The sequence below is a fragment of the Pezoporus wallicus genome, unplaced genomic scaffold, assembly GCF_028554395.1.
Source record: "Pezoporus wallicus isolate ANWC-B61680 ecotype Strahan unplaced genomic scaffold, APGP_CSIRO_Pwel_v1 contig_6732, whole genome shotgun sequence".
Lineage (NCBI taxonomy): Eukaryota > Metazoa > Chordata > Aves > Psittaciformes > Psittacidae > Pezoporus > Pezoporus wallicus.
Genome location: NW_026638638.1, coordinates 1,154,267 through 1,298,445, shown reverse-complemented (window position 1 = coordinate 1,298,445; position 144,179 = coordinate 1,154,267). Strand labels below are relative to the sequence as shown.

The window sequence follows — 144,179 nt, the reverse complement described above, 5'->3', positions numbered from 1 at the left end:
CAGGGCAGGGGCCCTTCCTTCTCTATGTGATGAGATAATTCAGGCATTGTGCATTGTCTTCTCATTCAAATCACAGTCAGGAATACAGTAAAACCTCACAAGTTTAATAGATTAGATGATGTCAGTTTTGGCCTGCCTGAGGGAAATGCTGAGGTGCGAGGACAGCAGCCACTTTAACTTAAGAGACAGGAACTGAGCCTTTGCAGTAGCACACACCTAACTGTTGGACTCACTGCGGGCCAGTCCTTCATTAGTGGGAAGACTTAGTACTGCTTTGTGTGAGGCAGTCACAACAGGAATTTTTCAGCAGCACAGCAGTGTCTACACTGAACATGTGCCCACATTGTCACAGCAGAGGTGGCCTTGTTGTTGATAAACGGTGCTGCTCTCTGAGGAGAGTTTCCTCTTGGAGGGTAATGATTGCCAATGCAAATTAGAGCTGCCTGCAGCTGCATAGCACAAGCACAAACTTTTTGTCATGTCTTCCCCAGAAGTCAAGCCACATGAAATGTGATTTCCCATGAAGACATGTTGAAAGTCTGGGCTTCACAACAGCCCTGAAATAAGCACTAACAGCTCAGAAGATGAGGTGCCATCAGCTAAACCCTTCTTGTGCCTGCTCTGCAAGAGCTGGAGCTCTTGGTGGCACCGGGATTAAAGAACTGATCTGTACTTAATAGACGTAATACCTTGGTGTCTGTCCTCCCTTTCCTGCTAAACAAATGATGGTTGCTGTAGGCAGCCACTCTTGTAGAAAACTTCCAGCTATCAAGGGGGAAAAATCTTCAGCAATTATGCAAACAGCTATGGTAGGCATTTGCACAATTTGGAGTGTACAGACTATAGCTGTGGCCTTTATGACATTTGCTATTAAAGCAGGTTACTGGACAAAAGCCTTGAAGAAACTGTGGGCGCTTAATAAGGGTAACAAAGTGGATCCCAAGAACAGCACGTGCAGGTTAGCTAAAAATGTAGTTAATCCCTGGAAGTGCAAAGCAAATAGATTACCATGTTAACTGTGCATGTGGCTTCTGTCCATTTTAGTGCAAAGAGAAGGATGGGTGCCCAGCTGGGGCACCCAGAACACCATCCCAGGCCCCCCCTGGCCCTGTGCATGAGTGAAAAGTGCAGGACAAAGAACGCTTCTTGTGCAAATTGCAAAGAGTGATAGTAAAAGCAAGAGGTGGATGTGACCTCTTCAAGGTCAGCTGAAGGGCCTTATAGTATATTGGTGAATGAGGCTGGGGTCCTGCTTCAAAGAGGCTGCTAGGAGGGAGAGACTGTGATTCACTTCAGGAGAGCACTTGCTTCCCACCATGCTTACTCATGCAGCATCAGCAGTCACAGGGCATAGAGAAAGGGGAAATGAAGAGAACAGGGTGACTGCAAGAGGAGGGGGAGATCAAAGTGTCTTCCTTTCTCCCCTCAATTTGAACTTCTGTGTCCTATTTCTGTTGTGTTTCTCAGTTTGTTTTCCCCAGAGGTCCACCTGCAAGGCCTGACATGTGTGAGGAGAATTCCTTCCTCCCTGCGCCAAACGAGAAAGCCTGATGTGCTAGAGAGAGCAGGCCAGGCCTGCCATCCCCACCACCCCTGTACTCGTGCTACCTGGAGGTGCCATGGGTGCAACAGGGGCAGGTGGCTGCTCTTGCCCTTTCTGCTGACACCATCACACTAGTGACAAGTTTTACGAGTAACTTCATGAGCCAAGTCATTTAACCATTTCTGCCCTCCCAGCCGCATTTGCCTCACAGGATGGCAGCACTTGATATTTCAAAAGATAAAGAATATTTTGTTGTAAGCAAAGGAAAACTAAAGAAGATCAATGGCAATAGTGGGGGAGAAATGAGCTGAAAACCATAGATGAAGCAAAAGTCTGATTAATCAGATGAGTGAGGAGGCTTATAGTGTGCCATGAGAGCAGGTGAAGAGGCATTGAGTCACATTGGAAGCTTGTACCATAAAATGATCTACACCTATTTCCCAGAAGGTGATTAGTTTGCATAATTCAGAAGCTTTATGAAGGGTGTTCATCGGAACTAGATGAATAATTAATTGGTTTTGGTTCATTGGTAAATCTGGAAAGTCAGGAGGACTCATTTCAATCAGCCTGAAAGGAAAAACCTGATTTTTTTGCAAATTGAAAAGTAAAAAAAATAATAATTTGGAAGCTTCAAATGTTTCAGAATGCACTATTAATAAAGCAACAACAAATTGCTCTTATAGAGCATTCGTACTTAAAACCCTACAAGTTAGGAATGGATTGTAGTTTCATAGCTGTTGAACGAATGGAGGAATGAGAATGAAGGAGAACCAACTGTGGCACAACCCCTCTAGCCCAAAGACCTCGGTACAAAGATACCATGTATGTTTATTGAATCTTGACCTGTGGCAAGAACCCAACACAGGCTGATATATCAGGCAAGTAATATTGCAGCCACTTAGAAGGCTGTGGCAGCAGAACTGCAGGAAGTCCTTAGAACAGTGAGAACCATGCCTTCTGCTTAACACTTTTACAAGACAGAAGTTGGTTGCTGATGTTTGAAAATCATAAAAAGTGGGTTAATACAATGGCCATTTAAATGAGCAAACATAGCAAAAAGCCTTAGGAAGTGAAACTTTCTCAAGAAAGTTTTGTTTAACTGCTGTTCCTCTTGCTGCAAAGGGTTCCCTTCACATTTTTTCTCATTTCACCCATTACTGGTTCTAGGCAGAAGAAAAAAAAAGACAAAATTGCATTTTGCTGGTGTGTAAGACACCATTGTTTTCTTCGCAAAAGAGCTGATGATTTAGAAATGAAAAATGTTGGCGGGGGCTCGAAAAAAGCTTTAGGAAAAATTGTGCATGCATCTTCTCAAAAATCTCCCCTTTTCCTTCAACATTTCATCAAAATTATGACATTCAAAACATTTCCTCCCATTTTGCATGGGGCTTGATTTTCATTGGACCACATCCAACACTTTTGTTTTCTTTGTATGTACCAGATATAATCTCACTACTATCTAAAAGAAAAATTCCCCAAATGGTGTGCTACCCACAAGCCCATCCTCCTTTTTATCCTCTCTTACTGACTTTGCAGCCCTGTTCCATCATCTCTTTCACCCTAGAAACACATTTGCAAACTTCCTTGATTCTTCCCTTCATCCCTAGCACAGAGGTCAACCAAACTGCCCACTATGATATTTTCTGGTATCCGTTATCCTGTGGCCAAAACATTAAGAATTCGTTTGGATGCTGGATCTGAATTTTAAAATATAGGATTTCCTAGCTAGGTTTTCATGTCTTGATATGGGGAAGAGGCAGCTGGAGCTGTGAAGAAGCACATTGGATGGGTGCTCACTGCAATCAGAGCCTTTAAATGCAGTCATTAATCAGTGCTAAATTCAAATAACCAGGAGAGTAAGCTGGCCACACTGACACAAGTTAATATTCTTAGAGTAGTTATAGGTGTGATTGTCTAAGAAAGTGAGAAAGATGAAGCTTGTAGGGAGTGGTAAGATCTGTCAGTAAACAAGTATCCTAAGAAAGAGCTTCTGAACAGGAAGGTAGAGGCTTGTCAGCTATCACTTTGGATAATGAAAGACTTGGTCTCCCCTTGCACGTGTGGTCTCTCTGACATTTTAGAGTTTGCTTTCATACTTTGCCCTGGTTGGGACTACAGGAAAGGGGAATTGCTAAGTCTTAGAAATATGGTTTCAAGTACTTTGTAAACTAGAGAAGACAAAGGGAGTTTGAGTTATCAGTAATGCAAGGGTAAGGCTTTGTGCGATATCAGATTCTGTGGTGAAGAGTGGGTTGAACAACAGATCCTGCAGCTGATACACTTTTGGGAGATACAGGATCTGCTTTCAGTTTGCTGACTCACATGATGCAAGCCACACACACAGAACTTGGCTATAGCTTCCCACTTGCAGAGAGGTTTGGTTTACGGGATGACAATTTCTTCTGCAACTGTTATGTGTCAAAAGCAAGGAGATTCTTGCAAAGCCTGGGATTTATTCCACAATCCTGTCAGAAATTCCTTATCTTTGTTTTCCAGAGCCTATTGAGGATGATTTAACACATATTCTAGTATGAACTAACAATCCCTGCAGACATCACAGTAAATTTTCAGTAACATGTCGTGGACCATGGACTGAAGGCAAACAGATTGAGTATATCAATTCCGTGCATCAGGGCATCAACCATGTTGAACTTAGATGTAGTTCACAGGAATAAGATTCTCTGACAAGCTCTGAATAAATAATCTATATTTGTAGATTAAACTGCAAGGGAAGAGGCAAGGAGAAGTTTTACGATGCAGAAAAATGAGGCAAGGTTATAGCCAAAGGTTATCTGCCCAAACCATCCTTTCTCTTCTTGGTATTCTCATTTCTGTGTCTCCATCTCATCACAAGCCTTCTGAGATTTCCACACAGAAGCTGTTTCCCTAGGATGTCTGAGGTTTGTGGCTTCTGTTCACAAACTTAGTGTGGCCCTGGGAAGACATGCATATGTGTGCTGTAGTTCTGAGATCCAGGTCCCTGCATGGGCATATCAGAACAAGTATGGATGTGCTAGAATGTGACAAGATGCTAGATGCCTTAGCCCATGATCACTATTCACCTTAACTGCTGAAACATTCTCTGCACTGCCCGTGACAAACTTTGGCTCACTGCTATGTATTCAAAACTTTACTGTGAGTCTATCAAACCAAACTCCTTGTCATTCTCTTTGTGCCTGTCCACTGGCTTCCCCCTTCTGCTGTGTTGCTAAGTTTTCTTTCTCCATTTCATTTTGTTTAATTCCATTTCAATTTCCCAGCCCATCCCATCCTATCACCTCTCATTCACTCTTCATAAATGGCCTCCAGACTTTGACTGCTGAACAAAAGTGATCTTCATTATCCACTTGTCATCAGTTCAAAGAGATGCTTTAGAATGTATTCCATATGTCCTCTGGATGAACCTCCCTCTGTGAGATTAGGAAAATGCCTTTCCTTGTCAGGTCTCCTGTCTTTCAAATATTTGTATTCTCTGTATGTCCTCTGAGCTGGGACACTGTCTCATTTACATAAATGTCTTTGAATTCTCTGCTTTATAAATGTTAAAGGTTTAATTCTAGGTTTTCCAGGAGTCCTGCTTTGATCCTATAGTTTGAAATGCCATTAATGTATATTAATGTAATATATTGTATTATGTATATATATTTTTTTCTTTTTAATCAGGGACTTAACCCTGCGAAAACTGAAAGTAGGCACTTAAGCTATATACCACATGAATTACACTTCATCTTTTAAAATATTTCTTATGCATCTTATTTTGGAGAACACTCCTCACATGTCTTCAGCAAAGCTTTGTAATGATTTCTTCTCTTTTTAATCATTTGTAATGACTGCATTCTCGATAAATACAAACACTGCACTGTCAGAGCCAGAGACAATCAGAAGTACAGCTACCTTTTGCTGTTATTCCTTTTCACAATGCTTCAAGAAACAAAAGGAAGCAGAAATAAAACCTTTCTCCAGTATTTCTCCATGTCTCTGTAGCTGCAGCTCATCATAGGTTATATGTAACTGCTTCTTTTTAAACCTCGGGGGTTCATTTGACTCTTTTTTGCTTATTCATTAAAACAGACTGGCTTCCAGTGTTCTGTCTTTGATGAAGATGTCTGCTTTATTCTGTATTCACTATCAAGTGATTGGCCTATTAAAAGAGATTTGTGGTGCTCCTTAAAATCCTTAAACATCTGCCAATATACTTCAGGGTCTGTTCAAATTCCTCCTAAAATCTCACCCTTGCCATAACCCCTTACAGGGAACTGGAGAAGAGTAAGGAAGTTGGTGTGAAGATCTTTCGCCTATGTTGCTTCTCAGTCCTGTCTCTTTATTTCCTCTTATTTCTGCCTGTATCTCTTTCCAGACAGCCTCAGATCTTACATTTTGACAGCTGTACAGGCGCATGGGGAGGGGGCAATACATTTACACAGGCAGAGGTCCTGGTTGCTACTGGAACATGTATGGGCTATTACAAATAACATGTAGCAAAGCCAGGTAAGGAGTACAGTGCAGACCTTCAAGGCTAATTGAGAATGGTTAGTATAAATAGTTAGGAAGTAATTTTCCCTCTGTTAGGTAACTATAGATGCACTGATTTTCAGGAAAGCCTGTTGGATATAATTAACTTTACAGTAGCGGAAACAAAGCCTAGACTGTAAAAAAGAAATGCCAACAACTGTAGCACAAAGGAAAAGGACACTCATACATCCACCCACACCTCAGATCCTACTGGACAATCTGCTGGTCAGCAGAAGTGCACAAAACAACGAACCCTGTGTGCCCTGAGAAGTAGTGGAAGGCAAATTTCTCAGCTAGTGCTGTCCTTGCCTTTGCTGAGGCTGGGCTGAGGGCATAAGTTTAGGACTAGAGAGCAGCATCTGCCGGTCCAGCTTAGAAGCTGACAGAAAGGCCACATTTCTGAGAGACTTAAAAATCAGTGGTTTTGCGATGTGAACTGTGGTTCCTTCAGGAATCAAGACTGATGCATTCAATTTGGTCATATCTAGGGCTTTACTTAACACTAATCAGGTTTTAGTCCTTTAATGGTAATGAAACTATGTTTTTCCAGTCACTGTTATTTCCTTTTCTTTTTACCTACTTTTGTAGAAAAGATTTTTTCTTCAGCCACACCACTTAGAGGTCTGGATTTTTTTCTTTTTCAAATGACAATGCATTTCAAAACCCCAATGGGTTTGTGGCAAACTAACACGGTAAAAACGTGAACTGTTTAACATAATAAGACATGATCTCACATTCTGAGTTTAACAAGATACCCTGAAACCAGATACTTATGCAAATGAGAAGCTTCTCTTCTCCCCATTACATCTCAAGCAATTCACCAAGCAAGTTCCTGTCACAGAAGAAAAAAAAACATGGGCAGCATGAGACAGGCTTTAAAGTGTGAAACTAATCTTCTGAATAATAACGCTTTGCAATGGGAATCCTGACAGGGTGTCAGCAGGAAGGTTTGCCCTAACAAGCATTCAATGAAGAAAAGCAATTCGAATCACTAAAATGTAAGCAACTAACCCAAAATGGAAAGAAACTTATATGAGACACCTAGTTATTTAACTTACTAGCAATCTGACTAATCACAGTAGTGTAGTCCAGAGCTCAGAGTAAATTGTGTGTCCCTCTCTGACCCAAGGTCAAAGAGTCTGTGGGACCCAAACCACTCCAAAGCTAAGTCCTCAATTTAGGGCTCTGCAGTTTAGCTCTGCAAGGCCCTTAGTACCATCCTCTGATCCAAGACTTTGCTATGGTAGCGTATGTAGGGTACAAAGTTTTCCTGTACCCTGGGGATTAATATGACCCCTAGGAACAAAAAGTACTAGAATATAAGTGTGTGCATTAAAGGAAAGATTTATCTTACACTGAGCTTTCGGATACTGCAAATACAAAGCACAGGCTGCTGGAGACAGCTTGAGGAATATTCTTCCTGAAAGTCCTTCTGAATCTCAAAGTCAAAGGGAGGGCTCTTCTTTCATCTACTCCTTTGCCCTGGCCCTTGCCTATGTGTCAAGTTCTAATTACAGGGAAAGGGTTGATGAAAAGAAGCTCTCAGGATGAGGAGGGCAGGGCAGGAAGATGCCAGACCACACAGACAAGAAGGTGCAGTAACTAGGTAAGATAGGTCCTGTGGCTATCGCTTATAAAGCATGGCTGTGATATTCAGGGAAAGTGGAGTAAGCAAAAGCCCAGAGACTCTTCGTCAGCTAAAGAGTAGTTAGAAGAGAGGCACAGCAGTGAGAAAAGGTCTCCCCAGTGATTCTTCTGGAATTTATTTTAGGGGAAACGCATCCAGTTTCCATGTGACCTTGTTCCATGCCATAACTGAGCTGGGAAGGATGCAAGCAGTGAAGAAGAGATTGTTTTTGCAGCAAGATCTCTATTTTACTGCATCATCCATCTGCTATTTGTGTATGCTAACTAAGATCCAAAGTCTGATTAGCAAGGGTAGAGAGCAGCATAGCAAGGTATCCATCAAAAGGGGAAAAAACTCTGGGCTCCCCTCAGACTGTGAAGAGAGAGGCAACTTCAGGAGACTACCCAGGGAGACATATTGCGGCCTACTTAGAAGAGTAGCCATCAAAATGTGAGGCTTTTAAGGAAGAATGAGGGTAAAATGTGAAAAGTTGTCGATCTGTAAAGGAACCCTGAGAATAAAACAGCCACACAAGTATGACTGGAAACACAGTTTGCCAGAGCAGTCTCAACTGCCAAAGACAGGAGTGCCATAGCACTGCCTCTCACTCTAGCTGTATATGATACTGTGGATATGTGGGGCAGTGAGCACATTTTACACAGCAATCCTTTGCAAGTGTTTAAGGGTTAGTTGCACCATGAATTTGCAGTCTCAATCAATTATCAGGTGATGACACTATGCTTTATGAGGTTCAAAGGCATCATTTGTTTAACTGCATACAACACCCAAATCCAAAAGATACATAGAATAGGTAATTTGGTCACTACTCTCAATATGTCAGGAATTACCTGGTAATTTCATGCCATAAATCTCACTGATATTCAAATACATGATGTTGCAATAGCATTTATTTAATATTGCATTTAATATAAAAATTGATTTATGCTTGCCTAACCAGTAGTACAGTATGTGACTGACTCATTATTAGAGTGCAGTTTTTTCTTTTCTCATGGCTGTATTTTTATTTATCATCAGTTCTGTTTTGATCCAACTGACTATGTCATTACAAACAATTGTTTCTTCACCTAAGTAAGTAAGCAGTAAATTTATTTATATCATTAGGCATTTATGTGATTTCAAGATCAAATATTTATCCTGTATCTTAGGACTGGGCAGGCTACTGTTCAAGAATTAGCGCTGTTAGCTTTTCTAGGTCACAGTCCCAAAATAGGTCTTTGCAATCTACTAGATCTACATATATAAATGCTGAAGCACCATCTAAAATACTTCTCAAAGTATGAGATAAAAAAGGATGACCTTCAGTGTAAGTGAAGTGTAACTTCATTTTTATGGAATTCTTCAGGCAATGATTCATGGATACCACAGTCTACCGCATAAAAAGGCAAAATGCTTTTCAGGCCTTATATGACTTTTAAAAGGCCAACGGGTAAAAACTGTTTCACTGAGATTTGATATGACGCAAGTGCTCTAAGCAGAGATAGCAATAATCAAAGATCCTGCAGTGTTTTTCATCTGTGGATGTCAAGGTACTTGGACGGTAAAGTCTGTAGGTAGGAAACTTCTGTATAGATGTGGAAGTCATTAGCTATAAACCTAGATCATTTTTTCTTGGAAAGAGGAAAGCCTAAAGAAGATAGGTTATGATTCAAGTCACATTGATGGTATGAAAGGATGAAGTCATTGCAAGTGTAATCAGTATTTTGAAGGGGGCAGCAATTTTCAGACATCAAAGGCACGATCATTAAAGCAAGCAAAGAAATTGGGGGTGGATTGAAGTCTTCCATGGAAAAGCTAGCTCACACTGATTCACTGCCACATTAGGCAGAAGTATAGTTCTCTGTCTGTTGTCCCCATAGGAAATACCTAACGATTCCTAAACTATTAAGTGCTATGACTGTGCAAACTGGCAGCACTGAAGGACCTGAACTGCTCTACTGGATGATTATCTTTCCTCCCCCAGTTCTTAAAGCAGAATGGATGGCAGTTTCAGATTGAATATATATTTTTCCATCTGCTGAATACTTGTTTTTGTTCATGCTGTTTGAGGTTAACTGTGCACGTACTAATCAAACCCACTACTTCCTTTCTCGTAAAACCAAAACAAAGCTTCATGTTACTTTCAGGTACTGCATCTGGGATCAAAGCTATATATATACACACTGACTCGGTGTGGGTTAAATTATTTCAAAGATTCAGTATCCTGAAAGGTGTCGCCTTTATTCCAGCCCTGAGAGTTCCAGTTTGTCTTAAAGTCGGAAGGCATCAGCCACCTTCAGCCTCTGTCCCAGCACAGGAATGCTCTCAGTATTGGTCACCGTGGGCTTTCTCTGCACAGCCACTGCCATTGTCCAAGGTGGGTAGATGAAGAAGGACAGGTAGCTGGGGGTGTCTACATTTTCTTGGTTTCACATCTTTGCAGGAGATGGGCTGTGTACAACAGGGAGACGGAGATGACATGGGACTGCTTCATAGAGCGTATGAGTCTGCAAGGTATCTGGAAAACCAGTCACAGACTATAGAGCAGTAGCATCTGTAGAGAGGCTGGGCAGGATTCACAGTAGTGCAAAAAGGAAGAAAGACTTTGACAAATCAGGCTCTGTGAGTGGAGTTGTTGGCAGCTGATAATGTGGATATAGAGGTTTGAATGGATGGAGAAACTACTTCTCTTCATTCCAAACTCTTGCACTGCAAAGCTGAAGAAGCCCTGCCCCCAAATGGATTGATATAAAATGAAATTGAAAAAATAATACTGAGCCTTCACAGTTCATTAAAGCAAGTCAGTGCCTTCCATATACTCTCCTCTATACAGGAGAGAGTATAGAGCTGTAGAAAGCAGCTGGTGCAAATGTACATGGTACACTAGTTTCTCTTCAAGATCTGTAGTGATTTTTTGCAGTATATTTATCAGGCTTTGCTGTCTGTAGCTATACTGTGGCTTGGGGTATATAATGTTGCTGTACTGTGGCTGGTTAAAAATGGAGGAGCAAAAAAGGTCAGAAACAAAAATCTGTAAACAGGTTTTCTATCCATTTTTACCATTACCCTAATGGTTCTGTTCCATGTTCCATACAGGATGTCAACTGGGTTTTTTTTCTAAATGTGAACATGTTTATTTCTACCAAGCAGAAATCGTGGCTTAAGTGCATGATTTTGAATTTCAAATTACAACTTCACCGTTTTTAGTCTCTTGTTTTGCTTCCTTATGTATATTAAAAGGTTTGCACAGAGGGGATGAGCATGCATGGCTCTAGTCATTGCTCCAGTAAGTGGGCCAAATTACCTGCTGTTTAAGAAATACGTAATTGCTGAGATTTATAATACCATTTATAGCAATCAAAGCACTTCTTGAGCTTTTTGAAGTATATTAATGCAGTGCCAATGTGACTGTGGTCTTGGAGTCCTTCTTTTTGGAAACACCTCTAGGAATTACCCATGGATATAGGAGGTGGAAGGACTCCCTTCCTATTGTGCAGGTTTCAAGTAAATGACCACAAATCATTTCTTAACAGTTCACTTACCATCATGCTCTTTACTTCCTTACAGAAATGGAAGTGACTCAGCCAGCAATGGTGCTGGCCAACAGGCAAGGAGTTGCCAACTTGGTGTGTAAATACGAGCATATTGGGAATGCAAAGGAAATTCGAGTGACTCTGCTTAAACAGACAGGTGACCAGTTCACTGAAATTTGTGCTTCAACCTACACATCAGAGTTTAAAACCCTCAGTGTGGAAGAGGTCATTCAGTGCCATGTCAGCCCTAGCCGAAACAATGTGACCCTCACCCTCACTGGCCTGCAAGCTAATGATACTGGTCTTTACATCTGCAAGATGGAGAGGATGTACCCTCCACCCTATTTTATGAACAAGGGAAATGGAACGCATCTCTATGTCATTGGTAAGCCAACCAGCTTTACAGTACTGTGATACTACCAGGTTAAGGGAGTTGCTGTTATGTCTCAAAGGTCTTCAAAGTCTTGTTTGTAAGAAGTGAGGCTGAACACTGATCCAAACTCTGAGAATCATGATTAGCTCTTATTCCTTTCAGGCCTCCCTGCACACACCTAAAGCAGGCAGTCATAACCATGCGATGTATATAGCAATGTACGGATGCTTGACAACATAAACAATACCATACAGTGCACATGTATGCCTTGGCAGTTAGATATGTAAGTGCAGAAACAATGAAGAGTAAGGTCTATGTTCTCCTACAGATGAAGCATATTTTCATTGGAGGCTGAGCGAGCAGGGACCCAGAGCTCAGTCCTGGCAGTATCCTGGGATAGCACATGCTAGAGAAAAGCAGTGCGGAGGATGACTTATTGATTCTAGGGGCTTCCTCATGAGGCTCATGTGTGACATTGACTTGTGTGATATCATATGTTTTAGATCCAGAACCTTGTCCAGACACAGCCATATATCTATGGGTATTAGGAGCGACTGCCTCAGGACTTTTTCTTTACAGTATCATCATCTCAGCCATTCTCGTGGGCAAAGTGGTAAGTCCATCAACACAGGCCCGTCCTGCTAATAACACCCCTTTGTGTGATGGGGATAAGGAGAAAGAAAAGAGAACAGGGAAGAACACTGGGAACAAATGCCCTGGGATTCTCCTTTTTACTGACTCAATCAATGCTGTCACAATTATGCAAATTGAGAGAACTTGCTGGAGCTGCCATTTAGATTTGTTTATGGCTCATTTGTGCTCTCAGAGTACCAGAAAGCAGTCAGCTCAGGTCAGCAGGACTGACCCTTGGCAGGAGCACCCTCAAAGGGCTACATGAATGGCAGGAATTTGCTTTTTGCGAAATGGCCCCTGTAACTCCTGATTCTCCCTCAAATGGTCTCAATGGGTCTTCTACAAAGAGGGGTGAAAGGGAAAGGTGTCTAGAATACCTTCTGCTCAGGACAGGAATAACACTCATCAGTTCTCTCCAAAATGTGCTGGTCAATGACTATGCTGTAATCACTTGTTTATTTTACTGTCTTCCTGTATTTTATAGATAAAGAGAAGACGATGTCTCACTACTGGGGTCTATGTGAAAATGCCTTCTGAAAAGATAGAGAAAAAAGTGATTCCATTCCATATCACTGTTAACTGAAACAAGGAAAGAAACCATTTCCTAGATGGGACGGAGAGTCTGCTAATTCACCTAAGTTAAAGAAACAAAATTAGCTGTCTCATTACAAAGGTGTAGAGGAAGCAGAGAGAATATTCTTTGTAACTTCTACTCTTTGAAGGAGAATAAATAGTTTATGCATTAATATTTCAAGGTTGACCCTGCCGCATAAAAATGGCTACATTAGGCCATTGATTCTTTGAATTGTATTGTACCAATATGTAGTCTATATATATACATTATACATATATGTATAGCATTAAGAGTTATTGCTGTTGCAGCTGTCACTGTCAAATTTCACCATGTCTATCAATTAACTGAAATCCAAACACTATTACAACAGCCTTGTGTGTCATTTCAAGGCTAATCCTATAGGTCTGGGAGCAAAGGCAGAAGAGCACACTAATGTACAAAGGAATGCTAACTTGTTCCCTTGCATTGTTATTTATTGCTTCCATTTCTGGCATTAGTGCTCTGCACTGCCACCGTAGGCTTGCACTGGTGACACTGCTGCTCTAAAAGCCTGATCTCAGCTCCTTTCACTGGCATTGTGTCCCAGCAGTGCTGGGCTGGAGTTAACACTGACGATATCTGAGCCAGTGTTGACAGCTTGGTTGTGGAGAAAAGCTACCCAGCGGGAGCCCTCTTAGGCTGTTGCTGGGAGGATATTCCAGCTGTGCTGGGGCCTTGTGTTTTACAAATGCTAAATTAGCATCTATCCAGAAAGCAGAAGTATGTTGCTGTGTTTAACTGAGTCTATTTTCCATGAAAATACCAACAGTGTATAATCTTGTTTATTACTTATGTACAATTCAATAAAAACCTTGAAGCTTTGCCCAAATTCAAGTTCATTTCTTATTCACTGTTCTCAGAAGAAACAGGAAGTGGCTACATGTTAGAAAGCAGTGATGACAAGATGAACCTTTCCCCTCTGATCCTGTGTTTTGCCCTTCTGAGGGAGCCTGTGTGCTCATGCCAACACTTACTTTCTCAGCTCTCTTCTTCAGGATGCCACCATTAAAATCTGTCAAGTCTTCTATTTGTCTGCTTAGAGCTGCTGTGATGTGGTCAGAGACACTACCAACCACTCAATCACCTTTCCATTTCCAGCAAAGTTACTTGCAGAAAGTAGCTGTAATTACTTTGACAGCATCTCCTGTAGATGTTTGTACAAGAAATTAGTCCTAGTTTCGAATCCTGTTTTCTCTGCACCTCTTTGACACTCTCCCTCACTACATGCTAGCTGACACACAAAGATGCTGGAACTTATCATAGAATCATAGAAAGTTAAAACATAGAAACTTAAAAAAACATAAAGTTAAAAAGTTTAAACATAGAAACTTCAAACAATTGCAGCATTCTCAGCTACTACCCACTACTTTGACTCTTTGCTACCAAAATTTCACCTTGCAACCCAAATACATGGCAGCATCTGTCTCTGTTTCACACCTGTGATTCCATCTTTTTGGCTTCGTAACTGTGAACCCAAACCCCACAGCCCTCTGCTGCAGTGGCAGCAGCTCCCAGAACACCAGATCTCATTGCTCTTCCCCTTTTGCCCCTTCGTCTGCCGCCACTTCCAGCTGTACAAATAAACACTCACAATCCCAATTTGCCAGTGTTTCCCGGTGATAACTGCTCTTTCAATGTTGATGTACAATTGTAGTGCAGTAAGTATAAGTCTAAAGGCATTTTAGTATTCTGACATCAGTCTGGGATTTTTCCCCTAATTTTCCGCTAACCTGTTGTTTTGGGGATAAAAACTGGTCAAAGGTCACACATCTGATATCACTGTAAAAAGACTGAATTTCTGCCTATTCAAGTGCAGCCTGCTCAGAGAAATGTGTTCTATGACTGTTAAAAATAAATTTAACCCACACACCCACGGGTACAAGCTGTGAAGTCTTCCAATACATTTACCCTAGCAAAGAAAGAATAATTATTCAGGGCAGGTTTTTTTCCACCACAGCAATGACAGACATCCCCTGAATCATGTGTCTGACTCCTAATCAGGAATCAACTGTTTCTTCTTTTTCTTTTCCTTGACAATTCATATACAGTGGGACCAAGAACTTAGTTTTCTTAAGCAATCCAAAAGCGGCTCAAGTAAATTATTTTCTAAGCCTATCCCTCCTGGGTAAAGAGATGCTCCAGACCTGTATCAACAGCCTGATGACCTCTGGCCACAGCTGGTTATGAATCTGTGTCACTGTAGAACCTAAGCGCGTTTCAATTCACCTTCATTTCTGGCAGCTAAGCTGACCACGGTTAGCCCTTCTGCATCCATCTGGACTAATTCCTCTTAGTACACTAGCATTTCCCTACCTGCGTATGGAACACAGGAAAGCATGTACAGGCTACATTCACCTATAATGACCAGAGAAGAATTCTGCCCTAAATAAGCTGCAGGTTGCTAAATTACCTGAATAATGAAGGTCATGGGAGAGCAGCACAGTAACTATCATCTCACAAATGGCAATAGCAATATTTTGTGTTTGCTCCTGCACTTAAATAATTCCTAGCATGATGTTTATGAATTATCCTGCTGCAAATTACTTTGCCCAAATTCTCTGGCTGTTCTGAACTTCTTTTCATCCTCAGTAGCTATTTTTCCAACCTTCTCTTATTTCTGCAGTGCTTAACTTTTTTTCTGGCTTTCCTTACCACTGTAGCAGCCTTCCCTGAGCTAAATGATATATGAGTAAGCATGATCATTTTTGCTCTAAGCCAGATTCCCCGCTTGAATTTTCTGGCAGGGTAACAGGTGCACTCAAATCAGCAGATGTAGCAGCGAAGACCAAAGTGGGATTTCAGTTCAGATTTTATTGATGATGATACTCTCATAATATATATCTAGCACTACAGAGATGAGTAGAGCCTAAATGCCCACAGAGATGATCTATATACCTATCTCCACGTGGTCCAGATAGCAGCTAGCTCTGACGACTGCAGAGCCCAGACCTTAGGGAATTTTTATTCCCCTGATGCTCTGTGCTGCCCTTCAGCTCTCTGCTTTTCCCTGATACTTGGAGAGTGTCTTGCCACTATAAGCACTCAAAAAAAAAATTGTTATATGCAAGACAGACGTAGCTTTCTGTCAGATCACAGCAATACTAATATGAAAGGTGCAAACTCTTGGTTAGCGTACATCCCAGATAAGGCAATAAAGAGGAAATCCTGACTCATCTGAAAAATGTGAAAAGCAAAGGCAAAAGGATTTGGTGTCAGAATTCTGCTTATTAGAACAGGGAGTTTAAAAATGTAACTGAGAGTCTTACCTGGACAGCCAAATAATGAGACCAAACTGCTTGCTGAGGTTCTGGAAGAGTCTCTTTTGGTACATGCTTCACCCAGGCAGGAGATATGTCAGCCTGTTTGCGGAACAGAGATAGTAAGTTTCTGGCTGCACCTAAGTGGGCATTCACAGGTATACTTGATTGCATCAAAGACAATGGTATACGCATACACCACTATCCACCCCCAATATTCTATCTTCATTTTCATCCACTTTTTATCTGAACTATTTTTATCCTCCCGCCATTTGCCATTACCAGAGTCCTAGTTGATACAGAAAAACATATGACAAATGGGTACTCTCCCAGTAGGCAATGAGCAGTCCACCATTTTAGCATTAGAGATTTTCCAGTGAAATACAGATTCACCACTATTTGGAGGAATATGTGAATCTGAATTCACTACTCAGTCAGGCCTTGAGGTCTGCAGGGAAAATCCATCCTTCTTGTTTTCCACAGATCTTTACCAAATTAAAAAATAAATAATCAAGGACCCATGGCAGACTTTTGTTGACCTATTCCTATCCTTCCTAACTTCCTGATCTTTGCTCAAGATTCCCCTGGGCCTAATTTCTTGCTATTGAAAAGCCAACATTTGCATTGGCCACATAACTCCTAACTGATTTGATACGATTCCCATCTGAGTACTGCCTTCAAGATCTGCAGCTTCAAAGAGCATGTATATGTGTGAGGGCCAAAGGTGAGATTTGAAGGCAGAGTACATTGGAAGGTAAGATATGACTGGCTTCTTCCTTTTCCTAGACAAAGCTGTTGCTGGGGAGTGAGCCATGAAAAATAAACCAGGAAATGCATCAGTTTTCCCTGCGATGGGAAGAGTCTGAACCATAACTAAAGAGCTCTGCCTCTAGAAGAGGCATAAATAGGAATCAGATGATTCAGTGAAGAGTTCTATCATGAAATCCAAACCAAAGAAGGCTGGTGTATAGCAGATGGTTTTGTGCATTACGAAAACCAATTTATTTTTGACATTTCTAAACTGCATACTTGCTTGAACACATAAACGGTACTTCAAGTTAGCTTCTAACACAGAGAGGCTGTGGGGCTGCTACAGTCCCTGGGAGGGTAACCTAAATTTTGAATGCAGGCTTATGGCTTGGAGGGAGGTGTGGGAAAAGAATGAAATTCATCAAATCTTTGAGCTGCAGAGAATGGGGAAAGAATTACAAATAGGCAGCACCACGCTCTGCTGATCCTGCAGATTCCTGAGCATCACTTGGGCATAATTATTCCTGTACTTCTTCACATAGACATTCAGCACTTACATGACTTCGTTATCATTTTGTGTGAATGTTTTTTTGTGACTGATAAAAGAGCAGTCTTATTGAAGGGCACTTGTATATTTTATATCAAAGAGGAATGGTGAGGAACTGTGGTATGTTTGAGCAAATAACAGTTACTGATAAAAGATCTTAGTAACTATGAGAAAGAGGGTTGTAAAAATTGTCCCTGAAGTTCAGGTAAGGGACAAATTAATAATTTCTGCTGATGTGATGTGGGAGATGCTTCCATGAAGTAGGAGATTATGAACTACTCAAAATTGCACTATTCTTTTCTTTTTTAACTTTTAAAATTGACACTTCTATTTCCAAAGTCAGCTGTCTTAACCACAGTCGCAGTCTTGCCTCTTAAGGAACGTTTTTTAGTGGTTATGAAGTTACAGTTGAACAAGAAGTTCTCAGTTTCTTCACTGATGGTATTTCTCCTCCATTCTCTGCTGGCTGTTGTTTTGAAAGAGCAGTACTTCAAAACATTTAGCTTCATCTGCTTCATGTGCTCTTCTGGGGTGGGACATTTCTACACAACAATGTTTCTGTTCTGTTCAGACTTTCCCATGATATAAATGAGGTCCCAAACCTTTGAAGTTACTTTTGTTCACAGGAGCAGCAATAGGCAAGCTTCCTCCAGCAGAAGTGGTAAGGCAGAGGCATTTTTCAATATAAGTATACTGCAAGGCCAAAATATTAATTCTTTTATTAATTAATTAAAGAATCTGGATTAATTCTGTTATAGCACAGTATTTATAGGCATGTAATATTCTTGCAAACATGCTCTGTAGTACTTCTTTATTCACCAGGAGAATTGATAATAAGAAAGCAAATCTTACTTATTAGTTATAATACAGTCAGTTCAGTAATTAATGAAATATTGACTGTTCAAAATAAAAAAGAATGTATTGATGGCCATTAGTCATTAGAGTCATCTTTTGTATCCTTGAGAGTAACTGCACAGCAGAAGTTGCGCAGAGTTGCCCTGCCAGAGTGCAGGAAAAACATAGAATTATCCTGAGAAATCATATATCAGGCAATCTGACAGCTATGACTTTGACTTAAAAAATCCATTTTGAGATATATTTCCTTCATCATTGGACAGCTTCTGGATTAGTTGGTTTTTTTCCAACAAAAAGCAAGACCTTGTTTTTAAGGAAAATGGAATTTCTCACATAATTACATGATTTCAACAGATGTGACTTCAAGACAACCACCTCCGGTAACAGGATATGTGATAGAACACATACAACTGGGAAAGCTTGAAAAACTGGGTAACATCTTGTTGGACTATGCTGTGTCATGGGTGGGATTTATCAGAACTCATGCTCTGTGGTGCAGCAGCTTGTGTTGAAAGCTGAAACAAACAGCAGGATGCTTTGTTCTTCTCACCCAGGATCAGTGCCTGGGATGTGGGTTTGCTAAGGGAAATGAACCTTAGTGTTTTGGGCCAAGATCACCATTTACATGAGAAATATGAGATTGCTGTTTCTACATAAATACCAGTATCTACACTGAGCAAATACTCTTTCAAACTAGAAACTGAATAGGCAGACCCCAAAGACTCCTAGAGTTCAGTACACAGAGGCAATAATTGAATCTTGCTCTACAAGACCCTAGACTTGCTTTTACAGCTTCCGCTTGGGGATTTGTAGCTTCCTTGAACTACCAACAAATAGGGCCAGCAGTACTGCTACTTTTGTGCAAGTTAGAAAGTCTCCCTCCCTAGTGTGAGGGGATTGGTATGTACTAACTTCCACGGTACTTAGGGCTGAGCATTTGCATCATCACAAACTATAAGAAATATCTCAAATTCCTTCCTGCCTCTGAAAATTCTCATTGAAATCTGGTCTCTGTTGGCCTTCAGCTGCACTGCAGAGACCCCTCAAGTGTGTGGGGAAAGCTGAGATGTTTGAAGTTCTGTAGAAACTCTGGTAAGACTTCTTTTCTTGTATGTTTTCAGAGTTCGCTGTCTTACCTGCTAGACATAGTGTTGAGTTCCTGCTATTGAAATGGTTTTACTTCATTTGAACCTAAACAAATGCAGCAAATAGGTGACTAAAAATAGGCCTTCTCCTGCACTAAAAGCAGTGTTAGGCAGTACTATGGAAAAACAAACGCTGCTCTAAATAATTTGCATCATAGAGATTAAAAATGTAGAGGCAATGAGCTGGACAAAAATTGTAGAAATACCTGAGGGGGGAAACAAGAATGAAAAATAATCTGCATCTGAAACTGTCACAAAACGTGGTGTGCTAGTGGTACTTAATCAAGATCAGAAAGCAAAACAGTTCATTTCTCTGTAAGTTATCAAATCCTTCTGGTAAGTGACACTCTGGAAACATTTGATAGCTTCATAACTGGCTGACTTAATGTTTTACATGCAGGAAAGATGGCTAGAACTACAGTAATCAGCAGAATAAGCTGGTTTCATGGTTGAGCTTTGGTGAGGTGCTACATTGTGTGGGTAGCATTTATAAGAGCTCTCTCACTTTTAATTCTGTAGCAAAGATGACTGTTTGCTTCACAAATTAATAATATTTTCCTTTCTCTTATAATGCCAAACTAATTCATTATATCACATTTTATTTTATGACTATTTGTCTAGTCTTCTTTTTATAGCACTCTCATTAAGATGGAACATTTTAAGCTCTTTACTCTTTCTGTCTCTGCAATAACGTAATGCCATTATAATAATTTTACCAATAGGTTCCAAACTCTTGTTCCTCCCCCTCACATACGTAAGCTGCAGGCACAGGTCTGGCATCAAAATTCTTCTTATTAATGTCATCATTTATACTGCAATTTTCAGATTAACTTCCATTATTGTTTCTCATGTTTTTACTTTGTTTTTTATGATTAAGAAAGACCAGACATCCATACGCTTTTATTAAACACAGCAATTGCTTTGCTACCACTTATCACAAGGAAATCGTGGTTCCTTCATGGGAGTGAAGGAGACAGGCTGAGAAAGCTGGGGCTGTTCAGCCTGGAGAAGAGAAGGCTGCGTGGAGACCTAATAGCAGCCTTCCAGTATCTGAAGGGGGCCTATAGGGATGCTGGGGAGGGACTCTTCATTAGGGACTGTAGTGACAGGACAAGGGGTAACGGGTTAAAACTTAAACACGGGAAGTTCAGATTGGATATAAGGAGGAAGTTCTTTACTGTGAGGGTGGTGAGGCACTAGAATGGGTTGCCCAGGGAAGCTGTGAATGCTCCATCCCTGGTGGTGCTCCAGGCCAGGTTGGACAAAGCCTTGGGTGACATGGTTTAGTGTGAGGTGTCCCTGCCCATGGCAGGGGGGTTGGAACTAGATGATCTTAAGGTCCTTTCCGACCCTAACTATTCTGTGATTCTATGATGCTGTGAGGGGACAAAGCGACTTCACTCTCAGGTTTCAGAGGGCTCTGTCAGAAATACACCTTAAGCATTTGATTTATGGTTCCTGGATGCAGGGCAGCCATGATGCTAGAAGTGGACATGGGCTTCCTTTGTCCTCTTTTGCTTTTCAATGCTGGATGCTCCATAGGACCAGATAACCAGTGCTTTGTACAATAAATATGTGAAATAGGAAGGGATGCAGTCTAAGTCTTATTCAGTAAGTGGATGGCACCCAGAGGAAGGTAATGAAATGGTTGAATGAAAGTCAGGCTGCAAAAGGAAGACTCTGGAGGAATTGAGAGGAAGTCAAACTTGTTCTGATAATCATTATGTGATTCCAAGTTAAATTCATTATTATACTCTTACAGTATTACAAACTCTTGTAAAAACCTGTCACTTATTCAGAAATGCTTTGTCTTGACTGTTCTGAAATACAGCCTATAAATAATCTGGAAAAGGAAGTGTTGCCAGTTTCTGTCTAATTGCTAGAAAATATTTCCATGTTTTGCTGAATTGCTGTTTTCAGTTCTTCCAACATGAAACTGATGCTCTCATGATATGTGATCACTAGAGATACCATAGCATTTTTGCAATTGCAAAGTGTTTAAAGAGAATAACCCAACAAAACCTGAAGTCAAGACATTTTACAAGTCATGCAGAGTTCTCTTCAGCTCCTGCCCTAATTTGTTTGCACCACCAGTGGTGGGTGAGTTGGTCCTATTAGTCACCTTCACAGAACTAGAATTGGCCAGGAATTTGATACAGAGAACGCTCACTCTGTGTGTGTGTGTGTGTGCACATGTGCATCCATGCAAACAGCAATTAAACTATGTTTGACAAAACTTTCCTGAGGTCAAAGTTAGACTTTCTTTTCAGTGCCAGAAATGGGAACTAGGAAAGCCACTTTCTTGAAGGCTGTGGTACTCAGCTGGGAAGTGAGGCACAGATTACTACTGCCTGATCCCATATCAGAGACAGTGACATGCCTAGACCACTGACTATCCCAGTAGAGTGCTCACTCTCTCTGCACTTCCAGTGGAAAAGTTTCAAGGCTGGCAGGCCCTCCTTTTTTTAACTAAATATCTGTGAAAGATTACAGTTTTGCACTGGTACAGTTTGGGAAATTCTTATCTTGAAACTTTGCAAGTTCAATAGCAAACATTGTAATGATCTATTTTTTGCATTAAAGCTCTTTGAGACTGCTAAAGGGGGCATGCTATGAACATCACTGTTCTGTTACAGCACAGGTCACCAGCAGATTTAGGGGTGAGTACTGTAAATCTATATCATGCAATAGAACTAGAAATCCTTATTTTCAACAGGTGTGAGACACTTAAACGTTCTTTATTCACTAGACAGAAGAAACCGACTATAAAAAGTTTAAAACGATTAAGCATCATTCTTTCTTATGCAAGAAAGGTCTCTGATCTGAAAAACTCCTATGTATATCACCCATTTAGGTGCTGTAACCTACTAAGGAGTAGCCTTTTGAATCCATTTCCAGATGGAGTTTTATCTCTGCTGGTAATATTGCGCTTAGTTCTTCTCCTTTTCCAAGTCAGATAGGGCAGTATCCAACAGAGATATGCAGTCAGGCATCTTATTTGTACTTTTTGCAGGTATTTAAGCATGGGATACCATAGCACACCCTTTTGAAACTGGCAAAGTATGTAGTAGGCTCTGCCCTTGGCTCATAGTCCTGCTGCAAATAACTCACTCTGGGACAGAGATTTCTAACAGCAAGGCAGTCTGTACATACGTATTCATTGTCACCAAAGCAGTCTGCACTGGGCACATATTATACAGAGTCTTTTAACTAAAAATGGTTGTCTCTACACTTTTTAAATTCAGGTAATTCGGGCTTATTTAATGGGCCTTACATTTGCTCCTGTACATTCCTTTCCCCCATATTTATTTTTAAAGCTGTAAGTTTATGCCTTTGTGAGTATTCTGGGCCTTACAGACTACTGTATGGTCACATTTCTGTGTGAATCCACAGACAGCTGCTGTTGCAAAATGAAATCTCTAGCATATTTTTTTTTCATGGTGAGCTTCTGTTTCTTCATTCCAAAGGCACAAAATAAGATGGTCACTGTTAACTCACTGGCTGAGGGAATACCAGACGACACTCAGTTCTGTAGTAGGACAACACAGCAGCAGTAACTCTTTTTTTTTAATATGTGGTAATATTATTACTTACAAAAATCAAGGAGAGTACAATACAAATGGGTACTAATAAACTAGTACTTGCTTTACAGTGTCTGCAAGCATGACTCAAGACAGAAAAGAAGGTAGGAGTGATGCTAAAAGACACTGCAGCAGCTATACAGATGGTGATTATAATCTCTGAATTCCTAGGTGGTGAAGCGGAAAGCTTCTCCCCTTTGGTATTTCTGTTGGAAAGGGTGAGTCAGGATGAGATCTCAAATTTACCCACAGACATTACAGGAAATGTGAGAATGCCACAGTTCAGACTACCTTGAACAAAGGCATGGAGAATCATGGGAAGGTTGAGGTGGAAAGGCACTTCTGTAGATTGTCTAGTTGACCACCATTGCTCACAGCTGGGTCAGCTGCCATGCCAGTGTTTGACTACACTCAGTAAGAAAGTTTTCTTATATTTAAATGGAATTTCTTATATTGTATCTTCTCCTGTCACAGGCTGCCACTAAGAAAAGTCTGGCTCTGTCCTCCTCACAGTCCCTCATCAGTTATTTATATGTACTAATAAGATGCCTCCAGAGAGTTTCCTTTTTAAAGCCAAACAGCCCTAACCTCTGTGAACTCAGGAATGGCCCTTGCTTGACTTGGATGTAACCAGTTAACCTGTTGGGAGGCAAGACATTGCTCGCTTTTAACACAGTTGTGCAGGCTGCTCCCAGAGTTCTGTGACTTTTGTTTCAAGGCTGCTTGTTTCCTTTGCCTGTACTGAGCACATCTGACTTTTTCCATCATGGAGGCTGTGCTACAGAAGACTCTTACATGGGTGAACTGCTTGGTCTGCAATGGAAATAGCAGCTCAGTTAGAGAACATGCATTTATTGACCTAAACAATTACCCCAAAGTAGTACCTTTTTCCTATAAAGCAATAAGCCTACCCAAATTGCATTACAATCCTATGAGCTTCAAACAATATGCAGGATATTGTACTTCTTAGGGTTTGACGCTATTTATCAAACCAAATTACAATTTGCTATCATTGTCAGCAACAATGAGAACCTAAGAATATAACTGTGCCTATAGCAGGTCAGACAAATGATGCACTTCAAACATTGTTCGCTTTCCAACAGTGACCAAAAGCAGATGTCAGGAAAGAGAATAAAATCAAAGAAAGTATGCTATGAATCCTTCCTAGAATACTGTCCCAGCCCTCCCTCACCAGCAGCTCAGGAACTTCAAAGGCTGATGTCTTTGTATCTGAGGGATTCCTCTTCCATGGATTTATCCTGTCACTTTTTGAAACCCTGTGGACTTTGAGTCCAGGTAAACAAGGATGATCAGCTGTTCTGCATTACAAGTGAAATGCAAGAACTTAAAAAAACTCAAATAGCCTTGAAAACAGCAAGAAAACCTAGACAGACAAAAGGTGATATCGGAGGGAGTTTTCAAAGCTTGGAAACAGTGAAATGTTTGTTTCACAGTGGAAAACTAGTTATGTTTCCATATCAACTAGAATAATTTGTAGCTGTATTATATAAAGCTAATAACAAAATCACCACTTGCTCCTCTGTAAACCACTAACACTCATCACCTAGTTATGAAAACGTAACTAGAAGGAAAGATGCAAATGGCCAAATTAATTTTTTCCCCTTCAACTCCTTTTTTTTTCTTCAAGCAAAAGAGGCACCAAAGCAATCCATCACGCAAGCATTACAGAGCCCTCCCTGATGTCACTAAAACATGTACTGTAACCACAGCAACCCAATGAGAAGTTGCATGACTGGCTTACTTGGGGTTTTTGCTGCAGCTTTTTTCTTATCTAGCAGAGAAGGAAAGAAACCAACAGCCTGCAGAGCTAAATGCCTATATCAATATAATATGAATCAATGACTTGAAAAATAAAGAATCCTGTGTTGTTGATTGCATGTGCAGTAAGACCCCTAGCATAAGAAGTAATACATTTGTATGCTTCCCTCATACTGTGAACACCAACAAAACAAATAGTGCTTAAAAATCCATGGGTCTTGCCATGTGGGGCTGGTTGAAGCAATGGAAGCAGAGCAACAGGCAAAGCAGAGGTAAACCCATCTGGGCTGCTGCACTGTGGCAAGATATCGCTGCCCGGGTGCAGAACCTGGTGGTGAAGGTACGTCATGTAGATGCCCATGTACCCAAGAGTCGGGCCACTGAGGAACACCAGAACAACCAACAAGAGGATAAAGCGGCTAAGATTGAAGTGGCTCAGATGGACTTAGATTTGCAACATAAAGGTGAATTATTTTTGGCCCGGTGGTCCCGTGACACTTCAGGCCATCAGGGCAGAGATGTAACATATAGATGGGCCCGTGACCGAGGGGTGGACTTAACAATGGACACTATTGCCCAGGTTATTCATGAGTGTGAAACATGTGCTGCAATTAAACAAGCCAAGCGGTTAAAGCCTCTTTGGTATGGAGGACGATGGTTGAAGTATAAATATGGGGAGGCCTGGCAGACTGATTATATCACACTGCTACCAACCCGCCAAGGCAAGAATCATGTGCTTACCATGGTGGAAGCAACCACCGGGTGGCTGGAAACATACGCTGTGCCCCACGCCACTGCCCGGAACACTATCCTGGGCCTTGAGAAACAGATTTTGTGGCCACGTGGCACCCCAGAGAGAACTGAGTCAGACAATGGGACTCATTTCCAGAATAACCTTATAGATATTTGGGCCAAAGAGCATGGCATTGAGTGGGTATATCACATCCCCTACCACGCACCAGCCTCTGGGAAAATCGAATGGTACAATGGGCTGTTAAAAACTACACTGAGAGCAATGGTGGGGGAACATTCAAGCATTGGGATACACACCAAAGGCCACCTGGTTGGTCAACACCAGAGGATCTGCAACAGGGCTGGCCCAGCCTAGTCAGAACTTTTACATACTGTAGAGGGGGACAAAGTTCCTATGATGCACATGACGAATTTGCTGGGGAAGACGGCCTGGGTTATTCCTGCTTCAGGTAAAGGCAAACCCACTCGTGGGATTGCTTTTGCTCAGGGACCTGGATATACTTGGTGGGTAATGCGGGAAGATGGGGAAGTTCGATGTATACCTCAAGGGGATTTGATTTTAGGGGAAAACAGCCAATGAACTCAATCGTATGCTGTTGCCTGCTGTGTAATACTTTTATAGCCCATCAACTAGATGTCTCCAGGTCACCAGTGACTGGCCCTGACTTCCCCCCAACCATCGTTCCAACAGAGAATGAACTTTGATAGAACCAGACGAGTTCTGCAGTAAAGGAACGATCAGCATCAGCAGGCAACAATCCAACACTGCACACAGCCTTTCCTGCCCTGAAAGACTTTACAAGAGATGGAACCTAACATCATGGACCGAATGGACTCGGCAGCATTATAGGGATTGGTCCATGCACTAAGAAATGATCTCTTTCTCTGTGTGTGTGTATGTGTATGTATACATATATGTAAGAGCGATGGTATATTGAAAATGTGGGATCTAAGCATGACGTGAATGGTATGGAATAAGGGGTGGATACTGTCCTGGGTTTAGCAGCAGCAGCCATTTTTTTCTCCTTCTTAGTAGCTGGTGCAGCATTGTGTTTTGACTTTCAGCCTGGGAGTAGAGCTGATAACACTGATGTTTTTAGTTGTTGCTAAGTCTTGCTTACTCTGCCCAAGGACTTTGTGAGGCTCATGCTCTGCCAGGGAGGAGGCGACGCCAGGAGGAAGCAGAGACAGGACACCTGACCCGAACTAGCCAAAGAGGTATTCCATACCACAGCACGTCATGCCTGGAGAATTAACTGGGAGTTACCCGGAAGGACATGGGGCTCTCATGTGGGTCGGACTCGTTTCGGCAGATGGTATCATATTCTCTTCCCTTATTTCCCTTATCATCATTATTATTGGTGGTAGCAGCAGTGGTTTGTGTTACACCCTTAGTTACTGGACTGTTCTTATCTCAACCCGTGGGAGTTACATTTTTTTGATTCTCCTCCCCACCCCTCCGGACCGGGGAGGGGAGGGGGGGGAGGGAAGGAAAGAAGGAGGGAAAGAAGGGGGCGGAGTGAGTGAACGAGCTGCCTGACTGGTTTTAAACCACGACAGTCTCAACACAGAAAAAGGTCTTTAAAAAGATCTGGGAATAACCAACTGGAATATAATCACATCCAAAAGCACCTTTGAAGAGATACACAGCAGCACCTGAAAGGACACTTTCATCAAAGGGAGGATAGTTCAGCTAACAAAAACAAGCATCAGCTGTGACGCTGATCTCTATGGAATGTACCAAACACAGCTTCATTGCTAATGGCTTTCCCATGGCCACACCTTGCCTCTGTTGCTGATGCAGTATGCTAGATGGACAGGGATAAAGAATTGCAGCAATCAAACAGGGCAAGCAGCCAGAAGAGTTGATTTTGAATTAAAGAGAGGACATATGTGTGTGACTTTTCTGTGGTCACCTGAAACAACAGAATGAACCGCTTTCTATAAACATCTAAAGATCTGTGGAAAGAAAACTGAGTTCTATCAAACCATATTTTCCAGGGATATCTAATGAAACTTAGCTCCATTCCTGTCCTGGCAGCAAACCAAGGCATCTTCCAGACTGAAGTGGATTCCTGAGGAATTCCAAAGATTGGCTTGGGACAGTGATATGATTAGCCCCAGACACTAATGTAACATTAATGTTTAGCAGCAGTATCAATACAGTGAAAGCAGAGAAACACCAACTTTCACCTTTCCTGATAGCCATCCAAGCAATTCATGAGGGTGTAATTATAAGGGCTGGCTCCCCCAGGTGAGAACAGGTCAAGAATCTTGCCTCCCAGGTATGTATTCAACAGTGGGTGCTTAGTGAGGAATGGAACAATAGAAAAAGCAAATGGTAATGCTATTCTAAAAGATTGTCATAAACTACAAAAATCTGCAGGTTGAGGACTTCTTTGGGTTAACGTCTTTGTGACTCAGCTGACTAAGCTGAAGACACAGAAAATCCAGGATTCTGTATCTATCCAAACAATACGGATGACTCTATTTCCCCAGCTTCACTACACTGCAGCAGACTCCAGCAAGCTGCTTGACTTCTCTGGATATGGCTGTGCATTGCTGTGGCTTGGTCAGAATTGCATTAGGCTACAGACCCAAAAGTGAAGAGGCACTTTGGCTAGGACACCAAAAGCTCCCAGAGCAAACATTCACTTTTAATGACCAGCAACCACAGAGCTGAGATCAAAGAGACCAAACGCGAAATGCCTTTTCTTTTAAGTTTACCAAAAGTCAGTCATGGGCAAGTAGGGAGCTGCACATTCCTATATGATGCCTGTACATCTGCCTGGGCCAATTTACTAGTAGCTGGGAACAGTTTAGACTTGAGTAGAGCTTAGTGAGGGTTTATGCTGAGAACAAGGGTGTATCAGTTACAGCAGAGCTTGCTGAATGGGACTAGATACTTCCCACATTCAGGCTTGTTCTGTGATCCAATTAAAGTCTAGTTTGAATACATTCATCCTGAACTGTATAGTGTGCACCAAAGACACAGGACAGATAACCAAGATGGGAGCTGGGCACCTGCAGAGCCCAGCACTTTCACTACTAGTGCTGTGTCTTGGCCCTATTAACTTTCGTAACTTGCATGCACTGCAGTTTCTTCTGGTTGCTCTCTCAGAGTGAAGTCCCTGAAAAGCAAACTGATTTGACATGGTAATATGTAGCTGTGGAAGACCCTCAAAATGAGGAAGAATGTCATATCTTCAAGGTCCAGGCTCAGCAATTAAGAAGTTGTGCAACTTCTTCCCAAGCTAGGAACTTCACTGAAGAAACCTGGAGTCTTTACATTACAAAGGCCAATTCACCAGAATATCTATGGTGATCTGTAATGTGATCAATGTGGTTAAAGTAATGTTTTAGAATAGTCATTTCAATCACTTATGTCTTTGCAGAATACAGACATCTGATTTCTACTTTTTGCTCATTCTAATTTTTACTGCAAACTCCTTTTGCATGGTGACGGCACCCAAGCTGGCTGTGAGAGGAATGCCTAGATGTTTCCCTTACAGTGAGCTCCTGAAGAACACCAAAAGCTTTTAAGCTACGCTTCACTGGATTAAAAGTAGTCTGGGATGAATAGCAAACACATCTGAATAGCAACTCCCATCCTGTCTCCTGCATTCCTGCAGGCAGGTATTTGCTCCCAGGCTTAATATTGGTTAACTCAGTGGCTTTCTGAGTGGCAGCAAACTGATGAGTTCTGTCTGGCCTCTGGGGAGTTTCTTCAGCCTCTCTGGAGGTATGGCTGTCCTCCTTTGCTCTTCACTACAATATCTTCAAGTCTGCCTGCATCAACGATCCCTTAATCTGTCCCTCTGGCACAGCACATTCAGCTGCTTGTGCTGGGATGAAACAGCCTTTGGGTGCTACAGGGGTTTCCAGCCAAACCACGCTTCCTGAAGGATGACAGTCCAGCGGACAACCAAACGCACTGTTCACACCAATGGCTTACACAGGGTCTGAGTATTTCCTCCACACAGGCAGGGCAGCCCCCTGCCCAGAACTGCCCTGGGCACCACCATTTAAATGTTCTGCTTGTGCTACAGATGCTGGGTCTGCCAAGCAGGTTGGAGAAGATGATGCCTTTGATTGCTGGAATCTCTGTGTGGCTTCTGGGAACAGTTTCTGGCCAGGATCCAGAACTCAGAGTTGCTGTTATGGAGCTCAGCTTACTCTGAATTTCTTTTGTGTCCTGAACTTCACATCAACACTAGGATAAGGTATTAGTATGATCCTCTTCTTCATTCTCTTGGGAATATGATGAAATGTGTGGCCTCATATGAGAATTTTGTCCTCTTTTCCAACTTAACACATGCAGGTCAGTGCCACTTACTTCCTTTAACATGTTTCACATGATTGATGTTTCCAGACCATGTAAAGCCACACAAGCTGCGCTGATCATAAATGTATGTTTTATTTTTTCAATTAACTGCTCTGATTTCAGCAAGTTTGTCAGCATAACCAGATTTAGTAAGTTGTTACTGATCATGGAGTATGGAGAGACCTTCCAACCTGAAGCTTCTCTGCTCTGGATGTGGGTAATCAGAGTTTTACTAATGAGCCAGCCTGGGCTTTGGCTGGAAGCAGCAATCTGCACCCAGTCGCCTGAGGAGGGGCTGCTAACAAATAGAATGGAACACAGTGACATGAAGAAAAAATGACCTCTATTCAAACTCCTTTGACTCTTGGTCATTGCTGGCCTGCTGCAAGGATTGTTCTCACAGCTTGTTCTTTCTCGTCAAATTAGCGAGCACAGATGAACAACGTTCCAATGCCTAAACAGAATACCATTCTCAGCTCTGACGCGTTCAAAATCCCATGAGTCCTAAGAAACCTGCTCTGTCACTCCAAGCGCAGGCACTGCAGAAGGAAACAGTGTGCTGGTCTCCATTGTGCAGGTTTCACAATTTTCTCCTGATGAGAAGCCCAAACATTTTAAACATAAAGCCATGTGTATGTGGACGGAATCGCATGGGATTCTAGAACACCGCAGAGAGGAGCCAGACCTTCATAAGGGTCAGCAGCCAGGGAGTGCCCCTGCGCGACCCTGGGATGGCCGCGCTGCAACGCACGAGCTACGCTGGGCTGAGGTCAGGGTGACAAGACCACAGTCTGCCACCTAAAAGCAGTCCCAGCAGCGCAGCCGGGCTGGGGAGGAGCCACCGGGGTTTGCTGCAGCCGCCCTTCCCCTCTCCGCGGCGGAACTCGCAGCCCCGCGCGGCTCTACCGGCCCGGAGCCGCTGGGGCAGCTCCGGAGCTGGGCCGGGTGGCGGCTCACGGGCCGGCAGCGCCCCCATGCGGCCTCTCCGCGGCGGCGCGGGCGGCGCTGCCGAAGCAGCCCCAGCAGTGAGCCCCGCGGGGGCTGCTTGTGCCGGGGCACTACCCGACCACAACCGGAGGGCTGTGCCGTGCTTATCCCTCGGCTGGGCCCTACTCAACACCCTCCTGGGATGGGTGTTCACGTTGTTCCAGGGGCTCCGCTAGCAGAGGCACACACGGAGCAGGTGTGGCGGGTCACCGGTGGGACGCTAAGCACTTTCAGCCACGGGTTTCATTGCCCAGGAACCACTGCACCACCTGCTCCCTGCCCTACTGCTGATCCTAGGTGAGCTCAGGCTGGAAGGCAGCTCCCCGAGCATCTCCTGCTGTCCTGGGTTCAGCAGTAGCAGTCAGTTTTTCTCCTTCTTGGTAGCTGGTGCAGCGCTGTTTTGACTTTCAGCCTGGGAACAGTGCTGATAATACCGATGTTTTCAGTTGTTGCTCAGTAATGTTTACCCTGACCAAGGACTTCATGAGTCTCATGCTCTGCCAGGGAGGAGGGAAGGCCGGGAGGAAGCAGAGACAGGACACCTGACCCAAACTAGCCAAAGAGGTATTCCATACCACAGCACGTCATGCCTGGAGAGGTAACTGGGAGTTACCTGGAAGGACACGGGGTCTTCTGGGTCGGACTCATTTCTCGGCGGCTGGTATTGTATTCTCTTTCCTTGTTATTTTCTCTTATCATTGTTGTCGTTGGTGGTAGCGGTGGTGATTTGTGTTGTACATTGGTTGCTGGACTGTTCTCATCTCAACCCGTGGGAGTTGCACTCTTTCAATTCTCCTCCCCATCCTTCCGGGACCAGGGAAGGGGAGAGCCCCCGGGGGTGCCTCGATTGCTTCCAGCCCGGCACCACTCACTGGAAGTGAGTGAACAAGCTGTCTGGCTAGGGTTTAAACCACGACACCTGCCAAAGGGGAAACAAATCCTTCATCAGTCCCTTTCCACGGGAGCCGAAGGAGTGACAAAACACAGCAGTGTGCTCAGCTTTGGTTGTCTTTGTTCTGGTACCGGAAAGGGGACTGTGTCAGGACCAAGCCTTGAGGGTGACAGAGCAAGTAATCTCTGGTCTGCAGGGGGAGTACCGACTTCTGCAGCTTTGCCCTACATCTACAAAGCAGTCTGTTCCCAAGGCAGTAACCTGTGAGATTCTGAATGACAGGCACAAAACAGAGGACCCTTAGTTTCATATCTGAGGAAGCTGTGATTTCATTGTTTGTTCTCCTCTAAATCCTCCAAGGCCTGAGCTGTCTAAGCCTAGCTCCAGATAACCACTGATAGCACCAGCAAAGCCTGGCCTGAAAACGCTTGCGAGATGGGATTTTCAAAAGCAGTGTAAGTCAGCTGGGAACAACCAGTGGCATGTGTGTACTCAGGTTCTTCAGTGTTTCTGGAAGTTCAAGCCAGGCTTGTGCTGCTTCACTGGTCCTTGCAGTTTTCAGCACAACACTTGATTTATCTGAAAGAAGACATCACAGCTTTGAAGGCTGTTTCTGTTGGATAAAGTTCCCCTTTGTTATACTGACAACACAGTGGTAGCAAAAGTTTACCTTTAAAAAGTAATCATGACAATGCTGAGATAAAAATCACACCACAAACCCCAAGTACCACCACAGTATGTGGCTCTTTCAGTCCTAATTCCTTCAAGGCATCTGACCAGATAACCACATAACAGGAGTCCCCACCCCACTACAAGCTTTGAAACAGTTGGGGTGTGAAAATTCTACAGACGTGCTTAATTCATCACTGTCACACCCAAAAGACAAATTCCAATCTAAAAGCAGAATAATTGTCCTGGTCACCCAGCTCATCTGCATATATCTGTCATGTGCTGCTCTGCAAGTGGCAAAACAGTAACAATCTGGCTCCCCAGGTTTGCACTTCATTTGGGTTTTGAGTATTTACTAGCCATTCTGAAAGACCTTCCTTCTGAATCTAGGTACAAGCAGTGCTGGTGATGAAGCCCCACACAGCAGCATGTTTGCCATAGTGTAACTGCAATGGCTTCAGAAGGTATCCCCCTACCTCCAAGAGCACTGCCCATGAATCGAGTGTGATTACAACTCTGCCTCCTGCACGCTCAGACCTACGTTACTGAGAGATACTTGCTGCTCACAGTCCTCTTCCTGTTACATGTTTCAGGGCAGGAACATATGTGGTTGTTATCTTTGTTGCTCTTATTCAAGGTAGTAAAACTTCCATAGCCATCCTGTAGTTCTGTTGTCCACATCAGCAGCACATGCACATGACATTAAATGGTCCATTCCTATCTATGCTCTGTGTCCTGGAGAAGTGATTAGGTACCACTTTAGGTTACTACTGTAACAGGCACAGGCGCTGGATACACAGATGCGCAGCAGCTCCTGAGACCAGACAGCGGTGGTCTTCCGCCTATATGGCTTTCAGTCCAAAACATTAGTTGCAGGATATGAAGCATGAAACGGTTTGGGTTGGAAGGGACCTCTAAAGGTCACCTAGTCCAGACCCCCTGCAGTGACCAAGGACACCTTCAACCAGATCAGGTTGCTCAGAGCCCTGTCCAACATGACCTTGAATGTTTTCAGAGTTGGGGAGTCTACCGCCTCTCTGGACAACCTATTTACATCGACTGAATTTGCCACTTTGTGCCTCTTGACTGAAGTTACAGGTTAGTGCCCTTGCATGTGTTAAACCTGGGCTTAACTTCTTAATATACTTTTTTTTTTTTCCTTCTTTTGGAAAACTTGATGGCAATGAAATATTCTCAAGCATCATCCTGAAAGGTGATCCATGGAGCACGCAATCTTGTACCAAGAAGCAAAGCCACACACACTCACACCCTAAAGAGAACTCTTTCATTAGGTCTGCTTTGCAGAGAGGAGTTTGCCCAGGTGAGCTTAGCCCTGATAGCTTCTGCTGGCACCCTTGTAGAGAGAACTTAATGGTGTACCCCACATTGATAGAGAGAACCCTACAGCGTACCCTGGGGACTGTGGGAGAGATCAGACCAAAAGAGGCATCAGAACAAATGAGGGAGCACGTGAGCTGCATTTCAGGCTGAAACCTCTACATCTTGAATGACTGCAGCTTCTTTACACACCTGATAGGCAGTGATGCAGATGGGAAGTAGGATTCAAAGCCATCACAGAACCTTAAAAATAGCACAGTGAAAGGCACTGGAGGTGGTGTGGTTTAAGCCCATCTGGTAACTCAGCACCATGCAGCTGTTCACTCACCTCACTCCTCTGGGCAGGATGGGGATTAGAATCCAAAGAATATAAATCCCACAAGTTAATATACGAACAGTCTAATAACTAAAGTACAGTATACTACTACTACTGCTACTGCTACTACTACCACTAACATTATTATCATTATAAATATAATAACATGGGGAGAGAATATAAAACTAAAAAGGGAAAGGAAAAAACCAATAAACACAACTGACGCATAATACAATTTCTCACCACCCACTGACCGATACCCAGCCTGACCTGAACAGCTATCTGGGCCTTCCAGGTAACTCCCCCCAGTTTATATACTGGGCATGACGTGCTGTGGTATGGAATACTCCTCTGGCAAGTTTGTGTCACGTGTCCTGTCTCTGCTTTCTCCTGGCTTCCTGTGCCCCTCCTCACTGGCAGAGCATGAGACTGAAAAAGTCCTTGATCAGGGTAAGCATTACTTAGCAACTAAACCATTGGTGTGTTATCAGCATTGTTCTCACACTAAACCTGAAACACAGCACTGCACCAGCTGCTAAGAAGGAAGAAAATAACTTTTACAGCTGAGCCCAGGGCAAGAGGACAGGAAACAAAAACGCCCAAGTGTGGAAGCTTTCTGTTCCAGCCCTGAGGGAATGACCCAGAGTCATGAGAATATAGGCCAGATATTGAAGGAAAGAATGAGAAGCAGCAGGAGCCAACAGAATATAATTTGTGTGGATAGGCTGTAGAAGCCTCTGCAGAAAGAATCACAAAACATTCTACTGAGAGAATATTTTATATTGCTGTGGGCATCTGCTGATCATCCACAAGCAGAAGTGGAAAACTGTTGAGACAGAACAAGCTACTTCAATGTAAACACCACTTTTGTTTCATAACGAGCAATGCAGTAGCATTTTGCTAACATGGATATTATTTAGGGTGATACCAATCAGTAGAACGAGAGTTATACGATTAAACAGAGCAAAGCAAAATATACTTAGTTCATCACAGGGAAAATTGTTGTTGCAAATTAGCTTCCTTAGGGAAGCTTCCTTAGGGAAGCTGCAATGATTTCCAAACTGCTTGGAGTTAGAAGGGGGAAACATTGAAGGTCACGTGGTAGACAGCACTGATGTATGGACCAAGGGATGAGCAAGCCCTTTTCTCTTTGCAACTGGGTGTATCACTGGATGCATTTTTAAAGGCATAAAAATGCTCATAAGGATTTTCCAAGTTGTTAATAGTCAGTAATGGCAAGTCAGAAGCAAGATGATAGGAGAACTGTACTACTGTACGGGTAGTGTTGAGCGTAGGACATGACGAAAGAATGGGACTTGGGGGAAGGAGAAGCCCCATTCCAGAAAGGAGCTACTGCACATGCTGAAGAGTAGCCTCTGCTTGAAGAGAAGAGCAGACAAGGACTGAAGGTCAGTAAGAGGAGTAAAGAAGTTAACTCTGAGAGTCATATATGGAGGAGAGAGTGAAAATCAAGACAAAGAGAAATGAGTGATGATGGAAAAAGGAAACACGTGTTTGTGAACAAAAATAGTTGTAGTTATAGGAAGTGTGTTGTGGAAACAGATTGCTTGTCCCAGGTGGTTAACTGTAACTGTAACCAACCATAGTATTTACAGGAAACATTTCCAAATTGCAGTCACAATGTCTTTGTGAAGTAGTAAGCACTGACAGAGGAGGGAAGCAAAGACAGAAAGATTGAAAGGCAACAGAGGAGTCTCGGTGTGGGATTAGGTGAGCACAATTCCTTGTGCTCAGCTCTGAGCTTAAGCTTTGTGTCTTCCGCTTCTGAACAAACACTGTGAGTGCCCTAGGCTCTGCTGGATCATCGTCAAATATACTTGACCACTGAAAGAAATCACTGTTTAAATCAAGGTTCAGAGTTCTGCCAAATGTACCCCAAACTGCACCCTGTCCTGGACCCTTTTGAAACAAAGGGAGCAGTGTCTTCTAGCAGCCCAAGTGCCAGGAAGCAGAAAAGGAGAAGGTGTAATTCTAGACTTGAGGCTACAATTACAGTAGAAGAAGAGAACAAATACAAACTGCTTACTGGACAGTAAGACTTGTTCCAGTTGTTGTAGTGAGATCTATTCTGGTAGCTATTCTTACCCCAGGAGGGAAATAGATGTGTATTAATAATCTCTGCATTGGTATAACTGGTAAGCTCACTGAGAAGGGAGGGAAGGAATAAGTTGCTTCAAAAAAAAACCCTATATTGATTAAAAAACAAACACCCCCCCCCCCCATACCAAAATAACTTTTCTTGGCAAAGTATCTAAATTTTTAAGACAGACAACCCACTTTTTGAATGCTAACAATACTGATTTGGTTTAAAGCTTGTTTTCACAAAATACAGCTAAAACTTTGCTCAAAGGAATACATTCCCCCCACACCTTTATTGGCAGCCAGCAGTAGGCTTTGTAGACTCAGCCCTTGGTGTGTTGTCAGCGCACACATCTGTAAAGTGTGTATGGGTACTTTACACATGATTTTCTTCCTCCCTTAATTTTGTAGCAGCAGCAGCTCTTTTTACTGTAAGTCTTTCTGGCTGCTTGTCTTATGTTTACTTGTGGGGACAATAAAGATCCCCTCACAAGAGAGGGCTGCTCTGTTGTTTCAACACTTACCACAAGTTGTTATGGGGGACAGTAAGATGATCCTACCTAGAAACTCAGTAGATACCAACATGGGTCATAACTTCACAGGCAAAGCTCAGGAGTCAGCTGTATCTTTTTCAGCTTTCTTATTGCTTGGACTATATATTACTCTTAAGCTTCGGAATTAAAAGCATACTGCAGAAACTTTCTCTAGTTAGAGTTGCTTAACTTCGGCTTTGGAGACCTGAGCTGAAAATTTATATCAAATCCTGACTTGACTCAGGCTTAGCTCCAATTTTAATTTAACAAAGTCCAAAGATCTGAATAGCTTTGCAAGATTTTGAAAAGAGTAAAAATCTCTGCCAGTACATGATCTTTAGCAGTAGTAGTGACAGAAATTAAGTCACTTTGTGGGGAAGAGGAAAACAACACATAAAGATTTATTCACAAGAATGAATCTATAACGCAGTCCTGCAATTCACAGATTATTTGGTACCACTGCATGACCATTACATGAACTCACCCCGAGGAAATCTGTCAGGCACCACTATTTGTCTTTTGTGTCTTCCCTTTGTGCAATCAGAAATGCTAGCTGCATCTAATATATTAAACATGATTTAGAAGCTACTTTGCCAGCATATTATCTGCACTGAAATTAGGATGACAAGATGGCCTGGGTTCAGCTGTAGCAGTCATTTTTCTTCTCTGGACTTTAGCCTGAGAACAGCGCTGATAACACCGATGATTTCAGTTGTTGCTCGGTAATGTTTACCCAATCAAGGACTTTTAGTCTCATGCTCTGTCAGTGAGGAGGGGCACATGAAGCCGGTAGGAAGCAGAGACAGGACACCTGAACCAAACTAACCAAAGGGGTATTCCATACCACAGCACGTCATGCCCAGTATATAAACTGGGGGGAGTTACCTGGAAGTCCCAGATCGCTGCTCCAGTCAGGATGGGCATCGGTTGGTGGGTGGTGAGCAATTGTATTCTCTTCCCTTGTTATTTCCCTTATCATCATTATTATGGGTGATAGCAGTAGTGGTTTGTGTTATACCTTAGTTACTAAACTGTTCTTATCTCAGCCCATGGGATTTGCATTCTTTCGATTCTCCTCCCCATCCCTGCGGGAGCAGGGGAAAAGGAAGAGGGGAAGTGAGTGAGTGGCTGCGTGGTTCTGAGTTACCATCTGGGCTTAAACCATGACATAAGCATAAATAAATAGCCAGTTTTAAATGATCATAGAATGTGTTATCCCAAAGGGTCCTAGAGCTTTCCCAGAATACAGATGGATAGCAGGCCAGAATAGAGTATGCTGCACAAAAGCAGGCAGAGGAAAGGAGAGAAACTTTTCACCTCAGGCCTTTGGGCAACGGGTCAGATCTCCTCCTCTCACAGAGCCCCATGAAGTTTCTCATGCCCATGCAGAGCAAGCCTGACCACCAGGGTGGAAGCTTTATATCTACTGAGCCTTCGGGAAATCACAGGGCTTAGGGCATCTTTCTGCAATTTGGACTAGTTCTTTCAATGAATTCCAGGACCAGGACATGCAATAGACTCCTACCCTACTAAGTAATGGTTTTTACATAGAGCAACACCATCAGTTATGCAAGACCAGCTGAAAATGGTGCGGATGAACCAGATTGCCAGTTACAAATATGCATGTATTGTAAGTTAATTTAAGGGACAAGTTGGGCCATCTGCAGGAAGTGTTCTGTAGATGACTGTGTCCTCTATCATGACAGATTTAACCAGAAACAGTCTTTGTAAAAGTGAACATCAAACGTAATGTCAGAAAATCTTTCATCTTCTTGTCTGTGACAGCAAACCGTGAAGTAGGAAAAAGCAGCGAACTCCACAGGTGTGGGCGACAGCTAATGCTGACATAGCTGTAACGTAGTCAGGGGTTAAATTAAAAAGTCCTTCTGATTATCATATAATTTCCCCCATTGCCCACAAACCACTTCCTTTTCTACTCATGAATTCTTTCCCATCTTCACAGTAGACAGAAGGCTGGTGCCTCTCTGTCAGGCAAGCATGAAGTTCGTTGCTCTAACTTTCTGTGTCCTCTGCTTTCAGTTTGAAACCCTGTATGGTGAGTACTCTTTTGGATTATTCTCTTTGCAGTAGATGTCTCTATGGGATAGAACTCACCCAGTGATGGGAGACAGTAAATGAGCCATAATAGCAAGGGTTGGAGGAACAGAGGTAACTAAGGCAAACAGCTGCGAAAAGACTGCTCTCAACTTTAATGCCGCTAGAGTTGGTGTGAAGAGAATTCCTGCCAGCACAGGGCATTTGCTTTGAAACGGAACAGTACACTTTTTCAATGTTTATACCTTTTAGCTCATCTGCTCAGTGTTATCTTCTAGCTGTTTAGACTGTAATGCTCCCACCAGCTTCCCTTGCTGGGCATTATGTCTTATAGCAGCATGAGAGTAAATGGTTTAATAAGGGAAGCCAGGTTATTGATATTGAACCTGCTCTTGTCTGGGTAGGGAATTTTTTTACTATTAAAAATCTGTATAGCATGGGAGAGTGGAAGAGCTTGTTTTGATGCAGGCTTGAAACACAGATGACTTAAAAGGAAGTGTAGCATCCCTAATGCTGTGTTGAGAAGGCACATGGTGACAGCACTGATCTTAATCCAGCCACAAACATGGCTGTAGCATTTTACAAGAGTCAGTGTTTTATCACAGCTACACAAAGTAAAATATCAGAGCTCACATTTATCTGTAGCCTCTCTGAACCTCCCCTATTACCAGGCAGGCACGGCAATACAGATAATATCTGATTAAGAAGAGTCTCTTTTTTATTGTAAGTATACTTCCCAAGGGTTTAGTATGATGCATCACCTAAGTAAGACCTGAGATTTAGTGCACACTGTTACTAAGCACCATCTGAACATGTTCCCTTGAAGGTCATGCCAAAGGCTATCAAATATGGTTGCTTCTGAAATTCTAGTGATGTAGGATGGGTTTCAAGTCCCCCTGTAGAATTTAAGTACTCCTGAGGTTTCATACAGAATTTAAGCTTTCATTTGAATAAAAACCAGTTTCCAGATCTTCAGGCAATGCAGATACCCTTCTGAAGGTTAACTAATACAGCAATAGTATACTGAGTTTTCAGAGAGATTGAAATGATGGGTGAAATCACAGGGGAGGAGGATGGTGATCATTATCTCTGAAGGGACATGAGCTGCTCCTTTTCTCCTTGAAAAGTTATTCTTAAATCTGCTAACAAAAAACCCTATAAGTTCTGTTAAATATTTCTCAGCTAGTCAACTGAGCAGGTATACTCGACCAATATGCTTTTACATGTGTCTGAAGCTATCTAGCTAGGCCATTCCTAGTGGGAAGAAATAGGCTGCATTTTAAGGGTGCAATCAATTGTGCTATCTGGTACCAGCATTTCTCCCTTCTTTTTCCCTTTCTCCATATATGGTGGATAGGATTTGATCAGGGAGCTGAGGAGAGGAGATTGCAGGAGAAAGAGCCTGCCTGTAACAAGAATTGTATCTATCTCTCAACTGTTTTACATTACAGTGCTTCCAGTATAAAAAGTACTAATTATTATCATTCTTGCTCAAAAGAAAAGGACTGTAAAAGATCAGCTCCATGTATGACACATTAGTCATTTAGAGAACCAGCCAGCACTTCAGAGAGCTCTCAAGCACTATGATGAATTTCTGGGAGCAAAAGGAGAGCAATATCTGAGATTTTGTTGGTTTGATTGATTGGTTGGGTTGTTTGTTGTTTTGTGTTTTGTTTTTTGTTTTTTTTTGACTAAGTGATTATAAGCCCTACTTGTGACTTGTGGATAGGGTTTTTATCAATGTAAATAAGTCACAGAAGGTGATGTATGTGTGTATATGTGTATTATGAGTTTATATCCTAGTTGTGATAAAGAAAGTGCTGTAAGAACATGGAGACTCTCTGGTGCCTGCAGAGAAACACAGGCAATGGGGTTTGGGAGTACAGAGCTGTAGGATTCTATAGCACTTGAGGCCCTTGCTATGAAACATTGCACATGAGCTTTTGCATGCCAACATTTGCAAAGCATTATTACTGTTACCCACAGATGTCCTGTTCCCAATATAGGAGGAAATCATGGTCATTTCTCAGAAGGGTGTCTGAAATATTATCAACAATGGTTGCTGTGTCAGTGATATGTTTTATAAGAGTTTCTTTATTTCACAATATATGTTATACCATACAAATCATTCAGATTATAAATGGCTTCCTAGAGTAATTCTGTCCATTACTTGCTTTGCCCAGAAGCACGGCTTTCCTCTCTTATTCCTTGATTCTTAAAAGCTAAGAACATGTTAGTTTCAAGCATATGACTAATGACACTGAATTGACACTGTCATCTTTCAGAGGACCTTGAAAGGTCGAAGCTATAGCAACTTTAAAAACTGTGTGGTTTCATTACGCATTTGTTTTTAACAAAAGAAATGTGTTTGGTTTAAAGGCAAGGTCTGCACTCTTCTTGCTCACCTTCAGAGGCAAACACACCCAAGTGAAATTATCCTCTTCTTTTTCATCAGCTGATTAGTTTTCTGAGAGCTGGGGCAGGTGAAACAAACAGCAAGAAAACCAAGCAGGAATATTCTATTCCCCTACCCTACAGCCAAGGTTTAAAATTAATCAAAAGTGGGTTTTAAACTTCTGTTAGGACAAAAATGCGTAATGGATGTTTAAAATTGCACTGGCTCTGCCAAAGAGCAACCAGAAAGCTCAAAATCACAATCCCACTAAAACAAAAATAACCTGCCTCCCACTGGTCTTAGTGTACACTCACACTATCATAGAAATGCCCAAACCTCTGCCAAAGGGCTTTCACGCTGCAGTAAAGATGAAACCAAGACAGAAATGTACATGACTGTAAATACACACATACATAAAATGTGCACACACACTCTTTCATAGTTTGACATAGCAAGATGTTACTTTCATACACATGTTCATCTCTTGGATTCACATCTGAACAACAACATTTGTCTTGACACTCTGCTTCACATGAGGTGAGCCAGGAACAACTCTATGCAACTCCACAGTGTGACACTGCTATGAAATGAATAAAAGATTTTCTTATTCTTGTCTCAAAACCTTCATATGTGGTTGAATTAGCTCCTTTATGAAAAATACTAAAAAGGAACCTTGCTGCCAAATCTAAGCAGCTTTACTCCTGACCCAGTGGAGGTTCTTCTGCTCATTTTCAGCAATACTGTGATGTAGTCTTTTATCCACCTGTTTTTTTTTTGAGGTGACTATTAGGAAGGTTTAGTGAGCAAATCTCTTTATATTACTGGAAGTTTAAATTCCAGTTTCTTATCTCCCATCCCACTAAATGTACATTTATACTGACTGTAACTTAGCAGATGACATCCCAAATGTGTCTGGTAATTAACTACAGAGTGTTACAGGCCTGTATGACCATCCTAGGATTGAACCCTCACAAATGGGCACAGGAGAACAGCAATCAGGCACAGGGAAGGGGGAATAAGCCACCTTTTAGTATGCAGTGAGGGCATTCAGATTAGGAGCTGATACAGTACAGCTAGTGAATTGGAAATTCATAACAGATCTCACCCATTGTGGTCATCCATGTAGATGGTTTTGTGTTTTAATCTCAGGCATCGTTGATCTCATTGTAAAATGCGGTCCCTTTATACTATGCTAAGCACACTCACTTGTTTCAGAGGAATACTAATTGTGTCACATGTGCCAAAATGCTCATTCAGAGAAACACATTGCTGAGTCTTTCTTGAGAATAGACTGTTAAGGCTTCTTGGCCTGAGAGAATACAAAATGATCTTTCAGCTTGCCACAAGGTCGCACGAACTACATGCTTAATGACCTCTCTCTGCCCTTTTCCATTAAAAACAAGGATTAAAACCATGATCTCTGACAAACATTTTAAACCACCTGCTATGAAAGGGCAATTTCATTAGCTAACAGCAAAATATAGCTATTCTTAGGGACAGAGAAATTAAATTCAAAGCTGTTACTTCACAGAGAGCAAGGTAGCCCTGCACTCCTCTGGGGTGCTGGGTGAATATAGCACTGCTTGCCTCTGTAGCTGTCCTGACAGAGCCCCACCTGCCTCTCAGACAACCAGTGACAAATGTAGAGGTCTCAGCTACAGGTGGATGCTTCTCAAGAGTATCAGGTTGGCTTGCACATTCACCATGCTCCCTAGCTTCTGCTGTATCAATACAGTTTTTTTCTTCCCTAAATAATGTGTCTGCTGCTGAGCAGAATTTAAAAGGTATACGTTGCCAAACTACATGCCATTAAACTACAGAGCATTTTAAAAGACCTTTACTTCAAATGCTATTCTCATAGCAGCTGTTTTCTCTCACCATGCAACATGCAAGTCATCAAGAACTGTTTATTAGACCTTTGCTTTCAGCTTTTCACACTATATGCCATTATGAGGGCTCACACTTTCTGTGTCTGTGCATTCAGTGTATCTAGAGCTCTATCTCACTGTGGCGAAGACGAAGCTCTGTTTCACTGTGGTGAGATGTGTGTTTTATCTGTCTTATCTTCACACCAGTGGTATAAGATGCCAAATACCCCTTCTGTTATGACACACTTATATAGTTGTTGCTGAATTAGATAAGGGTGCTGACCATGCACAGTAAACCAGGAATATGATAACTAGGAGAGAGTAAATCAATCAAAAAGAGGTAACAGTTGCTACTGCTTTCCAACTGAGCATCACAAAGCATCTTCCAGAAGTCCATTAGCTTGTGTGTCACACTAAAAATATTTTAAACAAGTATCATTCATTGCAATGCCTTTGCCAGTGGTAGTAATTGGGGAGCAAGAATTCAAAGAAGGAAAAAGCATGGACACTAAAAGATTGGCTCTGTTCAGAAAGAGATGAGAGCATACAGAAGTACCCAAATGAGAATAATCTGTTCCTGTGCATATGCAGGCTGGATGTCAAAGATAACAGGTGCCTTGGAAAAAGGATTATTTCTACTGGGTAATCCTGTGTGACACTTGACACAGTTGGGGACTTTGTGTGGATCTAGACTACCGATATAGCAGTATCAACAAGAATAGGATGGTGCATCAAAGTGTTTAAATATTGGCCCTGTATTTCCTTAACATCATAAAATCCTGATGTAGGGTGTATTTCAACCTCAGCAGTTTCTGAAGAACTTACTCAGGTTACCAGAAAACAGAAAAAGCAGATAACAGGGTTTTTTCTACTTGTGTACTGAGCTGTACCTTGAATTTTAGGGCACCACAAAAATAAAATTTCCTAATAAAACCCTGTTGGGCTGTGTTATGCTGCCAGTACTGACATACAAACCATTTCAAAGCAGTACATGCCACCAATGCAGCCAGAAAATTCCACTTCCAGTACAGTGGGTTGTGAACCACTTGTCTTCTGTAACGGAGGCTGCTTATGCACAATAGACTGAATGCAGTTTGATAATCATGAAGGGGAAAAACTGCTGAAAAAGGAACAGAACTGTAAGCATTACCTGAATATTTTTTTGCTGTATGTACTGGAGCATCTTCAAGATATGCATTCTGGATGTGCCATAAGATGTTTTGGTACAGTGTTGAGCAGTGGGGGAAACAGAAAGAACATAGACCAACATGAGCACTTTAGTTTGGAAGCAAAGTATAATTCTGGCTCAGTGCAGATTCTGGATTCATAAGAAGTGAAAAAAAAATGCTTTTTTATTTGGGGGCAGATTTCCTTTGGGGGAAATTTTAGTTTCATCTTGGCTTCTATTTATGAATTAAGTCTATCACTTTCCTGAGGTGTTTTAAGAATTTGTAAATGCTATATGTATAATCAGTAACAATTCGTACCTATTGCATTGTCTTTCTACTGTGTTTTTCCTACTTCCTATTTTTCCCATTTATCACATCATAAGATTCTATAGTGTAGCACAGACAGGATGAGATAGGCTAATGAAACAAAGTGGAAAATAACTTCAGCATGTTAACATTGCATGGCTCAGCTTCTGTTCCTGCATCTCTCTTCTTGAATATTAAACAGAAAACTATTCTGTATTTTTCAGGATCAGACAGCTGCTCGTCAAGACCGTGCAAAAATATAGGTAAGATACATGCATAATTTGTTTAATGGTTTAAAATGCCTTTCTAGATCAGAAAATACTGACCTCAAATGAAAAAGTAGTAATTCTTTTACAGCACACTTTAACATATTTTTGTCTGAGGGAGTTTCTCATGCTATTGGTTGCTGATTTACAAAGTCAAACTGTGAGGTAGCAGGAGGTGGTTGGTCAGTTTGTTTTCTTTATCTTCTCCAATAAATTTGCCAAATGAGATTTGCACAATGTCTCAAAGGTTTTAGACAATTTTGGGGAAGGTCAAACTTGATTTTTTGATTGCATGTAGGTACATGCACACAGAGATATTTGTCTTCTACTCCTCCCATTTTGTTAGTAATAAAGGTGCTATGGCCATTTAAATAATTAGGTTTAAACTTCATGTTATGCCTGTGACCACTATCTACTCTAGAAAAGAAAGATATGTCTTGTGGTTAATGCACTTCTGTAGGAGTTTGGTGTTTACATCCCATTTCAAGTTTTCAGCTACATCATCAAACTTGTGGGATAGCCAGCCCAAAGTGTTGTGGTGAATGATGTTAAATCAAGTTGGCGGCTGACCACAAGTGGTGTTCCCCAGGGCTCAATATTGAAGCCAGTTTTGTTATGTTTATAAATAATCTGGAGGAGTGAGTGGATCGAGTGCAGCCTCAGGAAGTTTGAAAATGTCACAAAGTTGGGTGGGGTGTTGACGTGCTTGAGGCTCTACAGAGGGATCTGGACAGGCTGGATCAATGGGCCGAGCCCAACTGTATGAGGTTCAAAGAGGCTGAATGCCAGATCACAATAAGCTGTGAATTCAAAGAGGCTGAGTGCCACTTGAATCACAATAAGCCCATGCAACACTATATAGGCTTGGGGAAGAGTGGTTGAGTCACCATCCCTGGAGGTATTTAAAAGATGTGTAGATGTGGCTTTTAGGGATGTAGTTCAGTGGAGGATTTGGCAGTGCTAGATTAATGATTGGACTGGATGATCTTAAAGGTCTTTTAGGTCAACCCAAACGATTCTGTGGTTCTATGATCATTAGGGTGCAAAATATTAATCATAAATCAGAGATGATAATTTTTGTCCCACCTTGTTTTAGGATAATCCATCTGAGGCAAGGATTATATGTCCATATAGTGTTTTGTCCAAGGCGGCCTTTGAACATTCTCAAGTAACTCACTGATCCAATGCTAACAGTGACTCTCCAGCCTTACAGTGGACAATAGGCCAGGTCTTATTTATTTTCTCAGTAATGCCTGACATGACCAGAATAATGCACTGGTATCTCATTGTACAGACTGCTTTCCACAGCCAGACTATTCTGAGTACCTACATGCCTTAAGTTTCAATCACATGGCTCACTTGCTTTGTTTAAATGAGTTTCTTAACATTTTTAGGGATTCTTTTCATTGCTATGTGAGTGACTATACTTATAGTTTTCATGTCTTCAGATCAGCCTCATGTCTCTGACTCCCAAATGATGGTGGAATTTGAAAATGGAAACTTCAGGTTCATATTCCCCAACCCCAAAAATGTGAGTGAATTCAGCATGACCCTCTTCAAAGGGCATGAAAAGAAGGAGATCTGTGCACTCCATTTGAGTGAGGGGAATGTTATCCCCAAGAGTAATGTCACCTACTGTCAGACAATGCATTCAAAAAGCAGCACCACTTTCATCCTCAAAAATCTGGAAAGAAAACACATGGACATGTATACCTACTGCCTGGAGAAGTTCTTACCCCCTCCTTATATAGAGTGCCGGCTGAAGGAAACCTATTTGTACATCCAAGGTAAGTTTACTTCTCTTCTCCCCTCACTTCAGGCTACTGATAAGCAGACATTGGACATAGCTATGCTGCAGTGAAAAATGTGATTAGATTTTGCACAGATATTTCTAAGACAGTTTAAGATTACTTAGCAGGGGGCTGGTCACAGTGGAGCTGAGTTGGCAGATTGCTCAGTGGGACCTCTCCATAGTTATTCATCTTCTTGGGCAGGCTTTGTAGGCCATGCTGAGCTCTGCATGGTGCTGTGGAAGCTAGCGAAACATCTTCTGGAGTATTGCAGTCCCACCTTTGCCTGCAGCACAAATTTCCCATTGTTCTTTTTACAGGCTGCTGAGTGTAAATGTTAAGATTATTTCTAGCCAGAGGAAAAAAAATCTATCCTGGGAGCTATCTTTATGTGCCTGGGATAAGAAAAACCCCAACAACTAAAACACAAAACAGCTGTCAAATATCTGTGCTAGTAGTGGTATTTGGAACTCTGACGCCACACTGATGTGAAGATTATGTTCACCTCTCTGAAGCAGGCCTTCAAGTTTATAGCCTTTTTAGACCAGAAAAGATTGACAGCTGCTGAGGATTTTTTGCATTTTACAATGAAGGGCTTGGACTAACTTCAAAAGACTCACTATATAGGCTTTAATTTTTAATTGCCTAACACTCAGTGACTCTTTGGTATATTAAGTGAAGAGAGTTAATACTGGCTTTGCTCATACCTCTTCTTGGTTCTCTGTATAGTCCAGTTGCAACATGTTACTGCCTGTTGCCCTTCCCTTGCTATCTTTTCCTACCTCTTAACACAAGGACTAAACAAAGATAAAAGCTAAGGCTACAGTTATGTGGTTGGGTCAAATTATCTCTCAGCCTTCTCTAAACGTAAACCAGCTCTCAGAATTAAGATGTGGCATCCCTTTTTGTCTGCAGTGTTTCCCAAAGCTGTACATTTCCATTTTTATAGATAGCCAGATGTTCATAGCTATTGCCAGATATTTCATGCCCTAGCATATTTTCTCCCTGATCTGGGCAAGGGCAATCTTGTGTCCGTCAGCTTGCCTTCCTATCCAAACATGACTGCCTTTCTTTTGTCTATGCTGCCTTTTAAATCACCTGTAGTATTCACTGCATGTAAGCTTTGCTCATCTGAAATACCATCAGGCTCTCAGACCTGGTTTGGTTTCTTTTCAGTCTACACTTTCAGCCCTGTGTACCAACAGTTTCACCCTTCCTGGGAAACTGTAATGTCCTGCTTCCTGCAGAATACACACTTCCAAGGTGGCTTTTCACCTCAGGAAAATCCTTCTCTAGAGCTCACTTTTGCTACGGCATTAATATGAAGGGAAGAGGGGAAAAAATTTGGAAAGTTAACTTGGGTGGTGGTGGGGGGGGGAGGAGGAAGTGAATACAAATTATCAGTAACGACTTTTTTTGCCTCCCCAACTTCAGATAAGGAGGATTGCATTTCAATGGGACTCACACCATGGATAATTACTGGCCTGATCACGTTTGCCATGATTTCTTGTGTCTGTTGTGTCATAGCCTGCTACCTTTGGAACAAGGTAAGCAAGTCTATGAGATTCTGCAGGACCCTCCTTCCAAAGGTCATGGATGGGGAACTTGGTTTAATGAGATTTAGAACATGGGACAGGCACATACTCACTCAGCACATGATGTGGTTTTTGACAAAGAGGCTGAGTTGTTAATTTACCCCTGGAATTCAGTCATTCAGCAGCTCAGATTTAATTTTTCTAAGACAGAATTGCTTATTAATTTAAAGAGCTGGGAATCAAAGGAAAGAGAGGAAATGCTGCACAGGTCAGCAAAATTACCTTGGTAACCAATTCACCTGATTGTTTTCTTCAAGAAGGGGAAACAAATCATCAGTGGAGCAATTCCAGCACTGTTTTGGAGCAAAAGCACTTAAACAAAGAACCAGTTGGCTCAGGGAAGAGACCATGGACATTCATTATTCTTTTGGACAATGTGTGTTTTTCATTTTCAGTTTGTTTTATTCCAAGTTTCCTATGTGAGTGCCTGTCTCTTCTGACTTAAATATTCCCACTGAAAACAGTGGGAGTAACTGCCCTACTTAAACAATAAAGGCAGATGTGGCAGAGGTCAGCGACCACAATGACCACAAATTATATTCATGGCATTTTCTCTCTGTTGGCAGAATCAGCAGTGTGAATCCAAGTCCCATGAGTACAACAGTGAATACATGCCCATGGCAGCAGTGAATGCAGCTAAAACCCCAAGAATCTAAGGTTGTCTTAAGCCTAGCTGTAGCTCTGCTTCTACCTATTGCACGGCTTTCTCTGGGAGGGAAAGGGCTATGTCTCCCCTTGATCCTAGGTGGGTGGGTGAGCAGATGAGATTGTTGCAATGGCTTGATAATGGAGTTCATGCTGCCATGTAGCAGGCAGCTGAAATGGAAAGCAAGATCTCTGGAAATCTTTTGAATCAGAATGGTGGGCTGGTTCCTAGAAAGGCAACTGCTTCACATCAGTGCACAGTAATGAACTTATGCGCGAGGAAAAGATGTGAAACTGTCCCATTCAGACTCTTCAGATGATGGGTGGTACCCAGCATATCTCTGGGGAAGTGATTTACTAGATTTACTGCGTTTCCTGGCTAAGGGCAATAATCTGTAGAGAATGAGGAACTTCCAAGCTACTTAAGCCTTGAATACAGCACAAAATAAGAATCTGGACTGATTCAGAAGTTTGAGGGTTGCATATAACTAATTCTCCATTCTTATTCCAGGTATAAGTTGCTTGTGGGATGGCGATTCTGGCATCAGGTTTCCAGCTACTTGAACCTGGACAAAGGGAAATCAGCATTTCCTCACCTTTCCCAGCCTCCCTGAGATCTCATGATGGTCCTTGGCTCAGCCATGAGACACCCACTTTAGTACTGTTCTGAGCTGTGTTTGGTCGAGGCTTGTGTGCCTAGAGCAAAACTGGCTCATTGCCTGATCCACTGACTTGTACATGGAGCGCTAACAATGTGTTAAACATGCCAGCTTTTTAGTTGAAGAACATGTAGTGAGTTTGCTTTAAAATAGATTTGTGTAGTACTGCTACAGAGGGACCTTTTATTTTCTACAGTCTCATTTATGATAAATTTTCCACCAGGGACAAAATAAAAAACCTACCTCCAATGCCACTCATTGTGGCACAGCCGTGAAGCACTGTCCGTGTATTGCATATGCTCTTTTGTTAGGGCTAGCTTAGTATGTTCGTATCAATTCACTACGCTGGGAGAGTGTGGAATGCACACATACTCTCCTGCACCAAGCCATGGGACAGCAGGGGAACAAAACCTGAGAGAGCACAGCAGAGACTTCACTGTGACATGGTACCTCAGGTGTGCGCAGCTGTAGTTTTCAAATTCATGCTATCAATACGTCTTTGGCATGCACACCTTGGGACTCCTTGTATTTAATTTAATTAAATTCTGAATTCCTGTAATAACAGAGGAATGTATTACAAGAGGAATATATTGCAAGGCTGCAATTGTTCTTTAAATCAGTTCAAGCCTCCAAGATCCGTCCCTAAACTGGGAGGCACAGCCTCTCCTCTTGACATGTCTTGCAGCACAAATATAACACAGTCCACAAGGCCAGTGTATTCATGGACTCTGCATTGCAATTATCCCCCTCTCGTGGTTTGACATAAAGCCTTTACCATTTCCCTGGTGGGTTCAGGGGTTGCTTGACCTGCCTCAAATTGCTCAGAGCCTTCAGTATGAATGAAAGGATCAATCCTTCATGCTCCTTGTGAAATCTGTCAAAACTCTGACCATAAATGACCAGCTGGGAATCCCAGCCTGCCTGTTGCCAGATACTGTTGGGCTGCTGGAAGCAGATCAGTGCATTGATTTTGAGTATCTCTGCAATTCATTATGAAAACAAGTATCAGTCAGAGGACGCTATTGTGAAAGATACATAGCCTGCTTGTCTGGCAAACAGAAGGCTGATTTCAAATTTGATAGGGCAAACAGGGATTGACAATGAAGAGAACGTAAGCTGGTATGTCTGGAACAGGGTTTTCCGTTACAGACACCTAAATTCTAAGAAATATTGTAGAGGCAGGGTGCAAACTGTTAACTATGACTTTAAGCAAAGGGGAAATGACTAAAGCATCAAGTGAAGTGGCGACTGCAAGTTTCACAGCCAGTACCCTGCTTAGAGAACTAGCTCCTAGGCAGAGATGTAGAGGGGCACCTTGGTATGCTGGGTAACATCATTACATTCTCTCCTGTCCTTCTGCCACATAACCTTTGCCAAATTACTTGAACTTCCCAGCAAACAGAACTTTCCTCTGTACATCCACAAATACACTGATTTCACCATTTAAAAACTATTCCTGGAAGCATTGCCTTTGAAAATTATTGGTGAAAATAACTAGCTAACTTCTACTGCCCAAGAGAAATGCCGGTTGCAAGATACTGTGTGACAGAGGAGAGTCCTATGGCCTGGAACCATTCACCAGACTGAGAAGGATTTTCATGGAATAAAGAGCTTCTGAAAGAGAGAAAAACTTGAGGTTTGCCTTGAGACGCTGCTGGATAAGGGACAAATGATGAAAGTCTGAGCAAGGTAGTTCAAAACACATTCTGCTCTGGAGAGATAAATGATTTATACTCATTGTAACAAAGCTTTTTGAAATCTCAGGTTCTGTCACTGCTTTATTTTTGGAAAAAGATTTTTATTTTTAATAAACTGTTTTCTTCTTATGCCACATTTGTCCATAAGAAAGTTCATGCATGCATGCTGTGTTAAAGAAATAAGCTCTATAAAATCCACAGTGCAATGGGGAGAGAGTACTGGGCAATTTATCCCTGAATAGCAGCTTAATGGGAAACAGGAAAAAGACTAAGGAAAAAAAAAGAAACCAAAGAAACCCACAACAAAAAAACCACTGAAAAAGTTAAAACCAAAAATGTTTATCTTTTCCAATGCACCGAAGCAATGACACTGTTTGGATCCGCTTGTTTCATTTTATTTTTAAGATAAAGCCTTTTTCTGTATCGTCCCATCCCTTCTGTATTTTTTTTTTAATCCCCTATGCCAGAAACAGATAATGTTCACAATTATTTTTGGACATTTTTCAGTTTCTTTCTGCCATTCTTCAATACTTCAAAATCAAAAGAAGATAAAGGATGGCAGAATGAGAAAAAAAAACCAAAAAACCTGTGAAAAAAGTCACATGAGCTGAGGGTATAGACTGTGTGACAAGAAAGCATTAAGATAAAGGAAAACAAATAAGGAGTCAATAAGAATAAACAAAAAAGCCTGATATTCTAACAGGACAGCATTTCAAAATGTAAAAGCTCTCTTTGGAAACTTCCAGATTAGGGAATAGACTATTTTAGCAGGAAAATAATCAAATAAGAGTATTTCAGCCAACTCTTCTACAAAATCCACTTTCAAGACAAGCAGAAATATGAGTAATGTCCAAATAACCTCCGGGAAATCAGAGTTTTGAGGGTAAAATAAACTACTAAGACACAATCTCAACCTATGCTTTCTCTGTGTGCTACATAATGGTTTAGTGTGGGGAGTGATACGCCACGTTTAGGACTGTAATGCGAAGTTTACAATTATAGGACAGTCTGTAAGGAGGGTTCTACAATCTGTCCCTCTCCATCTTTGTCCTCTATTGCTTTGTGGGGAACATGACTGAAAAAGTATTTTGGCTTGGGCTTTTCCAGGAGCTGAATCCCTAATAACAGTATTCTTGTAAACCCAGTTTCTGTCTTACAACATGAAACATAAGATTTAGGATCAGTAAATGCTTTCATCCTTTCAGATTTATCATTGCTATAAGTCACCCCCCACCTATTTACACTCAGTAATGCTCTTCAGATCTTCCCAGTTCATGCCAGCATGGAGTGTATGAAGTCAGTAAGTCAGTAAACCAAATAGGTATGTATAGCAAAGAACAACTCAATCTTCTTGAAGGTTAAGACTTGAAGTAAAAATGTGCAACTTGAGCAAAATTAATCTTGCTGAACAGGTACAATGATCTAAAGTGAACAGGTGAAAGATGTTAAGGATGACAACTACAGCTACTCAAAAATTTAAGGAAGGATGAATGACAAGAATATCATCATTTTAACACCTGCATAGCTTGAGATGGATTGAAATCCAAACCTCAGTATGTATTTTATGAAATTTTCTTCCCAGCCTGAATTATGAACCCAAATCTGAATGCTTGTGGAATTTAATGATTCGATTTAAGATTGCAGTTTCCTAGTCAATATATAGCACTAGCGAATGAAATGACACTATGAAACGCTGTGGTCTCTTTTCCCTTAGTACAGGTATTTCTTTAACTTCAGAGTTCAAGTAGTTTTAAATTCTGTCATACTTCTTACAGACTTCGACAAAGTTTATTTAACGCTGGGGAAAAAAGGCTCTCGAACTAGAGTAAATCAAACAAACTAATTGAAATGTGGATCTGTACTGAAGATACTGTACACTGCTATTCATAAAATGTTTTACACTGTGGAAAGTGACTTATGCATTTGAATCTATAAGTTTCATGCAACACAGCATCCATGCAACAACACATCCACGCAACACAACAATAATAAAAGTGGAAAAAATACAGGTCACTGAAATGATTTAGCAGTCCCTACTAACCCAATTGGTACGGACTTCTGTCCATTCAAAGACTACTGGGGAGCTGGATCTAAGTCCTTGCCTTTGGTTTGACTTTAACTTCAATGAGACATTCTGTATACCCACGTCCCTTGAGTGGTCCAGTCCATCATTGCTATAGTAGTCTACCCTGTATTAAAAATTTCCCATTTCTTTGAGAGGTAAAATGTTGAGGTTTTTTTATTTATGTGCTATGACTATGAGTTCAATTCAGTGTGTGTGTGTGGGGGGGTGTTGAAGAAGAGGGAGGAACAGGAAAGATTAAACAGCTTTTCTGGCAAAATGAATTCGACAGGTATGAACTGGAGATATGAAGAAGAGGCCAGAGGGTGAACTTCATCTAAATGATTATGCTTAAGCTATTTAATTCCTCCTGGGAGTCATAAGATCTTGTATGTCATAAGATCAATTTTTAAAGAGAGATAAATCAACTCTGATTATCAACAAGAAAGATTTAGCTGCTGCACATATCAGGCATAATCATTTTTAAAAGTTGCAAAACATTAACAACTTTGAAATACTGAACATCTTCCAAATACTAAATCCTGTATCAGTCCTCCCAGTTTTTAGTACACTTTTGGCAAAACCATCACCAATGATATTTCATCCTCTGTCCCAGTGCATTGCAGGAGCGAGTTTCACTGCAGCTTATATAGTTTGTTGCCATCTCTCAGAATTGAGGCCAGGATTTAATGTCTGGATTGTGCAAAGGCTTGCAAGGGAATATTCCTTTTCCCCCTGTTGTGAAGACACAACATTTGCTGCCCTAGGGTTCTTTCAAAAAGATATTTGAAACACTGAGAAAAGCAGAAATTATGTTACTACCAGCTGGTGAGAGCAAGAGGGAGCACACTGCCTTCCAAAGGCGGCAGTTCAGTTGAACAGAAACTATGGAGTATGAGAATGCTGCACAGACTTTTCAGGCCAAATTTTGGGGAGGAAGCTCAAAACTGGGATTCTGAGACATTTTTCTGGTTACTTTTCTGCATAAATGTAAAGTACTTGTGCTAGTCTATTCAATCAAATAATTTTACATTTGTAAGACAAAAAGAATGACAGGATTTGCTCATTAAGACTTTTGGCCCTGAGTGAAACAGGATATTGTAATAAGTAGCTGACTGAGTGGCAGGAGAAGTGCCTCATATCTATGGATTCTCCTGTTGATCAGGCTTGCGTGGGGTTACAACACAGCTGGGCAGGACCATGACCATGAGGCAAAAGGACCAGAGAGTCTCATGGGGGTCAGAGATGGAATCATAGCCTAGTGCTGCTGCTGTCATGAAACCGAGATACATCTACTTAGCCCTTACTAGCTATTACATCCTTGAAAGCCAGACCAATGCTTTCATTTCTGCTCCTTTTCCTGGCTGTGTCCCTACTGTTCAGTCACAAATCTACTTGATGCCTGCCCTGGCTCCTTTTAAGACCTGTGCTTTAGAGGCCCAGCCAGGACTTTCCCTCCTGCATCATCCAGTTGTCAGTAACCAGACTTCAAAGTAGCTTACCTGCACGGCAAGGGGAAGCTCAGAGGAGGTGCATGGCAGAAGCTCCCACTTAGTAACACAGGGATCACAAAACAGAAATTAAAGAGATTGCCATGGAGAAATGTGTCGGTTCCCGGGGTGTAAAGAAGGTAAACGAAATCAAAGGATTTAGGACTTGGGGAGTTGCAATAACTCACACAGTCCCCATCTGTAATAACAGTAAGATGGCAAACATTGCCTGTGAGGACAGGTAGCTTCCAAAAGATACCTGGCATCCACCAAGTTGTTTTACAAAACCTCATCCAGGCAGTAACTTCTGCAACTAAAATAAGCAACTCCTAAGGCATACTGCCAGAACAAAAGGTATCTTTGCTTCCAGGAAGTCATGTTTTTTTACTCAAGGGACTGACAAAAACAAGCAGCCAGTGAAAAAGGATCTCTTTTAAGCACAATACATTTATCAACAGAACACTGGCTGGGTCTTCATCCTGTCTGATGGAGACACCGCCTTCTCAAACACTAGCCCATAATCACGGCTTTTCCTTCTGTGAAGGAGATGGTCAGCTCTACAGGGCTGTGATATCAGCCAAAGGGACACTCTCTGTAGTCCACAGCAGAGCTGCCTGGCCAAGAAGCCATGTCAAGCAAGAGCTGCTGCTGAGCGTCTCTTCACCTGTAATTGAAGAGACACCTTTTCTGCATTTCCTTGTTTCTGTTTCCTACTGCAACATCTGTCTCACTAGCTTCAAAAGCTAAAGGAAACTTCATCACCATCAGGAATACAACCCAGATGAAACAAGCCCCATCTTTCTTGCTAAGTGTATCGGTAATCTTTCTGTTTAAAGATCAAAGAAAAGGCGTGCTGTTTACTGGAAAACACAGACGTACTAAAGAAAACAGCCACCCATGTTTAATACTGGCTCATGATTCAGAATTTCCACTGAAAATGTGAGTAAAAGAAACACCCTCTTTGCTCAAGGTGGTGAATACATACATTTTATTTGGTGAGAAAAGGGGCCTGTACATGCTTTAAGAAAACTCCTGTCACTAAGCACAGTTATTACTTCAAACACAAGTCTCCAAGTGACCTCAAACGCCTTCAGCACACAGACCACATCTCTCCTTCTATAATTACAGCTAGCCAAAGCATCTTTCAGAGACCTGAACTGCATTCCAGCAATGGTGATCCATTTCCCTTTCCATGAAAAACCAGTGTTTGGTTAGTAAACTCCAATAAAAACCAAGAACTATGAAGAAAAAATATACAGAGAAACATTGTCATAGCTAAGATAGTCAATAAAACACCTTACTGAGACATTCAGTCAGATCTCTTTGGTGAATTACCAGAGCATCACACCATGAGACCACCACAAGATACTTCTGAGCCATTTTTAAGCTACACTTTCTCTGCTTCCTGTGATGCTGGCAAATGCAGACAAAGAATGTGAGTCTAGAACAAAAGCAACAAGGATCATTTTCCAGGCATTTAAGTGCAACTGAGCAATCTACCAAGGACCCGCTTGGGTGTCCAGAACCTTGAAATGTCCAGAGATCTTACCCTAAGTACCTATTAGCAGAAAAGTGCAATTCCTTTGCCTCCATACAGTAGTCCCATGAAGCTCCAGAGGCTGAATTCACAAGTGTTGGCACAGGATGAATAGATTTAAGGTCAGAAAGGGATTTTTTAGGGCATGTAACCTAGAATATGGCTCATTCTCCTTTAAGCTGTTGGTGTCCTGTGTCATCTGAGAACTAACGAAGAGCTGAAAAACTGAAACACTCAGCCTTCTCCAACCTAATCTCTAGCTGTTATGCTTGGGTAGTGGGTGCCACAGCTCATGGAAGTACTGTGGGGTCGCATCCCAAGGGCCTGGGGACAGCAATTCACCAGGGGTTCGCTGCAGCACATCACAGAGTTGGAGAAGAGATGGACCAGCCTAATTGTTGCACCCTCACAGTGCCATCCCAAGAAGTGCTAAAGAACTTTGTGTGAAAAATTCTGGGAAACCAAAGTAGGTTTTGAATCAGAACTATTGTTTGTCCCTTCTCAGGTGAGTGACAATGACCAGTGGACTACAGAGATTTCTCTCTCTTACACTCTTCCTCTCCCCCAGTGAACTTTCAGCCTCTTACGGGATGTTCAGATCACCCCTCCTCAGAGGGGCTGTTTGAGAGCCAAAAGGATGCTCAGTACTCTACGTTGGGTAATAAATACTCCACATTGAGTAAGCCACATGCTACTGACACAGTTGAAGAACACCTTCATTAGGGAATTTGCAGCTGGATGCTGCCTAGTCTCTGTGCCTGCAGACAGATGGTGACCTATACCTGCCAAGAAAAAGGGAACACCTATGAGAGTTTAGAATTTTGGGAGTTTTTTTGCAACCATTTTGTACACCAGTGTCTGGTATCTCACACATCCCCAGTGTTTGCTGTGCCACAGGGTAATAATGCTGTAAAAAATTTATCAAGCCTGTTTAGATCTGCCCTCAGTTACTGCTCCCCAAACATACAGGCAACATTCAAGTTGGCAGCGAGGTTTAGCATGAGAGAAACAGGAGAGAGACACTGCAGTTAGAGGGCTCTGGCTAGCAGAAGGAGCTTTGAGGTTTCAGGCATGTGCAGGGGGAAGAAAGGGAGTCTTGTTCTCTCCCCCTCTTCCCTGTTCTAATGCCTCACTCCTTTGGTTTTCTCCTGTGCAGCAGCCTCTGCTCCTGGTGTGTCTGCTGCAGCTCTGGAGAGAAGGAAGAGGAGAAAGGGCTTTGCATGTAGCTCTGCTTATACAGGAAGTGGAGTGGAAGAGATGAGACCTCCTCTGCAAGCCAGATGAGGGCTGTCCTTTGTCTCCATGCCTGTCTCAATGCCTTGGAGGGAGGAAGAGAAAAAAAATGATAAGAGGCTAAACAGATGAAAAGAGGAGAGCTTGTTCCTTTGGAGAGTTTGCATTCAAGTAATGCTTCGCAAAGCCACTTTAATTCTCAGTGCAAACTGTATGGATGAATTTTACTGAAATTCCAAACTATGCAAAAGTCAAATGATCTGGACTTTCTAAACCAAGGTTGAGATTCAGGTCTCACTTGCTTGAAATGCAGTTAATCTGTGAATACTTTTGCCACATCTGGCTACTTTTGATTTGACATCAAAATCTCACAGTCCTTTCATGATGCGCTTGCATTGTAGTCAAACATTTGATGAAGCTTTGTGGTTTTCATTACGTTTGCTTAAAGATTTGAGCCAAATTAAATTCCTTTATTTGCAGAGGCAACTTATGTAAAAAGAACTTAAATAAAATAGTCAAGCTGTTTTTCTCTAGTTCCTAGGCGGTCACTGCTAACAACTCTTCAGCGCAGTTCCAACACTGCTATGGTAAAACTCTCACTGAAGTCTCTCTCCTACCGTTCTCAGAGGTCTCTGGATTCTTCCTTTCCAGACAGTTCTCTGCGGTCCTGTGTATAGGGCTGGATAACCAGGTCTAGCTTTCTGCACAAACCTTCTCTGACTCTTTGTTTTATCAGGGCCACACGTTTCTCAGGCCACCAGGCAGAGACTTCAGCACAGTAAACAGCCTGAGACTAAACTGTTGAAAACTTTTTGAAGAATTCCCAGAGGGTTGAAAGTAATGGAAAAGTCTCTGATGCCAGCCCCTTTCCCAACACAGACTTCTAACACATAGTTTTCTCTGCTTCATCAAAAAGGGTTGGAAAATAATGCAAAGAGCATGAAAAGTATCTGGTCTCTGACTCAGTACATACGGATCTGGGTCTACAGCACAGTTCTACTGACACTTGCACCCGGTGATAACTCTAGGAGAGTCTACTCAACATATGCAGAGCAGCGCTTGGGATCTTTACACAGCATTGCAACACATGTCACAGGTAATGATGCCCGTAAATAGCAGTAAATAAAACCAGCAGCTGAGTTCACATGTGGAGAATAAAGCCCTTGTTTAGAAGTTCAGCTGGTGAAGCCACCCGATAAAGCAGTTTTCAGTGTGCTACTGCTCTGCAGAGCTACCAGCACCATTAAATAAATGAAATATTCTCATGATGAAACTACACATGTACAGCCCTAAACGCACAGAGTAAGCAGATCTAGAAGACAGTACTCCCTCTCTGCTTGTATTCAAAACAAGTGTATGCTGTTAATAGCAGTGTGCCTTATTAACAAACCCAAACAGCTTCCTATGATAGCCTGGGATCAAAATCAGCGTCTTCAGCAAGACTTACCTTCAGGGAACCAACAAGGTCAGAATTTTTTTTAAGGTTGTCTGCATTTTGAGAATATTAATTTCAATGCTACCAAGATAAAATAAGTAATATTGAAATGAATGATGGACCACACAGCTTCCACGAACTGAAACCCTACAAACTACATCTCTTTTTGAAAGTTGCATTTTATCTAAGCACATTACACTTTGATGATCAAGTAACTTAACCTATCAAATACGCAGAAGTGTTTCTGAGGAGCATAGAACTGATGCACATTTTCTTTTAAGGCTGTCATGTTGCCAAGTAAATACATATATATCCTCACTTTTTTTTTTCTTTTTTAAGAACAACTGAAGGAGCTAAATGGTTTCTCACAAATCATTTTTCATCTCTCCTCTGGTCTGTTTCGTTCTTCCCCTCCTCCTCCTTCATATTTGTCTTCTGCCTTTAATCTGGAAGCTCCTCAACTGAGAGAGTAAGCTCTACGCCATGTAGGTATAGCAAGGCCCTGATCCCTTCTTCCAGGCCTTTGGTTCACAGAGTGTAAATAAAATGAAAGCATAGAAGCCTTTCCCATCTCTACACATCTTCTGAACCATACCTGCTCCCAGCTCACCCAGCAATGCTCACTTGGCTGGGAGGCAGCAGCCATGGAAGTGTCACCTCGGCTGCTGCCTCTTGTGTGTAGTGTGAAGCCACAGTGAGTGCGCTCTCATTACACTTGAGCCGACAGGTCACCGACACCCTGCTTAGATCTTGACCTTCACCTTCTGACTACAAACAACTGTGTGTCAAAGCCTGTTTACCACAAAGTACAAACTGTGATGGGTGTATCAAGGGCAACTGGAGTCCACTTACTTCAGGTGCAGATGATACGGTTACTGCGCAAAAATCACTTCCTCACCACAATCAGCAAAGAGCCTGTGAGCTTTTCTTCAAAAGATCCCAAGTAGCCCACAGCAAATTCCTCTGTCCAATTTCACAGCTTAATACTCTCCCCTTGGATACTGGCAACTCAGAGTACCAGTGTTGATGGGAAGGAATTTTTTGCCAAGAATTTAGGCTGCATGATTAAGGATTTCTGTGATTCCTGTGGACATCTGAAACTGGCACAAACAGAAGGCAAAGCAGGAACTGAGTTCCCAAATCCAGGTAATGCAGCACTGCTAGCGGAGGCACAAGGTCTGCTTAGAACTGCCGTGCCCCACAGCTCCTTTCCTCTTCTGGTTTATGGACAGCCGTAATCTTTGGGCCAAACTGAGCTGAAAGCTAAACAAGGTAACTTTGTTACCTGCCTCCTGAGATAGGTCTGATCATTGCAGCAGTGGAGGCATGGCTATCATGGTGTGGTCCCCATTATCAGAAATTACTCCTGAGACAAGCAGCCCTATGGCACAGACCTTTCCCCTTCTAAGGACAGGTAGGTTCAGAGCACTCTAATACATTCAGGGGCCCAAGATATATTTTAGTCTCCCATAATTATATTCAGGCTTGTATGTAATGAATTACTCCACCCTAGCTATTTTCTCACATCCTGCAGTGTGTGTTTTCCACATGTGGATACTTTCCGTGGATGTAATCAGTGAAACTGGGGAGTCTCTCAGGGCAGGGGTGCCCTCCTGGAAGAAGGGGGGGGGGGGCAAGAACTCCCATTCAGGACCTACTTTTCCTGTGGAAACAGTCTGAGCAGTGGGAAGTGAGGTATTACCGACCCTATGCTCTGTAATATTTTCATCCATAAAAAGAGTCTAGTAGACTTAGGATATCACAGTCAATAGTCTCTTTTGGTTTTTTTTGGAACCATCTCTGTGTCTCTTAGGCTCAGTGGAGATGCGATGTTGCTCAATTAAAAGAATAATAAAAAAAAATGAGGAATTGGCATAATCTGGTAAAAAGTCAATGCACAGGAGCACCAAATAGCATCAAATAATTTGAAAACCCTGTGCAGGTCAATATTGAGATTGTTTCTTCCAATCAGTTAAAAGTCCTGGGTTTTGTTTTCTAATGTGTGGCACTCCCATGTAGTCCAAGATGTCTTCAACTTGGTATATGTGGATCGTGAGTATGTTACTCAGATGTGAAAGATTTTCTCAGGGAGCAAAGCTAGTGTTTAACAACAGATTTTATGCAGCTGTAGCCATGATTGCTGGTTTCTCCTTGTCTCTGTCTGGGTGAGAAGGATGCAAACAGCACAGAGTGGCCTTTGAGGTGTCCTAGTTGTAGATAGTATTGCTGTTCTAAAAAATGTTTAGATGCACATGCGGTTTTGGCTTCTGAGAATTTGGTTTAATGATGGTTGAAAACTTCAGTACCACTCATGTGGCCATGGGAGTTACAGATGATAAGGAAATCATTACAATCAGGGTCTTATATTATATATAGATAAATACTATATATAGAGAGTATATAATTATTATTGTACACATGAGCACACACGTCATTGTAATCAGTCTGTTCTGGACATCATATACACAATAATTCCTGGTTTATGCTCCAAATAAAAGACCTGGAAAAGTCATAAAATTATATTATTTACAATTTTGAAGAGACAGGGAGATACATATCCTTTTTTATTTTCTTTCTTTCCAGTAATTCCAGAACGGGAAGAATATTCCTAATTTGAGTATGAATAATGCAACCAGCTTTTGATAAAAGATTTATAGGCACAGAGCTGGTGGACTAGATTTTCACAGTGTCCCATCCTAACAGTTACCAGGGTTACTGATTATTTCAGTTTCATGAGGGGAAAGACAATGTAGGCTTGAGCAGTCTACACTGGGGAGGGTGATCTGGTGTGCATAAAAGTAAAGTCTCTGGGCCTTTGGTTCATAGATCAAATTCTTTTCCTGTGAAAAATGGCAACCCCCCTAGGACCCAGGATTTGAAGGCTTTAAAGCATATTGCCACTTTTTTTTTTTTTTTTTTTTCCATTATGAAAAGATTTCATGACATTGGTCCTTTACTGTGGGAGGAATAATACGGCATTGACAGCGCAGTGCCAGGGAAGAAGCAGGGTGTCTAGAATGGTGTCAGAACAACAGGGTTAAAACTTGTGATCTGCAGAACTGTGTTCTTAAATGTTGTTAAATGTTCTTAAATTAAACGATTCTTAATGTTGACAACAGGAAGTTTGTATTTTGAGGTGAGCCTGATTCCTCAACAGGAAAGATCGCATCAGTGACGAAGAAATCCTTTGCCAGAAAGAAGGAGAGAAAGTTCAGGATAGGGAAACATGTCCAGAGCCTTACCAGTACGTATCCTTGGTATGTCTTTGCATGGCTAGGTACGGAGCTGCATTTTTTAAGACCTCAAACATATCACTTTCCCCTAGGCAGCTATCACAGATCGATAAACATACTCAACCCTATCAATACATCAATACAAGAAAGAGAACACTGAGAACTGTCATGCATAAAAGGACAGTTAAAGGAGGGCCTTTGCTTTAAGACGATGATGCAGCTGCTATTGAGAAGCTCATGGCCTTTGCATTAAACAGATTTCCCCACGCACACACCTTGTCACCTGCTACTGCCAAATAGAGTGATACTTGCTAATGAGACCAACATACAATTTTCTTCTTACCGGAACTAGGCACAAATTATTTCTATGTATCTCTGCATCTCTAAAGCACGCTGTCTGGAGCATTTATGAATGCTAGAGTTTGACAGGGAGCCTCTGGCTGTTTTTAAAGAAAGCTCAACTACTGTGGCCTCTGGCTCCTGAGGATATTCTTTTTCAGGGAAACCATCAATGCATGTGCTTTTATTACAAGCCCAAATCCAACAAAGTCATCCATTATTACGATTTTACCAGCCTATATCCTCCTTCCTGGATATCTTAGAATCAATCATCATAATTTTGACAATCCCACATTAATCTGGTGTTGACAAAGTTGAAACATGTCTTCTGAGAAGCTTTTCTCCCTCATGTCATTTGTCAGAGTAGGTAACAAACTCACATTCCCTCTCTAGCACATAAATAAAAGAAGGCATCAGAAAACAGTGAGGAAATGGCCCTCCTGGGAATCAGAGCAAAGGTTACAGGATAGCTAAAAATCCACAAGATTTCTCATTTTGAAGAGAAATGTTATTTCCTCTTTCTCATTATCAAAAAGCACCATCTCAAGCAGAAACAAGACATCTCAGGATTTCCCACACAGTATAAAGTCCTTGGAAAAGAAAAGGAGTATGTTAGTAAGTTCAGCCAGGGAGGAGTACGTTAACATAAGCACATGAAACTGGTGAAGCCCACTGAACATCTAACAGTCAAAATGCTTAGATTTTTCTGTGCAATAAGTTTGGCCAATAAAATCCTTCCCAAATTCAGCACTGTGAAAGAAGTTAGCAATTTGTCTGGTGTTGGTTTTCGCTAGAATACATAGTTTCATCATGTGGCTCTGTATCACTGAACCGGGGCGAAGAGCTGTCTCTTCAAAACATGCCAGCAACATGCCAAATCCACACACTGCTAGGTACATTACTTAAACATGTGTATTTCATAGCCTGGTTTATTGCTGTGCATGCTGATTTAGAATGATGCAACTTGTCAGACCAGTTGCGAAAGTCCTACCTCAATTTTCACACAGATTTGCTGATATCTGAAGAGTCAAAGAAACCAAAACCATCCCTGAGTGATAATTCAAGAGAATTCACAGACAAGCTCCTAATGTAACAATTCTTTTTAGAGTTTTTGTTGGCAAGATGGAAAAAGTTGTTGAGGAAAGGCCTATATAATGTCAAGGGGATTGCTGCACACTGTGCTACTCAGGAAAATCCCTTGATTTGGGCAGTTCAAATGAGTTTGTTCTGGAGTGAAGCTTGGTCCTCATGAGAGGAAATCTAAAAAGAAAGTACAGCTGCTGCTTTTTGTGAGAAACCCAAGTCTGAGGGAAGCTAAAATGAGAAATACTAGCCTGTAAGCGGACTAAGAAAATGATTTGAAGAGGTTTATCACAAAAAGGGTAAATCTATCCCCTCCACTGATTGAAAATGGAAGTATCCTTTTCCTAGTATTCTCACAGCACCTAGGAGCCATGGTAAAAGTTACTTTATAAATAAAAGGGTGGATAATTCCAAGCATTACTTGAAAATACTATGTAATGGTACAGTAGTCATCAACCCTACTCTGAAGTACTGGTTTGCAAATATTCTCTCATTTTCGTGGGAGGTTTGACTACTGCTATGAATGATGACCAATTGTTTCCCAGCCATAAAATAAGCACAATTATTGCAGATGATTTGATGGAATCTGCTTGTGAAAGTGATGAGAATGAAAGTGCCTCTGTAGATCCGTACAACACAGGACTCTGGCTGCCACGTACTTAGTGTACTTAGCCCAAAATATCTTCACTAGTGTAAAAAACTGACCTTCTACAACCCTAAAAAATTTAATTCTTTATGAAACAACCCAGGATCAATGGCAGACTGCAACCTTTGGTGAGGTGAATGAAACCAGGTCTGTTCAAATCTCTTTTTAGAGACTACTCAAGGTGCAATAAAGAATGGGTTATGTGGCTGTGGAGTTAAATGATCCTGTCCCCAGAACTTTTATTTCAGATCAAGGTTTTCTTCTGCAGGTTAGCAGTCGCTTAGCACTGGAAAAAAAAAAAGTCAACTGGATATGAATCCAGAAAGGCTAGTAGCGACCTCTTCTATACGCTGAGACTGCTACAGGAGTAGATGTTATGAGAGTGAAATGTGGCTTTCTTATGAGTTCTTGTCCGTTTCTTCACCTGGTAGAGAGTAACTCTATTCTACTCCTCCTTGGAAAATACAGTGGTCATAGTATTAGAAAAGTCCACAGTGCTTTAAAATAACTCTGACAATTCACCAGCTGGCATTCTGAAAAACATGTGCAAGCACATAGAAAGTGTTGGTAACAAAAGGCTTAAAAAACCCCCAGGGAGACGGAACCACTCTGCATCCTTGCAAAGTGAATTTCTACCCTCAGATTCTCCTCTTTAATCAGTGAATACTGGTTGGAACATCCTGGTCAGAACACAGGTCATATTTTAAATCCATATAATCAATGTCGTTCTCAGCAGTAAAATGCTGGTGATAAGCAACACAGGAGAAACCTTTACATAAAAGCTTTTTCTGTGCTTATCTGAGTGAGTAAGAGTTGAAACAGTTTTAGCTCAGACTGACACACACTTCAAAACCACACTGAATGAGAGCCACATTTAACTTAAGTCTCTATTACCTATGGGAAAAAAATCTTTTTTCTCTCAGTTGCTTCTTCCTCACAAATGGTGAACCCCATGTCTTTTGGCCTTGCTTCTAAAGAAAGGGTTAGGAGAACATATGGATCTTCATAACTTTAAGCACAACCAATAACTTTTTATTAAAAATCTAAAGGCTTCTGATGATCCAGGATTTCGCTTGACCATTGCCTTACTAAGAAGAAATGTTATGATGGCCTTATTTACCCTTATTTCTTTGGTAATGGGGTAAACATAACTCACAGGAACTTAATGCAAATTGTCCTACATAAGGAATAAACACTGTTCTTTCCTTGCAGAAGTATGCGCCATAACCCGTGTACCCATGTGCTCTACAATGTCCATGTATGCACACCAGATAGATGTTTTGTGAATCTCTGCAGTGAAAAGGAATTCACAAGTATCCCCTCAGTATAGTTATTTAAAACAAGGGCTAGTTTACCATCCCTGGAAAACATTTAAGCACCATTAGGATTTTCTTTACAGCCATCTGTTCACTATGTGGCAGTATCTCAGACGACTTAACCTACCTGTCCTACATTTGCTCATGTGGAAAAATCATTCCTGAAGGGATGAATAATAGCAGTGCAGGATAAATGATGCCAATTTTTTACATCCCTCAGGATATCAGAGATGTTGTTCCAGCTGTAGGGATAGTGTATTTCCACTAAATCCTCTTCCCAAGAATGAGAGATCCAAGAGTTTAACTTGATGGAATCGTAAAACCTGAGCTCATGATTTATGAGCAAACTCCAGCACAGGTTTTGCTGAGTAGAGTACAGTAAAAGCTCTCATTGCTTATATTGTCTCCTGAAAGCATCCCTGTCCAAACATCACACACTTTGGAAACTTCAATCCAGCTGCTTAGTTGCCACCCCAGCTACTTCACTTGCTATTTACTATTGCAACAACACTTCATCAGTAAGGTAAAACTAATCAGTCTCACGATGATCTAACCCAGCTCACCCTCCCTTTTTATTCCCTTTACTCATCTCACAGCTGTAGCAATTTCAACCATGTAAACCCTTTCCATGTTTGTAGTTGACTTTTTATAATTATTAAAGGTATAAAGAGCCAGTGATCTTCCCCAGTAATCTTTTATTTGGCACCTTGTTCTCTGCACTCTAATAACTCCATCTGCTTTGAAAATGTCACTGGCCTACACCTGTTAATAACATTTTTCAAAAGGCTCTTTTGATTTCTAACAGAGTGACATAGACTCCTTTGGTATAAGGAAAGCCCTTCCCTTCTTATTTCCTTTCCTTTTTTCCTCTTCCTTAGGGAAAGACTTTAGAAGAAAGTTTAAGACCTGGTAGCTCAAGGCAATGGCAGAAAATGGAGCCCAGAGTGGAGGCAAAGGATTTGTAGTCCTGCTATCAGGTGTTACTGGCAATGATTACAGGCTGGCTTCAGTTCTGCTATCTGAAGGAATTCAGCTGGCTGCTTAAAGGCAGTCCAGATCTAGAACATACTCCTACTCAGAGCTATAGATTTAGTTTAACTATACCTGTGTCTGCTCATTGCTACTTGCTAGTTTCAATGGAAATTAGTTTCACCCCTCACATGTGCACTTGTAGGTTAGGTCACTGAGGGAAAAATACCATATGCTGTTTAGGAGACATAAACCTCTGCTCCAATATGATCAAAGAAAGAGTCAGCTGAGTGGGTGGCCAGCCTCCTATGCCACTCCAGCACCCTGCTCCCAGAAGAGGCATAGCTTGACCTCATTAGAGTCCAGCCCACAGCAAACCGCACTCAACTGCAGGAGTGCTCTTGCCTATGAAGCAGGATTGTACCTTGCATTTGATATAGCACACCAGGGAGAAAGACGATGTAAGACACAGCTCACCCCATTCTCACAGGCGGTAGAGAAATGTTTTGCTTATTGACAGAGCAGGTGGCTTCTTCCTTCAAGTGAGTAGGAGGTATAGGGGCAGAATCTGGATTGTGCCTTCTGCCCAGGAAGCTGAAACAGGGGAAAAGCTTCTGTGGCAGATGTGCTGCCTTGGATTTATATAGGTTTATATATTTATATAAGGCTTCCTATGGAGTGAGACCTGGAGCAGCCTGAGAAAGGCTCTCTTTCTCAGGAAAGCCTCTCTTTCTCAGGAAAGCTCACAATTTGATTTTGTGTGGTAACAATTTCAATCTTGTCTTAGTGTGGGGGAGGGAGGAATGTGGTCAGATCACTCAAAACCAAAGTTGAAATAGACTTTACTGGCACACATATTGCCAGTTTCAGTGCAGGTGACTCAAGAAACACACAAACTGAGTCACTATTTCAGTGACATCAATGCTATCTTCAGTGAATAGCCAGAGCTCATTAAAAGAGTTGCATGATAGAGCTGCTTCTGTTTTAACTCATCCTGTCCCTGTCATGAGACGACGACTGGATGCTGGTTTTTAGCTGTGGCAATCTGTCATGTTTTCTAACTGGGAGAAGTGAAGAATAGTGCAGTGACCATGGCTGGGGGCTAAGTGACCTCTTCATATTGGCAACAGGCAAATTGACAGCAGGCAAATACTTCCAACTGTGTCTTTGCTGTCTCTCAGCTGTGCACTCAAATGACTTACGGCTCTTGAACCAAAGAGTTTGAGCTAGTTACTTTTGTGTCGCCTGAAGCCAGAGTGCATAAGCATGCCAGCTGCCAGCCCTCTTCCCATGCAAGAAGAGCAGCATGAAAATGAACATGTAGCCCAGAAGTATGGGTTCAAGCCTAAACCCCAGTCTAATGCAGTAGTGACACCAACCCATAATGGAGTTAGTAGAAATTTTCTTGAGTAGGAAAACAAGGTGCAATAATTTACTACTCTAATTAAAATCAAAGTAACCTGTATCTTTGGGAGGATACTGTTGGTGTCAGTGCTGCAAGAAGATATGGTCCAGTTCCTTACATCATTCCTTTACCCCACTTTGATCCCAACACTTAAATTTTAGATGCAGGTTAAAACTAGCTCTCAGAATGGTGAAGAAGGATGTTTAAAAAACCCTCACATTTTGTTTCCTTTCTGCTGGGTTTAAACTTTCAGATCAAATTGCCCCGAAAAAGATGTTTGTGCAACAGGAAAATGTGGTATCAAGATTATCGGAACAAGGTAGACAATAATATATTTCATGTGACTTGATTGCAAAAAATGACAAGAAAACCACAGGGCATCAGTGTGAATGCAATGGAACAAGGCCACGAAGCATGTGCTGTGTGCCACAGACATAAGGGTTTATGTAGTCCTGAATGAGATTCAATTTAGATCAAAAGGATCTTCAGGGTTTTTTTTCTCTTTTTAAGCTAGAGGAGTCTTTTGGCATTACACAGCTTGTGGCTATTGAGGCAGATCTGAAGGTAACAGGATGTGGAGCACACATTTCTGATTTACTAGCACAAATGGCTTATACAGGCATGGAAAGTAAACTGTTTCAAGCCCTTCAAGATCAGAGATAAGACTCATTAGCAGGACTGTCTGGGGAGTTTTTTCTCATCACTTCCTTGCCATGCTAATTTGATACAAAGATACTTTCCTGACTGGCCTATTTGCACAATATAACACCCAGATTTTGTAACCCATCCCTTGCACTAGTGTCCATGACATACCCCTACATCCCATCTCACTCTGCTGTTGCATCTTGCCTTTGTAATTTTATCCTCCTTCTCTCATATCTCTTGGGTCAGTAGCAGCTTTTCTTTTGATTCCTGTTTTCCTGAGCATCTTCTACCCGCATGGGAAGTTACGACAGGACAAACACATCTGAGATGTTGCAGAAATAGGCAATTTGGTCACTGTGACCTCCTGGCAGACTGGAACTTTCCAGCAACCTAAAATGACCCTACCTACCAGTAAGAACTAAAATACATGGCACCAGGTGCTGTGACAAGTAACTCATGAAAAATACTTTATTGTGCTTTTCCTGTCTATTTTTCACTATTCCAGAATTCAGTTCTAGAAGAAGTCCTGAAGAATTTTGTGTTGAAATGTAATGCTGACTAGGACATCCTGTACCGATCATCAATTCTGTAGAGCTGGTTTTAGCCAGGAGGTAATCTTGTCTCTCCCTCAGGAAGCTTTCTCCTTCAACTCTTGTCAACTTACTGGTTGTACAATTTAAGACTCATCAGAATTTAAAAACTGCAGATTCAGCTTCTGAAGTATCATTATCAAAGCACCCAGCACAAAGCTTGCTACGTAACATGGAACATGCAAAGAGCTTCCCTCGGCCTGATGTAGTTGATGGCTTCTTCATACATGATTTGTTACATGTTTTGTGTTCAGCTCTGTGCCCAGCCCCATATATGAAAGCCAGGCTCATGCAGCAGACCTTCCACATGCTATGGCTTCCGACCAAAGACTGCAAAGCAATGCCCACTCCTGAAACCAGTCTGCCTCCAAGGGGCTGTGAGACAAAGCAGATGGTCCTTAAAGCAAGATGGTTCCTTAAAAGCAAGTGCTATGGAAAGGGAGGAAAATAAGCTCTTATCCTTCCTCCCACTTGCCCACTATGTGTGTAACCCACTCCCTAATTCCAGCTACCTAGAACCTGCTTTCCTCCCAACAGCTCCCAGCAACCCTAGAAGTCTCACTCCAGAAAGAGAGATGCCTCTCTTTGACATACTGTTTTCTAATTTCCTATCTCAGCTTCTCCCAGGCATCTTCTGGAGAATACTAAAACAAAGACGCTTTCCTCAAAGCTTTTCCTTGTACTCAGGAGGTCCTTGCATGAAGAATCAGCCATATGTGAGCACAAAAAATTGAGGCACAGAGCCATTCATAAACAGAGCATTACTGTTTGAAAAGAAATTAATCAACTCAAATTCTGCAAACCTGAGAAATTTTAAAATAGCATATTTTATCATTTTCTGTTCACAATTATAGATCTTGACAAAACCAGCCCACTGATTATAGTCTTCCACAGAAACAATGTGGGGAAAATTACTTTAAACAAAGAACTCTCAAATACACAAAGAATACATAATAACCCCTTTCACCCTATATCTTTCCTTCTGACTTCCTCAGAAATAGCTACTTTACACGTCAGATTCTGCTGGCTTAAAACTGAGATCATGCTGCCCAAATTAATAGAACCATTCCTGAACTATCATACAATTCAGTGTACGCAAGTTCTTTATTGAAATGCCAATATGCTCTGAATGTTAATGTTGGTACAAGCCCAGATTCTGCATGGTGTACTCTCACAGTGCAGGAACAAAATCTTTTACAGCTCATTTTCGCATATTGAGCTTTTTTATTAAATAAATGGCTACATCATGTTTGCCCAAAACACGATGTCCTGTCTTTATCACAACATAAACCAATCAGTGGAATGGGTCTCTGGTGTGCTGAGTAGTATTTGGAAGTGAATGAAAGGAGGTGAGCCAAGCCCTCATTAGGTTGTTCTTTTTTGGAGAGTAAATGTTGACAAGACTTTTCAGTGCTTAGCGAAAACTTTGATTCAGACATTAAACTACTGGAAATACTTATTCAGAAAAAAAGGTATATACCACTGCTATACCTGAGGTTTTCCAGTGTTCAATCTCCTCATGTTTTACAAGAAGTAGCTTTCTCTCTCATAGAAACATTTCACAATCCCAAAACATGTCAAAGCAAAAGTGTCCCACTTTTGATTTTGAAAAGATACTCACCTTTCCTCTTAGGTAACAGAACCATCAAAATTCAAATATCCATTTCAGGTACATGATTCCAAAATTTGCTCATATATGTTCACCCCCCTAACAAATATAGCTAAATGGTAAAGGTAATACTTTTAAAGGGGGATTTTTTGTTTGCTTTTTGTTGTTATTGCTATTTGGTTTATAATGTTAATAATATAATTAATACCAATGTCTATAGTCTGGACACTTAACTGAAAGGGGTCTTTGCAAATGCACTTTGCTACATACTCTAGGGAGGGCCAGGAGCACACACACACATAATAAGAATGGGATTACATCACTTTATGCAAATCTGGTCTCTATTTGCTTTTGTTATTAAAATTATGTCTGTTGCATAGACACTATATTGCTATTACTCTCAATTTATTGCCAGGCCCTTTCTACTATTCATGTATGAATACACCTTGTATGATCTTCCAAGTCTCTGTTACATTTTGTTTCTTCTGTTTAGACCTGAGTGACTTGAAAGGTTTAAGACATTAACTTACTCAATTTGAGTTCTTTAAACAGATGGAATATAGAGTTTCTCTAGCCTGTCTCTGCTTGGATAACACACTGTGGTGTTTGAGTAAAACATACCATTCAGAAACACAGCTGCAGGTTGATTTAAAAGCATCAAGAAAGAGAGATATCCCACTACTTCTTTTGAAAGTTTATTTTGCTAGTTAATCACTTTCAGGGTTAAAATCCTGAACTTTTGCTTGTGTGGGTGAATCCTTCTGGTCAGGATCCCTTCCGAATTACTGCACACGTGCCAGGGCTAGACAGCTCTCTGCTCTAATGGGGTTTGGAATTTGGGATTGCACCTTGAAAAACTTGCTTAAATCTTTTGTGAGTACTGATCTGTTGTTTGCACTGTATAAGCAGATAGAGACTGAAGCTAAGATTTGCTGATACATGCACAGTAACTCTGCTATAATACCAAATAGGCAAAATAGAAGATGAAAGAAGAGTCCATCCTCTTTTTACAGATGAAGAAATGAACCACCCTGCATGCGCTTTTGAGCTCACTCAGGACAGTTTTAAAATACTGCCACATGTTGAGCTCAACTGAGTTATTCTGAATTTATAAAGGAATAAATGAACATCAGAATCTGGTTCTGAAACTTGCCTGAGAGAAACAGGAAGTTTGTGGGAAGTGAACCCAGACAGAAATTTCATGTCTACAAAGGCCTGGAAAAGAGCCAAATAATTTATAGTTATAATAGATTAGAGTTCCTGTCCTATTTCTATTTGCTGATACCCCACTGCTTACTGCCCCATATCCCGTGAACTCAGACTGTGCACTGGTGCACTCCCACATATGTGGCACCAGAGCTGATACCCCTTTCATTGTTTCAGTCTAAGACGACTAAAAAACTGAAGCTTTTAGTCAGAAGGTATCGTGATAGTTTCACTGTCTTTAGTAGATATGAACAATATATATTGTACCTTGTTACATACATTTTCTTGCTTTGCCAGTAAAAGCATTCCTGTGGCCAGAGGACTGTGTGGCATGTTGATTCTGAGTGGGTGCTTGGTGACAAACAGAATCAAGCTCGCTACCTCTGAGGTCCTGTACAAAACTTTACCTTTTGGTTCAGGTTTTTACTAGGGTTAAGGCTCTTTCCCGAGTTCTTCTGACTGTCTTTTTGGCCTGTAACATCTCAAGTGACGCAATACAGTTGCTGCCCTCCACTACAGCTGTTGATTTGTCCATCTAATAACCTGAACCCTGAAATAAGGGAGTATCCTCTTGGTTGGATAAAGGTGGACCACAAACAGGCCTAACTAACTGCTTGTAAAGCAGGCTTAGTAGTCTTCATTTTGGCGTATCATATTTGACTGCTTAGCTGTTGCTGTTTCGATCTTGCCTTTGTTTCACTGTAATATACGGAGGATATTTCCACAAATCATATTATTTAAAAAAAGAGACCTCTTCTTTTTTGCTTGTTATGTGATAGATTTGCATATATAGCACTCTTGTCAACTATAATGGAAGTTACACATGTAAAAACCCTGGTGGCAGATTGTGATAAGGCAGATTTGACACAAATCACTCTGCAGATAAGGATGCTAGAAGACTTTGACATTTGTAAAGAAATGCTTCAGGGAAGGACTGTATATAATTGATAATGAAATGCAGATGGCTTGAACGAATTGTATGCCAAGGAGGCAAACAACCTTGGAAGAATGTTTGTGGCAGAACTCATCCCATAGAAAAGAGTAGAGGTAGAAAGGACAGGCCAGTTTTGCCCCTCTGTCTTTACTGCAGAATCAGTGCTATTGAATGTAAAAATGAAGGACTAAGGAGAAAACAAACCCTCTAAGACCAAAAGATGGGGTTGGAAGATTTGACAGTAGCATGAGAGTTTGCCTGCATCCTTCATCCCTTCTCCTTCCATTTCACAACGGGAGTCCTTGAGTACCCGGTGGAGGTTCCCTTCTTAAACACATTATGTCTTTACTGCAAGGTTAAAAAAAATAGAAAGTCGTTATTGAAATGTCATACATTACTTCCCACACCACCTGCATGAAGAATTCTTTCTCTGTCTCTCTGTAAATGGCATTCTCTATTTATTTGAATGACAGTCACACCTTTCCCCTAGCTTTTATTTTAAATAGTTTTGGCTGTTACTCATAGCTAAAACATAGTACTGGTTTCCTTGCCACCACCCTGGTGATTGGTCATACAGTACAGCTATTGCTTGTCAATAACGGCAAGTAACTTTGAAATCTAGTCAAGCCTATAGTAGGTTTCAGGACTCTGCTTAAAAAGATAGCTTAGTGAATTTGAAATGAGGAGCCTGGGAACAGCCTAAAGAATTATAGTTACCACCTGCAAATGAACTAAGTCAGGGTATTGAAACCTTCAAGAAACCTTGAAGATAGAAAAAAGCTTTGAGGGAAATATTCAAATCATCAAGCCTCGGAGAAGGCTCTAGAGTCAGGTTTATGACTTGTTTGCTACTTAATGTTGATTCAATTAGGCTGTTCTTTAGCCCATTAATGTATTTTAAGGCTGGATTCTGCTGTCTCACAGCCTTTTTTTCCTGTGCTTAAAGAAAGTGGAGTCTAATAGCCTGTTACCTCAGAAAGATGCAAGTGCCTTTTTTCACATACTACTGCAGGCAAACTCTTGCATCAAGAAATTGTTTACTGTCCACAGGCATTTTCTTCAAACTGCTAAAACCAGAACTATTAATTGCTGAAAGAAACTGAAGGTGTCTCAGACAACTCTCTAGGAGATGACAGACTGCAGGCCAACCCTATGAAAGCTCGGCATCTCAGGTGAAGAGCCTGTTTTCATGTACTAGAACAATGTGTGCTCATGCTTTCATAAAAAGATAGCACAGAAACCATTTGACAACAAACCAATAGGCTCTTAGCTCATGGGAAAAAAAAAAAAAAAAGAATGGGAAATGTACTGAGCTGAAATTCAGAGGGAACCATTCTTTCTGTTACAAAGAGAACTTGAAAAGCCAGAACACAGAGATGCAAGAAGCCTTGAATATATATTACATAAATAAAACAAATAGCTATACAGTCCCTTTTCGGAGATGACCCATGTGAGATGATGAGATGCAAGGTCTTGCTGTGCCATACAGTGGAGTCCAAAGAAATTAGTATTACAGGGTACTGAACCCCCTTTGCAAACCTGCAGCCACATCAGATCTGAGCTGGGCCCAAGCTACTGGCCCGGTCCTAGGAGCCCATGTGAGGTATTGCTAAGGCAGCTGCCCCACCACTGTGGTGGGGTGTGGCTCTCTGTAGGGGACAGCATGCTGCCTGCGGTGGCACTGACGCCAGCATCTCTTGGCTGTGCTCCACAGTGCCATGCCACATATGCGAGCTGTGAGGCAGGCAGACCCACCTTAGGTGGTCTGTTGAAATCTCATTTGGCCACTACCCCTCTGGTGCCTATCAGTAAGTCCTTGAACTAAGACTTTCTGCGTAGCTGAGTGAACTCCCCATCCGCACCCCTTGCCAAAATAATCCGTTCTGACCTGTTTTAGACGTTGTCCCACTGATGTCACGATTTTTACCTCACCTCTTTTTTCCCCCACAAGAGGGCACCAGCACTGCATCCTTTAAGACATTTTGTTTCACAAGGAAACACGTGCCTCAGAGGAAACTGGAGGGAGAGAGAAGCCAGAGGGACCCTAGCAGCAGGTTTTGGGTCTGGAGCAGCTCCTTTCCCCCCCGGGGCTCCACAATTTTAATTCCAAGGTTTTGATTCAGAAACATCTCTGGTGACAGCTGCGTGAATCCTCTAATAGCAAATAGTTGCATAAAGCCCCTAATAGGAGAGGGTAGCTCACAGGCACATACTTGATTTTATTTCTCCATTCTGTCTCTTGGTCCCCGCTTCAAGCAGCGAGACTACAAAAAAGGGTGTCTCTGGAATTACACGCCTTCACGGACCTTAAGAGAAACCAGTCAGAGAGCTGAGAAATACCAGACACCAAATGTCTCTTGAGATAAAACATACCTGAGACAGCCAACAGACAAATCTTATTCAGGGAAATCAGAGTGAGGTAAAAACACAACTAAAATTGCCATAGGACAGGAGAATCTAGTGAACAGAGAACAAGCGAAAAAAAGCCCTTGTACTGTATAACCTGACAGTGTGACAGGTATGGGTGAGACAAGATAAACATGCGGAGAAAATGAAAATCAAGAAAGGAAAGGAATTACTTAGTGTGGTCTATGGGTTTATGCTTAGAAATATAAAAATAATTCCAAAGAAAGGAAATGTAGGCTAAGAACCAGACAAGTTTCCTGTACAGGGTAGGGAGCCTACATGCTCTCTTGCATGCAGTGACTGCCCACATTTAAGACACTAATTTGGTCCCCTTATTTAGGAATCTGTAAGTGCTGAGCTAGTCTTCAGGGGCAGGACACAGCTACCAAGAGAGTGTTACTCTGGCTTCTGCTAGGGCTCTAGTTTACTTAACCTACTATTGGACATATTTTATAGAGCTCTGTGATCAGGGAATTGTAGGAGATCCATGTAATGCTCTCCTCCTCTCACCTCCTCCACCTCCCCTGCCTACACTTGCTCAGGTAAAGGCAGAACTGTTTTCACCAAGTCCTAGAACCTGAGAGCAAGGGGCACTTGATGAAACCAGTAGGAGATTGGGTTAAAACAGATAAAAAAGCAAGTTTCTTTACAAAACATGTTTGAATTTCTGGTACTTGCTGCCACAGGAGGTTGTGGAGGCAAGCACAGCAACAGGTAAAAACAGGTTTCAGACAGTCTCATGGACAACAGGTACAGATGGAATGGGAAAACTCCGGGTGGGGTATATTCTCTATCATCCTAACCGAACTATTTCAGTTCTCAGGGGTACTGCACACAAGGACACCCATACGAGGGGTATGGACTGCAGACTATAGCACCAAATAGGTGCACCTTGAAAAGTTGATTTGAAAAAGGACTAGAGAGTATTCACACGCCTCTCAAAGCCACCACCTTGCAGGGGCCCTGAGGTGGATGCTGCACACAGAAAACCTGCTGAAAAATGCAGCATGAAGTGTTGGTGAAACCATTTTCTGCCAGAAGATGTGATTCCCACAAGCTAAATGCTCTTCACCAACTGCATCAGTTTGGCTTAAATTTTTTTTGGCAACCAAACAAAAGTGGGAAGGGAGGGTACTCTTGGCATTGTCCAAACATCCCATTCCAAGTTTTTTGAACGAAACATTCTTATTTTCCTTGCTTTGATCAAGCTTCAAGAACATTTTGTTTTTAAGTATAATATATAAAATAAAAGATGGAAAATCAAAATTTTATGTGTAGTGGTCCATGGATTCTGAGTCACTTTGACACTTACGGAACATGAAATTGCACCCAGCAGTCAAAGAATGAATATATCCAATTTTAACAGGCATAGCAATGGTATAAAGAAGGTAATGCTTGATGTTTCATGGTACAGGAATAGCCATCATGTCCTCAGCATTTTCATCATATGAAGGTCTCACTACAGAAACTCACTAAGGAAAGTTTAGTGTTTAATGCTGTAAAGAACACAGAGGCAGTAAACGTAAGTCTTCACATAGGAAGGCCTGAAAAGAAAACTCTCCAGGACTTTTTAAGGTATAAATTTTCCTAGTGTCCATAAAGAAATGCCTTTCAGGACTATGTATTTATTGCATGTAGTCTAAACCCTCCAGTTTCTCTTCACAGGACTAGGCAAAGGACTTAGTTCTGTTAGAAGCAATTGGATTATTTAGAAAATCCATTCTGCAAGAAGATTTCGGCTCTGATTCTGAAAATTCAGTTTCTGGATCAACTTCTTGCGTGATCAGCCTTGTAGGTACAAGCAGTGATGAGCAAACCACATCAGTGTGTTTGTACCTGGGTGTGCACATAATCCAGGGCACCCAACAACCCCACTTCCTCTGTCAGACTTAACGCCTACTTACCTGTGAGAAGGGATAGTTCCCTACCTTATGAGGAGGAGGGGAAATAACAGTGTTTCACAGATATGAAATCCACTAACAATTTTGTAGTATTAAAATACTGCAGTAGCGTAGGCAGCAGGAATAGAGCTAAATTGTTATCAGACTCTATTTACACCTACTCTTGGATGTACTGATTCATATCGGGAGCGTTTGGAGAACACACTGGATTTTTCATTACAAGTATGAAAGTGGTGTTTGAATCTAGCCCACCCTTATATGGCTTTTCACATACCTCTTCTCTATTGAGGTATATTTCTTGAAATGACTCTTTTGTAGCTTCTGTTCTGAAAGCAACTTTGAATGAAAACTACTGGAACTTATAGTAGCTGCTGTACTATTTTTCACACATTTTACAATTCAGTCCCAGGTTTCACATTAAATAGTTACACTGCCTATTTTTAGGGCTAAGCAGACAATAGCAGGAGAGCACCTGAAGAAGAGCACATAGGAATTCCAACCACTCCAGCCAGTAAATCGGCTTCATCAGGGGCCCAGCATAAATCACAGAATCCTAAGGGTTGGAAGGGACCTCAAAAGATCATCTAGTCCAACCCTCCTGCAAGAGCAGGGTAACCTAGAGTACATCACACAGGAACTTGTCCAGGCGGGCCTTGAATATCTCCAATGTAGGAGACTCCACAACCCCCCTGGGCAACCCGTTCCAGTGCTCTGTCACTCTCACAGTAAAGGAATTTTCCCTGATGTTCACATGGAACCTCCTATGCTACAGTTTACACCCATTGCCCCTTGTCCTTTGCAATGACTCTGTGCAAACTCACATACCACAGGGTATAAATAAGAAGAGTTAGATGTGTCCACACCTGTAGGATCATGATCTTATTGGCATCACAGAGATGTAGTGGGATGGCTGCTATAACTGGACTGTTGGAATGGAAAGATACAGGCTCTTCATGAAGAACAGGCAGGGGAGACAAAAAGGGGGTGTTGCTTTCTATGTCAATAACCAGCTGGACTGCAGACTTCCAGTACCTAAAAAGAACCTGCAAGAATACTGGAGAGGGACTTTTTACAAGAGCATGTAGTGACAGGGAAAGTGTGAATGGCTTTAAACTGCATGATGGTAGATTTAGGTTAGGTATTAGGAAGAACTTTACTGTGAGGGTGGTGAGATACTGTTGTTGCCCAGAGAAGCTGTGGCTGCCCCACCTCTGGCAGTATTCAAGGCCAGGTTGGACAGGGCTTGGAGCAACCCGGTCTAGTGGAAGGTGTTCCTGCCCATGGCAGGGGGGTTGGAGCTGGATGAAATTTAAGATCCCTTCCAACCCAAACCATTCTATGAAAAGTTTCTAACTTGGTTCAAATGACTACTGACGTCCCAAGCTGCATAGAAACATGTAATGGGAATCTGCTTTTGTCCAGAACAGATAGCCAGTTACACTCAGTAATCTGGAATTTGTATTAATTATATGCTTTTTCTTTCACAGTAACGTTTTCCTGCAGAGCAGTTATTTGGGGTTCATACTAGGAGGCTAAAAAAATGAAAAGTGGAGAAATAGAACTCTGGAACAGTAACATTAAAACACTTACCATTTCCCATGCATTAGCACAGTAAATGCTGTAGAAGTTAAATTGTCTGTGGACTCAGCATGGACAAGGTGCCAGGAATCTGCAAGTTCTAATCTCATCTCTGCAGCTCTAGAAATAAGCATAAGAGAATTAACTCATCACACTTTATTGCCTGAAAGTATCTATAAACTAAAATCTTATTTCAGATATTCTCCATAATTGATTCACAGTTTTACTACAGTTATTTTCTTAATGGCCTTTCCAGGCCATAACTCTTAATGCATAAGCCTGTCCAAAATATTGAAATTTGTTTCCTGATCTATTGCTGGAAATATCAGGAGAGGGGATCTGCTCCCAGTGAACAAAACTCCTTAACATTTTGGGATGAATTTTTGTTTGCCCCAGGACTTGCTAGCTGTACCCACACAAGTGTTTCATAAGCTCCTCTTGGTGTCAGAATTCATTACAGAATCTCCTGCCTAGGAGATGTTTCCATCCTTTTTTCTTTTCCCTTTTTCTTTTTAAAAGAAGTGAGATAATGCTTGAGAAAGATGCCAGATCAAAAGCCCTCAAGTCCTCCTTGCTGCACTCTAAATCCCACATCAAGAAACACTCATCTCTCCTCCCAGGCATGGCTCTTAACCCTTTGTCTAATAAAATAACTGAAACCTGCTCCCAGGCTCTCCTGCGCTCAGCCATCTCCCTTGAAATTTTCAAATAGGATGCCCCATTGTTGGCCTTTGAACCCACAATGAGTATGTGGAAGTCAAAGTAATTAGTTTAATACATCTAGAGAGCATACAAGTTCCTTTCATGTCTGGATCTGATCCTGCAAGGGACTACATATCCTCAGCTGCCTTTGGCTGAGGATGTCTAAGCATTTCTGAGAAGGCCAAGACTAGCTAAAAGTAAAACTCTGCTAATATTAGCAGACTGATAAAGTGATTTTGCATTAATAAAAATAAAAAATGCTAAAACTGTAGAAGATGATAATGAAAGTATGAAATTATTAACAAGGAATCCTATAGATGGGGGCTGAAAGAATGAGTCTGATAATAGAGACAGAAATGGAGTAATGCTAATTCCCAAGATATCAAGCTTGGCAATAAACCTGTTAGTAAAATCCTGGCTCATCAGAGCAGAAGTGAAATTGTAAGGGATAACTTTAGGTAGCATTATATATTGCCATCTCATGGAAGGAACAATACAGGCATATGTCACCACTGGCAGCACTTCTCTGAGAGAGAGAAGAGAGGTGAAGGTGTCAAAACCAAGCAGGGGAAGCCCTTCTCTTTCTCACCAAGGCACTAGCTGGCACACAGGAAGATAATATGCAACTGTAGGTGCCCGTTTCAGGGAAGGGGAATTTCTGCCAGGATCCTTTGCTCCATCTGAGCCTGAAAGGGTCCCTCTCCTCCTGCGAACTTGTTAGCCCTGCAGGATGTCAGCCCCCCCCCCCCCCCCCCCCCCCCCCACTGAGCTGCCACCTCCTGATTTTCTTATGTCTTTTGAATTGGAGAGAGCTGCTTAGATCTCTAAGTATCCCTCTGCTTGTAACTCCTGTCACTGAAATAAGAATGCCTTGCTGAAGAGCATAGACATCTTCACAGATTAGGAAATAAACCTCGATATTTAAGAGTTTTCCTAAAAGAAAAAAAGAGAAGGGAAAGGGACACAGGCATTAAGGGAAGAACACAATCTGCTGCTGGTTTTCAATTGCAGTATTAAGTCAGGCTTCAGATAGTCATGTTATAGGAATTGACTGTAGCCTCTTAACTAACCTGTTGCATAAATTCTGATTCAACAATATATTACACCCTGGATTCATTCTTTACATTAATGGAAATACAGCTTTTAATGCAGTTGGAATACAACGCTGGAAATTTTTTTTCAGCAGCAGATTATGTGCTGGATTCATTCATAATATTAATGGAACGTTTAAGTGCTGTTGAAAGATGTCACAGGAAGATTGTTTCTTTTTTATTCCACATTGCTTTCAAAAATATATTTGAGGGCTTTTTAGAAGTTGCAGTACGTCCAGATGACACAGTAAAGAGATGCAGCTCTGGTTAATACACCAAAGGACTTGCATTCAGCTACCCTGACATGTCAGACTTCCATGGGCCTAACCTCACTCTTCTAAATCATGATCTTGGACCGCTGAGGACTGACCTGCTGCAAACCACTGGAGTGGGGAGAGGGTTTGAGCAGGAGAGTAACCTGCATAGTTAAAATCTTTGTGGTCCTTCAGGTGTTCTCTGGAAGGACTTAATTGCAAGGCCACATTGAGCAAGCAGGACTTCATGGGCCTGTGCTGGCACACCTAGGTTGGCCAGTTAATGGGAGCTTCACTTTTTCTGCACTGTGCCTTCTTGGAAGGAAAAAAAGATGCAGGGTCAGGTACAGAATCTGTACTTAGTACCAAGAGCCATAACAGAAGCCACTGTCAGAAGACAGCATGGGACTGGTAACCGAAAGTGTGGTCTTGAAACTCCCAGCAATAACCTGTGAAAAAGCCATGTGACAAGTGTCCTTTCCTTTCCACAAGCTACTTCGTGCTGGGCCTAAGACTACTATAGTCTTCTGGATGAGGTCCCCAGTGTGGAATGTTTTAGCCTTGAAGGCCTGCCTAGCTAACACCATGGTAAAAAAGCCTATACCTCCACTGCAGGGCAAATAAGAATGTCCCATATTCCCAGTCTCTCACTCCTTCCCACAAAAGCACATGAAGCCTTGCAGCTGCTCAGCTGTTTCCTCTCTAGTACAGCACATTCAGGGCTGCTCAGAAACCCTTCTGAAGCCCAAGCTCATTGTATCAGAGAGGTGTGGGATTTTCTGTGTCACAGACATCATGGTAGTTATCGTGTAGATGCTACTAAATTTAGGAGACACCTGCATGTGGTTTCAGAGCTCTGGAGAATCCAGCTGAGTTTGTAAGACTGGGAAAAGGGAGGGTGGGTGTCTGCTGGGGCCCAGATATTCCCAGCATATGAATGTATAGAGAGAGGGTAGTCATGAATTGTATTGATCCTTTTGCTAGATACTGGAATAAAACCCAGACCTTTGCATACTGAGAACAGAATCTCAATTTTATGCCAGCAGAGCTACCAGGATGGCTGACTTGCAAATTCAGATCAACTCATGGAAATATGGATGCTCACAAATACACCATTTGGATACAAGCTTTCAAATTAAAGCATGCAATAGTTTCTCGGTATTGTAAAACACTGCAGCATAGTCCTATCGCAGCCTGAAGGTGAAGTTCAAATTGCATTAGAGTGTTAATCATACAACAAAGATGACTTCATTCTCAGTGGACATCACTGCACCTGAGGAGCAGCATTCTGAATGAACTTGCCCCACTGCAACATTCCCAAACTCTTCAGAGATATGGGCATTAACAACAGCATATTTGTAAGAGGCTTTAAGTCACAAAGAATATTGCTGAACATGGTTGTGTCTCACTATGCGTTTTTGCTGACATCTCATTTCCTCTCTCTTGTTTTGTGGTGAAGGTATAAACAGGGTTTATTACCAAGTCATCCTTCCTGTGGTAACAGATGGAAGCAACAAAAACTGCACAAAAAAAAGGATTATTAACATCTATGTGAAGCTTTTCAATACTCTGGCCGTTAATTTTGAGTACTGCAAGCTGGAAGTTATTATCACATCTAAGTGCACCCAATCTCCAAAGAAGGAAAAATAAATAATATGAAGGACTGACATATGTTTGATAGAATACTCATCCAGAAAGAGAGATAAAATTGCTGAAAATGTATACAATACTGAAAATATTATAAGAATAATAAAGTTTTAGAAAAGCTGACATAAAAATTACTAGTTTTATGGACAAGCGCTTGATTTTACCTGTGTTAAGTTTCAGCTGCAGAAGAAAAAGGTTGCTGCTGAACAATGGGCTGTTACATGAGCAGTTGCCTCCTGCAGCTGTAAGCTCAAAGCCTGCTTTTGGATACAGAAAGAATTTGGTGATCCTAGCCTTGCTCCTTTTTTTGTGTAGCTCATAAAACACATTGACAAACTGGCTGTCCCATTGCAAAAACCCTGCAAGATTGGATTAGCAGGATTCAGGGTTGAGGTGCACTGGCTGAACTACAAGATGAAGCTTGTACAGAGCGTGCATTGTGTCTAGTTCAAACCAGAGCAATTAGCTGCTGACTTTCATGATTATTAAATGCACTCATAATTAAAATTTAAAAGTCTGAAGTCTATACTATTTTTTCTAAGCCCCAATTATAAGTAATAAGATTTAAGTTTAAGTTTAACTTGTCTCTTAATAGAGGGTAAAGAGCCCTTATAAATCAGTCAAATAGGGATTGCCATTGGAGAGCTATTACTGAAGAATTGCTGTCGAAGTAAAACTAATTAATATCTGTCACTGCAAACAGTTAACTACAGAAAACTTTCCTGCTTAACTACCAGCACTATTAAACCACCAGGACTTACATCATCAAAAGAAAAAGTAGGAGAGAACACACTGTCTCTTTTGACATCAGCTTTTATCTTCTGCTCTGACAAGATTCTGAAGTCTTTTTTTCTGGAATCTGACCAGACAGAACCGAAGCCAGGGCTGGCTCCCCAATTAGCTCTGGTAACGCGGTGTCGGATCTTGTTCTCAAAGAGAACTTTCCCCTTAACTGAACTTTCGGATCTCAAAAGTACAGAAAGAGACAATCTGAAGAAACTAAGAGGTTGATAAGTTTCACTCGAATGACCCAGAGATGGCTTTGTCATACTTGGGCCCAGAAGTGAGAGACAGATCCTGAAATCACACTAAGTAGCATCACATCTCCTCCATGGCTCTGGTCACACATCATCCCATGAGGCTGCTTGAAACAGAGGAGCACAATCCACATTCAACAGTCAGAATCAAGCCCACTCACTAACTTCTGTCCCTGGTGATATACATCTATTCCAATAAAACAGTTCTATTAAATGTGGCAAAGATATAAAAAACACACCTTAGAAGACCTGCAGTGGAAGATCTGATGGCTGTCTTGTGCAATATTAGCATTTTCTTCTTGGCTTTGGGACATCTTAGTACTAATTGCAGATTCTTATTAGTGGAGCACTTGCTGGATGAGTTTTATGGGTTAATACTTCTTAAAGCACTAGATTCAGCTTCCCAGGGGCTGTCTCAGCCCTGGAAACCTGCAACAGCCTCTCCGAAGAAAGATTTGATTACTTATTCAGAAGGCCTCATCAGAGATTTAGCAGAAATGTTTGCAGTGTGAAAATCAAGGCTCCCAGAAAGTCAGTAGAAGGCCTTGCTTTGGGAGGGAAATCGGACCAGATACCTCCAAAGGTCCTGTCCAATGAAAACTGTTCTCTGTTTCTGTGATCATTCCTTGTGTTCCACTGCATATGCAGAAATACATGATAACATGGCCAGGCCTAATCCTCCACTAAAAAAAAAAAAAAGCAACCCTACTTTGACTGTACCCTTTTTCTAGTAGCTCCTTTGTGATATCTTTCCTGAAAAGCTGTTTTTATCAGCTGTAACTGCAAACCATAAATCCCAACTGTTTTCCTGATGGAAACAAATGATAAAGGAAAGATTTCACTTGGCCTCAACACAGCACACCTCCACTGGATCTTCTTAGTTTCTCCCACTCTCCTTTTGGCTGATAAGTATTCAGATTTTCATGTCCAATAGGACTTCAGGGTGGTAGCAGTATCTCCTCCTTTGGCTCTGGTGTGAGGAGCCAGCACACACTGCCCATTTCTCCAGGGCACCTCAAAGCCAGGCAGATGCTGGCAAATTGGAGGGAATTAAAACAGCAGTGAGAACCTGCATTAATGGACTGAAGTGACTGATTTGTGACAAGAGATTAAAAGACCTCAGGTTAAAAAGTTTGGCCAAATGATGACTAAGGAAAGGGATACTTAACTATACTTGGTATGGTTTCCTTTTACTTTAAGAAGGTGTAAGGTTCAAAGGATGAAAGTGTCAATCCACATAAAGGCTAGAGAAGTAGTTTTAAATGGTCCAACAGATTCTGATCAGAACTGATTAAAAACCAAAGACACAGGTTTCTCAGATGTGCAAACCAAGATAGTGCCACTTCTTTTAACTTCATGACAGATGAGGATCCTGTCCTGCCTAATTTTGATCTTGACACTTGTCTAAGCGTACAAGTGACAGGCCATGGTTTCACAAATTATATCTCTACTGCTAACCTGACTGGCAGCAGTTAGCTTAAGGAATGGCAGAGTAACTCAGCTTTTGTACCCAGTCACTCTTTGGATCTCCCTGCTGGATGTCTGTACACTCGATGGCAATTGCACTGGTGCTTGTAGTCTTCATGAAAAAGGTTAGCTGTCCCCTTGAAACTGCAATAAGATGATTTCAGTAATTTTCAGGAGAAATTCCTGAAAGGGACACCAGTAAACCTGCAACTAGTCTCAGCATAGCAATGGTGGAATCCCCACGATTTGTGTCAGTCAAACTGAACTGGAAAGAGCTTGGTGGATTTGCCAGTGGAAAACAGAGTGAAAGCTCCTGGGGAGGTGAGTGAGCTGGCCTACATTTTTGAGGGAGGAAGGTTAACATAAACCTCCTTCCAACCCAGGCTCAGTGTCATAATCCCATGCCTCAGACTGCTGTGCCAGTGCTCATCAGCCCAACTTGAGGCTTGCCAGTTTTCTGCTCTTCGAACTGCTGGTGCCTTACCTTCAGTCTGGTTTTCTGCTCTAGCAGTGAATGGCTTTGACACCTGCACCAGCCTGGGAAGAGGCTCTGGTGCTAACTGCTATGCACCTGGGCTGGACCCATGACACCCAAATCCAAAGGGCTTAAATATCTTCTTGTAAGTAGCTGTGAAAGCAGACAGGATGGAAAAAATAAGGAGGGTGATCCAAAGACTAGAAGAAAAAGAAAGCAACTGTTTTTTAACGTAGGAAACACATGAATGACTGAGAATCTTTCTCCAGTTAAGAATTAGTTTGAGGAAATGGTTTCAGCTGGAGTGCTCTAACAATGGGACATACTTGGCTTTTCTACACATCATGTCCTCTAAATTTCTGGTCTTGCTAGAAGAAGTCTCTTTAAGAGCTGACAAAAAAGGTCAGCCTCTAGGTCCACTACATCATTTTCCTTTCTAGACAGTCTAACTAATTTGAACAACAAATCATGCTTTGGCTTTGCAGTTTTCAACTGACCACTGGAGAGGAGCTGAGCCACCTCCTGTCCATCTGTGTCTTGGAGATGAATTGCTATGCAAACAGTAATTAGCTATTCCATTGTTTTGGATGAACATTCCTTCAGTCTCCCAATAAAAAGAGAATATTTTGCTTTGCTGTTCATAATAAAGACAGTTGAAATGTTCTACTGTTAGCAGTTACTATGGTAACTGCTGGCAATTTATTTTGAAAAGGGGAAAGACTTATTTTTTCACTGGTTACCTGATTTTGTTTTCTTTACTTGAAATTTGATATTACATGTAAAACAGCTACCAAAGACCACTGTCATGGCCAGCTCAAAGACCCAATGATCTAATAGGCCAAATATGGTCCGCTGCTCTTGAACTAACTTTCAGTGACTTCAACAGAACTGCTTGGAAGAGTAATCCAGCAGGATGAAGTTTAAAAACGTCTGTCTTTTGCATGCCTATTTCAATTTATTGCATTGAGAAAACAACACAGCTAGATCTTTGTCAGATAAAGGTCTGAGCTCAGCTTTAGATCCAAGTTCACCAATTTGAAATTGGGAGCAAGGGTTTGGTACTACTCAGTTTAGTTATCACACTTTCAGTAGTAAACCAGCTTCCCCCCCTTGTTACTTTCCTAGTTACCATTATGTATAAGGTTGCTACTACTTGTACAAAACACAAAAAATCTGGAAACCTCTGATATTTCTACCTCTCTTCATATATTTTTCTTTATATAAACGCAAAGCTGATGATGCTGAAAGCATGAGTGCCATTCTTTATTCTGGAAAACATAACAGCTTTTGCCTTTATAACCTGCCAAATGAAAACCATCAAACTTAAATTCTAGTCCAAATTTTGCAGCTGGACACAACATTATTGTAATATCATGAGGTTGGAAAAGGAAATGTAGAGGCAGAATTGTCTTTAATGACAAAGCAACCTGTATGCATGTGAAACTGTTTTACAGATTTTACATGTTGGGAAGGAATACAGTGATCATTTAGTCTGATCTATGCTACACAAGTCTAATATGCTATGAGCTTCACCAAGAATATAAAAAAACATTTCTACTAAAAAATAGAGCCTATTGTAACATGAGAACATTTGGGAACCATTAGCAGCATAAATGAAGTATCAGAAAACAGCCAGTGACATCAAGAACAAGGAAAGCCAAACAGTTTGAATCAAGACAAAGAAAATACCCAGAGACAATGTAAATTCATAGTTAAAAAGAACAAACTGGCAAGCATCTTAAAGTGATATTATGAGGGAAAGGAAAACTGGCACAACTTCATGGAAGTAGTTGTTCTTGGAAATCAACTAAAATACACGACATGGAAACATAAAACGATAAGAACTATTTGTCATTCGGATCCTATTCAGAAAAACATATTTCTACTTTAATAAATCAGGCTGGTTTAGGAAGTGCTGACTTTGCACATTTTGGCTTTATCAATAGTACTTCAGTAATGTTTAGGAAATAAACTTCACAGGGAAACCTCTGGTGTTCAGTCAGTTTTAAATGTTTTAGGGTAGGAACTGAGATAATGAAATTATAAGGATAATGGTGGCTTAGGGCTTTGTAACTCACATGAGATTCATACTTTCCAATATAACCTCAAGCTGTACATATGGCATTAGAAAGAAAAGGAAAAAAAAAAAGAAGGAAAAAGGAAAAAAACGGTTCCTGGCTGGAGGAACAAAAGTGTAGTATGGAATGCAGTGAGCATTTTCTCAGATTTTGTTGGGTTTTTTTTTCACCAGTGGATGTTTGGATTGTTTGGATGAAGTGACTGGGAAATGCTGCACTTTCAAATGCCATCTTAACTGTTACCCAAATCTCTGAAACCATGAGCAACGTTAACTGAACTGAACAGCATCTAAACACACTAAGACTTTATTTCACAAGAGTCATTTACTCCTTATGTAAATTATGCTCAGAGGGAATACAGTGCAAACCACAAGCATGGAAAAGCCTGCGTAAATATGTCTGGACCTCTCTCAAGTTGCAACTGCAAAACCCAAGGGGTTTCACTTTTGCTGTGCAAACTGAAAGCTGGGAAGGAGTGAGGGTTGTGGCATGTGGAGATGGCAGAGGAGTGAGGAGCAAGGGAGAGAGAGTGGGCTCATGCTGGGTGATTTTGAGATTTACAGCTCCAATTTAGTAGCCTAGGGTGGCTGTTTTCCCATCTCATTCTCCGGCTGCAATTCAGTCATACATTCTTCCTTGTGAAGTAGGGCCCCTAATCTGAGTGCTCTTAGGATCCCCCAGAAGAGCGCCTGTCAGATTTCTTGGGAAGGCTGGAAGGGGCTAGCTAAACCACAATCAAAAAGTGAAGTATTTTGAGGTATTACTTTCAAATAAGTATGCTTTGTAAAAGAAGGACACAGTTTTTGGGAAAAGAAAAGCAGAGGGAAAGCTATCATCCCTGAAAATCTCATGGCAGGAGAGCTAACTTTAGGAGTCCTTAGTGTGCTATGTGGTGAGCTGACTTTCCCCTCTTTAGAGTGAGCCCTCTTAAGGTACTGGGCCAGCTGGGTGCTTTCTGGAGACCTTGGGCTGCCTAGGCCAGAGGCTACAAGCTTTCAGAACATACAAAGGAGCTTGCCTGCAGCATATGCAGCTGCTCAGTTCTTCTACCTTCTCAGGGCAAGGTTGCTTCCAGACAAGATTGCCATAAATAACTTTGAGACACTGGGGGTGGAAGATTCTTAGCATCTGCAATGTTTAAGCTGTTGACCATGAGATGGAAAAGGAGAAAGGGAAAAGGGGGTCAACAGCCCCACCAGAATGAAAAAAATATTTCACAAAGCCAGCTGACACTCACAGAAAGAGCCATTCAAATACCTTCAATCAGAAAATTAATAATATTCAAAGTATGGAAACTTCTGGCTTGCTCCCTCTCTCCTGAGGCTTTACTACAGCCCAAGGGGAGCTCTGCCGATCCATTTAAATCAATAGAAATTTAATCTTATACTAAATAGCTGGTATAGGTGTAGACTAAGAGGGCAGAAGAGGGATGATCTTTGTACAGTCTGCTCATTGACAACTCAGTATCTCTAAAGACAGAGGAGATGAAGATTGTACACATAGGTATTGCACATTTCTTTGCTGGCCTTCATGACCTATCTGACTTCTGTATGCTCACTATACATAATCAGATTTTGTGGAAGAAACCTTATTTTGGGTCCCTTCAAGGTCATGAATCTAGAAAGATAGAATTTCACAACTACAAGGACTGGCCAGAGATTTGTCCATGGCAAGGAAGAATGCCCCATGGATACTCTCCTGAGCAAGAGGGGAGCTCAGGAAAGTGAGTATCAGTTTCTTCTTTAACACAACAATGCTGAGCAAATCGGCTTCTTTCGCAAGTGTTGATTCTCTTGTTTGTGAAATGTGACATCTCCTACCGCTTCTTTCCCTTCCTCTTTAGGCTGTTTGCTCTTCAAGGCAACATCTACCGTGTACCATCTACTGTTGTGCATTTACGCAATGGCAAGCAAAGCAATACCATTCAGAGCTGCTCTACCAGCAGTGAATGCATTAACTCCCTGATTCACCTTGTCTCTATTTGACTGACTATTTAGTGGCGCACATGCAACGAACTCATTTAATTTCATGTGGATGTGTATTCATGTTGACTCACTCAGAAATGTCTTTATATTCAATATTTTGTTGTAATGTCAGCTCATTTTGCAGGTGAATGAATACACTCCAGAGCTGCATAATCCCTTTTTTTTTTCACCAGACCAATTCTATTCAAAGAGGGTTATATTTTAAATTTGAGAACAGCTATATGAACCCATTTAGCAGCCTTTTCACTTATCCATGGAGAGCACTTAAAGAAAAATCGTATTCCCTGACTGCTTCAAGAGAAGGTCTCATCAAGTGTTTCAGGAGTGATGGGAAAGGGCTTTTAGAAAGACATGGATAAGTTGTAGAGAGCCCAAAGGAGAGAACCAAGAATGATCAGATGTCTAAAAACATGTGATTTACAGCAAAAGAGAAAATAAATTGGGATTGCTTATTTTAAAAGAGACTTGGAGAAGATACGATAGCAGTCTTCCAATACAAAAAAGTCTGCTTCACAAACAAGAGGGATAACCTGTTTTCTCATGGTGGATATAATGAGAAGTAATGGTCTGAAACTGCTGCATGCAGACCTAGGTATGACACTGGGAAGAGCTCTCTTTTTTTCCAAGGGTATAAGGCACTGGAATAGATGGACTAGGGAGATTGTATAGTCTCCATTACAGGGGGTCAAAAATGACATATGTATAATCCTTCCTTCCTGCCTCTGGACTAAGGGACACAATAGATGACCTCCTGTGATTCTTTGTGTTCCCAGATCTGCCTTCATGTATAATGCAGAAACTCTGCACACTGAGCAGTACAGATAATAGAGAAACCAGCATAAAGGAAATCTTGCAGTAAACAAAATCATCACTACTTGAAGTACAGGAAGTACTTTTGAAGGGTTTCATTTTATTGCTTATTATTAATTTTATTTCAGGTATCCATTTTATTGATTGCTACAAACCAGTGCTGAATAGTGGATCTAGAAAGAAGAAGTGTAATGAAGATCCTTGGATATTGTTATTTTATGTTAGATAAGCCAAGGTCTAAACTTGCAGGAACCTTGGCAAAAGCAGGTACTTTTACACGAACAGAGCCCAAATGGACTCTGTGGACTTCTGCCATTTGAGCAGCTGCCTACATCTGCCTGGCAGTCCAGGAGCACCAGCAGACACATTTCTAGTCCTTTCCCCTAGCAACAGCCTTGAAAACCAATCTTGAGCTTTGAGAGATTATCATTGATTTTTCCTTAAGATCACAGGTTATTCACAGCTCCTTCTGCAGCCCCATGCTGGATGCAAAATGTCTTTTTGCTGTATTATTACTTTTTTCCTTAAATAAACTGCTGAGAACATTGTCAATGCTTAACTCACAACAACAGTAGGAATAATAGTGTCGTCAAGTTCAGCCGTCACAGGATAACACTGAATTGATAAAATGAGAAAGTATGTATTATCTGATGCATGAATAATGCTGGTAAAAGCTATTATTTTTTTCATGCTCAGCAGAGTTAAAAATCAGTAAAGTTCTGTAAAGGTTTGATAATTTCAAAACTTTACAATTTCAAAACACCATTTTTTTGAGGAAAATATGCCTGTTGGCATACAACAACATACAAATAGCACTAGCATATGAGAGTCACATGCCACACTGACTTCACAATCTTTCCTTCTCTCTCTGAAATAGGTTCTGTGCCCAGTGGCATGGCTGCCTTGCTGACACTATCCATGGCTACTCTATACACAACTTCTGAGGTCCACAGGCTGTGGCCACAGGAATGCGAGTAGCACAACAAAAGTTCACCCTCTGTCACAAGGCAAACCAAACTGTTGAGAGCTGGAGTTGCAACAGGCACAGGGACATCCAAAGAAGTTACACAAACTCACCCAGCAACTCCATTCAGCAGCCTGTGCTCCACTACACAAAACTTAAAGACAACCCATGTGCTTAATAGGCTACACCTCAGCCAGCAGTGAGTTACATTGCATCTAGTATGAGAAGGCAAAATTTCACACCTGAGGAGCATGACAGTCATCAACTAGGGGCTGCTTGGCTCTTAGGTCTCTACCAGCTGTAAATCAGAAACAGGAACATGGCCTAAATGAAGGAACCGGTTTCTCCAAGCTGCCTGACCAAAGTAGAAATTCAATAAATGAGCAGGAAGAAATTCTGGAGGGAAGGGCCAAATTCAGCCATGGCATATGCAGCAGATATAATTCTACTCACTGTAGAGGCAGGGGTGCCTTCTTCTAGCTTAAGATTTGGCCTAGAGTTAGATAATGACCAAAGCAAAAGAGTTACATGCGGCTGCTATGAAATAAAATACATCTGTGGAAGCATAAGGCTGTCTTCAACTCCCATTTTTTTATTTTTCTTTTATGTCCTGAGAAGAGGTACATCTCCCTCTCTCTCTCTCTTTATATATATATATATATATATATATCTGAAAGAATCTCCCTCTCTCTCTTTATATATATATATATATCTATATCTATATCTATATATATCTGAAAGATATTCAAGAAGTCAGCATCTTCTTTCCTGGAGAGGAAGTCTGTATTCCTCCTATACTATTAAATGCAATTTGCTCCATGTATCAAAAAGGCTCTGTCAGGACAGGCAAATTCTTAAGACAAACATGGAGAAAATTAAGCTTCTAGCAGTAGTTATGGTGTGTCATCAATTAGACAGGACCTAGTGTGGCTTGAGGAACTACTGCAGCACGGAAAGTAAATATAATGACAGTACGAGACTCACAAAAGGGATGCACAGCAGCGCCATGTATATGCTGTTCCCAGACTTCTGAATTCTCACATTGTTCTGATTTTGAAAGGTGTCATATGGCAGCACAGCAGGCTAATGATATAGCATGTTCAGAAGAATTAGTTTAAGGGGCTCTTTTTTCCCCCAACCCAGTGAAAAATAGTAGAAATAGTGAATATTTGGAACTTAATGGGATCATACTGCTCTTTCCTCACATTGTCAACTTCACTTAATTTCCTCCTTCCCATTAAAGTGTCTAATGCATATGTCAGGCGGAAGCCTGACACACTAGCCTGACACACTTTGCCGCCTTCATACAACCTCAGACTGTTGTATGAAGGCGGCAAAGTGTTAAAACAATTGAGCAAGTGAGTACTAAAGTTTGCTGCTCTGGCCATATGGTACAGTGTTTAATTTCCCGTAGTGAAAGAACGTGGTTGTCATAGAAAAAGATGATGAATAAATTTACTTGGGGCAACTTACTATAATGAAGAATGACTTCTCAGAGGAAGCAAACAGAGGAATTTAGAGTCTGATGAGAAGCATATGGGAAGCATTAAGATATAAGCAAGGGTAGCAAGCCTGTGTGCTTTAAAAATGAAAGACATTTAATCGATGGTTGTTGCTGGTGTTGACATATGGAAGTGAGAAATAGGTTTTGGTTTGGAAGACAGGAAGAAGGTTAATAGCAGTAAAGGTGGTTGTAGAGTGATTGATACTTGGAATAAGTAAGGCAGAAAGGGAGAGACCACTTCATGCAGTCAGGCAACATAGAAGAGCAATATAATCTAGAAAATTAAGAAAGAAAAACGTCTGGGCAGGTTGTTTGGCTGTAAGGAGAACTGACAGGCCAAACTAGCAATGATCAAATAGTAGCCTATGAACAGCAGGGGAGACTTGAGACAGGCAGGAATGGCGGGGCTGGCTGTGCAAAGGCATTCCTCAGGATCAGTCTGTTGCAGAACCTCTGTACAGCAAATGATGGAAGGAGATGGGCTGGGAAGGAAACAGCAAGAGTGATGTATGAGGAGTATCCAGTGTAGCTGCTCTTTCTGTGTGTGCATTTTCCCGGCATGTATGCAAGGCAAATGAAGGAGAGCAAATGAGGTTGCATAGCTCTTTCCCTGTAGCAGCTCCTGGTTTATGTGGGCATTTTCTGTCTCAAAACCTGAAGGCCACACTCAGTCCTGATGGTTAGGTCTTCCTTCTCTTCCCACAGCTCACAGGCATTGCATAGCAGAAAATGAGAAATGTCCCCAAACCCCTGCAGGAGGAGCAGGGGCAAAGCAGCCTGACCCTGCCTCCCCCAGACTGTACTCTTCAAGCAGTCCTTGACTGCAAAGCCCACAGTGGCTTTCGTTTCCCAATAAGCTGCCCGCTCGTGTCAGTGCTAGGGTATACAGGGTAAAATGGGGCTGAAGACTCCCTGTTCACAAACTTCCTTGCGTGGTCAAACCCGCTCACCTCGGCCCTTCCTGGCGCCTGGTCTATTAAAGTACAGCTTCAGCCTCTAGGTACTGCTTTTAAGCTCCATGAGGTCAGATAGGCCCTGATATTAGAGGCCTCACAGAGAGCAGCCCTGTACAAGCTGCAGCACCTACAAGAGCTTTCCAAGAGGCTCCTGCATGCTCCTCCACCAACACACATCCCATTGCCCAGGGTGCGCAGAACTGCTGAGGGGCTTGAGCTGAAGTCACATTTTTCTCCCTGTGGTGGATTTCTATTAAAGCCAGCTTCCCAGAGGTGAAAGGTGATCTCATGAGCACTTAATACCAGCTTATTCTGCCTGTTTCTGTTACTTTCTCAAGACGACAGTCATAATCCTAGCACACAGAATTCATTCTTGTTAAGTGATGACATTGCATCTAGATAATAAACAATATATAATATGAATGCATAGCTAACCAACTGTATGCTTTCCATTTTTCAAGTAATATTCTAGCCTGATCTTTATGCTATGCAAGGTTAAAGAATGTATTTTACAATGAAGAGCTATTGACATGAAGTTAAAAGAAAATGCACATGGGATTTCACTTTTCAAGGCAATGATCTGCTTTTTACTAATAGGGCTTTGATAATGCATTTAATGTGCTATAATATAGAAAGATACGGATTTAATTTGAGAAATTGGACAGCTTTAAAATTGCAAGAGAACTTATGAAAACTTCTTAAAGGGAATGAAGAAATTGTTTCTGTTTCTCTTAGTGTGAGTCCTCAACAGCTGCTATTGAAACCAGTCTCATTCTGTATCTTCTGTATTTTGATGACCTTGGCATGAAGAGCTGGTGTATGCAAAACTGATTAGCACATAGTTGAAAGGCATTGTCAGTAAAAAGAAAGAACTATATCAGATGGGAAGAATTTGAAAACCAGAAGTGGAATAAAGTAGTGTGAAGTCATGCACTTAGAAACCAGTAACAGAACTCCTACTGTAAGCTTTGGCTCATTAGTTGGAAATTACTAAGGAGAAAAACCTAGGTATATCATATTTGATCACTGAATGATTTTGAGCCAGCAGTATACTGTGGCCATCATAAAGGCAAGTAAAATCCTAAAAAGTGATAGGTGATAGGTTTCAAAGGAAAATAAGGAAGTATTGAGGTCATCGGACAGGGCTTGAGACTTCATTTGGAATACTGGCCAAACCTATCCAAGGCAGAGTTTCAGACTAGAACAAGTCTGGAGAAGAACAGATTGCCGTGTATCAAAACACGGTTATAGACATATCCTCATGGGCAAGAACTGCCTACATTGAAGAATAAGGTTGGCACAGAAAAAAAATAGCTCTGAATCAATGAAGAATGACTTTGAATGGAAATTGGCCTTCCAGAGTACAAGGATTCCTATCTGGTTTCAAGTGGGGTCTGATCTGATTATCAATCTGTGTATAATGTGGTTAGCAGCTGAGTTAATTACGGTCTTTATTTCATACTGATACACCTTGGACATGAAGAAATGGAAGGCATGCTAAAAAGAAAAAAGATATTGGCTATGGCACAGTTTCATAGAGGCCTGATTCATACTAAGCTGACACCCCTGAGACCACAGACTTTTTAATATGTGGTACATGCTCCCAGCCTCCAAGTAATGTGGTGCTACAGCCAGTGCAGGTAGCACTATGGTAAGAATCTATCTGGCATCACAGGAGGAAGAAGATAAAAGCTAACAACTCCAAAGTGGACCAGAGTGACACCAGGCAGAGTTCCAGAATAAGGGAATGAGAAAGATTACAAAGAATCATCTGAATTCACTAAGTTCTAGCCCCACAGGTCTGAGCAAACGGAAATCTAACTCTGCTTCCTGGACTAGAGGAAAAAAGCAGAGTTGTGCACTGGGTTAGCTGTGCCTAGAGGTCCCTAGAGATTGGAGAAGGTCTTTTGTACACATGTGGCAGTGCTGCAGTCAGCCCTTTCCCCTGTCTCCTTAGGCTAAACCCAGAAGAAGGAAAGGTGAACACAACGTTTAGCTGAAGGTGGAGTGAATTCATGACTTATGATTCACTGTTTCTTCAACATCAGTGGTGCCATGCAGTTGGGCTTTGAAGGCTCACTCTCCTGACAAAACCTTTAGACTTCCAAGTAAAAGACTTCTGTGGGTGCAAAGGCAACTCACATCCCCCACTCCCACCCATCAATCCACCTCAGCCTGGAATTTAATTAAATATTTAATGAGCATAGCAGACAAAGACAAAATATCGTGTTTAATTTTGAAATCATACTTTTAGTTATTAAACCTTTAAAATACCAATTTGATCTAAAAAGGTAATATTCCTGTAATTTTCTCGTAAAGGCCACAGAACTTAATTAATGTGAAAAAATCTAATTTTAAAGAGCTGGAGACAGGTAGTTACAGAGAGAATAAAAAATTGCACAAAACACCTTGTCTCCTGTACTAGGAACTAACGCTGAAACAGTGTGCCTGTTGAGCAGATAGGGATAAGCCAGGCAGCTCCAGTATGATGTCTGCTTTATCAGTGGGTATTTCTTTTCCATTTTTCACCAAGAAATTGCTGCAAGAAGGGAGAAGGAGAGAACACTTTTCTTGCTGCAAGCTCCACAGAACTTGAATATCCAAGAATATTAACAAGGGAGATGCTGTAACAAGAGGTGAAAAAAAGGGGCTAAAACATCAATCGTTATGAATTGGCACAGCTCCCTTAAAATGAATTGTGCAGCTCTGATAAGTAAAACCAAACTGAGCTCAATGGAGCAATGAGCTACTATCACAGCTAAGGAGCTGGCCAAAAATCTTACAAAAGGATGGAGGAAAAGGGAAGTGATATGCTGCATAGTCAGAGGGCAACCAATGCTGCACTTGTGAAAGAGAAGCATGGAATAAAGTGAGAGGAGTTCAGGGAGAAAATGAAATAGCCCAGCTCCTTGAGCACTTGTTCATGTCAGCTCAGCTATGTTCATTCAGGCCAGCCAAGGACTGAGTCTAGAGAAAGGGCATTCATGTGGGGCAGCCAAGGTTTTGAGGGATAGTCTTTAACTACCGGAAATCTAGGTAGAAATATGTGCATATTTTTAACTTGAGTCATCCCTAAATAAAGCATATAGCTGAAGTTCACCAAAGGTTCAGGAAATCAAACTGGTTATGCAAATCCAAAAACTAGTTCAGGAATTCACAAGCACAAAGCAACTGCAGTTTGTTCCTGTCTGCTGAGGGAGCCTAAGGAGACCTACTTAACTTTGTGGTGTGTGCATGCAGTGGGTGCTCACTCTACCTTCTCTGAGGAGGCCCCAGCAAAGCATGTGGATGGTGTCACCAAAACAACTCCTCTACCTGGAGACGGGAGCACAACAACGGTAAAGGGATCGGAGCATCTGTTGCCCAAGGAGAGGCTGAGAGAGCTAGGAAAATTTAGCCTGGAGAAAAGAAAGCTGGGTTGGAATCTGGCTGAATGACCTCACCCAAAGAGCGGTGGTGAATGGTGTCACATCTAATCGGTGACTGGTCACTAGTGGTGTTCCTCAGAGCTCAGTGTTAGGGCCAGTGTTGTTTAACATCTTCATTGATAATGTGGATAAAGGGATTGGGTTCACCCTCAGTGAATTTGCAAACACCAAGTTGGGTGGGAGTATTGATCTGCTGGAGGATAGGGAGGGTTTACAGAGGGATATGGACAGGCTGGATCGATGGGTTGTAGCCAGTGGTATGAGGTTCAACAAGGCAAAGTGCTGGGTCCTGCATTTGTGTCACAACCCCATGAAATGCTCCAGGCTCCGGGAAGAGTGGCTGGAAAGATGCAGAGAAGGACCTGGGGGTGCTGATTGACAGAGGCAGCTTGTGCTCAGGCAGCCAAGAAGGCCAACATCTTCCTGGCCTGTATCAGCAATAGCGAAGCCAGCAGGGCCAAGGCAGTGATCATCCCCCTGTACTCAGCACTGGTGAGGCTGCACCTCGAATCCTGTGTTCACTACAGGAGAGACATTGAGGTGCTAGACGGGGTCCAGGAGAGGGTGACAAAGGTGGTGAAGGGTCTGGAGAACAAGTCTTATTAGGAGCGGCTGAAGGAACTGGGGGCATTAGTCTGGAGAAGAGAAAGCTCAGAGGGACCTTCTCACTCTCTACAACTACCTGAAAGGAGGGTGGAGAGAGGACGTGCCTGGTAATAAGTGACAGGATAAGAGATAATGGCCTCAAACTGCACGAGGGGAGGTTTAGATTGGATATTAGGAAAGATTTTTTCACAGAGAGGGTGGTCAGTCATTGGAGCCGGCTGCCCAGGGAAGTGGTGGAGTCACCATCCCTGAAGTGTTCACAAACAATGTAGATGAGGCCGTCAGTGACATGGTTTACTGGTGGTCTTGGCAGTCCTGGGGTAATGGTTGGACTTGATGATCTTAAAGGTCTTTTCCAACCTTGTTGATTCTGTAATTTTATGATTCTAAGGACATATAAATAACTGATGGGGAAAACAAGACGGGGACTTCTCAGTGATGCCCAGTGGCACGACAAGAGACAGTGGGCACAAACTAAAATATAGGAAACTTGATTTAAGAAAGAAAAGACTTTTTCACTAAGAGTGTGATGGGACAGTCCTGAACAGCCTGCTTGGGGGGGGGGGGGGGGGGACTCAGCCCACTGCTAGGTTTGTGTGATTTGGAGTAGTCCTCTAAGCATAAGAGAAGCACAGAGTTCTAGTGAAATTAATTAGCAAGTGCTCCTTTGTCTGAATAGATCCCAGATTATTTTTCTACCTCTTCCAGTGTCATATTTTGCCCTGTCACCTCAGGCCTCTTGATAATTATATAACAAGTACACTTCAGGATGAAGTGATTATAGACTGGGAGCTGCAATCACACTCTGCACAAATCGTATTTTCACCTATGTATGTGCTGTAGACCTGTGACCTGGTTGCAGTGCTGTCATACACACTGTGTAAGAACAAAATCTCAGTCAGTACTTCTTAAGCCAGCCAGCCAGCCAGGCTGCTTTTTACAAAACAAGCAATGTATCTGCTTTAATGTCTACTCAAGGGATGTAATTATACGAATATAGGGAGGCCCTGTCTAAGGATGCATAGCTGTATACTTACTGTGCAAATATGAAAGCTGGAAAAGCACATGATGTATACACACAAGTGGTTGCCTTGTAGGTTAATAGCACTTGGAGCCTACAATCTGGAGTGTCTAGGTAAATGTGCACAATTACTTTGTAAAACTGAAAGGGATTCCCTTTATCCAAGCTGAAATTTGCCTTCAAGAATGCTGAGGCTAAAGATACCCAGTTTAATACCTGTGGGAGGCCTATGGTAACAGGCCATAGATACTACTCTTTATCTTTATAAAATCATTTTCTCAGGCTTGAAAGAGCCAAAAGTCACTTGAAAAAAATGTAATATATTTTCTAACACAAAAAGTCATATTTTATCCTTTGAAGTATGTGGTTTGCTGGAAGGTGAGTGGTCAGAAATGCTTTGCACTTTATAGAGGCATCAAGCATATGTTTACTTCACACTGAACGTCTACAACTACTCAAACTCAATAATTCCTCATTATTTTCCTGGGCTTATTCCTTTCCTTACTATTAAACAACTATACGCTTTATTTTTCACCATTCAGATCCAACACCTGCTTCAGAAGAGACTCAGATCTTCTCTTGCCCAGAAAGACTGCCAATAATAGTAAATACCTAATTTAGTGCCATCACAGCACAGGCAGCACTGGAGTCTGGAAGCATTCAAAGTCATGGGCAACAGGGCTGAATGCAAAAAAGACCCTTGTAACATTAACCCTTCAACACAAAGCTGGATGTATGGAAAGTGACGGCTGTACTTGTCTAAGAGTGGTCCCTACCAGCCAATACAGAAAGGTTAAAGAGAAGCATGGTTCCCAATACCTTGTCCAGACTTGCATAAGGAGACAGTGGAAGTATATGGTTAATGGCAGGAGACTGTGGGACAGCACGAAGAAGAGCCGGATTGGAAGAGTGCGTGTGGGGGAAGCCTTGAGGAAAAAGGAATGTAACCTCAGTACTCTGTAAATTTCTGGGAAACATTAATATTGTGGTATCAATTATAAGTCACAGGAAATTATTATAGCATTGGTTAAGTATATGTGAGGTCACATTTGAGATGTGGTATGCCTGAGTGGTCATCTTATAAAAGAAGGATATTGTGGAAAAGTACCAGAGGGCAACAGAGATGACTCAGACACAGAGCGGTTTTTAGAAAGGTTAGGTAAACTGAATATGCATTCTTTAGGAAAAGAACGAGATTATAGGACTTATTAAAGTACTGCAGGCAACTTCTGAGAGAAGAAGAAAAAGCTGCTGTAGCCTACTTGAGCTAGGGTGCATGAATGTCATCAACAAAGAACAGACAAACTGAAAGGACTGAGGAGGCACTTTAAGGAATAAATTAGCTGGGAGAAATGGAGAGCTGTTAAATAAAAAGTTGAATAGATAGGAGGGCAAAGGAATTATTTAGAGAGGGGGCAAAGTATAGTCTGACAGGATAAGATAACCTTGGGCAGCTCTTTTTAAATAAGGAATAAAATATTAATCCATTTGGGGTTCTGTAAGTGCTATACTGGAGGTAAAGCATGCGTGGCTGCAAAATGTGTGATTGTAGAAGTCAGTGACACGAGTAGTATTAAATGCTACACGATAATCAGTTGACCAAAAGATGTATTTCTCTCTAGATCATGAAAATGGAATTATATCATGAGCTCAAAAAATGTGAGAGGGATGGGAAATGCCCACAGATTTCCTGTTTTCTGAGTTTCCTATAAATTAGATGGTCTCACAGGACTAGAAGGGATAACAGTTCTCCAAAGTCCATGAATATTACAGACTTCAGAAGGAAATCCCCTGGACATCAGAGCATGTCAGGAGGTCTGAAACATTGTTTTGGGGGACTGCCTGCTCTCACGGTGTGCTTCCAGGAACACCCCTGTGGTAGCACCTGTTTATTCAGGAGTCACGTTCCTCTCATCTTCCTGTGGATGGAGGCACTATAGAGTGAGATCTCATAGGACATGTTGGAAGAAAAATCCTTTCCAGCCTGATGCTGGCTGATGTTTTTATGGATGATTTCTCCAATTCTTTTGTTTCCTTGCCTAACTACATCTCACCAGTACCATATGTGAAAGCCTGTATTGGATTACAGCCCCAGACAATGTCAAGTCTGAGTTTCTCCCTGCATGATACCCACCATACCCTCACTCATGAAGGGCCAGATGTGGGGCAGGCAAGGATGTGCGCGGCCTCTGCCATGCAATGGGGAAGCTCTCTGCTGGCCCCTGAAGAAGTCAGCACTGGTTGAGGCGAGTGCAGAGCTAGCAGGGACAGCTTTATGTTGAGCCCAGCCACTGGCTGAGCAGAGACCAACACCATGCCTCTTTCTGCCCAGTAGACAAAGGAGCTCTTGCCCCTTGTCTCTCAATTCACAGCAGGTCTCATGCAGCTCTCAGCCACATAAGCAAAACTTGAGACAAGAAAAAAATGTCCAACCCCCTCTGAGACCCCTTTTTCTGATGACAGGGGCTGGAAGTTCACCTGTGCTTATCTTCTGTGAAAGAGGATATAAGCTACAGGCAGGCTTTTGTAATGCAAGACCCATAGAGTGAAGGACTCGACTAAATTCATGACATAACAATGGGTTTATGGCACTGGAAACAAAGGGAGCAGAAACATGCTCTCTAACAGGAGTGTTGGAGTGGGTGATAATCAATCTGGGAACTGCTGAACTTCTATCAGTCCCCTAGGACTTATATGCCTGAACACGTGCAAATACACTGGGTACTTTTCCAACCTCTAATAATGATGATGTGAAATCCCCTGTACCTAGAAAAGACCAAACATGGTGGAAGTATCTACAGAAAGGGCAAAGTAAGGAGGTATAGTTATTTACATCATTGTGGTTAAAGAGCCTCAAGAGAGCAATCTCAGTGGCTCAATTTGTGATACAGAAACAAGTAGGAGCCAACAAGCAGCAGGAGCTGCTGAGCTGCTTGGGCAGTGTTCATATTTTATGCACATCTTGGAAACTGTTACCACTTTAGGAAAAACATAACAAAATAAAATGGCTGGAGGCAAACTGATTTGAGTTGAAACAACATTAATTTAAAATATGAATAACGATCTTGGTAGATTAATCAGTCCAAATGTTGGGGTTGTTTGGGGATTTTTTCCCCCTCTTCTGCAGCTGTATCTTGCTAAGTAACACATTTCTGTTTCAAGGCTGTTAATGCTGGAGCAGCTGCAGCACTCTCTGGGATTTTTTAAAAATCATGATGAAATTAAAGGCAGGGACATAAAAACAAATCCTTCACAGCTACACTGGCTCATAGCACTGTATCAGTAACAGTAATTTTCAGTGCATCATATTCTTGGCAAATACTACATTTAATCAGTGCAAGTCATAACACTGCATGTGTCTTACTGCATTTTCCTCTTTGCCACCTAAAGATAATTATCAAATACTAAGAAACTGAGCTTCATAGAATCATAGAGTGGTTTGGGTTGGAAAGGACCTTAAGGTCATCCAGTTCCAACCCGCTGCCATGGGCAGGGATGCCTCACACTAGACCATGTCGCCCAAAGATCTGTCCAACCTGGCCCTGAACACTGCTTCATGGCCTCCCTTCAAGAATGTACTTTATCTCTTCCCCCCCCTTTTTTTTAATTAATAAAGACATGGAGTAATTGGCTCAGCAAACTGTCAGTCACAGCAGGTTTGGGTTATTTTTCTAAAGAGGTCTTGGTTTCTAAACTGTGTGCATCGAACTGCGCAGAAACAAAGAGATGTGACTGCAAGCACAAATTAGGCATTTGCACATACAGTGATGAAACTGGACACTTGTGTTTAGCAACCTGATTGTAGGAGCTAAGAATGTAATTCTGAGCTCCTAACATCTCTCTCAAATATAGTTTTGGAAAAATAAATAAAATAAAATAAAATAAAACCCAGATGTTGAGTGACATACCCCTATGTACCTATGAAGCATGAGTAAGGCTAAGAAGGGAGCACACGCCACTGCTCTGTGTCTTCTGTATCAGGAAAATAAACCATCTTTTTACAAAAAGTCCTGTTCAACTGCAGAGCTGTAGGATCGATTGCTTTCAACAGTTTGAGTTGAAGAGCTAGGAATCCAAACTTTCACATCACATCAGTGGTGTTCAGAGAAAAGAGATAAAAGAACAAGCAAATCTTTTCTCCACTGAAAAAGCTCTGCCTCCAAACCACCTTTCTTCTAGGGTGTCAAAAGCCTCAACAGGCTCCACATCATTTGTCAAACCCAAAGCTCTTCCCTCTGTAATGTCTACAAGGCATTTACACATGTGGAAATAGAGCCACTGCTACTGAGAGGTACAGTATGTGCAATACATTAAGCGTTTAGGGCTGAATTTGTGAAACTACCTTCTACTTCAGTAGATGCAAACCAAGCACAGGTCTCCTTTAGTTATTGAGTCCAGACACTTGAAAATGCAGGCTTGTTACCTGCATAACAGAAGCCCTGAAACTACAATGCACCACAGGATAAGTGCAAGAGAAGTCAGAATTACTGACCAGACATAGAGAAACTGGGCCTGTCAGGTAAAAAGATGCTGTGAGACATGGGGAGACTCTACAGACTAGAAACAAACAAAATAATAGCAATTTTTTTACCCTTCCTTTCAGAGACCTTCCCTCTAAGCTGGGGAAAAATGTGATTTCTCTAAATGTAAAAGCACAACCATGGGAGCACTCCACATGGACCAGGTACTTGCAGGGATTTCATAGTGCTCCTCCAACATCCATAGAAGTTGTTGTTAGGTGGTATGAGCCACATCCACCAGCCACTGCTGGTGCAGTTTTCAGTAAATGGAAAACATGACGCCTTAACCAAGGTCAAACTGTTACGGGATTTTGGGCAAACAGTAGAGTGATCCTGAGCAGGATCCTGAGCAGGATCCTGATCCTGATCCTGCCTTTACCTTACTATATGGCACTGGAAAATACACTTGGGAAGACCAGGATGGATGTCTTTCCCTCTCAATTTGCTGGGGCTAGCAGATAGGAAGAGGTTACAGAATGAAGGCTCTTTGCCTGCTACAAAAAGGTAGAAGCTGGGTGAAGGACTCTTGCAGAAGACAGGAAGAACATGGCTCCTGTCCTTACAAGGTGTCATACAAGTGAAGGGGAAGGGAATCAGTGATTTGATTTAGGTGAATAAAGATGCTAGTATCTCCCTTCCCATCAGGAGGAATCTAGTGTATATGTCTGAGGCAGGGAAGAGAGATATTGAAAAGAATCTCCAGGCCTTGTGCTTTTCTGGCAGGATTTAGACAGGTATTTGTTCTCCCATGCAAAGCAGAAAAGCTGTTCTTTGGCCTGATCCTGTAAAAGGCTGAGTCACTTCCAGGGCTCAGTACCCCTCATCATGAGGGCACTGACCAACCAGTTTCAAGGGTCTTTTTCATTTTTTATTGTCTTTTGTGTTTCTTTCTTTTATTCTTTCTTTGGCAGAATGAGTTTCAGTTATTTCTCCATGAACAGTTTCCAGCTTTTTGCCTTCTAAGGCTGATGAGAAAGGCGAGAGTGTGCTGACAAAAACCAGCTCTATCAAAGCACAGTAACGTTCTTGCTGTCTGCCTTTATCACAGATCTAAGCAGTGTCAGGCACCCAAGATTTAAACAAGTGGCAAGGCTAAAAATAGACTGAACAAATGCACTTGTTGGTTTGACTTTTAAGAATTATTACAGATAAAATCTGCTTTGTATAAAATATATGCAGCAGAAAGGGAGGGGGGCTTCTAGGAGACTTGGGTACATTCAGATCCCGCCTTGCAAGCATAATGCAGCTAAGACACAAACCCTGGGTCTATGAAGGCACATTTATCTGCAACTCATCTCTGACCCAGAAGGGCCCCTGTTCCTGCGACTGGATCCAAGTGGGTCAGTTCCTGCATCTGCACAGACTTTCACTGATTTCAGCGCCTGGGCAGACCCTTCTGCAGGATTCAAATCCTGGATGTCTAAGTTCAGACAGAGCAGCATCCAAGGACCCTCATCTGTCCTTGGAGTCTTGTTCCCATATCTGGGAACACTCAGCAGGACAAAGAGCCAGCCTGCTCTCCAAGCCACAGTACGTAAGTGGTGAAATCCCCTGCAGACAGGAGGAGCCACCCACAGACTGATGGACTGATACCTAGTGAACCTCCAGAGCCCTGGAGAGCTGGGCTTGCAGCTTACAACCCACACCGTATCTCTCTGTTCTTCACTAAAAGCAAGACTGCTTTCAGGACTGTCTGTGCCAAGGATAAAGGCAGCAGGTCCTTCAAAACTGGTTTCAGCTTTCTAGTTCATACTTGTTATCTCACCCACTCCTTTTATTTCTGATCACCTTCTGTACTTGCCTCTCCCTCTGGACGCTAATGCTGTTCTTAGCGTCCACCTCCCACACCCTTTCCCCTTGCTAATCCCATTCAGATACTGACACTGGTACACAGGAAAACACAGGCAAATAAGGCCTGCAGCACTCACGGACTGCTGGAACACACAGCTGCCTGTAATCTTGTAGCGACAGGTTTGTGGGAAGGCATACACACTCTTAGTCCTCAACAGACACTGAAGAAATGAACCGAGTGCTTCCCACCTCCAATATTTGTCAGACCTGCATAAGAGGTGGAATTATAGCATGGTTTCTACTTCATGCTATGCCCAGTTACACTGTGCGGTTCAGTGCCACTCATTATTGGTGCAGGCCAAAAGCCGAGATGATTTGAAAAATGACTGGACATTTTCATGCTGGATACACCCGTGGTTTTTAAACGCAATGATTTATATGCTTATGAGGTCCCTATCCTATTAACTGCTGAAAAGGTATATAGCAGAGAAGGAATACCCTGCACTCACCCCCTTTCCTATACTTCCTCCCTGAACTAGAGACATCTTTGATCTAACCCAGTAAGACTATTACCATATTCTAAAGGACTGAAAACTCCTGCATTTCTTTATTCACTCTTCACCCAAGAGGATATCTTCAAGTGTCACCTGGTCTCTGCTGCCCAGCTAATGACCTCATCCTTTGCTTATGACTGGAGGACTGTTTTTTCTTTGATAAATCATTCTCTGTATTAATATCAAACAGCCTTAGTCTTTCTCAAGCAGATTAACATTTCTGTCAAATTACTCCCTCCCCTTCCCCACAGATAAAGAAAATGGACGAATGATGGCCATCAGTCCAATAGGAGTGACACAGATGTATTTTAAATAGCTTCGGGGGGGGGGGAGGAAAACCTCCCAGTAAGTCAGTGTTTGATATGAACTTGACTTGTGAAATAGAAAAATAGAAGATCAAGTGTCTTAAGGCTGAAACCTGTATTTTATGTTTCTACAAAGTTGGGTGTGAAAATTGTGGTGGTGGTGAAAATTTTCTGTTGTTGTTCACTTAAAGCAGCATCAATAATGGAGATGAATTTTCTTGAAGAATTAGGAAGAACTGATAAAGATGTTTAACCTTTCTTATTTTCAAGGTGGAGGGAAGGTATATATTTAAAAGCAATTAAAATTGTATTTTCCAAAGGACTCGCCCGCATAGGCAAGCTAAAGCATGAGCTCTTTGTAATTACAAGTTCTTTGTACTCAGAAGTTCTCAGAACCAGTTTAACCATCCAGAATCACTGTTACACGCAAGACAGCCAGGTGTTATTATCCATCACTGTCAAATAAACTCATGTCAAATTAGGCTTTCAGTCATCTTGATTACTTGAATGAGTCAAGCAGCAGAATCAGTGAACCTGCTTTGGTAACAACTGATCAGAAATAGTCCGAGACAGTGATAGGAGTCAGGATTCTTAATTCCTGCTCTGTTACTTTAACACTTCACTTCCTCCAGTAAAGCTGCAGACATTTCTTTTGCTACCATGGCATCTCACATGAGCTGAGGAATGGAGTTGCTGAAGAGGGCTGTGGGTTTTTTTTTTTCCCCTCTGACAAGTTTTCTATCAAGTTTAATAAATAGAATTTGAAAGTTTTTTTCATATTCTCCCCTACAGCTGTGTGAATGGCACTGAGCAAGTTGTTATCAGCTGGATTTGCAGGAACATGAGCTAATTTCTGAGCTTCTAAAATACCATCTGATTTCTCTCCCAGATCAAGAGACAACTGTCTTCTGCAAAATTTCAGCTGAATTCTTTGGCAGTTTTCAGAAAAATAAAAACCAAACCAGTCCCAACATACTTGGGGGTGGAGGAGAATGAGGTTTTGGCCTTCAAAGAACAATGCTTCAACAAAACGATTTTCCTATGGAGGGAATCAACATTTGTGCTGGGGACCACCCAGCTGGAATGCAGGTTGGCAGGAAAAGACTTGGGGTCCTGATGGACACGAAGCTGGCCATGAGCCAGCAGTGTGCCCTTGCGGCAAAGGTGGCTGGGCTGCATTATGCAAAACTATTGCCAGCAGGTCAAGAGATCCTTCCCCTCTATTCAGCATTGATGAGGCCACACCTGGAGCAGCGTGTCTAGTTCTAGGCTTCCAAGTCCAAAAGAGATATGGACATATGGAGAGTCCAATGAATGGACACAAAGTTGATGAAGAGACTGGAGCATATCTCCTGAGGAAAGGCTCAAAGAGCTGGAACTTTGAGCCTGGAAAAGAGAATGCTCAAAGGAGATTTTATCACTGTACACAAGTACCTGAAAGGAGGGTGCAAAGAGGTTGGAGCCAGGATCTTTTCAGTGGTGTCCAGTGACAGGCCCAGAGACAATGGGCACAAACTGAAATACAGGAAGCTCTGTCTGAATATCTGGAAACAATTTTTCACTGTGAGGATGACTGAGCATTGGCACAAGTTGCCCAAGGGAGTTTGTGGAGTCTCCATCCTTGGAGATACTTAGAAGTTGTCTAGACAAATCCTGGTCCTGGGCAACCGAATCTAAGTGGTCCTGCTTGAGCAGGGGGTTTGGACTAGATGACCTCCAGAGGTCCCTTCCAACCTCAGCCATGCTGTGATTGATTCTCTGACTTTCTAAATGCAGTGACTGTGTCAGCAGTGATAACAGAAGGTTTGGGCTTGGGGCTGCTTTCAGTTACCCCAGATGACAGGCAAGGAGCAGCCTGTGAACTTTAGGTACAGCTTTTCCTTTCTAGTCGTGTAACCAATACCTTGCAGTGCCGGGTTTGGATATGAAAGGGCTTTTTCAATGCTATATAAGGATATGCTGACTCACACAAAGACCAGATAAAAGAGCTATAAAACCAATTCCATTAGGTCAGGACAGTTTTTCATGATTGTCCCTTCTCCAAAGTATGTGCTATAAATCTATGATTCTCCCATGTGAAGGAATGTTTTAAGAGAGATGGTTTCCGGTTCGGGCATGGGTAGAAAGCCAGCAGCACTCAGAGATCCAAAGCCTAATTCTAATGGTGACCTTCCATGCAACACAGTTCCAGACTTCTGTGGTATATGGCTTACCCACCCCACAGCATGAGAATTATCTGCTGTGCTCATGGAGGCTTTAAACGGAGCTCTGGGAAATTGATCGGACATTTGCCACTGGCTTTGATAGATCTACAAACAGATCCAAGTTTATTCCTATTCTATGTCCTTCTAGCTCACAGCTGCACTGCTTTCTCTGCATAGATCAAAAGAGACAGGAATGTTAATATGTGCCCTAAGTTGCTTCCACAGCATAAAAAGCTTTGCCCACTAGATCTTTTAAGTAAAACATACTCTGAAGTGACCTCCTGTAATTTAAATAACTCAGGAATTCAAATCAGAAACCTCTTTGATATGGTTCAGGGTCTGTAAACCCTCTGAAACCTTTCACAGAAAAATCTCCTACTATTTCTTTTTTTTTACAGAGGTTCCATAACAGAAAATAATTACAAGGAACCAGTTATGGTTGCTCAGAGTTGGTCTCAATAACCAAGTTACTGTGTTTGAAAAGTGGAAGTTCACCCAAGTAGCAACAATAGAGATTGTATCTGTCTCAGGTCTTCACAGGAGTTTGTTTTGATTTCTGAGCCTGCTTTGCTTACAGCTTTGTACAGAATTAGCAAGTAACTGGTTGAGTTTTCTGCTCTGTCCCCAGATGCACACAGCCATAGGCAGCTCCCAGGGCTTCTGCATTGTCTGGGAGTCAGTGGAAGCTGCTGGCACAAAACAGACACAGAATTTTGGCCTCTGGCCAGTGCACAACTATGAAAGGCTCAAACCACTGTACAAACAAAAAGGACCCAGTCCCATCCAAGAGCACCTTAAAAAGCGCATTATCATGCAAATATCCAAATACTGCTTCTACAAAAAGCAAATAAACAGCAGAGAAAAACCCAGCTGTGAAATACAACTGTGGTCTTGATTGAATGTCTCTTTCCCCCTTCACAACTGCAAGCACAGCAACAGTAACATTAAGGCTAACATAAGCAGTTTGTGTAAAGAAGCAGAGGTGAGACTTTGATGTTTAGCGTATGACTAAAAATTCCATGAGGAATGCAGGTTTTGAGAAAAGTGTCCACTGTGTTGAAAGTCCCAAGGTCCTGGGATCATTTAGATGAAGTATTCATGAACATCTGGATTCTTGTGTTACAATTCCAAGTGATGGGCAGCACTAGAGGCTCACCCAGAGCTGAATGAAGCATTTCAGCCAAGTAGAAGGATGTGTGGTGGCCAAGGCACTGTTTAGCAGGACTGCTCTCACCCACACCACAGCCCCTGTATGCACAGGAGGCCAGTGGCAGAGGAGCTGACTAGGAGAACAGAGGTTTGCTTGTGTATGTCTTGTGATGGAGATCAGAAAATAGGATCCAGGGGTGATTCTGAAATCTCACCTGTAATTTTTCTCTCTTCTTCCTCTAAAAGAATTCTGCCAAGGAATGAAGCACAATCAGTTCAGTGGAAGGTGGGTATCTAATTCCCTTATCCTATAATAAAATAACTTCAATAGCTTTTTTGCAAACAATCACAAAAATATAGAGCAACACCCTTTTATTTGCCATATAAAATGAAGCATGTTCTACAGGTACACACGCAGCAGTTACCATCATCTACCACAACTGAGGCATAGAGATAGGCTGAGACTTCAGTAAGTAGATGCATAGTTCCTCTGAATTAAATGTGGGCCCTAAATTCTTATTTAGACGCAAATATTACTGACCTAATTTTTAAGGGTTTTCCTATGACTTCAGTGAAGAAGCTTGTGGTGGTCAGCAGCCTGGAAATTTAGGCAGTAAATATTCCGATGCCTACTATTCTGGGACTTCCAAAGGAACTAAGCACCTAACTGTTTTTGAGGAATTTGGATTGTGATCTTAATTTCATGTCCCAGTTTAACCATGTATCTCACAGACAATCTAACAAGAACACTTGGCTAGCAACTCCTTTCTTTTCCAGATACAGTTAAAACTTAGAGATCAACAGAACTATGGATTTGTTTTCCATCAGCACTTCTTTCAACACTCTGCAAGTAATGTGCCTGAAACTTGCAACTCACATCAAAACTGTATGGAGGTCTGTCAGAGTAAATGTGGATTTGCAGCTCCTGCACTGGTGTGTGCTTAATGCAGAGCTGTATAGGCAAGTGAGTGGTGTCACCCTGTGCGGTTATTTGTGGTGCACTGCCACCTAAGTGATGGGCACATTTGTGTCTGCTTATATGGATGAATTAGGCATCTATGTGCACTATATGTGAGTGCCACAAACCCTTCAGTCTCACCCTATCAGGTGTATGTTAAAGACCAGGAAAAGCAGAGGCTCAGAAAAGACTGTGTAGTCCTGTGCATGGGGCACTGAGCTGACTACCCAGAGACCTCAGTTCTTTTCTTAGAAATGTTATTCATGTGCTACATGACCTTTGGAGTGTCCCTGCTCTCCTCTGCACTTCTACTTTCCCTCCCAGGCCTGCTTTTCCTCACTGCAAATTCTTTACAGCAAAAAGTTTCTCCCTTGTTTTATCCTTCAGTCTCATGCAGAGGTGATGAAATACAAAAAAATTAATAGCAACTGAGAAAACCAAAAGCATATAAATTCATTTAGTTCATGGATGTTACAATTTTGTCCACAAGGATGAGATGTAGCACTATATTCTTGCAATTGTCTCTTTAAGGTATGCCAGGAAAATGCAAGTCAGGTCTTTGGCTGAATTGCTGTATACATTATTAAGAAAAAAACCCAAAGGCTTAAACAAATTTCACATCCCAGACCCACATCCCTCTTAAAGTTGGTCTGCCTTCCTTGTTTTAGCCTCCCACTGGGACATAATAAAGTGTCTGCTTGCCAAAGAAAACTTTGACTTCTTGAGGAACCGACACATGAAAAACAAACCTGAGGGTTTTGATGGCTGGTTTTCCATTTTTCACTGAGAAACCTACCGAAACTCCTGGACCAGCATTACCCGTCAGCTCTGAGCTTCGTGCCTGACTGCGTGTATCTGGAGGCAGGTGAAGTACGTCGCGGCTGTAGGATAGCTGTGGATCTATTCTGCGCTGGGCTGGAGATGAGCGAGGCGATGTGACTCTGCCGGGCCGGAGTAGGAGCGGGGTGCCCCGCGTCTCCTCCAGATGTCAGCACAGGCCAGCGCAGCTCCCCCGAGCCCTCCGCTGGGGCGCTGCGGGGATGGGTGGGCGGCCCCGCTCCCCTCTCTGCTACATTTGTTTTTCTAATTTCTTTCTTCTTGAAGGTTTACCAGCTGCTTTATTACCAGGCTGAGCTTTCCTTCCAGTCTCTCCCTCTCTCCTCCTCCTTCCCCTTTTTTTGTTCCTCGAGACAATCACTGTCTCTGGTCCCAGCTGCCACTGCTGATTTTTCATTACAGTTTAATTTAAAACTGGGATTGGAATGGAAATGTCTTTTTGCCGTTTGGGGTTTGCAAGGCCTGTGGTTTTATTGCCAAAGGCACAAATGTTAGCTACTACTGTTTTCCAGAGTGCAAGTGTAAGGGGCCTGCCAAAGGGGGGGCAAAAGGGTCGGGAGGCTCGTGAGGAACGGTGCGGGGGGGAGGGGGGGGGCGAATAAATCCACCTCACAGAGAGAAAATAACCCAATTCTTTGCTTATGCATTTATGCTGGTACATGTGCTGCTGTGTTAGAAGGAGGTGGGGTTGTAACATGTCTCTGGGCATGGGGTCTGTGCACTGCACTCATGAAGCAGATGTAAAAACAGACCACAGCGCTGCTTGCTTCCTCAGGGGACATCAATGGGGAACACACAAAACAGGCTAACTACTTTTCATTTAAAGCTCCTTGACTCTCTTGCTTTATATAGCAAGCTGAGTGTTATATAGCACCCTGCTCAGTAATAGCACTTCAAGGAAAAACAAAACTGGAGCGAGGATGTGTGAGAAAAAAAAAGGAGACCTGCTAGTCATTGCCTTCAGTTACCTTTTCTTATTCTATATCAGAGACTAGGACACTACCGACATCACTACAAGCTCTCCCAGGAGGTCAACAGCAAGCTGTCCTAAAGCAGTGTCCCCCTGCATGTCCCCAGCTGGCAGAGCCTCTGCTGTTCCTTCTGGTCTGCTTTACCCAGTCTCCTTCATTCATCTATAAGGAAATGATCAGACAAAGAAGAAAGAAATCGCACAATTTCCAAGTTCAAAATTAACTTAAGCTGGATGGAAATTTAATCCTTTCTCTCTAGAGAAAAATGGACGAGGATGTTGTGGACAGTTGCAGTCTTCAATTTGAATATTGAACGCAGGAAGCTACTGTTTCCAGCATGGCAGGTTACAGATGGGAGTGCCTAATCTCTGATCTGGTATGCTAAAAAACAATTATTGTCTCTTCTGCTAGGAAGAGCCTTATCTTTTCCTGGCTACAGCATTTCAGATGTCAGACAAATTTCTGCATTATCTTGGTGGATCATACTGACTCTTCACACGTCCAACATTTCAGCCTCCTTCCCCATTTGCTTTGGGCTGCTCTGCATCTGGAGCTCATCTGGTATTGATATGGCATTTCACTGTCAGTCCACCACAGCAAGAGCACGTGCTGCTCTGCAGAGATGCACAGAGCTTCTTCTCCTCCAGCATTTTTCATGTCTCTCTCCACTGCCAAACAGGTTCTCAGTTACACAGAAGCACTGACAAGAAATTCAGTGGGATAGCTTCTGGTCACATGCAGTTTAGCCTGCTTTCTACCCTCCTCTCCAGGCCTCTAAATACACTAGAGGGCTTTCTGAGATACTGATTCTTCTCCCACACTCAAAGACAGCCGTTTCTACACCCTCCTGCAGTGCTGAGTGCCCCTCCAGTTCTACTTTCCCGTTGCGCTTGGTTGTAATGTATATAGTTCTAAAGACAGTTTGGGGATTGTGCTGGAAGAGCAGTAGATGATATATCCACCATGCTTACCTTGATGTAGATGGGCTGAGTGGGGACTCTAGGGCAGAGCTGTGTGTGACTAGTTGGGGAGGACAAAAACACTGACAATAGAAGGAACTGATTAAGACTCTTGAGAAAGGAAGAAACCTGATCAGAAACAGCAGGAAAAGATTTTAGCTGTGAAGAAAGCTCAGACAAAAAAGGCTGATCCACAGAGATGAACCAAGATGCAATAAATGCTGAAAGACATTGTGCTCAGTCCCTGATCCACTCTCAAAGGTTTTTAGTCAGGTTCAGATGGAAAGGGTGGTTTCCAGAATCACTGCAAACGAAGAAGTAACAGGATTTGGCAGGAGCACAAATGCGGTAAAGGCTGAACAGAGAAGTGCTGAAGGCTGAGTGTCATTTTCTTCCACTTGCATAGGTTTCTCTGTCCACTGGTTGTGATCATCCAGGAACCACTTCTTTTGTACAGTGATCTTTCTCTATCCTTGTCAGCCTGCAAATTTCGTTTCCAACATCTGTTTTCTTTGCTGCCTCTCTGCTTCCAAGTTGGATCTGTGTGCCAAGGGGTAGTGACAGAAGGCTAACAATGGGGGTTATTTAGTCTTGGTGATGTCCCTGTTCACATACAGACAGCCTTGGACAAAGATCTGGCTACCGTCCACGGGAAAACTCAAACAAAACAAGCCCGAAACAAACAAACAAAAACCCAATCAAAGAACAGCTTCCCATAACTTTTTTTTCTCCCTCTCTGTACCAACAGAATCTGCTGGGGTCACTGAATCATTAAGAAATAAATCAGTTAGCAAAGACTTGGATTAACAGCAATGGTAGACCCAAGGTAAGCTGCCCAAGGGTTTTATAAGAGAAGGGAAACTCTCTGATCTGCCAATTCAGAGAGGGATAGAAATGTCCAGACAGGTTCCATGTCCCTGAGGAGCAGCCATGTCTATGAGGGAGGTGAAGTGTCTCAGGCACATTAAAAGAAATCATCTATTCCCACGAAGAGTGTTTGGGGGAATACCAAAGCTTACCCCAAACTAGGTAACCCCAAAAAACATGTCCACCAGGAGAAGCTTTCCCAAGGCTCAACTGGAGACACCAGCCCAGGGTTCAAGCTTGCATCACTCTGTGTTGTCTCATGGTCCCACCACTGCTGGCACTACCAGGAACACCTCCCACACACTTCACTGGGAGGCTGCATTCAGTTCCTCACGCGCTATTTGCATTTTGCAGTGTTGTGGGATACATCCTGTGAGACTGCACCCACTGTTTCTGGCTCTGGGCCTGCTCCCTGCCTGGGTTTGCTCCTCAGTGTCTTTCCAGCCAGCTACAGCGCTGAGTGTTCTGTGTCACTTCAATGACCTAGTCCTCTGCCTGCCACAGGAGAAACCTGCTCCTCTTAAAGACCCAGGGCAGTTCAGAAGGTGTGAATAGACTGCTAATTCTGGAGTACTAATGCAGTCCCTTGATTCTGAGATTCAGCTTTTCTCCCATTGCAAACATGCTGCTGTTCTCTTGGCTTCAGCTTCTGAGCTGCTGCCCATGCTCACTGAAGTCACCACATAGCTTGGCCAAGGAGGCATGACGAACACGCAATGGTACAGCTTTTATAGGGAAACTTATGCCCATACCTTTCTCCTATACTACCCACTGACACAATTTCATCCTGGCTGCCGTTGTGATTTTTATGGAGTATTGTTTCACAGGGTTCTGCAATTTGCCAATCATCACAGCATCCTTTACCCCCCCGAATATCTCTTTCTCTCTTTCTGTCTCCCCCCAACAGAGCTGTAGGCTGCTCTTAATGCCCAGAACTTTATTACCTATTTCTGGGAAAGCCATATAGGAACAGATAAGTCTTCAGGGCCAGCTCAGACTCTAATATTGGGTGACTCAACAAAACGTCTCCCACATAAATACCTACAGTTTGCCCTCACATTTTGCTGCATTCATCTTTCTCATTGACTTTTTCTTCAGCAATAACACTTTGCATTTCTTGAGCACTTTCCACATGAAAATCACATAGAAGGCTACAGACAGAAATTGATGAATCTACTCAGAATCTGAGAGACAGAAGAAACTATGCTTATGTGGCAAGTTATCTACTGATAATTTTAAAGCTTCTAACATCTATACAGGCTAAAGGTCACCCCAAAATGTTAAAGCAGGCTCCACAAGTGGTCTCAAAGGAACAGCTGTTCTCCGTTCTGCTCTTAGGGGTAATTGCTGGCTTCTACGCTGATGACATTTCCTAGGGGAATGTCAGAAGGTTTGAAGAGACCTCCTAATGGCATTTGATGCTGTGTTAAAAACATGAAAATGGCCATGGGAGAGACAATCTTCTGAATGCCAGTATGGAAACAGCATGGATACTGAGAGACAGAGATACTGCTTTGGTCTTTGTTCCCAGTTCGCTTTAGGAGAGACTCTTTGTCAGGAGCTCTAGCTCAAAATTCCCCAAATGCTACTTCTATCAGCCTAAGCCCTTAAAGTCACATGTGCAAAATCCCCCAGCACATCTGCACTCAAGGCAACCAACCACTGGGACAAACATGTTGCTTTTAGTTTTCAGACCTAGCCTACTGATCCTCCTCCTATGCAATGGTAAATAGAATTCCAGTGGTTTGGCCTTTCTTGCAGAACTGATGTCAGCACATGAAAACAATAATATTTCTTATCCCTGCTACCCAGAACACACTTAAAATGAACAGGGAAAAACCAAACCAAACCCAGCCTCCTCAGGCTTTTTACAGTCCAATACAATGCATTTCCATCCCAGTAAGGATTAAATACCAGTGCTATGGCAACACTGGAACATCTGTTGAAGGCATCAAGAAGTTCATCAAATTAATGGCAGGTCTGTGTACACTGTGCAAGAAGCAAGGTATGAGGTCTAACTGCAACGTATCAATACAAAAATATCTAGGAAGACAAAAAACTTACATCTCCAAAAGATGCATTAAAAGGTAAATATTTTCTGAGCTATTTCATATCTTGTCTTGCTGAGAAGCTGATTACAACTCTAAGGGTTTTACTGCTGAGGAATACTAGAGGCTGTCATCTGGGCTTTTTACAGAGTGGGAGTCCTATCCAAGTTTGTTAGCCTGTATTTATAGACTCAGCTATGGCAAAAAAAAACGCAGCCCCAGTGTTAACTGTCCAGTTCAACAAGAAAATGTACTTTTGATCTCATTTGCTGCTATAGAATTTTTTTCAGAAATCTCATGGAAAATCTTACAAAGCCCAGGTTAGCTTCTACATATGGGACCCATCAACTCCTCATTTCTGCTGGTACTTAGCAAATATTTGTCTGGTGACTACACATGAACTTTTTGTGGTTTTGCTTTGTTTCACACTGCAGAACACTCTGTTGACTTGGTTTGGTTTTGGAAAGCACTAAGCATAGAACGCAGCCCCAGTACATCCGAGAGAATCAGTTAGTTATGTTAAATCGTGTGGAACCACTTTCAGATTCTTTGGCAGCGAGAAGAGTCTGATCTTTCCCTTTCCTGGGATTTCAGAGTGTTGGCCATTGTTGCACTGAAAGCTTTACCCCACACAATGCAAAAGCACACCCAAGGATTATGCATTTGGACAGGAATTGTATACCATCCTCCAGGACGTAAGGGGAAGAAAAGAATCACCCATTTCCAATGTGGTCTCTGAAATAGATATATGTGTGTGTGTGCACATGTGTATACAGGGAGCTTCACTGCCCATTGTCTGAAGGTGGTATCATGTCACACACCTATTCCAGTGCCTTCGGCTATGCCTACTGGAAAGGGCAGCTCATCCACACCAGCTGAGTAGCTTACTATCATTCTGATGGAAAACGGGAAGACACTACAAACAACTACATGGACTTTCTCCCTTGGCATCTGGAATCCAGGAATTCTGGGGATCTAAACAGCTCCTGAACCCCTATGTTGTGGGGGAGAGGAAATAAAAAATCCCACCTTATCAGTCATATTCCTGGGCTTGAGCCATTTATTTTGAAAAGCCAGAAGGCAAGACAAACCAAGGTCATCTATAGAAATTACTTTTCTAAGTCATAAAGCAACAATATGGGTCATCAGCAGACAGCTGCCTATGTAGCATTCTTTCCTTCTGCCCAGCATGCTTCTCCTGCCTCTGGCATCCCCCAGTACATCCTGATGCAAAGGAAAGACTGCTGCTCCAGCATGGCCCAGCTTTGCAACAGCAGGGCTGCTTCAAAAGGAGCTGAGCTGCATTGGCAAGGAAAAGTGGGGAAAGCTGTACAGCACTTGACAACACCATATTTATTCAAGCTGGTGTGATTAGCACTTCTTTTTCTTAACCTGCCTTTTTCCCAGAAGTGTAAATTATCAGAGGCTAGAGGGATTTTTTTGCTCTTTGCTTTCTGTTTGGATAGAAGGGGCTTTGTGGACTGAATGTGCTTAATAAAGATGCACACCTTGTATTCATGTTTATGGCTCTAAAATGCTCCCCTCAAACAGTTAGAAAAAGGGTTTATGTATTCAACCTTCCTCTGAGGAATGAATGAAAGGAAAGGAAAGGCAAAACCTGCCAGACATTGAAGGTCTTATAAACTTGGGGTTATTTTTAGTTTTCTAGTGTAAAAAGTCATTGAGATGAGCAGTGATCTGTTTCCAGCAGAAAAACATCTGAATCTTCATTAATAATTCCTCATAGATGGCTGTGTGCCTTTATCTGACAGACTGACAAGCCATACTAAACAACAGTTACTGCACTAATGGAAAAGATATAATCTCACTACCCAGACTCATGGTGCTTCCATTGTCATGTTACAATATGACTGGAGTCTCCACCTTCCCTGAGAGACATGGCAGCAGGGTTATTTTATAAGGACTTGCACAAATGTGCTCATGATGGATGAAGTTTGGTGCTTTGACACAGAAATGTATTGGAAACTAGATCTGACGCAAGATATAAAGAAGGAGAGGGAAGAGAAAAAACAAGAACTCAAATGTGTAATCTTACCCTTGATCTGCCTGTCAGTGACAATTAGAAAAAGCCTGTATCAAAAGCTGAGCTTCAAACTGCTCAGAGGATGGGATTTCATAGTTCCCAGCTAAATGTCCTAGCTGGCTTTTACAAAGCCAGGTTAGTGAAAGTCAATGACACAAGTTCTATTCCTGGCCTTGGTTCTCTTGCAAAGTCGGTGGCTTCTCCTTGCAGTGGCTCTGAGGCAATGGAAATAAAGACTCGTACCTTTTGCCACACCATCGCATTGGAGAAGAGAGTAAACTGGATCATTTTACTCTCCTGGGTGGTGCTGAAACAAAGCCAAAACTTATCCAGCCTTTGAACTGGCTCAGAATAGAATCCCAGCTAAAGGCATTGAATCCATCCCAGCTGCTGGTGGACATGGTATGACCTCATATGCAGCACCAGGTCTGTGTCAGTAACACTGCAAGGGAAAGAACAGCTTCTAAAGCTGCTAGCCTGGGCCAATTTTAAAATGACAAACACACCCTAAGCTACTGGACCGTTTACTTTCCTCCCTCTTCCTGATGTTATCAGTATTTCCTAAACCCTGCCTGTCAGGCATGCTTTGTTAATAACCTTCCAGTATTCTCAGAGCAAAGGTTGCCCAACAGCTTTCCCATCTTCCTGTTGCCTGTCAGGAGAGGAAATTACAGCTTTCAGGAGAACCTGACACAGAGGGAACTGGATAGCACACTGGGGTCAAGGGTAAGAATGCATGAAGAAGTGAGAAAGCACAGGCACACCAGCTGGCTGCACAGGAAAAGCTTTGCCTCCGCTTTCCCTTGTTTACTGCATCAGGATGTTCAGGAAGAAACTCAACAGGCTTCATATCTGAAACAGCCACTCAAGCACAAATCACTGTTTACAAAGCAGTGTGAGGGAGAAAAATAACGACTAACAAACAACTAACTAACAAAAATAACAACTAACAAGTTTGTGACAACTTAGGTCTTTCCTCTTAAGCCGAGGATTCTGAAAGTGTGGACAACACTACCAGCTTTCACACAACTGTTTTATTCCCTCTTGTCTCAACTGCCATCTGTGAAAAGTCCCAGCCAAACCAGAAGTACCCGAAGTGCTATCAGGATACACCTATCTACTCCTTCAGCAAAGGAAAACTTCCCCAAGTGGCTTTCCTAAGACCGTTACCTGGAAGAAGAAAGGTTTGGAGAGGAAAGTGCTTTAGGACATGCTCCTACAATAAAAACATACTTATTGGGACCCTCTAATTGTTCACCTAGAATGCAAGGCCATTTAGGCCATGTCTACCAATGTGGGACACACCAAACCTCCGCATGTACTCTCCACACTCCCTGGGTCTCTGGTCTCCACACTTCTCCAGCCCTGAGCCTGAGAATAGGTCTTTTGACTCTACCAGCCCTGCAGCAGGCCAGTGCAACTGCCTTCTGTCAAATCATTTCTTCATGTAAGTAAAGAAGATTATGCCCAGCTGTCCTCAGCCATGCAGAGGTGTACATGCTCTCTGAAGTTCATATGGATATCCACATTGCTATGCTGGGCTCAGAAAAAAATATCCCAGGCATAGCTAGCTGTGAGAAAAATCCTTTTAACCTTTGTACTTCTAACAGCCTAGTGCATGGATCCTTTGCGACCAAGTAGGTACAACTAGCTCAAACTGTGACAACCCGTCAACAGAGTTCACCAGAAAAATAACTCTTAGATTTGCTGCTGTTTGTGCTAAATCCACATCAAGGTCTTTGTTCCTGCATGGGAATGGTCCTGACTACTGATGACAACACTACTTCCTATAGCTATGACTCTGTCCTCCCTGCTGTCTTCTATCAAGTACAATGAAAAGAAAATATTCCACTAAAAAGAGACCATAGAACCACAAATTTGCCAGGGCTGATTCTGAAATAAGAATGGACTCTAACCACGTTACATTTAGAAGTTTCACTGAGGGATAGAATATATTCTCCATCATTTGAAGATGTTAAAACAAGTCCTGGCATCTTCCTAGGATGAACTGTAGCTCCATCAGAAGATATCAGCCTGCTGAAGTTCTGTAAGTGACATGTGTTAAGGCAGCAGCAGGACCTGAAGTCACAACAGTCTTTTCTCTGAAAAATCTGGGTCCCCAGTCTTCTTTGATGTCTTCTGGCAGTCGGAACCCATTCATGTCTGTCCCCCTCCACACTCATCACTTCAGTCTGCTCTAATTTAGGCAGACTGTCTCAGGAGAAATGAGATGCCCAGTCATAATCCTTTTAAAATAAAATCACCCTATATTTTGTGAGTTAAATGGAATTTTGCTGGAGAATTAAAAGGAACACTGAAGTGCAGCATTGTGCAGGTTACAGAGTAATTTTTCTGTGCAGTGGTCAAGAAAACCAGATAGGATTGAGCATGGAGTGAGGAACGGTTGTGTTTCAAATGATCTGAGTTCAGATTTGCTAACAATTGTCAAAACAAAACACTGGAGAGAATTTGTAATTTCTCCTCATGAAGAGACAATGTAAAGACATAGTTGATAAGAGATATTTGTGGTAAAAGGCTGTAAAATTTTTGCTGGAAAATGTGAGTATTATCCTGTAACATAACCGAATTCCACAAAAACCCTAACTAGCCATTATGTAGAACAAGCTTCACCATCTGTACAATCACTGGAATGTCACCCACTTGACATAATTAAAAATACCTTCCTCTTGGAATTCTCCTTGCCGTGAGATTCCAGAACAGATAAGTAGTGTTTTACTGATTAGGAAACTGAGGCACGGACAGGAGAAGTGGTTTCTTCATCATCACCAAGTAGGCAGTAGCAGAATGGCATGTAGCTCCAACCTATCACAAGTGTTCACTGGGCCATGGCACAGCAATTGAGCAGAGACAGCAAAAACATAATCAGCAGATGCTGGTCAGCTTGCATAAAGTTTGATATTGGTTTGTTGGGGGAGAAGGCAGGGGGACAATGTTTTGTGGAACAAATGGAAATTGGAGTAGATGAGAAGAGAAAGAAGAAAGAATGAGCCAGTTAGCTTTGGGATATACCTGAGTGCCAGACAGATTCCTCTCAGGGATTCCAAAAGCACTGAGTGATTTTTATCTTCCTGTTAATTGTTTCATATTTGTTTTTCAGACAGCACAAGAAATCCAAGGCAGTACCCAGGGGAGTGGCTGGCAGCTGTTCAAAGACCGGTCTCTGGAATATCAGACAATGTCAAGCACAAGTGTCCAGGAAAAAGAAAAATAAGCAGACACAGGGAGAAGCCTACAGAGAAGCAAACTACAAAACAATCAGCCACCCCACACTGAAAGGTATACTGGGCATGCTTTCCAAGAGCAGTTTCAACCTTTGCCTTAACTGCTGCACTTACCTTCCCCTTGCAAGGATGGCTTCTCCTGATAGAAACCACCTGCATTTCCTACACCCCATGTTGAGGCTGGGTGCATGCAGAAGCAAGTATTGCAGATGAAAAGTAAAAAAAAAAAAAACCCAAAATGTTGTCTGAAAAGTAATTAGAAATACACAGAATGGATCAGGGTGGTAACACAAGCCAAAAAAGCAACTGAGAGACAGAAATAAACAAGGAAATATGCTTGATTCCTTTCAAAAGGAAATTAAGACCATAAGGAAAAAAAAAAGTAAGCTTCAGTTATAGGAGCAGGAATTGATACCCTTTTGGACTTGAAAATGTTCTTTAAATTGCCACTGTCTTGGAGAAACAATTTTCTAGAAAATAGGTGGCTTGGATTTGAAAATGTCATCAGACATAACTCAAGATGCCAAGAAAACACAAAGAATAAAGCAGATGGGGTAGGTAACAAAATGCCAAACCTTCCCGGTTAATTAGACAAGCCTACCAGATGGTAACAGTGCAGAATTGGGGTCCTGAAAGGGGAGCTCAGCTGTAGGCCCTGCTACACCCTGTCCTTATGCCCCTGATTACAGACATGACAGGGAGGTACCAGAGGAAAGCCTACTCTGTATACTGCAGTTTTCTTTTCCTCCTTTCTGTCTCTCAGAGTCAAGACTGCAGGACTGACCAGTTTTGATGAGTTGTTTTTGGGAGCAGAAGCATGACTGAGGGCTCAGGATTAGGACAAAAGCAGGATGGCTTATGACAGACACTGCTTTAAAACAAAACAGAAAAGAAGATAAAAAATCCCTCTATATTATGGAGACTGTTTTGTGTTTTCCATGAAGACACTTAAAAAATGGCTATGATTAAAAATGCTGAAATGCTGGCAGTAGTGCCCCAATTAGTCACAAGTTGTGGAGCCTTTGCTGTACCCAGCCCAGAGGCCTGGTTTCCTGACTCACACCACAAAAACTGCTGGTGGACAGTTAATCCTTCACTTGAGATAAAGCCAACATGAAACATTGCCAACATTCTTACATTTATTAAGTTCAAAAATCAGACTTTGCTACTTCGTGTGATTTGTGGTATGTAACTAGTTTTGCTGGATTTAGTCTTCCTTCTAAGCTAGTCAGAAATACATAAAGCATACTTTCTTTGTCCTGTATTATTCATCAGGCTGTTTTGTACTAAGCCCATTTCAGCCTTTAAACCTGTGGCAAATTGCCTCGGTTATCTGTTGAAAATTCATCACTTTCATAGTATCACTGATTGCTAGAGTCACACAGCATTGGCTTTTTTCTTTTTGATGAAGTGACCACCAAAGTCTAAAGCAAGATGCCCACTAGTAAGCTGTAGAAATGAGACTTAACCAAATCATTGTAAGATCAGGTCTTCCTTGTCTATGGGCTAGTGGTATGCACATTCAGAGGAGATGCAAACATCCCAGTGAAATTGCCCTTTTTCTCCCATGACAGCCTCCCACCTTATTAGTCTTGTAATAATCTTGTACAAAGATTCAGAATCAGGGCCTCTTACATGCCTATACACAAGTGCATATGGTCCCTGATCCAAAGCACTGACAATAACTACACAGTCTAAGCAGAGTAGGAGACAACTATGTCTTTGTTCTATAAAAGTGAGCTGAGGCCCACAGAGGTGTCGTGACTCGCTAATACAAGTGTTGCACTCTTATCTCTTGGTTTTCTCCCTCCCTATCCACCAAATCTCCATTAACCACACAGCAGTACCTCTCTTTAGCAGCATTTAAGGGCTGCTCAATAGCTTTTTAAATGCAGAAGCAATTTCTGCTGATCTACTGCTGGTATGACAGTATTTTTGCCTTCCAGAAAACCTCAGTGATAGAAACTGTAGGAAGGGCATACATGCTAAGCAGGACTTCACCATCCAAATCAAAGCAAGACAGCTAATTAGTATAACAAGGTACAGGAGGAAGGTCTCAAAAAAATGGGACTACACGAGGCAGTTATAGAAACAGAGCAGTTGGCAGAATGCAGTCATGTAAGGGTCAAGGCCTGGATTAGCTGTTTCTGCTGAACGATGTCAGGATTACCCGCAAAAAAAAGCATTTTCCTCAGAAAAATTCTCCTTCAGCATCATGTATTCCTTTCAGGCAGGAAATCATGCAGAATGAATTCCCTCCAGAGAAACAGGCTGCAGCATTCCCAGAAGATGGAAGCCAAATTGCCCAGGCTCTTACTGAAAATCTTGTGAGGAAGAGGCTATTCCTGTTGAAGGCTGAGATCTTTGCATAAGACTCTGAGAGACAGAGCAAACAGGCATTCAAATTGCCAGGCAGGCAGAAGGATGCTTGTTCTTCCAGGGAAAAATCAACATAAACTCCTTTGCTAAATTAGCCTCATGCTTGTCAGTTCCTCAAAAACCCCACAGATTTTGCAGTGTAAAATAACTCCTTCTAAAGGACCCTGACGACATGCTGAGGAATAAATTCTTCACAATACTCCGCTTGGAAAGGCCAAGTTACATTGCAAACCAAGGACACCCCATTTCAAATCTCAGCTTCCTCCTAAGGCACAGACTAGCTCTCACAATCTTACATTCTCTAAGGTGACTATAGCAGGACTGGGGGAACAGCCGACTGGTGAAAAATAGCCTGCTTCATGGAACTGCTGATTGGTGAGAAAGCCTGCTTCACAAACAGATGAAAAAGACCTAAAGAGCCAGAGCAAAAGGTCTTCCTGCCTCTTAGAAATAAGACATGCTCTCCAATATAAACGCCATTTGTGGCAGGATCCAAGGACAGTACCAAACCCCACCCCAAACTGCACTCAATCCCTTCCCTCCACTACCCTCTCCTTTCCTCTTCCTTCTTTTGCAGGCTTCAGTGAGCCTCACAGGTTAACAAACTCCAGCTCCATCCACTCACCAGACACTTAACCCCTCAGCTGTCTGCTTCCAGCCTTGCAGACCTGACAGGAAGGTAGAGTTTTGGCCTTGGTTCAGATGCTACAGTGATAAGGGCTGTGGAAATACCTTTAGTTAAAATAAACAATACTGCACCAACCTTTTCCACTGTAGGATATTGAAGTCAGTAGATCCAAAGCTTTAGCCTCCTTCTTCCCTCCCTGTCCCACTCTAAGAGCTAGGTTGCATCCCAGCTAGGTTTAATGGCTAGGATGAGGAACCTCCCTGGATGGCTGAAGCATGATCTGCTGTTTTCAAGGTCTTCTGGAGATCAGAAATACAAGCCTTCAGGAAAGTAATCCTGTGGGTGTGCTACATACAGCAGCAGTGCTGTAGGTTGCAGTGAGGTTAGGTGTACATTCAGACTGCTCCTAGGGCACTCCAGAACTCAGGTGCTTGCCATGGAAACCTCGTCAACAGCCAGCAGCTGCCCTTGAGACTGCGCCTCCATAAGAAAACACTTCCCTTTTTTGCAGCGACCACTGGCATATCTTGACATGCAAATGTGCCATACAAACCAGCTGGTAGTTCATGCTCTTCATCAGAGGGGTGAATGATATCTGAGAACAGATGAAAGCAAAGAAAAACCTCTTTGACTTCAACTCCTCTTACCCTTTTTCCGTTCTCTACCTCATCTTGGAAAATTAGGAATAAGTGCAGCAGGAGGGTTTTTTTGGGGGATGTCCTCATCATTGGAATGATAATTTGTCATTCCTTGGTCTGATGGAAACTGTGTTTAGGGATCAAGCCCCTGCTGACAACTGTTTTTCATTCCACATAAGCTGTCAAAAATCTTAGTTGAGGCCATCCAGCAACCGCATAGATCAAATGAGATCAACACAACTCAGAGCCCAGTAGTTCCTGCAGAATTTACAGGAAGCTCTTCTGCCTGTCCCAGCACATAGGGACTTAGGATGTGTCCACATATGTGATTAAATCCACAAACAGGATAATGAAAACTGATAAATAAGTAGTTGCATCTGTGTGACCCTGTGCTGACTCGGCAAAATGAGCACCTCCAGACTAACATTAATAATTTAATCCCTGCAAAGTGCAAGGCCTGCTGCAGTGCAGAGTGACATTATTTTGACACTAGTAACATGATAGTGGCAGAAGTTAGAGGTATTTGAAATATTTTCTTAATTTCCTTTCAGCTTTTCTGAGACTTAACCTTTTCTCCTCTGCTGGGGAGGAAGTCTACCTGCTGCTGCTGTGCTTCTGTGCATAGCTGAGGAGGCAGAAGGATAAGAACTGTCAGCAGTGTGAGATACTTGCACTCCTGTCTTTCGATAAGGCATTGACAGTCATTTTGTCTCTTCTTGTAATGGGGCTGAATTGTTCTTGCTAGTTACTGAAAGGGATTATACCAGTCCTCGGGCCCAAACAAGCTTTGTGGCTTCAGCAGCAGCAGCAACAGCAGCAGCAGCAGCAGGACATCCCAAATGAACGGATCATGGGCCTAAACCTGCAAGTGCTTAAGTGAAGAAACAGGCAAAGAGAAATCAATGGGGGAAAGTCTCAAGTGTAGGAACCACTCCTGGTTGCAAAGCTGACACCATTTTCACCCTTGGGAGCAGAAAAGTGTGCAGAGAACCTGGATGGCTCAGAGTTTCAGCAAAATCTGAATAATAGCTAGAAAAAGGAAGTTAGATGCTGACATGGTGCTTTAAAACTTGTGTTGACCTGCTTACATGGTTTTTGCAAACTGTGTTCATGTCACTTCATCTCTGTTTTCAGTAGCTCGCATCAGCATGTGACTGTGGTTCAGGCTGTGTTTCTTTATATTCTCTCTTAGCTCCCATGGAGATTCCTGATTTTGGGCAAATCATCCTACTGTTCTACCTGTTTATCCTTTTCATCATGTCCTGAGAATTGCTCCTACACAGTTTATAAAGAGTAGATGTAAGAATCAAGAAACATTAGGGTTTGCCTTTCCAAAGCAGTATGAAACCTATCTCCAAAGATTTTCCAAGTATTCAGAGTATGTTTTACAGTTCCCCTTCATTGACATTTGGTTTTGGGCCACTGACTCTCATCAGCCATGTCATATCTCAATGACTATAAAAATAACAAGGTGAAAGGCAGTAATATGAATATATTGAATATATGAATATATTGCTCGTATAAAAGTGAATATTGAGTAACTTGAAACTTAAATGTAATCCAAAAGTCTCTGCTTCAAACACTTCTCAGATCATGCCTTTTAGATATTGGTGAAAGTCACAAATTCAGATGCAACTGCTGAGCTGCAAAGGTTTGACTTGATACAGTGTCAGGAGATGGACCATTTGCAAATCACTGATGCAAACTAGGATTACTGTAGCACCAAAATAGGCCACTGTTAGAATGCTTATTTTCCTCTCTTCTTTAAAGGTGACAAATCATTGTGGGAGCTGTTGCTGTAATACAACTTGCTTGTTGCTGTCCTCAGCAACTACCTTCTCCACAATTCCTTTGGAAAAAAAATCCATCACTGGAATTGTATCTGCTTTTATCCTGAAGGTTAATAACTGTTTTCTTTGCAAGGAAGGAACTGTCTTGCCTTTTTAATTTTTTTAATTTTTTTTTTTTTTTTTGGCTGTAATCCTAAATGGGATAAAGAAAAGAGTTTTCATACGCTGGATATTTGAAGGGCTCTGAAAATTTCACTTCACAGAACAAGTAATTTCAGAGTTTCTGAAAGATGGGTTTTATGTGGTCTGAGGAAGAAAGGGCAGAAAGGCAGAAGCAAAGGCTACTGTACTTAGAGAGATATCCAGTTGTGTTGGTGAAACGTACAGTGAAGGGGGGAAGAGCTGTCTATGAGGGTCTGGCTAATTCAGTAAGAGCAGATCAACATTATGGGCAGCATGCCAAGAAGGAACAATAAAGCAGGTATGCTTGGCTGCAAAATGGAGCTAAGGAATTATATTTTCGTAGCATGGCTAAGTAGGTGTTTACTCAGTAAGAAAGTATACATCAAAAGATGCTATTGGTAGTTACGGCTTTTAGAACTAAAGGGTTGTCATTTCATCTCCCTGGATTTGCACATTCAGACTCTTCAGTTCAAGATAAAAATAAAAAGACATTGAAGGACTGATTGCAAGGTTGGCTTGACAGTGGGTAAAAGGTTGACAAGTAATTGGTGGGAAAAGCAATAGCAAATAATGGTTGTCCATGTTCAATACAGTCTAAATGTCTGATATGGGAGACAGACATCCTCTTCCACAGAGCTATGATGGCTAATGGCAGCCTAAAATGCAGTGGACAGCCTTCTCCTAAACAATAGGGACAGCCAAACGCAGATCTGGACTAGAAAATAAAGGCACCAAAGGTCAGGATTTTGGGCTGTCCCATCCTAAGGGAATGTATAAGCCAAGAAATTGCCTTCTTTGTTCAGGATTCAAGACAGATCCTAAATTCGTCTGAATTTTGAGTCCTCAGAAAAAAAACACCAATAATGAAAATGCATTCTGAAGCCGAGGAAAAGCAGCTTGCTGAATTTGTTTGCTACTTCAGTAGCTTTTTAATTACATAAAAAGTATTAATTCTTTCCTGTCCATTCAAGCTGTGCGAGAGACAGCATGCAAGCAAGTGTTGGTAGAGAAGCAGCAATGCTTTTCCAGAACAACATCATCACACGCTCTATCGCTGAGCTGACTGCTGATGTTCTCCTGCTGTTACTCCCCAAAATATAATTTTGAAGAGGTAGTTTTGTGTAAGGACATGGTGGTCTGTCCCACCCCAGGTGAAGTTATCAGCAAGTTAGTCAGCAGCACATGGAGAAAAAAAAGATTTCAGACATCTAAAATGACTTTGAGTAACTATTATTCTTTCAAGGCAAAAATAGCCATGCTAGGCTGTACCTATCCTACTTTCCTTCTGATAGCTCAGCTGTAATCAGAGAAGCAGGACCTTGTGCCAAAGTCTCTGATATCTGGGGGAATGATTATCTAAGGTGACAATAAGTTAGTCCTGACCAAGTGAGGTGTCAGAAGGTAAAAGGCTGCGTCCCCATTAACATGTTCTTATGTGTACTGTCATCCTTAACCATAGGGAGACATGGTCAGACCTCTCTTCCATCAGCACCTCAGCTAATCTTGCTGAATTATGTCTTCTGAAGTTTGAAAGCTTTTGTCTACAGTGGCTTGACCCTTGACTAACAGCTGAAAGCTGGGCTAGAAAAAAAATGAAGCCTTGAATTTCCAACTGGAAAGTGAAAGTGAGCTTTTTACCGTGTCTTTTCTCAAAGCACACAGTATTCAAAGATCAAGCCAGAGAGATGGGAGACATGTGAAAGATGAATAGGAAAATGAAGTAATTAGCTTAGTAAGTGCAGAATGAGGAGAGAGAGGAAAGGGAGATCCTTTTGTTAGACATTTATAACGCAATCCTCTGTCCTGGCCAGGTGTGCTTGCAAGATGTTGTCAGATTGCACACATTGGTGAATCTGAGGAGTAGAGCACCACTAAATTACTTTCAAAGGCACCCATCTGAGGAATCCTCATTTCTAAAAGCAGGAGATGCTCTGTTTGTGTGCACTGGGACTGCCAGTCATAGTGGATCCTACCAGTTTCCTTGTAGTAAACAGATATTATTCCTCTGGTTGTGAGTAACGGACGGAACCTTTAGTTACAATGGGTAGTTTCCAAGGATTTTAGGCCTGCTATGATTAGGACTTTGAAGGGGAAGGGGCAAGGGTTGAGGAGCTGGTAAACACTGAAACAAACCAAAAGCCCTATAGATATAGAAAGTTCCCATGAAGCAGTCCTTTGCATGTTAGATAATTTTTGGTTAAATGGATCTTCTATAAAAAGAAATCCTCAGTGTATTTAGTGAATGCTTGGAATAAAAATTGCCTATATTCTTACTGTCCAGGAGCAGAAACAAGCAAACAAATGAATAAACAACCAATTCACATTTCCCCTATTACCTTTAGCAAAAAACCTCTTCTAAAATGAAGTCTCTCAGCCCCTGGTTGCAGCTTGAATTTCAATATTAAAAGACAGACCTAGACTGTGGAAAGGGGAAAAGACTTATGTGTAACTGTTATATAAGCTCCTTCCCTTTGAACCTTGTCTCACATACGGTTCACCAGTCACACAGCCTTGCCTCTGAGCTTCTTTGTCAGAATATAATGGGCAGGAGTTGGAAGCACACCTCAGTTCATTGTAAGCACTATGTAAACCTCCAGGGTAATTGAAATGATACATATTGCAGGAGTTGTTGGAATAAAAGAATAACCAAAAAGAAGAGAAAAGAGCAGAGCCAGCATAAACTGCTCTGAAAGCAAAGGTGAACGTGTTGTCATGAAACCTTGAGGCCTGAAAGAAGAAACCTACTCCTCAGGGAAGTTTAAAAACCTCTTGGGAAATTTCCTTATAGGAAGCCACATCACATGGGGTAGGAGGAGACCAGGGGATTCTGTCTGAGCTAAACACAGGGCCCTGCTGTGAGGCACAGGTAAATGCACAGAGACACCAGGAAATAATTACACTTGGAGCCAGTTTTGCTGCAGGAAGCAAAATGAACTGTTCATGAAGAGGAAAAGAAAAGGAGCCTCTCTGATTCCTGGAGTGTGAGGGGCACAAGAAAGGATACAAAAATGAAGAGAGATGGGAGAAAAAGATCCTCACTGCATCTACAGATCTTCTCCATTGGTTCAGCTGCTCCCTCAGTCTGCCTTCCTGTACCTTTCTCCACATAAAGGTATTCTCTGTTCTACCTGTCAGGCCCCTCACATACACTCATGCCACATGCCCTCATGCTCTCCTTTTTAAAGTTTCTCACCATAAAAACCTTTTTAGTATTTTTGTTAACACTCCCACTGTTATCTTCCATCTCACACCCCTGCTGTTCTCCAACTCCTCTTCCCCTGCATCATTAAACTTGTGGAAGTCCCCACTTGCAGCTGAGGGCTGAAGTCAAAACAAGTTAAAGCAACTTCAACAAAAGCTCAATTTGCTAAAGAAAAGGTATTTCGGGGGGCTCCAAACTGTGAGCTGCGTGGAACACTTAAACTAGTTTCATCTGTACAAAAATGGAAAAAAGAAGAGGAAAGTTTGCTTAAAAACCCCAGCATTTTAAAAACAATGCTCCCTTGTCTGAAATTGTTTGTTATCTATTCTGCCTAAGCTCATGATACATACCTGATATTATTTTGCTTTAAAAATATCAGATACATTGTCAACTTGTATTTCAAGTATTGTATTTCAACTTTTTTGGAATGAGACTTTGCATCTCCCTGTACTTCAAGACTCTCTCCTCCTGTTCAATTTCTCTAGAATTATCCCCACCCTGCCCATGATCCACGTGGTGTCTAAGACTGGGATCTTTGCCTCGATGTCCAACCCAGCCTACACACAAGCTTTACAGATAGCTCTCAGCACATCATCTGTTCAGTCAAGGTTTCATGTTGACTCTCATTATTTCACATCTCCACCACCAAAACATCCTTTGCCTCAACCTGTACAAATGGCATCTTGTCCCTTCAACACCCACTCAGAACAGTGCAGAAAAAAACCCTTTTTGACAAGATCCAGGGGAGATATGTGCTGTAAGGGCCTCTTATGCTGTTCCAGATAACTACAAAAACCAAGCTCTGAAGAAATCCCTGTAAGATGAGTGCAGGACTGGTTAAAAATCAGTCACAAAGAATACATATTTAGTGGATGTCTCTCCTGCTGGTGGGCTACCTGAAGCAGGATCCAAAACTGATCTGTCTAGGCTCATCTTTTATATCATTAGTGATGTGGGTGAGATAATAGAGCATACCCTCAGAAAATGTGCATGACATTGACTTCATTTGTTTTAATTTTCCAGGTGTTTTTAAAAATCTTTGAAAAGCTAGACTGCAGAGCTGAAATACATTAATCTCTTCTTTTTGTTTCATCCAGAAAGAAGAGAAACTATTTTATTAGCATGCTTATGGCTGCAAACCAGATTTTGGGGATAATCAAACAGCTCTCCACATCTTTCTCAGCTCAGTTCTCCAGCATACTCCCTTCCGCCCCATGTACCTGCACTGCATTGTATTTCATATCCCAGCAATAAAGCAAAATGAAAATATATATCCTTCTCTATAACTGTGCTTCTCCAGATCTAGTCGTGGAGGCATTTCGCAATAATAACAAAAGGGCAAGATGTCATACGTGCAAAACATTGGCTTTGAAAGATCTGGCACTCAAAGCTACGAAGTTAAATCCTGCTCAATTCCCTGTACTTTATATTAAGGTCCCTGTCTTTTAGCAATAGTTGAAGACATAGGTTCGTCATAGAGCCTTTCAAGAAATAGTTACTGATTTGCAGTTCTGTTAAGTTTACATATGTAAGAAGCTTTAAACGTGGCAATTGCCTTTAAAAAGCACAAAAGGGTTTGGTTTGGTTTTGTTTTTTCCTCTCCTTCCCATTCTGATTGTAGAGGTCATCTTAACTTAATCCAAAACATATTGCATGTCTCAGGTCACTAGCTTTCAAATGACACAAGCTCCATAAAAACCTCATGAAGTCTTTCCTGAGAAAGCCATTCATTCAGACAGACTTGGGAAATTAGAATAGAGATTTAATTTTCAAAGTACATCTAGTGTGCAGGGAGGCTGCTGATCGGCAGCCCCCAAGGCTGCAATTCCCCATCAACACACTGGCACACTGAAAAGCAACAGTGTAGAGTCCTGACTCAGCCCTGCCAATGTGCATGCCTTACTGCAGAGCGCAACAGTGATTCAGTATTTGCATCTCTTCTCATACAGGGCTCTAGTGCCCATCTCCTTTGGTACTTAACTGGTTATTTTATGCAACTACGCCATGGGATACTGTGGCTCAAAGCAGACAGCTGATGGCTTTTGTAGATCAGGGAGGAAGTAGTCAGCATCTATTCCTGAAGAAAAGCTGCCAGGGAGCGTTCTAACTAAAGCCTGTGTTTGGGAGACACGTATTCAGCGACAGACTAAGCCTACCCTAAGCTTTCAAGTTGGCCTTCTCAGGACAATAAGTACTTGATTGCAAGAAAAGGTGAAATGCTGTCAATCCATTCCCAATTCCCATTTCATTTATCAGTTCCTTGAGCCTCTCAGCTCTGCTCAGGCATCCTTTTCTCTGACATTTCTGCCCTCAGCAATTTGAATATGTCTCCCAGGCACTCTTCATTGCTATAGTAATGGCTGGGTATCCTTTCCTCTTAAGTCACCAGCCTTCTTTGCCTTCACTCCCAGGCCCAGGCTTTGGAGTGCTTCCTTCAAAATCTTTTTACCCAAAATAAGCTTTACATCCCTCTTGATTCTGCTCTCCTGCTCTCCCATCACTGAACCTCTAAGCTGTTAATAATGCATTGTTAGGTGCCCTCTGCGTTTCTGGGAAGCTGAGCACAACATCTTTAGTGCCTTATCTAAATATTTTATATGCTAAACTACAATCTCTTCTCAAAACATCACTTCACCAAGTCCTTCAGATTGCAGCTGAGCCTCTGGTGATGTTTTTAACGGCACCCTTCCTCCCCCCAGGATTGCTATTTATGTCACCTGCTGCTCAAAAATAAATTCTGCTCTTGTGCTGCCTGCTTCCCATAGCAAGTGACAAGCTTTACTGTTAGCAGTGAGCATGTAATCACATGCTGTGCATTTAAGCTTCAGCTGTAATGATTTCTTAAAGATTTTTAAATTATCTAAGTAGTGAATATTTGGGCATATGGACCGCCTTGTAATCCTGTTTGTTCTCAGTACATCACTGCTAAATTGTATCTGCAGAACTAAGGCTACCATTGTAATTACAGCCTCCATAAGGCTGTAACTGTCCAACAAAGGGAATTCATTCAGGTCAAAACAGTATTTGAATGCCATTTGTGGCTACGGGGGGCTGGCTGGTAGTGCTGTGCTGACTTGCTGTTGTGTTAATTGGTAGTCACAGATGTGGGTATTGAAAAAGAGGGGCTGGAAGCTGGGTGAAAGACAGGCTGACATAATTAGTGGGAGTTGGTGAGGAGATGGACACAGACTTGCAGGCAAAAGAAGCTCCCCACTTGCTAGCTAAAAAGCATCTCTGTCTCTGGCTGCAGGGGTTGCTTGCTGAATCTCGCTTCCATCTGCTTGAGAGATGGATCTCCAAAGGTGGCAGACCAAATCCCATGCTCAGACAAAACACATCTCCTCTGTAACACAAAGAGGAAGCTTTGAACAGAGGGAGGAAACAACTGTGAAATCCAATCTCAACCAAGCACAAACACTTGAGCCAGAAGAGTCCTTGGTGTTGAGACACCCCTGCGGACAGCTTGTTAAAGCAATTTCCCTGATTACCAGAAGAGTCTTCTCTGGTGGCACAAGATGACATCTGCTCCCTGGGAGACTTCATAGTGGAGCTCCACCTCCATCCCCCCTTCACTAGGTGCCACATCTGGACACTGCTATGCAACCAAACCAAGTCCCAGGCTAGGTCAGCTGCTTCATGTGGATGAAGTTGCGACCTGGAGGTAAACCACTCATGATAAAACATTGCAGCGGGAAGAGAAGCAGAGATATTTCCCCTGGACAGTCACCCCCATTGCAACAGAGCAGGTTGCAAAGTGCAGAGCAGCCTTGGGAGTCCTGTTCCTTTAGGCTTCAGACATCCATTCTTCTCACCTGAAAAACTTAGCTGCCAGACATGAGACAATGGCTTCTGTCTATATCCAGTCACCTTTCTTACAGGCTGTGCAGAGCCTTTCTCAAAGCGAAGAGACTCACCCTAACATTGGCAAAGTAGTTGAATTCAGTATCATTCATGTCTGTTGCATTAGAAGACAACCTTCTTTCTGGAGGAGGGAATGTCCCCACAATTATTCTCAAATTAAGCCAACCTAGCTGGACTCCTCTGGCATACACTGTTTCTTAGGGAATTCTCCTTTACTTTTCCCTATGCTCCACTTTTCTCAATCTGTGGTTTGTTTGTTTTTTTTTTAATTCCTTGAGAGATGCTTTCAAAGAAGAAGCCCAGTCCATAAAGAATTTTAATCAGAAGCCCAGTCCTGGTGCAAGTTTGCAATTTCAATCAATAAGATTTGTGAGTCATCATATGTGTTATGTTATCTGTTATGGATTTATGAGGATTTATTTATAATCATGGGAAGTGGAGCATTAAGACCTCTGAAGGTGTCCTTGTTTACCTCCTTCTCCTAAAACAGGAAAGTCTCTTCTCTATGAGAGAATTCCATGCCTCACAGACAGGAGCCTCCAGTTTTACCCTGTATTCCAGTAGCCTTACAGTGCAAAAAGTTCTCCTAATCATGACTTAAATCTCAAGCTCCATTTAAGCCCATTGTTTCTCTTCAACTCTGGGTAAGGAAAATAGATTATTCCCTTTTCTTTGAAGAAACATATTTTCTGCTTGTGGATTTATCATATCTTCCCTAAGTATCTTCTGGTAGACTGAACAACCTTAAATCCTTTAGTATGTCTTCACCAGCCACATATTCTGAGTTTCTGGTGGTTGCTGTCACTGCTTCCCAGCCAGGCAATCCCTACCTTGAATTACAGTACCCCAAATTGGATACTTAGTTCAAGTACTAAATACAGCAAAAAAAGTGTTATCCCTAATTTATAGAGATTTTATATATATATATATATATATATATATATATATATATATATATATATATATATATATATATATATATATATATGCTAGCACTTCTACTTTTGTTATAACACCATCTTGTTTTTGACTCCTGGCTCTGCAAAGTTTCTATTTCTTTGTTCCCCATCTGACATTTTTGCATCTGATTACCCCTAGTAAGATACAGACATTTGTACCTTGTTGTTACAGAACTTCATTCTCTTGTTTTTCAGATCAGCTTTCTAAACTGGAAATATCTTTGTGAATTCTCTTCCTGCTGAGCAGTGTGCCCATAGGCCCTGTGTGCCTGGTGCCACCTGCAATTTAACCAGCACACATATTTGTATATCAGTTGTTTTGTTTATCAAAGAGATACAAACCTCATCCCCTCCAGAACCCACTGACACACCACAACCCCACTGTAATGGGTGCTGTTCAAGCAAAGCACTAAAAGATGAACCTGCACCAGCAGAGCTTGCAAAGTCAGTAGCCTTGCTTTAACACTGTTTAATTCTCCAGCTAACCTTCACCCCATCTGCATCACTCTGATGCAGGACCCTGATCCCAGAGTGCTCTTTTGACATGAACCCCCAAGGCACTGGTGGATCTCCAGAGATCTGGCAAACCATGACAGAGTTCTGGTTGATGGTAATTGCTCAGAAGCTGTGCTGCCAAAGTTCATTAGAACTTTAGGATCTACAGATCTGTAAGTGGCCTTCCTCCTTACATCATGCCCAAGTATACAAAATTCAGTCACTGCAAATGCCTACCTACACAGACATCCCTTTAGCTACAAGCAGTCCAAGGACATCATTTCACTGCTGTCACTGGAAAAGTACATTTCTCTAGATTTAAGTACAGTAAGGTCTTGAGCTTTATCTGTGCTGCTGACACCAAGGCACACTAATCACCTCTATATAGAAAATATGCAGACATGATTTATGTGTTTGGTAAAACTTTATCAATTTACAGCAATCAAATTAATTAGCTAAATTAATTCCTGCTAATGTATTTACATTGCCTAGGAATATTTCTTGCATGAATAGCTCCATTAATTGCAATATTATGTTTCAGAGAAACATCAAAGTTGAGTTGTTCGGTTGTAGATTACGTTTAGGCTGTGGCTTCAAGCCATATTGGCTTTCACCAACTCTGAAATCTTGGAAATTGGTATCTCACAGGTGATTGACTCTTTCAGGATTTCAGTCAGCTCAGAAGGTGAGTGCTCCCCTTGAAAAGCCAGTCTTAAAGCACACTGGAACTAAAAAGAGAGGCCCTTTGTCTGACCCAACCAGGGACAAGAGAAGTATAAACATAGACAAGCCTGGCAGCTCAAAGTTAACCCTTAAAGTCCTACTTGCCTCAAGCTTGTCTACCCACTAGTATTTTTGTGCAGAAAATATTCCACATTTTGTCTCCAAACAAGTAAATAAGTAAAAGAAAGTTAGTTTGCTAGTTTTTCTTCTGCAAGAGGGCTTATGGAATGCCATCTCCCATTGAGGGAAAAAGATGCTATATCACTGTGTTGGTCTTGGCTTTGTAGAAGTTCTCCCTCTCCTTCCCTTCTTCTTTCCTTCCCTCCCTCCCACCCTCACCTTTGCACACGTATTTTCCTTAAGTGCTTCATGGAAGCTTTTATAAATAACTGGACATACTCATTCTAACAAGCACTTTGGCCAGTCAGATTTATTTCTGTATAACCCCTTGCAGTGCTATTCAATAAAATGCGAATAATTACCATAGCAACTGCAGCATGTGGTACATATGGTGCCTCTGAGAAACAAAGCATTTTCTTTCGTTTCTTTCCCTTAAAAAAAAGAGCCACATACATCAGCTTTTAATACAAAACGATGTCTTACAGTGTTTATTAGAGGGGAAAAGAGGTTTTCAAATGAAGAGCCATCTTTCACTCTTAGAAACTCAGATAATCGATTCTTCATACATCACCATCCTTTAATCTCTCATTTCCTCACATTATCAATGTCTATTTTTTTGCAAAATGGAAACAATAAGTACTTAGACCACAAAGTACCCTGATTACCTCTTCCTGTGCTCTCACTGGCTGGATGCTCCAATAGATAGACAGCACAAAGTGAAGGCTGTTGACTCATGGAAGGACTAGATTAAACCCGAAGAGTAGCAGCCCTTCAGATCTACCTTGAACATCCCCTGGAGGCTTCCTCCCCCTTGAAAGAAACAGCTGAACAATAGAAATGAAACTGTGCCCAAAGTGCTGCACTGTACATCTCATGTCCTGAACGCAGTTATTAACACACATCTTGTTATTAACACTGAACTGCAAAACTGAGCATTGCAGTTGTTCCCCATGCAGTTCCACGTACGGCAGCACCATGCAGGAGTGAGGCTGAGGAGCATTTGGAAGCAGAAACAGTGTCAATCTTGTGTTTGTGAGTCTAAGTCCTAAAATATTTTGCCAAGATAAAGGTGTGGTAGCTTTTGAGCCTGACAGGTGCCATCTAAAGGTGCCATCTTGTCGACCATACGGTTAGAATCACATGCTTGTATATGCATGACATGGTCATTGAGTTTTCTGACTGTAGAAAAAACAGTGCATTCTATGAGGCTGGTTTCTGAAGCCCACAGCTCCAAAAGTCAAATTAGAGCAGAGCCGTCATGTTCCACAAAAGAGCTCTGAAGTAGCATAATTTTTTTGCATCCAGTTAGAAAATGAAACTGAGGAGAGGCACCAGATGGAAGAAGGACAGTGCTCTTGTTGACTCAGCCTGCAAGTTATGAATGTATAGTAGTGCTTTCCTGAGCCTGCAAGCGTTGTGATTCTTTGTTGTTGAATTCAGAGGGACTGAGCAAATACCCTGTGTTAGCAACCACAGGTCAGCTCATATCCTTCATTCCATCATCCTGCAGCAGGACATCTTGCCCAAACACTCTATGTCAAGTCTTTAATTGAACTCTCCGGGCTGTAAGGCTTAGTGCCTAAAACAAACAGATCCCAGGGGACTCCTAAGGGACAAGGACCATCTCTTCAAAGCCCCAGAACTTCTGTACCAGCCTTTGTTTCCAGTTAAACCTTTTTCTCATCTCTCTTTGTTGTCATCCTCCCCACAGGACCAATATCAGAAAAAGGTTTCTTGGATGTGCAGACACCTGCTAGACACAAGCTTAGGAGATTGAAAAGATGTGGCTTGTGTGCTTCTGCCTCTGCCCCACCTTTCCCTGCTGTCACATCCTCCCTGAGCTGAACAGAGCCTGCTTCTGCAGGGGGTGAAGTGGTGTGGGGAGGGGTGGTAAACCTGCAAAGAAAACCCTTTTCCTGTGTGCCCTTCCTGCCTGAAAGAATGACTTGTATGGAAAAGATCCCAGATCCCCCTTTATTAGCTTCTATATCCCTGGGACAGTCCCAGATAGTTGGATTCTTGGGGGGGAGGGGCGTGTTAAGATTACTTTTGACAACATTATCTATAGGTATCTGTATGACATGAAAGAGAAGGTTAATTATACCTAGCTGTACCTATCCTTGTACACATGTTGCATAGAGAAATGGCCACTTGAGGTAGGTAAATGTGGATCTGTTTTTGTCTGTTTTCAAGCTTTGTTTTAGTGATCATTAGATCTCTAGCAGGCAACCAGCAATGCACATTCACTCTGCAGTCTTTAACCACCAAACCCACTGGAGAAAGCACAGCCCCAGAAGATCACCAAATGCAATTTGGAACCAAGAGAAACCTTACTTTTTAGAATTGAATTATCGGTTGCCATTTTATACTTGATGGAATAAGGCTGCAAACATGATGAAAATGAGCTCACAGTTTAACTAATAATGACTCCAATAAATACCAAAGAATCCCTTAGTCTTTTGAGGAATATGTTATTATTTCGCCAAAACAAATCTTGGACTGGCATAACATGACTTATCTGAATACAACTTCCTGTCATAATCACCTTTCTCCGCATTTAGATTAATCTATTTTGAGCTGTTCTACCACCCCCAGCAGCAATTTTTCAGACAAAAAGCCACTAGAGTGCGCCTCTTCCACAGCGATGGAACAAGCCCTGTAAACCTGCTTGTGTGAGAGACTATTTTGCTGAGAAGTGGAGAATTCAGTGACATGGGTAATTATTATGCACCATTCATTTCCTTGTAATTTAACTCTCAGTAACAAAAGCATAATGTATAGTCTGGTTTACTGGGCTGATTTACAACACTTTAAGTGAAAAGACGATTTCCTTCTTTTCATGCTGACATCAGCAGGTACAAAGTGTGCATCTTGTAACATGACATCGTGTAGACACAGCAGTGCAGAAAAAAGCCCTGAGAGGTTGTGGCACAGTGAACAGCAGCTCAGGAGCAAAGCAGCATGTCCAAAACAAGAAGACAGTGCCTCACATAAGAAGATATGTGTGCAGAAGTCTTCCAGCCCAATAGGTCACTTTAGATAGCGAAGCAAATGTGTAGACATATCCCAGAAATGGCAAATGAGTTCCCCTGCTTCGGTTTTATCAGGTACATAGATGATTCAACATTGGTGAATCAGACAACAAGAAAAGAGGAGCAGCTGGTTAGTTTGAAAGCACAGGGGGTCCCCCTGCATTGAATCCTTGTACCCTGACCTTGCCACTACCTCGGCCTGTAGGCAAATCTGTAGAAACAACATGTTATAGCAAATGGCTGGATTTGAAGTAAGTCATTCACCTTAACATGAATTATCAGGACTATTTCAAAGCAGCTGGGATGTCTGGTTCGTGTTTTTGTCAGCTCATTGGAACCTACCCATAGCGTCTTCCCAGCAGACAGGAGCGGCAACATTGCACAGAGCTCTGTGACCAGGAGCTTAGCCACATCCACTGAACCTTTGCTGGAGAGAAGTGCAAATCTGGTATAAGCAGGTGCAAATTTCATTGAAACCAAATTGTGCTCTTGACACTCAGCATCTCTGGCAACCTCAGTTATGGTCTACTGAAGTTCTTATTCCCACAGTTTTTCTGGGATTGGTTTGTCCATCTACATCAAACATGGGGAATATTCCAGCTTTAAGACCTTCCTGATAGTGAGGAAGCTGGGACCATTCCAGCTTAGCTTAAAAGGTTGCAAGCACTGGTCAGCAGTTACCATAATCAGAAAATCATGGCGTTTCTTGCGACAGACTCTCCAGTTTATCCAGATGACTCTTATAACTTCAGTAAATTCTTATGTATGTTTGTGTTCACTCTGAAATAAGAAACAAAACCAAAGCTTACCCCACTCCCCTGGGAGCTGCTAACAATGCTTCATGAAAGTTACAAGCTCCCTGAGCATTGATGGTAAAGTACGCCCTTGGTAAATAGACCAGCAAATACGTTCTGCAGTTTTTCTGAGTTATGATCATGAGAAAAGCCCACAAAATAAAACTTTTTTATCACTCCCAGTGTACAGAAATTTTAATGAATTCCCTGGTGAAAAATTTGGTAAAAGGTAAAGGTGGGTTGAAAATATATTCTTCCCTAAAATAGCACCAGTATGCACAGTCCTAATGCTTTAAAAGAGGAAAAAGTAAAGAAAGAAAAAACAACCCCAAGGCATACAGGAAGTCCCTACACTGTTATTACAAGCACATATTTGGCTGCTCCAGCCATGCTTTCAGTATGTGGTGGCATTACTAAACACTTACATCCCAGCTACAACCCACATCATGACTTGTTAGCCAGCAAAGGTATGATGATTTTTTCCAGGCTTGATGAGGTGAGTTACAGAAGTAACATGGACCTGCCCAAATAAGATGCTCTGTACTTCAACATTTGCTCGTTATTAAACACATTGTTATTTGTACAGCTCAAGTTGTGCGATTCAATTTATACCTGTTAGTTGCATGCTTCACAGCATGAAGGCACAGTTAATTCTAACATTTCCAACTGACATGATTTGAAACCTTAGTATTTTTCCATGAACTCACTGGAAAATAATTCCAAATAATGAATCAATGTGAGAATTTCACAACTCTTTGTGAATAGGAAAAAAAAAAAAAGAGAGAATTGTTAAATGAATTATTTATTGATAATGACTCACTTCTGTCTCCCAAGAAGCCTTCTAAAAGCCATAATGTGCTCAGCAAGGGAAGCTATGGAAGTATTTGTTAAAGTTACAATATGGGGGTCCAGGCTTCTTTCTGGCTAAGAGTCCTGTTCAGTTTCTGGGTACAGCAGTTATTGCACGGATTTCCTCACAGCTACCAGCACTGCAAACTGAGCCTGGGATCAGGAAGTCATGCTGGATTCCTTCAGTTCTGTTTACCATCCAGGCAAGCAACAAAAGCTCTACAGCCCCAGTGCCAGCCTCAGTAAAGCACAGGGAGCTGCACTGCCTTCAGTTTATGGCATTTCCAGATTTGCACAGGTGCTAAAATGACAATGAACTGGCCAAACTATTCTGATTGTCATACAGAGGAAGGAATTAGAGGGAATCCTCTTCCCTGTCTGTTCCAGTGCTGCTTGTGGGAATATCAAGGAACACAAAGTATATTTGTCAGAAAAGGCAATAAATGCAAACAATGAACAGATTTCTTGAGCAGGACTCCAGCTTTGCCCAGCCAATTTTCAGAATCAGATCAATATGAAGGTTCATGTGATACCTGACACTTTTCTTGAATTTTATGTTTTTAGGGCTTCTAAATGAACCATTTCTATTAACATTACTTTAAAAGGCAATATATTCTCATTCTTATCCATTCAGAAAAGTTTGCATGGAAATAATTTAAACTCTGCTAAAATAAATAATTCAAGCTTTCCCTTTTTATTACATGCTAAGAATATCCTCATGTAAGCAACAATTGTAATGTCCCTGTAAGGTGAAATCTTTTACCATACCAATTCATAGTTATGTTTGCAATGCTTTTAAGGTAGTGTGCAACCTGTTTATGCACTCTGTGTTTTCTCACTGCCTGAGAAAATGGGCTGAATGGAGATGTTCCTTTTTACAGGTTTTGTGTTATATATTGACTCTTGATAGAATTTTAGCTATATGATGTAAATTAGAAATAAATCAGTAAATGGACAGAAGTAGTCCCTGATAGGTTGAACACAAGAGATCAGAGGCATAAGGAGTGTAGGGATTGTCTCCCTGCAGATGGCTCTGGAAAACTCGCAGCATTGTTTCAGGTGCAGTGGGTAGTTGGACCTATGCTTTTGATTTTTTAACATCTTGCACATCAAAAAATGCTTGGATTAGCTTTGCTATGGCCAAGGAGGGGAAGCAAAGAGGAAAATTCAGTCTTCCCGTAATCACAGGTGGGAATGGTTGTGAACTTGCTTTTCCTCTCATCAGCCTCCATTTAACAATTTGCCCCAACATAATTTCTTACTTGGTGTTGGTATTTGGTGTTTCAGCCTTATTTTTGCCACCATCTTTTCTTTCCCAACACAAGCACTGAACTGAGAGAATGATGTAAAGTTTTCCACCCAATTTTATACGGAAGCTGATTAACTTGTCTGTTTATTTTGCATAGAATCATAGAATAGTTAGGGTTGGAAAGGACCTTAAGATCATCTAGTTCCAACACCCCTGCCGTGGGCAGGGACACCTCACACTAAACCATGCCACCCAAGGCTTTGTCCAGCCTGGCCTTGAACACCACCAGGGATGGAGCATTCACAACTTCCTTGGGCAGCCCATTCCAGTGCCTCACCATGCTTACAGTAAAGAATTTCTTCCTTATATCCAATCTAAACTTCCTCTGTTTAAGTTTGAACCCATTACCCCTTGTCCTGTCACTACAGTCCCTAATGAAGGGTCCATCCCTAGCACCCCCTTCAGATACTGGAAGGCTGCTATGAGGTCTCCGCGCAGCCTTCTGTTCTCCAGGCTGAACAGCCCCAACTTTCTCAGCCTATCTTCATACGGGAGGTGCTCCAGTCCCCTGATCATCCTTGTGGCCCTCCTCTGGACTTGTTCCAACAGTTTCATGTCCTTTTTTATGTTGAGGACACCAGAACTGCACACAATACTCCAAGTGAGGTCTCACAACAGCTGAGTAGAGGGGCAGGATCACCTCCTTCACCCTGATGGTCACACTCCTTGTGATGCAGCCCAGGGTATGGTTGGCTTTCTGGGCTGTGAGTGCGCACTGAAGCCAGCTCATGTTTATTTTCTCATTGACCAACACCCTCAAGTCCTTCTCTGCAGGGCTGCTCTGAATCTCTTCTCTGCCCAACCTCTAGCTGTGCCTGGCATATCAGGGCTGATAAACAATGACTAGAAACACAGAACTAGATACCTGTGGAAACCCCAAAATGTTGCTGCAATTGGTCCATGTGAATCGCATCCCAGACCAAAGGAGAGGGTTTCCTAGCTCCTTCCCAGGCTCTCAAGAAGATTTTAGGGTCAATCTGAACTGAATTGGTGAAGGTTCAATACTTTTCTTAAAGTTTTCTTAATTCTACCCAGGATCTGAAGAAAATATATGAAGGAAGGGGGAGGGAAAGGAAGGGAAGGGGGAAGAGAAGATCTGAAGGTCAGAATGGTTCAATGATAGCTTGGTTAAGCTGTGAAACACTTGAAATTTTTCCAACATCACAAAACGAAAGTAATTGTCACAATTTATATTTTAACCCAATTAGCTTTTAAAATAATTATGCTTTGAATGTGGCACAGCTGCTCCTATGTAATTCTCTCCCTCCAGAGGAAGGCAGTGAGCCCTAGGAGCTCTTCAGTTCCTCCAGATTTCCTGCACTTTCGACCACAGACAAGGATCCTGTGCCTTAACACTCCAAACCACACCATGCACCTGAAGAGCAAAAGGTGCTGCTAACAAATGCAAATAGCAGAGGCATCACAGATCTTCAGTATAGGCTGCCCCCACTGGCACCAGAGGGTGAGGGAGAAGCAGGAATGCTTAAGAAAAGCTGGAGCTAGCCAAACAACTCAGCTTCAGTGTGCCTCAGGGGCAATTCACCTCACAGTGAGTCTACCCCAGCTCTTCCTAAGACTCAGCTTGCACTTTCTTGACTAATATTTTTTCTTTTGTTGTTGGTAGTAGTAGGTATCATTCGGATAAAATGCATAAAACATACTGATCAAAACCATGGTAAAACTATTTGGTCTTTCTTTTGTTTTCCGAAGGCATGACTTGAGTTTCAGCAGCTTTCCAATAACACTGCACAAACACTGATGGGTCCCAATATCTTCACAGTGCAATGACAAAACATGACTAGTGTTTCGCACCATGAAAACCAAGATGTTTCATGTAGCCTTTTGCATTGGTTAGCTAGTTCATGCCAGATTTGAGGCAAAGTACACAATTTCTGAGCTGAAGCTTGCTCTGTTTCTGATTTCTCAGGAATTTCATCAGCTGATTTTTTTTCCCTAGTTAAAATAAAATATAATTTGAAAACTCCAGCCTGCTCCCTATTTCTCCAGTCCATATGCGGCTGTAT

General features: G+C 41.9%; 2 protein-coding genes and 1 long non-coding RNA gene across 5 annotated transcripts in view; 2 read left to right on the top strand and 1 right to left on the bottom strand.

Moving 5' to 3' along the window:
• Positions 1–12,972, top strand: part of CTLA4 (cytotoxic T-lymphocyte associated protein 4) — a 16,795-nt gene extending 3,823 nt beyond the window's left edge. Inside the window, exons 1-4 of one of the 3 annotated variants that reach the window (XM_057411740.1) lie at positions 9,823–10,056; positions 11,247–11,597; positions 12,089–12,198; positions 12,703–12,972. In XM_057411740.1, coding sequence (XP_057267723.1) covers positions 9,999–10,056; positions 11,247–11,597; positions 12,089–12,198; positions 12,703–12,801 — 618 coding nt within the window. In that variant the 5' untranslated portion in view covers positions 9,823–9,998 and the 3' untranslated portion in view covers positions 12,802–12,972. Of the gene's footprint in view, positions 1–9,821; positions 10,057–11,246; positions 11,598–12,088 lie in introns of those variants that run through there. The other 2 variants (XM_057411738.1, XM_057411737.1) reach the window with 2 other exon arrangements.
• A 10,705-nt stretch (positions 12,973–23,677) lies between these two features.
• On the bottom strand, positions 23,678–124,486 carry LOC130600426 (uncharacterized). Its single transcript, XR_008972453.1, has 3 exons — positions 124,336–124,486; positions 78,732–78,839; positions 23,678–23,779 (listed from the first exon to the last, which is right to left on the bottom strand). It is a non-coding gene; the product is annotated as an uncharacterized LOC130600426 (long non-coding RNA).
• On the top strand, positions 46,129–51,303 carry LOC130600424 (inducible T-cell costimulator-like). Its single transcript, XM_057411745.1, has 4 exons — positions 46,129–46,503; positions 47,941–48,053; positions 48,668–48,758; positions 49,258–51,303. Exons 1-3 carry the CDS (start codon positions 46,155–46,157, stop codon positions 48,755–48,757), a joined length of 552 nt encoding a protein of 183 aa, XP_057267728.1. The 5' UTR covers positions 46,129–46,154; the 3' UTR covers position 48,758; positions 49,258–51,303.
• Positions 124,487–144,179: the final 19,693 nt, after the last annotated feature.

Excerpts from the sequence above, each read along its gene's own strand:
- LOC130600424 (XM_057411745.1), top strand. The coding sequence starts at position 46,155 with ATGTCTTCAGATCAGCCTCATGTCTCTGACTCCCAAATGATGGTGGAA. Across the intron at positions 46,504-47,940 it reads AACCTATTTGTACATCCAAG|ATAAGGAGGATTGCATTTCA; the intron begins GTAAGTTTACTT and ends CCCCAACTTCAG. Across the intron at positions 48,054-48,667 it reads CCTGCTACCTTTGGAACAAG|AATCAGCAGTGTGAATCCAA; the intron begins GTAAGCAAGTCT and ends CTCTGTTGGCAG.